The following is a 141,382-nucleotide window of genomic DNA, read 5'->3' on the forward strand; positions in this document are numbered from 1 at the left end:
CCAGTCTAAAAAACTACATAAGTCAAAATTATGAAGAAATATTTTGTAGTTCTGTCGTAAACGCAAGAATTTTCTGTAGTACTAGCCTGTAGTACTCAATTTTTTTTCTGCCGTACTTTTCTTTAGTATGCAGTCCTGCAGCACTTTTCTGGTGTAATTACAGAAAATTCTAATTTTACTACAGAAATTCCCTTCAGGGTAGCGGTAAAGACCTCTAAAAAGCTTCTGTCATCACAACCGCAAATTGTTTGAAGTTTTCTTCCGACTGGGCTCATTGATAATACTGTCGCAGCGGCTAGAAGAAATTGAACCAGTGGGATTTGGGTCAGTAGACGAATGACAAAGCTTCTGAGCCACCTCTGTGAGCGTTTTTGAATCTCGCAGAAATTCAACGCGATTCGCCGTTCGGCACACCGCTGAGATTAAATTTTACACAATAATACATTTTCTGCTGTTAAGTGATTTTTATGAATAAGGTCATTCTTATTTCAGCAAATTGTGCCAGATAGTGTTGCAAGATATAATCACAGTTTTACTGATTACTCTATGGTTTAAAAGCAACATGAGCCAAGTCATATAGAAATTCGTCCGCTTGTGGTTGCTTCAAGGGGGTGATTCATAACGTTAGTTAACCAGTTGTATTTGAATTTCCGCACTTTTAGATGTCTCGCTTCCGCCACCATCACACTTGCAGATGGCGCTGCGACAGCTCTGGCCACCGGGAAACGGCCCCCAGGGTTGCCAAAGCACCTCCACGCTGCCTGTCTCGGCACACTGCTACCGACGAGTACGAGTCGTCCTTCAAACTCGACCGCCACGGACGACCATTATTGCATGGGCGCCTGTACGAAGACGACAGTTGTTCTCCAAGCCGTAAGGGAGATTTAACCAGAACTGTTTCAAAGTATGTCCCACAAAACTACGCTTCGACACCCGAATATTCCGCATGGCCGCTTACAGGGGAAGAAACGGATGGAAGGCGAAGACGGGTTTTGTTGTTCACACAGCAAGGTTCTAGAAAGTGGATGTCCGCAGATTGCTTCGGGCAGCGGTAGTGGGTTCTCACCGGGAGAGTCATGCTTTCAAGTGAATCTGTAAACCACTTTTAACACAGCGATGTGCAGATGACACAATGCGACCTCTGGAGAACAAAGTCTCCTTTAACATGTTCTTTATTGCGTTCTCGTCGTCTTCTACCCTATGCGCAGCACCACGAGTTCGTCATATCAGCACTGCCGCAAGTGCCACTCACTCCGGGTCCCCGCAACTTGCCGCAACAGATCTGCTGGACGAGCTTCAAGCTCGAGGTGAGTATCGTGTTATGTAAACACAGTTTTCGCTGCCCTAAATCGTACCTATTGGAGACCTGATGTGCAAGAGTCACATCAAGTCGCGAGAACTGTTCGTTCAGCACTCCCAGGGACATTGAGGGTTTACACACACACTAAACAGAATCTCACCTTTAGGGGTGCAAAAAAGGGTGCGGCATGGGTTTCCACCCCATAGCGCTCCCTTAGAGCACCCTATTTGGCAGTATCTCACCCTAAAGGGTGGAAAAAAGGGTGAGGCACTGTATTGCACCCTATTTGGGCAGGCACACCCTATGGTAAGGGTGCATTTACAAGAAGGGTGCAAAGGACACTGTAGGAAAGGTGCGAAAAAAAATGGGTGCACATGCTGCAAGTATATGCATTAAGAAAGCATCTTTGTTAGCATGTATAACAATAACTAAGCAGAAATGAATTGGCACAGTGAGAGGAACAAGTATTCAGCATTTGAACAGGATATTTATTCTCTTAGAAAGTTCATTGTTTTCAAATGCATTGGAATTTATAGCATGCACATATCACGCACATAGACATTTGCAGTGGCAAAATACAATCAATAAATGTTTACACAGAGCATGATAGTTTATTTTCAGACTCGAGACATCCAAGAAATCTGACTTAACATAGAGCCATTGTTTCACAGCTTGTATAAAAAATGATGATTCACCAAAGTAAAAATAGTCTATACGCACTTGAAACTGTTTACACGTGTCTTAGTCTCACTGGTGAAATGTTTTCATGGTGAGGTATATGACGTTTTAATATCTTCGGCTGGTATTGTATTTGGTGCCTACTTGTGTAGTGGACATTGACTGCCATGCTTTATGTGGTTGCGAGCCATAATCACTGAAATCATGGTTTGAGGGCATACAACTTGCAGTAAAAAAGGTTATTGGTTTGAATTCCAAGCGAGCCTCCAACATGAATAGCTCATGCATGATAAATTAATAAAAAAATCTTACAATACCATATAGAACAAGGTGAAACTGAGCATACAAAGTAAAAAAAAAATTTGAGCAAGAGAAGGGGGAGGCTTAGTCCACTAGTATATATGTTTCAATAAATGGACTTGTCCTCATCTGGAGGAGTGCAAGGGAATAACAAGACTAATACAATTGTGCACAATACCTGAAGATAGGACAGTTCACTGTGTAGCTGTACAATTTTATTTTTTTAGTTAGACAGGCTAAATATTTCATATAAAGATTCAGAACAATGAATGGCGAGTGCTTATAACATTCCGACCCTTGTGTGCACGCATGTACAAAGGTTCTACTTCAAACTCTGCAAATGAAGTCAGGACACTGTACTTTTCAATTGTATTGACAACATATACATGAAAATGCTCATCAAAACAAACAGTTTCGAGCATTTTTACCATAACCAGGAGCACCTTGTTTGCATAGAATAGTTGAGAGACAAGGAGAAATTCTGGAAGACTATCTTCAGGTGCATGTTTGACCAGGCAACATCCTGTCCTGTATGTCCTCCCATCAATGGTCACAGATTGTACAACAAATGTGTTTGTTGACTCAGTGTTATTCTCTGTGATGAATTCTTTAATACAGTCTGGAAGATGCTCATACAATATGCACTTCATGCCTGTATTACTGGAAATTGGTCTGTCACCTGCAGAAAGTAAATAACTCTGGAGGAACTGGTGCCTCATTGCAAGACTGTGGGAAAGATTTTTTCGGTTCCGTATTTTCCGAGCAATATCTTTGAAGTACTGGTGCTTTGCCTCAAATCGCATTGCCCATAGCAAGCTCAATGGTCCAAACTTTTGTATGTATGAAGGATAGTGTATGAGATAGTGCAGCTTACATGGAAGCGATGCTGCAGGAAACAATGCTCTGAATTCAAGACAAAAAAAATGTATTTTTCTTTGCAAGTAGGCAATGTGCGACACTGGAATTTTATGGCTCATGACAATGTCAACAATTTCTCGGAGAAGCAGATAAACCTGCCATGCTGCACTGTCTGAAGGAACATTATCCCCAACAAAAAAGGTTAGGGTGCGAAACAGGCAAAATACTTGTGTTGCTGAGCCCTTCAAAGGCACTCTCCCTTGAAGGTATTCCTTAGTAATTTGCTCTGGTTTGTTGCAGATATCATATGCATCATAAACCCATTCTGAAATAGTCCTGTTTAAAGCACTGAGAGAGAAAAACTGTTGTTCAATTAACAAAAATAATATATGGCGCAGTGCAAATGGTATGACTCCTTCATGGAGGTCATGCATAATATCCGGTGGAAAGTGTTGTGTCGGGTCAAAGCCAGGGCATAAAAGAGCGCATGGCTCCTTGACCCCATACAGTGAAAGAGTTGGCAGCCCTGCACTCAACATATTCATATGGTGTTTGTGCCCTTCTGCTGAGCGAAGTACAAAATCACTTTCCAAATATTTGTAGTTGATTTCAGTCCGCAAAGCCATGCAATGCCTACAAATTCTTCCTTGGTTGAATGAGCATTTGAAGCCACCCATTCTGTGACTAGATAAATTGTCTCCTGTGAAAATAAAGACTGACCCTTTCACCAAATTACCATTCACAGTTATGCCATGATTTGCCAATATCCTGACATCTGCAATGAAAGGCTCAAGAATCTTAGAGAGTCCATAGGTGGCAATGTGTTTATCTTTGACAAGGAGTGCCAAGTGAATACCAGAGAGTGCTGACCGCAACTTTGCATCAAAATTTAACACTGAGAAGTACACAGCTGTCATTTTATATGTTCCCCTCTTGCTACCAAGGGGGTTAGACACTTCAAACTCATCACTGTACAACTGCAGGCAAACTTTACTGGTGTCACCTGCAAAGTACTCATGGTTTTGAAACGCACTGCCATCAAACACCGAAACCAGGTAAGCATCCGTGCTGGGGTAACTTCTGCACTCTTCTGAATTGTGGGAGTATTCAAGAATGCACTTGAGCACATCGCATAGAGGAACATATTCCATGGTGTCATTTCCTTGCAGTACTATCGTGCGGGACTGAACAACAGGAAAATGTGCCTTCCAATATTCAGTCCGCCCAGATCTTGTCCGCAGCTGGTGAAGTTTTTGTTTGCATACTTCCTTTATGTTGATGGCTGGCTCACCATGAAGTTGCTGATGATCTCCAATGATCTCCATAAAATCGATAATATCATTGGCTAATTCATGTACAGTGGACTCTGGTAGCCGCCTTCCTTCCTTCCACTTTAGCAGTAGCATTGCCAGTGCATAAGCATAGTCATCTGACTTGTTCATTGATTCATGCTGCTCATCCTGGGTGTCTAAAGGTTGTTCATCATCTGTTGGCACATCATATACACTGGTATTTCTTCTTGTAGTTCCCATTCTCACAAAGTAACAGGGATGCATTTCTTCTATGAGTGCACAATGCTTCCGATATACATGCTTTTTAAATGAAAAAAACTGACGAAATGTTTGCATGCAGCCACTCAAACCACACACCCAATTTGTTTCATGGCCATGGGTAGTTCGCAGGTGTCTGAAGAGAGCACGTAGGGAGAAGTGGTGGGAGGCACATCGTGGGCACCGAAAGAATCGTACCCCTGGCATCTGAAGTGAAAAAGAAATTTTACTATTAAAAATTTTCCTACATGGATTTCATAGTCTACCACTATTATGACTTATCGGTGTATAATACAATTCGCATCATAGAAAAGATCAGCAACCCTAAAAGAATGTAATTATTTTCAGTATTAAATAAATATTAGTATAACTAAAAAATTCTGTTCATCATGAGCTTCAGTCAGTCTTCAAGCATTGTACATATATTCACCATAACAAAAATTTGCACTGCATATTAGCATGTGTACAAGAACAAATGTGATGCCAAGCTCTTCATTTTAGGCACTAAATCATATGCCATTTGCTTACCTTTAAACTGACAAGACAGCAATAAAACTTCAAAAGATATTAGCAACAAAATTCAAACTTACTGCGCCCCTTGTAGAGTCATGAATGAATATAAGTTTAGCTCATGGCATTTAATGTCCATGACTTGGGCTATGAAGGACGGATATATATTGACCATATGGGACTCCGTAATGATCACTCAAATCATATAGTGAGCAAGCTTCTCATTTTACCTTCATTTAAAAGGTGCTATACCATTACTGGGATCAAATATATGACAACTGTCAAGCACCTAACTACCAAGCTACTGTGACGAGTCCATACAATATATTCCACCCAGCCATGAGTAGTGAAAAAATAAAGGTTTTTCTGAAAACTTGCAGTTCACCTAGCATGGTGTGTTTAAATGCGCAGAAACAACTAAATCAGAGTAACATGAAGAATAGTATTGAGAAAGATGGGAGTTCTCAAGGAAAGCAAGTTTTGTTTTTAGTGCCGTGCATTAGTATTCTGGTTCACAGCACCACAGAGTGGTGAGAATTTCCTGAGAAATCCTCTGCAATAATAAAAAAAATGAAAAACACAAATGAAAAGCTTCAAGATACACAATAAGGCTATAAGTAGGTAACTCCTTACCGTCTTTATTTTAGCAGATGGTTATCAGAGCCACAGTGCCCAACTTTGCCAGTTCTTCAGCACGTCAAATCCATAGTAACCTGCATATTAATTTCATATACAACTGTCAGGAAATAAATGTTGAAATAAAAACAATTATATTTCTTTTTGGTATGGCTTCATTTCAGGCGTTTCAGTTCAAAAATTAAATTAACCTATTTTCGTCAATAGCTTCGTTAAGCATTGGTTTTTCATTGAGCATATTGACACCTTTAAAACCTCCTTTCGCAATTTTTCATTTTTTTTTTCTTCAAATATTTCAATTATTTACCGATTACGACCTCTAAATTTTCCTAATTAGCGTCATCACGCACTGGCTATTGATTCTGAGTATTTTGGCACATTTGAACCCCCTTTTTCAATTACTCATTTTTATTATTTGTTTTGATCAATTACATTCCAATTTTTTTTTTAAAAACAATTCTGTTTCATTCTGAGCATATTGATATCTTTCAACCACCTTTGACGATGTTTTCGTCTTTATTTTTTTTTTATATCATCAATAATGAACACAATGATTTCATGAAACAATCGCCCATCACATATGCCAATCGAGCATCGATCACCAGAACCACAAATTGCCATGATGCGATTTTTTAGTGCTGCAGCCCTTCTACCAGCATTCCTGCAAAATTCCGACGTCTGACAGAAACAAGTGCGGCATATATTGCGCCTTCCCTTTCCTATACACCAATTATAAAAATCTGGTGAACGTTGATGCGATCAACGGAACGCTGGTTGTGTTCGACAAGGGGCGCGCGATGTACCATACAGCCATTCTTTTTTAACCTACACCACCTACACCTGTGTAGCAAAACAATACTTAAAATGGTATTTTTTTACACTAGTGCAGCTGGTGTAGGTAAAAAATTGCCCTATCTGCAGTGGTAACGCTCAGGCGTTCACATTTCTCCGCTGCACATTCTGAGCTGCTTTTGGAACTTTTGGTGCTGCAGCACGCATGCAGTGTGTGTGGTCTGGAAGCATGGCCGCCTGACTAACAGAGAAAAATAACGCTTAACAATTGAGATAGCAAACACAACCTTGTCAAAACGCCCTGCTCCTGTACGATATTCCGTGATTAACGGAGTTTGTATTTTTTATACAGTACCTGATTATTTCCAACACGCAGTGCAGACTACTACTACGCCGAAGGCTATGCGAGTAAATACACAGCGCCGCAACGCAAAAATCGTACGTGTTCATAGTTTCATAAAACTTACCTCTTTGTGTCCCGAATTCAAAGGCAGCGCTCACATCTTGTTACCTTGTCAAGTCTACTTCAAGATGAAGTGGCTGCTCTTCTTAACAAATGCTACCTAGAACGCCAACAAGAACCAAACGCAAAGCACATTCGCACGCGCGGCACAACCAAAGCCGTGCATTTCACGTACCGCCGGCACCGACGAGACGCGGGCGCGCGGCTCTCTGCTATGGCGCGCATTGGTTACCATGGTTACCGCGCCGATTCCCGGGCAGCACGCGGGCGCCGATTCTCGCAGGCGCAGACGCAACGGTTGTAGCAACGCCGAGGAGGCGCTGCTCTAATCACGTGGGACGACTCGCTCCTTTTTATTTTTTATTACTAGGTTCTGCCGCGCGCTCCCTCCATGCTTTCTTTCTTCGATGCGTTTAATGTGGTGCTCGCTGCGTGCTCGCATTCTTTTGATTTCCTCGGCAACTAGCGCGTCGGAAAGCTTGTGTAGGTGTCTTTCTAAGCATTTTCAGTTACGATGCGGTGTTTAGTTGCTGTGCCACACCTTGGTGCGGCCAGGACATATTCAATTGAGGGAAACACGCTCAACGCGCTCAAAGAAGCCATTCGCGCTTGCCCGGTTCTCGGCGGCAAGGTGGACCTGTCATCGAGCTCGTTTCAGGCAAGTGTATCTTTGTTTCTTTGTTTTCAATGGCGCTCAAAAAGGCTCGCGCATGTGTTGAAAACTTTGCCCGAAACTTATTTATACGAAAGGAAGCTTCGTTGAGTGTTGAGTCGCTAAATGAGGCTTTTGACAAAGCACGTTTTCCAGAAGCGCGCGCCAACCTGTCGTAGCCGCTGCCATACCATGCTCTACAAATCGCCTATTCGTCACAGCCCAGATATGAGAATGTCATTCTCGTCAGTGACAAAAGCTTAAAGCATTAATTGCGGGCTGCATGTTCTTCAAAACGACAGGGAATAAATGTTGCTCTGCAAGCACGAAATCTTCCAGGATGCGCAATCACGTGACACACGGGTGCCGGAACAACCTTGTGTACAGCCGTACGTGAGACCTTTCACGACTCTGTGAGAAACCGGTTTGACTGGGCAGTGAAGCAGTTGGGGGGGGGGGGGGGGGGGGGGAATCCGCAGCTTTTTCCTGTGCTATGAGCACAGCTCAGTCTCCAATATGGCAGTGCGCTTTGGTCAATTTTGAGAGGCGCGGTGTTGTCAAAAGGCGCCATGCTCTCGAGAATGTAGAGTGAGCGCAGATTTTGTGGGTTCGAAATTTTTTGTTTTCGTTCTTTTTTCTACTGTGAGAGGCTAGAAAACTGTCTCTTATAAACTTTCTCTCTTATAAACTCTCTTATAAACTCTCTCAAGTGCAATGCGCGGGAAGTATGAAAGGGGCTGGTGGCTGCGCTGGCCGGTCCTCAGCGCGTTCAAACGAGTGACGGCTTGAGCTGCCTTCGGCGCTTGATTAAGTCGCTTAAGTTGTCTGTCCCACGTCGCCACGTCGTTGTGGACTGATAACTTTCTTCGGCAAAAACTTTGGTTTAGGAGGAAAAAAAACTCACTTTTACTTCGTTGTTCACAGATACTGGACAAGGCGTTCGAAGAATATGTTGACCTCTCTGATGAAGACACAATTGCTGATATGTCAAAAATTCAGCTGCACTCACATGTCAGTAAGGAGCAGATTGCTTCAACTTCGTCACAGGTATTTATCTTTAAGAAATGCATATCAAGGAAAGCCGCAGCACAGACATGAATTTATATTTAAGCTTTCGTGATTTTTTTTTTTTTCACTTACAGGATACAACGTCGGAAAATGTGACTCCCAGTGGTGAGCAAGAACAAGAAATCGGAATGGGCGGTTATTTTGATTTGTAAGTGTGTCTGATTGGAGTACTATAGTCTATGAGTCTCAGGTAGTGTGTTCAGAACTGAGCTCTAAGCTACAGCTTTTTTGCAGGCCGTCACACTCAGATGATGATGGCCATACTTTTGTGTTACCAAGCCTGGGAGCCCTACATGGTGACATAGTCAGTGGCAAACCGCTTTCTTCGGCAGCGTTCAAAAAAATCGTCAACACGCTCTTCACTGAAATGATGAAGATTACTCTGTGAGTAAATTATCCTCCGAATTATTTTGGTAGCTGTGAGCATGCCTGCTAAATCAGTCACAGGGCATGATATATTGCGCAAAAAATCTTGATACCATTAATAGTATATGAAGGTTTTATTCCCAGGTTTTCTATATTTCAAAGCTTAGAGAGCATTGCCGAATGAATGCTTGATAATTCCAGTTTTGGTTAATTTAAAAACCTTGACGATTGCTGAATTTCTGTAATGTTGTAAACAATACTGAAATCTTTTTTCTAATTTGATCTGGAATCGTGTAACGGTTTGGCAAAACCATTCATTGGTTTCCTCAAGAGTTTCAATTCAGACGTTAATCAAATATGTTGTTTATTAATGAGCTTCGTATATTAAGCTCTGGTCTCATGTAGGGTATTTCCACGAAAGATCAAAGCATGGTCGGTCTACCTTGTATAATTACATCAAAATTTTATATATTGTTGCCTGATGACTGCAAAAAAGACCTTAATTGGTTTTGCTGCCAAAACGCTTTTCGAGGCACAGGGCACAGGGACAAAAAAGTGGAGTGCCACGGCTATCTTCTCTGCTGTTTTGTCCAACTTTGGTTATGAATTACACAAAATGTAGAAGTTAGGTAGCTGAAAATTGTCTCACTAAATATGTGCATGTTTCATTTGTATTCACTTAAGTTTTGCTTTTTTTCGGTAGTATAGGGGCTTTTATAAAATCTCAAAATCGGGCTAGGAAATGAAATATTACCTACTTTGCAAGCCTTTATCTCAAAAAATGCTTTTGGTAGAGCAGCAACAATTTCACACTATGTTGTCAACACACTTATCTATCAAACTGCTAAAGCTTATATTTATATTATGTCTCAATACAGAGATACAGTCATGCTAATTTCAAGAAAATGGTGAGCAAAGAAAATGTCTGTGGACAATAAAAAAAAATGTTTTGGATGTTCTTTAAACTTTTTCCACCTCTTGTCCTCTACTTCAGATTTCAATATCATTAAAACCATTGCATAATTTTGATGCACTTACCACCAGTCCAGTAAGATCCTTATGCAAGAAGTTGCATTTGTAAGTCTGACTTCTTCCCTGCTAAGGGTATAAAATGAATTCTATATAAAATGAAGGCCCAGCAGCACAGAAAAGGTATCGACGAAACTGAGGACAATTTTGTGATGAAAAAGGTCAACAGACCATCATTTGAGTGACCTTAGGGGAAGACCCTTAAATTTGAAATTACTTTAAAAGTGTTCAGGCTCGAGTTTTGAATATTTACTTGCATGCATTTCTGAGGAAAATTGCAATATTGGTGAGAGCAAACTAATCACAGCTCATTGTGGCAATTGTGTAATTTGTAGCTGATGGCAAATTAAGACAAGGTTAATTTTGGTAATGTTTTTCAGGTTCCCTACCCGCAATTTTTATGCAAAAGTCACCTCACTTCTGATCGAGAAATACCCTCAGCTAAAGGATGTTGTAGGAAGTGGAGCTGTAAGTAAATATCCCTTTTTTGCTGGTGACACCTACCTATAATGGGCGCATCCTTTATGATAGCACATTTAGCAGATGCAGTAACAGTGTAAAAGTTGATGCCTTGAGCGGAGCAGTGCATGAAATTACAACCTACATTTGCTGGTTATGATTCATCTTCAAACACAGTGAAAAGACTTCATTTTGCAGTGAAGGCAGCCGACTGGTCTTTCCATGCCAAGAGTCCTAGGCTAAAAAAATAAATTTTGAGAAAACATTTTACGTATATGTAAAATTGCGTTTTCATAGTTATCTTTTTAGATGGGTGGGCATGCAGTTTTGCATGGTAAAAATGTTCTTTAAAAGACTATAAAAGTTAGAAGTACCATTTTCATTGATTTTTTAAGGATCAAGCTACTCGGCAGTTTGTTAATAACCAGCTTCGTTTCCTACATGGCTATTAAATATAAGTACTGTTACAGGGGACGAAACAGTGTACATCAAGGTAAACAAATTCTAGAATTGAAGACAGTGTTTTTGGCAATAAAAAGCTTGTTACTTTTATCCTGAGTGCTCAGGTAACAATGCAATAGTATACTGAGTACAACAGTTTATTGCCAGTCATGTTGCTTTTTTTTTTCATTGAAGTACTTTTTGTATAAAGCAAGAAAAAAAAAATTTTTGAAGTGCAGTTCTCGCACCATAAGTTGCGTCATCTCCTAACACATCTTCACCACTGAGCACAGAACCGTCGACACCGTTAGCAAATGAAATGCATAGTTACTGTGCTTAAATGAAGTTACCACTGTAGGCAGGCATTGGAAAGATAAGTAGTCAACCAGGTAATCATGCGAGGAGCCTGCTCATGTGATTGAGGCACATCTGCGCAAGCGGGCCGCGCTCAACGCCTGTGCCCATTTTGAGTTTCTCACCACACCGGTGTGCACTTCGCTCGGTCACGTTGCACTCTGAGGCGTGCAATGCTTTCGTAATATTCAGATATAAAGTACTTGTGTGTGTACGCCTGCCATTGTGGCTGGTCGTCCCTCTTCGTCCTTGTGAGGCAGCATGCTGAATACACGCGTTTTTCTGCTCTTGGCTCCCTAATGCCAAAGTAGGTTCATTTCAGTTTTATAAGCAAAAACAATCTATGGAAGTCTAACTGCCCAGTGTCACATTATATCTTCTTTAGCTTCGTAGTTAAAAATATAAGGAACCAAACAGTGGAAAAAATGGAAGATTTAATAAAATAACCACATATATAACTTGTATGGACCTTAAAGGACGGCACAACTTGTGGCACGAGAGCTAACATCAAAAATTATTTTATCGCTTTAAACAAAAGTTGACTGGATGACAATTTCAGAAATGAAAGGAAACAAAACTTTGCATTTAATCTGCTATTAGCATTTTTACTTGGCCAACCTGAAGGTAAATGTGAAGGGTGCTTAAGGCTCAAAATGCAATCTTTTGCAGGCTTGGCAGTTTTTGCTGCTATTTATAGTTATGGAGCTGTGACAATGTTGTTAATAGACTTTTGGAAGCATTATGGTTATTTCTAAATTCTTGAGAGCAAGTTGATATCTCTAAAGGAATGAAAAAAATTGTATATTTTGACATTTTCTCTCAATATGATAAAATTATTTTTCAGTACAAAGCTTAATGCCTCATATTTAATTAAAAGCATAATCCTGTTCAATTGCCATTAAACAATTCTGCAGTGGTTTTCAAACATTTGAATTCTTTTTAACTATTTCGTGATTCCAAGCATCTTTCTTTTTGAAAAAGCTCACATTGCTCAGCTCACTAACTTTTTTTTTCAGCAAAACTATTTTACGATTTCATTATGAAGGGATAATATCTAAAGAATTGTTTTGAGCAGACCAGAGGCAATTTGAGTGCCACACGGGATGCATGACTTGGAATAATCAGGAAGTAAAATTGTAATGCCTTAATATTTTCTGCCATTCATTATGTCATCAGTGTTTTGTATAGCTGTAGCTGCCCTTTTTTCTATGAATTTTATTTCATGGTCAGATCTCAATTCAACCCCTTCCTTTGTAGTAATCACTTTCTGATGTTAAACACAAAATATACAGTGTCATTGAATCCTGCTGCATGCAGGTACACAGTTAATTTTCCTTTTTTTACTATGTTTAGGACTCCTGGAAAGTAGCCTTGGGGTACAGGTTTAAGCACCAACGACGAGCCCTGCCACGTGTCGGACGAGTGGCCGAAAACCGTAGTAAATTTGCAGCACGAAGAAAATCTAGCAAGGCAACGACTGGTGAGCTCCAGCGACACAAGATGCCAAAGATGGTGAGTAGCATTCTGCACTATAATGCAATATTTCAATTTGTTCAGCTAGCATAATGCACAGAAAGCTAACAAGGTGTGCAGTATTTGTATGTGCTAATGCTTCCAAATATTATTGAGCATGCATAAACTTTTTGGACAAAACTAAACAAAATTAGGTCAGACAAGTAGCAACATAAAGGTTGGGTTGGTTGATGGCGCTTACAATACCAATGTGACCGAGGCTATGAGAAATGCCGTAGTGGAGAGTTCCAGCAAATTTCGACTAACTAGGGTTCATTAACATGTGCTGGCATCGCAGAGCACACCGGCACCTTGCTTTACGCCTTCATCGAAAAGCGGCCCGGATTCCATCCCAGGTCCTTGGGTTCAGCAGTAGAGTGCCTTAACCACTGAGCCACTGGGGGGGGGGGCATATAGCAGCAAAAAGCTAGAATACCCTATAATAAACAATAAGAATAATAAATGAGTATTATATTATATGTATCATATTTTTTGGCATTCAGTCATAATCATTTGCTGGTTGGTTGAATGGTTGTCTAGCAGGTGGAAAAAACAAATTAGGTCATTTGTTAATACATTTAATTACATCTTACTATCAATCAAGAAATTCATGGTGACTATGAACTTAAAGAATATTGCATATGAAAAGTGAGGTAAAGAATTTCAATTAGAAGATAATGAATTTTTCCTTGCATAGTGCAAGTGTATATCACGTTTAGCTACTTTGTGTTGCTTCCTTCAGGCCGTTGCAATGTGTGAAATGCCAGGCGAAGACGAAGAGAGCTTGGCAATGCATATTGAATGGCTTATGTGTGAGCATATGAAATCTGCGCCTGATGAAGAGGAGATGAAGGAAAGGCTGAAGCTGACATCGAAAGATAGGATCTCTGATTTTGCTACAAGCAATGTGCGTGACATCAAAATGAAGTACCCTTACGTGATGAATTTCGAAAGGGTAAGTCAGGTATTGTGAATGCCAGTGAGAGGTGGAAAATCTATCGTTCACCTTGATTGGGGAGCCACCTTCATTCATGGCAACTTAGTGCATGTTTTGTGAGTTGTAATGCAAATGGTGCAATCTCTGTAAATGAAGCACTTAACTAAAGGTTGCAAAAAATGGCAGGGATAAAATATGGTGACTTGATGCAGAGATGCATTCTGGGAGGGTTCGGCAATTTATTTTATTTCATGGTGAAAGCAGTGCTAACACAGTATGAAGCGAGAACACTACACAGGCACTGATTAGCAACTGGCATTTATTTTAGAAATACAGATATATGTGTATATCTCCCACCATCGGCACAGTTTTTCCTTCTGCTTTGCATTTAATGTTCTTTATGCCGATAATCACCATAAGACTAATTCGTGTCAATGTCAACAGTATAAACATAAAAAAAAGGGAAGAAACCCAACGTTTGCTTTGCACTCTTAGGCTGTTCACTCCTTTAAATTCTTTAATAGCAAGCCTCTCATTTCCCTTTCAATTGTCTGCTATATATATATATATATATATATATATATATATATCTGTGTGTGTGTTCAAAGAGTCTCATTGAGATACATTTTTGTACTTTTAGAATTTGCTAGGTTCTTGTTCCAAAGCAGTTAAATGTGCATTTTTTCTCTCAGTTCTGCAGCGACTTCCAGATACTTACAAAAATTGATCCATCAGCTTCGATTGCAAGTGGCATTGAGAGCATTGCTAAACTGGTTGAACAGAAAGTAATCACCTGCGAAGCAAGTGCCATGACATTGCTGGAACAAGCCCGCGACATGGATCCACAAAGGCTGCGAACACGACGTAAGTGGTGTTATGACTTTAAATAGCACATTTCAGGCCTACTGTATATAGCATATTATTGAAAGTTGGCAATCCAGCGGCGATCTGGATTGCCAACTAGGTCTGATCCAGCACGCCCAGCGAGCAGCGAAGCTCAGCGCAGCCCTGGAATAGGGCCACTGACCCTGTGAGAAGACGGAAGATGGACCGCTTCTGCTTCTAGTACAAGACCTTCCTAGAGAAATTAACGTATTTCCTATTCTATCCTATTGAATGGTTTCTTTCATAGATATGATACTAGACATCACAATTGCTGCTTATTGCTACATTTGGTTGTTTGGAGAAGTGTTTTTAGGTTTACAGCCTGTATCTTGTCTGGAGCTGCAGTTTATTGGCCTCAGATGAAAAAAAAAATGGGAACAATATTAGAGCTGTGTGATTAGATAGAGAATATTGAATGCCATAGCAGCTACAAAACAGCCAATTTAAAAATCTAGGAAATGCTTTCAACTTGTGACAGATGTAATTAAGAGGATAGCCTCGCGTTATATTCTTTGACTGATAGGAACAGAAGCTCACAAAACCAAATCCTTTTTCTGAAAAGGGAACCTTTTCATAGGGTACTGGGGTTTAGTATGGTGCCAATAAAATAAAATTGGATTCAATTGTTGACAATGTGACTTCCTTTTCAGACATCCTGACCATCGCAGTCCTTCGCGTATTGTCTGGCAATGTCAAGGAGCAGGACGCTCTGTCAACTCTCTTCTTACACGAGGAGGTAAGGTCATTTAAAAGTTTTTTGGCAACAATGCCTTTTTAGTACTATGCCATTTGGTCAAAACACTTGCAAAAATGTGTTATGCTTTGCAGAAATAATTCTGCCATTAGCAGGTGAAGGTAATTATCTTTATAGTTACTCTACTGAGAACCATTATATGTGTCCATTAAAAACCTTCCACTGGATGACCTGCATTCTTTTGAAGATACTGTCTGATAGAAAGCCAACATCTTTTTCTTTCCGAGTTCAAGATTGCTTGATACCTGATGTTTCCTATATTGAGCAACAGACAGAGCAGTGGTGCAGTGGTTTGGTATTTGACTGTGGTGCCCATAAACACGGGATCAAATCCCGGCTTCAGCGGCCACTTTTCGATGGAGGCGAAAAGTAGGGCTCCAGTGTGCTGTGCAACGTCAGTGCACATTAAATAACCCTAGGTGGTGGATATTTTGAGCCCTCCACTACAGTGTCTCTTATAGCCTGACTTGCTTTGGGACATTAAGCCTCATAAACATAAACAGTAAATCTAATTTAAGAATGGGTGGAATAAAATGCTTTCACAACTTGAAGGAAAGAGCAGCAGCAGCATCAGTAGAGGCAAAAAGCCTTAGAACTGTTTGCAGGAGATGGTGTCACACTGTATATGACAGTCAAATAGTTTTCCTATGTTGTGGCATGAAAAGAAATGTAATACTGCGTTTCAGTAAAGGCTATGCCATACTCGCATACCTACTGTATTTTTTTCAGAAGCAGTACAGTAACACAACCTCTACTGCCCCATAACAAGTTTTTTAATGGAGTCTCTAAACAGCTTGCAGATTCCAGTTGGGAAGATAATTGTGCTGTTTGCTTTCACCAGTGTTCAATTTAAGTCATATGTTAACCTGAGTAAATTTTGTTTAAGGAGTGAGAAACATAAAGCCTGCCAGTTAAGATTGTGGACATAATGGCCTTCATCGAAATAATTCCATGGGGCATAAATATTTTAGGCGCAGCTATCAAACAAGCAATTTGTGTTAACATTGTTTGTATTACAGCCTTAAGCAGCTTTACAAAGAGTGCATCAAAGTGTGGTTATGAGGGAATACCTCATGCACAGTAGGTGCTGATGCAATATTTTATTGCCCCCTCAGGACTCAAGTGTTCCAGCTACCCCTTGCGTCTTGTACTCTGGAGAAAACGTTGAGGATGCCAACCTGCTGCATATGAGGGTGGACCGGGATAGACTGTTCTCCGTAAAAAATGCTGAAGAGGGACTGGCAGCTGTTATGTCTGCATACTGGCTTTTCAACATCCAGTACAACCGCAAGTTGTTCAACACCTTTGTTGTGCTGGAGCGGCTCTTTTTTGGGCTTTCATTGAGTGCACCAAGACCGGTGGCTACAAAATTTCTAAACAAAGTGTACCGAAATATGCATGTTTACAGAGGCTGAGTTGTATGTTGTGGTCTTTTGTATTGAGTTCACTTGTTTATTATTTGTAGACAGGTACAAGGGGTTAGGACAGTTGTGTTGTTGTGATACAAATGCAGTTTTCTGTGTTATGCTTTGCCACAAGCATTAATTTGGCAAAACTTGTGTGAACTTGCACCAAAAAAAAGCCAGGCAAGTGTGATATTATTTCCCCCATATTCTGTGGCTTCTCGTGGCCTCTACCCAGGATCTTAACGTTTCTCAGTTGCGGCTCGCACGCAGTACAGTTCGCACAATGTGCTTTAAAGCCTGCAAATGATCCCCTGTCCGTTCATTGGTACAGCACCCGGTCTGGCCTATGTATGCCTTCCCCCAGGTGAAAAATCTCATAAACGGCCCCCATGCAGCAGTTGACAAACCGGTTAGCATGCTTCTTACATACGCTCGGTTTTCAACACTATAGAAATGCGTGAGCACAGCTCGGCCTACTTCTTCGGAGTGAACGACACCACCAGCATGCCATGTCTGTTCACTACTTTCTTCACGTGGTGGCCAACCTTACGCATACACGATACCACAATAGGTATAACCATATTTTCTGTGGCGCAATCTTTTTCCCAAGCATGCTCACTTGATTTTCTGATGAAGGGCTTCCGTTACTGATGCAATGACCGTGCAGGGGTAACCGGCAGACAGCGACCTGTGTAATTGCTTACTAAAACTCGACTATGCAGGCATAACTTTGTAAGGGCAGGCCCCAAGCATTAGTTAGCGATAGCTCTCTTGACAGTTCTGATGTGCTGATAGGTAGGGCAAAAGTCCTTTCCGTGCCCGTGGAGATACAACATGAAAACTCTGCTGAAGGGCGTGGTCTACAAAAGCTAAAAAGAGATTGCAAAGAACCAGGGCAATGCACGAACCAATGCATATCTTTTTTCTGGTGATAAAATCTGTTTTTGTCCTTTCCTTCCTTTATCTGTCTCTCTCTCTGTTCCTTTCTCCTTTGTTCTTTCGTCAAGTTGCAATGCAACATTTAGCCTCTATTCAAGTTTTGTTGAGCTGTCATTTCATTGACACTGCACTTGCGTGTATTCCATCATTGTTCATTATTACAAATCTGGCAATATTTTGTCTTAATTTATGGCCACTGGGGCCATTTGTAAGTAGGTATTTCTACTGTGTTGCAGTCTAAGGAGGGCATAACAGAAGCCTTGATGGTTTAGTGAACATTTACATTGAGTGCCTTCATTCAAGTTGCCCTAAAATTACATTTATGCTCAACAGCTGCTCAATAATGCAGATTTTGTATCGAAAGCTTATTTTTGCTGTCTCGCACCTGATAAAGTATTTCTTAGCCATTTCAGTGAATGAGGTGCATTTCACTAAGTGATGTGGTTTTGTTTGTATTTAAATCATGATATACAGTGTAATAAATTTCAAGTCATTTTGGGATGTTCAACTATGTAAACCAACAAAGTATTTTGGTTACAGTGTTAATAAACTTTGCCACCAAAACTGATAGATGTCACTCTATATATGCATGCTCGCAATGCGGCAGGTGTATACTATTTGCCTTTGCTGGGGAAAATCAAATAACAGTTTCAGGGATCAGCCTGCACTATCTTGATATGTTCGTATACTTTGTAGGCATGTTCGGATGGTGGACAAGCACCTCTGTGATATATGTGCAGAGAGGCCCTCAACTGAAGCAGTATATAGTCTAAAACGGGATCGTAAAAATTGCTTAGCTAGAACATTACATCTGTGGGAAGCATTTTCTGTTACATTGTCATTCACTGAATATTGATTGCCATGCACTGACCTTTTTTAAGTTGTTTTCACTCTCGCATGCATTGGTGGAAACATGGGAAGAGATGTGGAGTTGTCACCGAGCATTGACAATAAGTTCCTCTGCTTGTAGCAATCGTTCGAGGGCCAGAATCATGAAGACTCGAAATGCAGGCCTATAGTATTTATATACATTTGTGGATACATTTCTTGCCCCGCATCAATCCGAGGCATCTGCTTCAGTCCATATGCATGTGGTGCACCCTTCGAGTACCCTTTTAGTAAGGGTGCAAAAAGGTGCAAAGGAAATATTGCACCCTTCGACAAGGGTGCAACCATTGCACCCTCTAAAATTTTAAGCTTGGCACCCTTTTTTAAGGGTGCAGTATCTGCACCCTATTGTTTGCACCCTACTGGTTGCACCCTTTTACTAAAAAAGGGTGAGCGTCTGGGGACAAGCCAGTTTCCACCCTTAAGGGTGAGAAGTTGTTTAGTGTGCACTAAACAGAATCTCACCTTTAGGGGTGCAAAAAAGGGTGCGGCATGGGTTTCCACCCCATAGCGCTCCCTTAGAGCACCCTATTTGGCAGTATCTCACCCTAAAGGGTGGAAAAAAGGGTGAGGCACTGTATTGCACCCTATTTGGGCAGGCACACCCTATGGTAAGGGTGCATTTACAAGAAGGGTGCAAAGGACACTGTAGGAAAGGTGCGAAAAAAAATGGGTGCACATGCTGCAAGTATATGCATTAAGAAAGCATCTTTGTTAGCATGTATAACAATAACTAAGCAGAAATGAATTGGCACAGTGAGAGGAACAAGTATTCAGCATTTGAACAGGATATTTATTCTCTTAGAAAGTTCATTGTTTTCAAATGCATTGGAATTTATAGCATGCACATATCACGCACATAGACATTTGCAGTGGCAAAATACAATCAATAAATGTTTACACAGAGCATGATAGTTTATTTTCAGACTCGAGACATCCAAGAAATCTGACTTAACATAGAGCCATTGTTTCACAGCTTGTATAAAAAATGATGATTCACCAAAGTAAAAATAGTCTATACGCACTTGAAACTGTTTACACGTGTCTTAGTCTCACTGGTGAAATGTTTTCATGGTGAGGTATATGACGTTTTAATATCTTCGGCTGGTATTGTATTTGGTGCCTACTTGTGTAGTGGACATTGACTGCCATGCTTTATGTGGTTGCGAGCCATAATCACTGAAATCATGGTTTGAGGGCATACAACTTGCAGTAAAAAAGGTTATTGGTTTGAATTCCAAGCGAGCCTCCAACATGAATAGCTCATGCATGATAAATTAATAAAAAAATCTTACAATACCATATAGAACAAGGTGAAACTGAGCATACAAAGTAAAAAAAAAATTTGAGCAAGAGAAGGGGGAGGCTTAGTCCACTAGTATATATGTTTCAATAAATGGACTTGTCCTCATCTGGAGGAGTGCAAGGGAATAACAAGACTAATACAATTGTGCACAATACCTGAAGATAGGACAGTTCACTGTGTAGCTGTACAATTTTATTTTTTTAGTTAGACAGGCTAAATATTTCATATAAAGATTCAGAACAATGAATGGCGAGTGCTTATAACATTCCGACCCTTGTGTGCACGCATGTACAAAGGTTCTACTTCAAACTCTGCAAATGAAGTCAGGACACTGTACTTTTCAATTGTATTGACAACATATACATGAAAATGCTCATCAAAACAAACAGTTTCGAGCATTTTTACCATAACCAGGAGCACCTTGTTTGCATAGAATAGTTGAGAGACAAGGAGAAATTCTGGAAGACTATCTTCAGGTGCATGTTTGACCAGGCAACATCCTGTCCTGTATGTCCTCCCATCAATGGTCACAGATTGTACAACAAATGTGTTTGTTGACTCAGTGTTATTCTCTGTGATGAATTCTTTAATACAGTCTGGAAGATGCTCATACAATATGCACTTCATGCCTGTATTACTGGAAATTGGTCTGTCACCTGCAGAAAGTAAATAACTCTGGAGGAACTGGTGCCTCATTGCAAGACTGTGGGAAAGATTTTTTCGGTTCCGTATTTTCCGAGCAATATCTTTGAAGTACTGGTGCTTTGCCTCAAATCGCATTGCCCATAGCAAGCTCAATGGTCCAAACTTTTGTATGTATGAAGGATAGTGTATGAGATAGTGCAGCTTACATGGAAGCGATGCTGCAGGAAACAATGCTCTGAATTCAAGACAAAAAAAATGTATTTTTCTTTGCAAGTAGGCAATGTGCGACACTGGAATTTTATGGCTCATGACAATGTCAACAATTTCTCGGAGAAGCAGATAAACCTGCCATGCTGCACTGTCTGAAGGAACATTATCCCCAACAAAAAAGGTTAGGGTGCGAAACAGGCAAAATACTTGTGTTGCTGAGCCCTTCAAAGGCACTCTCCCTTGAAGGTATTCCTTAGTAATTTGCTCTGGTTTGTTGCAGATATCATATGCATCATAAACCCATTCTGAAATAGTCCTGTTTAAAGCACTGAGAGAGAAAAACTGTTGTTCAATTAACAAAAATAATATATGGCGCAGTGCAAATGGTATGACTCCTTCATGGAGGTCATGCATAATATCCGGTGGAAAGTGTTGTGTCGGGTCAAAGCCAGGGCATAAAAGAGCGCATGGCTCCTTGACCCCATACAGTGAAAGAGTTGGCAGCCCTGCACTCAACATATTCATATGGTGTTTGTGCCCTTCTGCTGAGCGAAGTACAAAATCACTTTCCAAATATTTGTAGTTGATTTCAGTCCGCAAAGCCATGCAATGCCTACAAATTCTTCCTTGGTTGAATGAGCATTTGAAGCCACCCATTCTGTGACTAGATAAATTGTCTCCTGTGAAAATAAAGACTGACCCTTTCACCAAATTACCATTCACAGTTATGCCATGATTTGCCAATATCCTGACATCTGCAATGAAAGGCTCAAGAATCTTAGAGAGTCCATAGGTGGCAATGTGTTTATCTTTGACAAGGAGTGCCAAGTGAATACCAGAGAGTGCTGACCGCAACTTTGCATCAAAATTTAACACTGAGAAGTACACAGCTGTCATTTTATATGTTCCCCTCTTGCTACCAAGGGGGTTAGACACTTCAAACTCATCACTGTACAACTGCAGGCAAACTTTACTGGTGTCACCTGCAAAGTACTCATGGTTTTGAAACGCACTGCCATCAAACACCGAAACCAGGTAAGCATCCGTGCTGGGGTAACTTCTGCACTCTTCTGAATTGTGGGAGTATTCAAGAATGCACTTGAGCACATCGCATAGAGGAACATATTCCATGGTGTCATTTCCTTGCAGTACTATCGTGCGGGACTGAACAACAGGAAAATGTGCCTTCCAATATTCAGTCCGCCCAGATCTTGTCCGCAGCTGGTGAAGTTTTTGTTTGCATACTTCCTTTATGTTGATGGCTGGCTCACCATGAAGTTGCTGATGATCTCCAATGATCTCCATAAAATCGATAATATCATTGGCTAATTCATGTACAGTGGACTCTGGTAGCCGCCTTCCTTCCTTCCACTTTAGCAGTAGCATTGCCAGTGCATAAGCATAGTCATCTGACTTGTTCATTGATTCATGCTGCTCATCCTGGGTGTCTAAAGGTTGTTCATCATCTGTTGGCACATCATATACACTGGTATTTCTTCTTGTAGTTCCCATTCTCACAAAGTAACAGGGATGCATTTCTTCTATGAGTGCACAATGCTTCCGATATACATGCTTTTTAAATGAAAAAAACTGACGAAATGTTTGCATGCAGCCACTCAAACCACACACCCAATTTGTTTCATGGCCATGGGTAGTTCGCAGGTGTCTGAAGAGAGCACGTAGGGAGAAGTGGTGGGAGGCACATCGTGGGCACCGAAAGAATCGTACCCCTGGCATCTGAAGTGAAAAAGAAATTTTACTATTAAAAATTTTCCTACATGGATTTCATAGTCTACCACTATTATGACTTATCGGTGTATAATACAATTCGCATCATAGAAAAGATCAGCAACCCTAAAAGAATGTAATTATTTTCAGTATTAAATAAATATTAGTATAACTAAAAAATTCTGTTCATCATGAGCTTCAGTCAGTCTTCAAGCATTGTACATATATTCACCATAACAAAAATTTGCACTGCATATTAGCATGTGTACAAGAACAAATGTGATGCCAAGCTCTTCATTTTAGGCACTAAATCATATGCCATTTGCTTACCTTTAAACTGACAAGACAGCAATAAAACTTCAAAAGATATTAGCAACAAAATTCAAACTTACTGCGCCCCTTGTAGAGTCATGAATGAATATAAGTTTAGCTCATGGCATTTAATGTCCATGACTTGGGCTATGAAGGACGGATATATATTGACCATATGGGACTCCGTAATGATCACTCAAATCATATAGTGAGCAAGCTTCTCATTTTACCTTCATTTAAAAGGTGCTATACCATTACTGGGATCAAATATATGACAACTGTCAAGCACCTAACTACCAAGCTACTGTGACGAGTCCATACAATATATTCCACCCAGCCATGAGTAGTGAAAAAATAAAGGTTTTTCTGAAAACTTGCAGTTCACCTAGCATGGTGTGTTTAAATGCGCAGAAACAACTAAATCAGAGTAACATGAAGAATAGTATTGAGAAAGATGGGAGTTCTCAAGGAAAGCAAGTTTTGTTTTTAGTGCCGTGCATTAGTATTCTGGTTCACAGCACCACAGAGTGGTGAGAATTTCCTGAGAAATCCTCTGCAATAATAAAAAAAATGAAAAACACAAATGAAAAGCTTCAAGATACACAATAAGGCTATAAGTAGGTAACTCCTTACCGTCTTTATTTTAGCAGATGGTTATCAGAGCCACAGTGCCCAACTTTGCCAGTTCTTCAGCACGTCAAATCCATAGTAACCTGCATATTAATTTCATATACAACTGTCAGGAAATAAATGTTGAAATAAAAACAATTATATTTCTTTTTGGTATGGCTTCATTTCAGGCGTTTCAGTTCAAAAATTAAATTAACCTATTTTCGTCAATAGCTTCGTTAAGCATTGGTTTTTCATTGAGCATATTGACACCTTTAAAACCTCCTTTCGCAATTTTTCATTTTTTTTTTCTTCAAATATTTCAATTATTTACCGATTACGACCTCTAAATTTTCCTAATTAGCGTCATCACGCACTGGCTATTGATTCTGAGTATTTTGGCACATTTGAACCCCCTTTTTCAATTACTCATTTTTATTATTTGTTTTGATCAATTACATTCCAATTTTTTTTTTAAAAACAATTCTGTTTCATTCTGAGCATATTGATATCTTTCAACCACCTTTGACGATGTTTTCGTCTTTATTTTTTTTTTATATCATCAATAATGAACACAATGATTTCATGAAACAATCGCCCATCACATATGCCAATCGAGCATCGATCACCAGAACCACAAATTGCCATGATGCGATTTTTTAGTGCTGCAGCCCTTCTACCAGCATTCCTGCAAAATTCCGACGTCTGACAGAAACAAGTGCGGCATATATTGCGCCTTCCCTTTCCTATACACCAATTATAAAAATCTGGTGAACGTTGATGCGATCAACGGAACGCTGGTTGTGTTCGACAAGGGGCGCGCGATGTACCATACAGCCATTCTTTTTTAACCTACACCACCTACACCTGTGTAGCAAAACAATACTTAAAATGGTATTTTTTTACACTAGTGCAGCTGGTGTAGGTAAAAAATTGCCCTATCTGCAGTGGTAACGCTCAGGCGTTCACATTTCTCCGCTGCACATTCTGAGCTGCTTTTGGAACTTTTGGTGCTGCAGCACGCATGCAGTGTGTGTGGTCTGGAAGCATGGCCGCCTGACTAACAGAGAAAAATAACGCTTAACAATTGAGATAGCAAACACAACCTTGTCAAAACGCCCTGCTCCTGTACGATATTCCGTGATTAACGGAGTTTGTATTTTTTATACAGTACCTGATTATTTCCAACACGCAGTGCAGACTACTACTACGCCGAAGGCTATGCGAGTAAATACACAGCGCCGCAACGCAAAAATCGTACGTGTTCATAGTTTCATAAAACTTACCTCTTTGTGTCCCGAATTCAAAGGCAGCGCTCACATCTTGTTACCTTGTCAAGTCTACTTCAAGATGAAGTGGCTGCTCTTCTTAACAAATGCTACCTAGAACGCCAACAAGAACCAAACGCAAAGCACATTCGCACGCGCGGCACAACCAAAGCCGTGCATTTCACGTACCGCCGGCACCGACGAGACGCGGGCGCGCGGCTCTCTGCTATGGCGCGCATTGGTTACCATGGTTACCGCGCCGATTCCCGGGCAGCACGCGGGCGCCGATTCTCGCAGGCGCAGACGCAACGGTTGTAGCAACGCCGAGGAGGCGCTGCTCTAATCACGTGGGACGACTCGCTCCTTTTTATTTTTTATTACTAGGTTCTGCCGCGCGCTCCCTCCATGCTTTCTTTCTTCGATGCGTTTAATGTGGTGCTCGCTGCGTGCTCGCATTCTTTTGATTTCCTCGGCAACTAGCGCGTCGGAAAGCTTGTGTAGGTGTCTTTCTAAGCATTTTCAGTTACGATGCGGTGTTTAGTTGCTGTGCCACACCTTGGTGCGGCCAGGACATATTCAATTGAGGGAAACACGCTCAACGCGCTCAAAGAAGCCATTCGCGCTTGCCCGGTTCTCGGCGGCAAGGTGGACCTGTCATCGAGCTCGTTTCAGGCAAGTGTATCTTTGTTTCTTTGTTTTCAATGGCGCTCAAAAAGGCTCGCGCATGTGTTGAAAACTTTGCCCGAAACTTATTTATACGAAAGGAAGCTTCGTTGAGTGTTGAGTCGCTAAATGAGGCTTTTGACAAAGCACGTTTTCCAGAAGCGCGCGCCAACCTGTCGTAGCCGCTGCCATACCATGCTCTACAAATCGCCTATTCGTCACAGCCCAGATATGAGAATGTCATTCTCGTCAGTGACAAAAGCTTAAAGCATTAATTGCGGGCTGCATGTTCTTCAAAACGACAGGGAATAAATGTTGCTCTGCAAGCACGAAATCTTCCAGGATGCGCAATCACGTGACACACGGGTGCCGGAACAACCTTGTGTACAGCCGTACGTGAGACCTTTCACGACTCTGTGAGAAACCGGTTTGACTGGGCAGTGAAGCAGTTGGGGGGGGGGGGGGGGGGGGGGAATCCGCAGCTTTTTCCTGTGCTATGAGCACAGCTCAGTCTCCAATATGGCAGTGCGCTTTGGTCAATTTTGAGAGGCGCGGTGTTGTCAAAAGGCGCCATGCTCTCGAGAATGTAGAGTGAGCGCAGATTTTGTGGGTTCGAAATTTTTTGTTTTCGTTCTTTTTTCTACTGTGAGAGGCTAGAAAACTGTCTCTTATAAACTTTCTCTCTTATAAACTCTCTTATAAACTCTCTCAAGTGCAATGCGCGGGAAGTATGAAAGGGGCTGGTGGCTGCGCTGGCCGGTCCTCAGCGCGTTCAAACGAGTGACGGCTTGAGCTGCCTTCGGCGCTTGATTAAGTCGCTTAAGTTGTCTGTCCCACGTCGCCACGTCGTTGTGGACTGATAACTTTCTTCGGCAAAAACTTTGGTTTAGGAGGAAAAAAAACTCACTTTTACTTCGTTGTTCACAGATACTGGACAAGGCGTTCGAAGAATATGTTGACCTCTCTGATGAAGACACAATTGCTGATATGTCAAAAATTCAGCTGCACTCACATGTCAGTAAGGAGCAGATTGCTTCAACTTCGTCACAGGTATTTATCTTTAAGAAATGCATATCAAGGAAAGCCGCAGCACAGACATGAATTTATATTTAAGCTTTCGTGATTTTTTTTTTTTTCACTTACAGGATACAACGTCGGAAAATGTGACTCCCAGTGGTGAGCAAGAACAAGAAATCGGAATGGGCGGTTATTTTGATTTGTAAGTGTGTCTGATTGGAGTACTATAGTCTATGAGTCTCAGGTAGTGTGTTCAGAACTGAGCTCTAAGCTACAGCTTTTTTGCAGGCCGTCACACTCAGATGATGATGGCCATACTTTTGTGTTACCAAGCCTGGGAGCCCTACATGGTGACATAGTCAGTGGCAAACCGCTTTCTTCGGCAGCGTTCAAAAAAATCGTCAACACGCTCTTCACTGAAATGATGAAGATTACTCTGTGAGTAAATTATCCTCCGAATTATTTTGGTAGCTGTGAGCATGCCTGCTAAATCAGTCACAGGGCATGATATATTGCGCAAAAAATCTTGATACCATTAATAGTATATGAAGGTTTTATTCCCAGGTTTTCTATATTTCAAAGCTTAGAGAGCATTGCCGAATGAATGCTTGATAATTCCAGTTTTGGTTAATTTAAAAACCTTGACGATTGCTGAATTTCTGTAATGTTGTAAACAATACTGAAATCTTTTTTCTAATTTGATCTGGAATCGTGTAACGGTTTGGCAAAACCATTCATTGGTTTCCTCAAGAGTTTCAATTCAGACGTTAATCAAATATGTTGTTTATTAATGAGCTTCGTATATTAAGCTCTGGTCTCATGTAGGGTATTTCCACGAAAGATCAAAGCATGGTCGGTCTACCTTGTATAATTACATCAAAATTTTATATATTGTTGCCTGATGACTGCAAAAAAGACCTTAATTGGTTTTGCTGCCAAAACGCTTTTCGAGGCACAGGGCACAGGGACAAAAAAGTGGAGTGCCACGGCTATCTTCTCTGCTGTTTTGTCCAACTTTGGTTATGAATTACACAAAATGTAGAAGTTAGGTAGCTGAAAATTGTCTCACTAAATATGTGCATGTTTCATTTGTATTCACTTAAGTTTTGCTTTTTTTCGGTAGTATAGGGGCTTTTATAAAATCTCAAAATCGGGCTAGGAAATGAAATATTACCTACTTTGCAAGCCTTTATCTCAAAAAATGCTTTTGGTAGAGCAGCAACAATTTCACACTATGTTGTCAACACACTTATCTATCAAACTGCTAAAGCTTATATTTATATTATGTCTCAATACAGAGATACAGTCATGCTAATTTCAAGAAAATGGTGAGCAAAGAAAATGTCTGTGGACAATAAAAAAAAATGTTTTGGATGTTCTTTAAACTTTTTCCACCTCTTGTCCTCTACTTCAGATTTCAATATCATTAAAACCATTGCATAATTTTGATGCACTTACCACCAGTCCAGTAAGATCCTTATGCAAGAAGTTGCATTTGTAAGTCTGACTTCTTCCCTGCTAAGGGTATAAAATGAATTCTATATAAAATGAAGGCCCAGCAGCACAGAAAAGGTATCGACGAAACTGAGGACAATTTTGTGATGAAAAAGGTCAACAGACCATCATTTGAGTGACCTTAGGGGAAGACCCTTAAATTTGAAATTACTTTAAAAGTGTTCAGGCTCGAGTTTTGAATATTTACTTGCATGCATTTCTGAGGAAAATTGCAATATTGGTGAGAGCAAACTAATCACAGCTCATTGTGGCAATTGTGTAATTTGTAGCTGATGGCAAATTAAGACAAGGTTAATTTTGGTAATGTTTTTCAGGTTCCCTACCCGCAATTTTTATGCAAAAGTCACCTCACTTCTGATCGAGAAATACCCTCAGCTAAAGGATGTTGTAGGAAGTGGAGCTGTAAGTAAATATCCCTTTTTTGCTGGTGACACCTACCTATAATGGGCGCATCCTTTATGATAGCACATTTAGCAGATGCAGTAACAGTGTAAAAGTTGATGCCTTGAGCGGAGCAGTGCATGAAATTACAACCTACATTTGCTGGTTATGATTCATCTTCAAACACAGTGAAAAGACTTCATTTTGCAGTGAAGGCAGCCGACTGGTCTTTCCATGCCAAGAGTCCTAGGCTAAAAAAATAAATTTTGAGAAAACATTTTACGTATATGTAAAATTGCGTTTTCATAGTTATCTTTTTAGATGGGTGGGCATGCAGTTTTGCATGGTAAAAATGTTCTTTAAAAGACTATAAAAGTTAGAAGTACCATTTTCATTGATTTTTTAAGGATCAAGCTACTCGGCAGTTTGTTAATAACCAGCTTCGTTTCCTACATGGCTATTAAATATAAGTACTGTTACAGGGGACGAAACAGTGTACATCAAGGTAAACAAATTCTAGAATTGAAGACAGTGTTTTTGGCAATAAAAAGCTTGTTACTTTTATCCTGAGTGCTCAGGTAACAATGCAATAGTATACTGAGTACAACAGTTTATTGCCAGTCATGTTGCTTTTTTTTTTCATTGAAGTACTTTTTGTATAAAGCAAGAAAAAAAAAATTTTTGAAGTGCAGTTCTCGCACCATAAGTTGCGTCATCTCCTAACACATCTTCACCACTGAGCACAGAACCGTCGACACCGTTAGCAAATGAAATGCATAGTTACTGTGCTTAAATGAAGTTACCACTGTAGGCAGGCATTGGAAAGATAAGTAGTCAACCAGGTAATCATGCGAGGAGCCTGCTCATGTGATTGAGGCACATCTGCGCAAGCGGGCCGCGCTCAACGCCTGTGCCCATTTTGAGTTTCTCACCACACCGGTGTGCACTTCGCTCGGTCACGTTGCACTCTGAGGCGTGCAATGCTTTCGTAATATTCAGATATAAAGTACTTGTGTGTGTACGCCTGCCATTGTGGCTGGTCGTCCCTCTTCGTCCTTGTGAGGCAGCATGCTGAATACACGCGTTTTTCTGCTCTTGGCTCCCTAATGCCAAAGTAGGTTCATTTCAGTTTTATAAGCAAAAACAATCTATGGAAGTCTAACTGCCCAGTGTCACATTATATCTTCTTTAGCTTCGTAGTTAAAAATATAAGGAACCAAACAGTGGAAAAAATGGAAGATTTAATAAAATAACCACATATATAACTTGTATGGACCTTAAAGGACGGCACAACTTGTGGCACGAGAGCTAACATCAAAAATTATTTTATCGCTTTAAACAAAAGTTGACTGGATGACAATTTCAGAAATGAAAGGAAACAAAACTTTGCATTTAATCTGCTATTAGCATTTTTACTTGGCCAACCTGAAGGTAAATGTGAAGGGTGCTTAAGGCTCAAAATGCAATCTTTTGCAGGCTTGGCAGTTTTTGCTGCTATTTATAGTTATGGAGCTGTGACAATGTTGTTAATAGACTTTTGGAAGCATTATGGTTATTTCTAAATTCTTGAGAGCAAGTTGATATCTCTAAAGGAATGAAAAAAATTGTATATTTTGACATTTTCTCTCAATATGATAAAATTATTTTTCAGTACAAAGCTTAATGCCTCATATTTAATTAAAAGCATAATCCTGTTCAATTGCCATTAAACAATTCTGCAGTGGTTTTCAAACATTTGAATTCTTTTTAACTATTTCGTGATTCCAAGCATCTTTCTTTTTGAAAAAGCTCACATTGCTCAGCTCACTAACTTTTTTTTTCAGCAAAACTATTTTACGATTTCATTATGAAGGGATAATATCTAAAGAATTGTTTTGAGCAGACCAGAGGCAATTTGAGTGCCACACGGGATGCATGACTTGGAATAATCAGGAAGTAAAATTGTAATGCCTTAATATTTTCTGCCATTCATTATGTCATCAGTGTTTTGTATAGCTGTAGCTGCCCTTTTTTCTATGAATTTTATTTCATGGTCAGATCTCAATTCAACCCCTTCCTTTGTAGTAATCACTTTCTGATGTTAAACACAAAATATACAGTGTCATTGAATCCTGCTGCATGCAGGTACACAGTTAATTTTCCTTTTTTTACTATGTTTAGGACTCCTGGAAAGTAGCCTTGGGGTACAGGTTTAAGCACCAACGACGAGCCCTGCCACGTGTCGGACGAGTGGCCGAAAACCGTAGTAAATTTGCAGCACGAAGAAAATCTAGCAAGGCAACGACTGGTGAGCTCCAGCGACACAAGATGCCAAAGATGGTGAGTAGCATTCTGCACTATAATGCAATATTTCAATTTGTTCAGCTAGCATAATGCACAGAAAGCTAACAAGGTGTGCAGTATTTGTATGTGCTAATGCTTCCAAATATTATTGAGCATGCATAAACTTTTTGGACAAAACTAAACAAAATTAGGTCAGACAAGTAGCAACATAAAGGTTGGGTTGGTTGATGGCGCTTACAATACCAATGTGACCGAGGCTATGAGAAATGCCGTAGTGGAGAGTTCCAGCAAATTTCGACTAACTAGGGTTCATTAACATGTGCTGGCATCGCAGAGCACACCGGCACCTTGCTTTACGCCTTCATCGAAAAGCGGCCCGGATTCCATCCCAGGTCCTTGGGTTCAGCAGTAGAGTGCCTTAACCACTGAGCCACTGGGGGGGGGGGCATATAGCAGCAAAAAGCTAGAATACCCTATAATAAACAATAAGAATAATAAATGAGTATTATATTATATGTATCATATTTTTTGGCATTCAGTCATAATCATTTGCTGGTTGGTTGAATGGTTGTCTAGCAGGTGGAAAAAACAAATTAGGTCATTTGTTAATACATTTAATTACATCTTACTATCAATCAAGAAATTCATGGTGACTATGAACTTAAAGAATATTGCATATGAAAAGTGAGGTAAAGAATTTCAATTAGAAGATAATGAATTTTTCCTTGCATAGTGCAAGTGTATATCACGTTTAGCTACTTTGTGTTGCTTCCTTCAGGCCGTTGCAATGTGTGAAATGCCAGGCGAAGACGAAGAGAGCTTGGCAATGCATATTGAATGGCTTATGTGTGAGCATATGAAATCTGCGCCTGATGAAGAGGAGATGAAGGAAAGGCTGAAGCTGACATCGAAAGATAGGATCTCTGATTTTGCTACAAGCAATGTGCGTGACATCAAAATGAAGTACCCTTACGTGATGAATTTCGAAAGGGTAAGTCAGGTATTGTGAATGCCAGTGAGAGGTGGAAAATCTATCGTTCACCTTGATTGGGGAGCCACCTTCATTCATGGCAACTTAGTGCATGTTTTGTGAGTTGTAATGCAAATGGTGCAATCTCTGTAAATGAAGCACTTAACTAAAGGTTGCAAAAAATGGCAGGGATAAAATATGGTGACTTGATGCAGAGATGCATTCTGGGAGGGTTCGGCAATTTATTTTATTTCATGGTGAAAGCAGTGCTAACACAGTATGAAGCGAGAACACTACACAGGCACTGATTAGCAACTGGCATTTATTTTAGAAATACAGATATATGTGTATATCTCCCACCATCGGCACAGTTTTTCCTTCTGCTTTGCATTTAATGTTCTTTATGCCGATAATCACCATAAGACTAATTCGTGTCAATGTCAACAGTATAAACATAAAAAAAAGGGAAGAAACCCAACGTTTGCTTTGCACTCTTAGGCTGTTCACTCCTTTAAATTCTTTAATAGCAAGCCTCTCATTTCCCTTTCAATTGTCTGCTATATATATATATATATATATATATATATATATATATATATATATATATATCTGTGTGTGTGTTCAAAGAGTCTCATTGAGATACATTTTTGTACTTTTAGAATTTGCTAGGTTCTTGTTCCAAAGCAGTTAAATGTGCATTTTTTCTCTCAGTTCTGCAGCGACTTCCAGATACTTACAAAAATTGATCCATCAGCTTCGATTGCAAGTGGCATTGAGAGCATTGCTAAACTGGTTGAACAGAAAGTAATCACCTGCGAAGCAAGTGCCATGACATTGCTGGAACAAGCCCGCGACATGGATCCACAAAGGCTGCGAACACGACGTAAGTGGTGTTATGACTTTAAATAGCACATTTCAGGCCTACTGTATATAGCATATTATTGAAAGTTGGCAATCCAGCGGCGATCTGGATTGCCAACTAGGTCTGATCCAGCACGCCCAGCGAGCAGCGAAGCTCAGCGCAGCCCTGGAATAGGGCCACTGACCCTGTGAGAAGACGGAAGATGGACCGCTTCTGCTTCTAGTACAAGACCTTCCTAGAGAAATTAACGTATTTCCTATTCTATCCTATTGAATGGTTTCTTTCATAGATATGATACTAGACATCACAATTGCTGCTTATTGCTACATTTGGTTGTTTGGAGAAGTGTTTTTAGGTTTACAGCCTGTATCTTGTCTGGAGCTGCAGTTTATTGGCCTCAGATGAAAAAAAAAATGGGAACAATATTAGAGCTGTGTGATTAGATAGAGAATATTGAATGCCATAGCAGCTACAAAACAGCCAATTTAAAAATCTAGGAAATGCTTTCAACTTGTGACAGATGTAATTAAGAGGATAGCCTCGCGTTATATTCTTTGACTGATAGGAACAGAAGCTCACAAAACCAAATCCTTTTTCTGAAAAGGGAACCTTTTCATAGGGTACTGGGGTTTAGTATGGTGCCAATAAAATAAAATTGGATTCAATTGTTGACAATGTGACTTCCTTTTCAGACATCCTGACCATCGCAGTCCTTCGCGTATTGTCTGGCAATGTCAAGGAGCAGGACGCTCTGTCAACTCTCTTCTTACACGAGGAGGTAAGGTCATTTAAAAGTTTTTTGGCAACAATGCCTTTTTAGTACTATGCCATTTGGTCAAAACACTTGCAAAAATGTGTTATGCTTTGCAGAAATAATTCTGCCATTAGCAGGTGAAGGTAATTATCTTTATAGTTACTCTACTGAGAACCATTATATGTGTCCATTAAAAACCTTCCACTGGATGACCTGCATTCTTTTGAAGATACTGTCTGATAGAAAGCCAACATCTTTTTCTTTCCGAGTTCAAGATTGCTTGATACCTGATGTTTCCTATATTGAGCAACAGACAGAGCAGTGGTGCAGTGGTTTGGTATTTGACTGTGGTGCCCATAAACACGGGATCAAATCCCGGCTTCAGCGGCCACTTTTCGATGGAGGCGAAAAGTAGGGCTCCAGTGTGCTGTGCAACGTCAGTGCACATTAAATAACCCTAGGTGGTGGATATTTTGAGCCCTCCACTACAGTGTCTCTTATAGCCTGACTTGCTTTGGGACATTAAGCCTCATAAACATAAACAGTAAATCTAATTTAAGAATGGGTGGAATAAAATGCTTTCACAACTTGAAGGAAAGAGCAGCAGCAGCATCAGTAGAGGCAAAAAGCCTTAGAACTGTTTGCAGGAGATGGTGTCACACTGTATATGACAGTCAAATAGTTTTCCTATGTTGTGGCATGAAAAGAAATGTAATACTGCGTTTCAGTAAAGGCTATGCCATACTCGCATACCTACTGTATTTTTTTCAGAAGCAGTACAGTAACACAACCTCTACTGCCCCATAACAAGTTTTTTAATGGAGTCTCTAAACAGCTTGCAGATTCCAGTTGGGAAGATAATTGTGCTGTTTGCTTTCACCAGTGTTCAATTTAAGTCATATGTTAACCTGAGTAAATTTTGTTTAAGGAGTGAGAAACATAAAGCCTGCCAGTTAAGATTGTGGACATAATGGCCTTCATCGAAATAATTCCATGGGGCATAAATATTTTAGGCGCAGCTATCAAACAAGCAATTTGTGTTAACATTGTTTGTATTACAGCCTTAAGCAGCTTTACAAAGAGTGCATCAAAGTGTGGTTATGAGGGAATACCTCATGCACAGTAGGTGCTGATGCAATATTTTATTGCCCCCTCAGGACTCAAGTGTTCCAGCTACCCCTTGCGTCTTGTACTCTGGAGAAAACGTTGAGGATGCCAACCTGCTGCATATGAGGGTGGACCGGGATAGACTGTTCTCCGTAAAAAATGCTGAAGAGGGACTGGCAGCTGTTATGTCTGCATACTGGCTTTTCAACATCCAGTACAACCGCAAGTTGTTCAACACCTTTGTTGTGCTGGAGCGGCTCTTTTTTGGGCTTTCATTGAGTGCACCAAGACCGGTGGCTACAAAATTTCTAAACAAAGTGTACCGAAATATGCATGTTTACAGAGGCTGAGTTGTATGTTGTGGTCTTTTGTATTGAGTTCACTTGTTTATTATTTGTAGACAGGTACAAGGGGTTAGGACAGTTGTGTTGTTGTGATACAAATGCAGTTTTCTGTGTTATGCTTTGCCACAAGCATTAATTTGGCAAAACTTGTGTGAACTTGCACCAAAAAAAAGCCAGGCAAGTGTGATATTATTTCCCCCATATTCTGTGGCTTCTCGTGGCCTCTACCCAGGATCTTAACGTCTCTCAGTTGCGGCTCGCACGCAGTACAGTTCGCACAATGTGCTTTAAAGCCTGCAAATGATCCCCTGTCCGTTCATTGGTACAGCACCCGGTCTGGCCTATGTATGCCTTCCCCCAGGTGAAAAATCTCATAAACGGCCCCCATGCAGCAGTTGACAAACCGGTTAGCATGCTTCTTACATACGCTCGGTTTTCAACACTATAGAAATGCGTGAGCACAGCTCGGCCTACTTCTTCGGAGTGAACGACACCACCAGCATGCCATGTCTGTTCACTACTTTCTTCACGTGGTGGCCAACCTTACGCATACACGATACCACAATAGGTATAACCATATTTTCTGTGGCGCAATCTTTTTCCCAAGCATGCTCACTTGATTTTCTGATGAAGGGCTTCCGTTACTGATGCAATGACCGTGCAGGGGTAACCGGCAGACAGCGACCTGTGTAATTGCTTACTAAAACTCGACTATGCAGGCATAACTTTGTAAGGGCAGGCCCCAAGCATTAGTTAGCGATAGCTCTCTTGACAGTTCTGATGTGCTGATAGGTAGGGCAAAAGTCCTTTCCGTGCCCGTGGAGATACAACATGAAAACTCTGCTGAAGGGCGTGGTCTACAAAAGCTAAAAAGAGATTGCAAAGAACCAGGGCAATGCACGAACCAATGCATATCTTTTTTCTGGTGATAAAATCTGTTTTTGTCCTTTCCTTCCTTTATCTGTCTCTCTCTCTGTTCCTTTCTCCTTTGTTCTTTCGTCAAGTTGCAATGCAACATTTAGCCTCTATTCAAGTTTTGTTGAGCTGTCATTTCATTGACACTGCACTTGCGTGTATTCCATCATTGTTCATTATTACAAATCTGGCAATATTTTGTCTTAATTTATGGCCACTGGGGCCATTTGTAAGTAGGTATTTCTACTGTGTTGCAGTCTAAGGAGGGCATAACAGAAGCCTTGATGGTTTAGTGAACATTTACATTGAGTGCCTTCATTCAAGTTGCCCTAAAATTACATTTATGCTCAACAGCTGCTCAATAATGCAGATTTTGTATCGAAAGCTTATTTTTGCTGTCTCGCACCTGATAAAGTATTTCTTAGCCATTTCAGTGAATGAGGTGCATTTCACTAAGTGATGTGGTTTTGTTTGTATTTAAATCATGATATACAGTGTAATAAATTTCAAGTCATTTTGGGATGTTCAACTATGTAAACCAACAAAGTATTTTGGTTACAGTGTTAATAAACTTTGCCACCAAAACTGATAGATGTCACTCTATATATGCATGCTCGCAATGCGGCAGGTGTATACTATTTGCCTTTGCTGGGGAAAATCAAATAACAGTTTCAGGGATCAGCCTGCACTATCTTGATATGTTCGTATACTTTGTAGGCATGTTCGGATGGTGGACAAGCACCTCTGTGATATATGTGCAGAGAGGCCCTCAACTGAAGCAGTATATAGTCTAAAACGGGATCGTAAAAATTGCTTAGCTAGAACATTACATCTGTGGGAAGCATTTTCTGTTACATTGTCATTCACTGAATATTGATTGCCATGCACTGACCTTTTTTAAGTTGTTTTCACTCTCGCATGCATTGGTGGAAACATGGGAAGAGATGTGGAGTTGTCACCGAGCATTGACAATAAGTTCCTCTGCTTGTAGCAATCGTTCGAGGGCCAGAATCATGAAGACTCGAAATGCAGGCCTATAGTATTTATATACATTTGTGGATACATTTCTTGCCCCGCATCAATCCGAGGCATCTGCTTCAGTCCATATGCATGTGGTGCACCCTTCGAGTACCCTTTTAGTAAGGGTGCAAAAAGGTGCAAAGGAAATATTGCACCCTTCGACAAGGGTGCAACCATTGCACCCTCTAAAATTTTAAGCTTGGCACCCTTTTTTAAGGGTGCAGTATCTGCACCCTATTGTTTGCACCCTACTGGTTGCACCCTTTTACTAAAAAAGGGTGAGCGTCTGGGGACAAGCCAGTTTCCACCCTTAAGGGTGAGAAGTTGTTTAGTGTGTACTTAAAGAGCCCCTGCTCTTTAAGTAAGCTCTCAAGTTTTAGGTAAGCTCTCAGATAGCCTCTTTGCTTGAAGAGACAACGGAAGAAACTTGGAAAGAAGCCCGTCAACGAGTTGGCAGCAAGCAGAAATGTCGAAGAATTCAAGGTCTTGCTGCAGTGGATATTCGGATTTGACAAATGGAAACGATGGTAGTGTAAAAGCAATGGATGATAGTTTCCGACATATATTTACAGAGGGCTGAGTAGATGTAGGAGGTAGGATAATTGATACAGGAAAATGGTGAACTATACAGGCGGGAGAAAGGTATGATTAATCAGCGTCAAAGCATGTTAGTCTGCAATCGAAAGACAATGCTGAACTGGCAGAGCTATTAAATGTTAATCAGCGTAAGGATTTATGGAGACAGTCTGGCATTCTCTAGAGACCGGCTGTAGCCTGAAAGTGATGAAGAGGAAACTAAGCATAGGCAAGAATCAAATGTACCCTCTAGAAGAAAAAGCAGGCGATGTCATTGCCAATATAGATAAGGTAGTTAGTGTTGCCGAGGAATTCTGCACTGATCATTATACTACCCGTAGTAATCACGACGATAATGAGAGCGGCAGTAGTGCAGAGCAATCATGCAACTGACCGGTAGCGAACAATTAAGTAAATAAAGGCAACAGGGAAAGAAGCTGGAGGGGATCAGGTAACTACAGTCTCTTGAAGAACGGAGGAAATCGTGCTAAATAAGCTTTCCCCCTCTATATGCATTTATACGTATCAGAATACTCAAAGAAAGCTAACGCTATCTTAAACCAAAAGAAACGGGACAATAAAGACTTTAAAAATTGTCGACCGATCGGCTTACTATCCGTTACGGACAACGTATGTGCCAAGGTAATCACTGGTAGAATTACCACAAGCTTAAACTTCAATCAGCCATAAGACCAGTCAGGATATTAGCCACAAGGCTGGATATTGTGAACTTGTCCTGACGAAGGGAATACCATTCCGAAAACGGTCGACAAAATAAACTGTGAAAACGAAGAGTCGCGTCTGTCGTAACGCCGTGTGTGTGTGTGTGTGTGTGTGTGTGTGTGTGTGTGTGTGTGTGTGTGTGTGTGTGTGTGTGTGTGTGTGTGTGTGTGTGTGAGAGAGAGAGAGAGAGAGAATTTGATTCATAAATAGTTGCAAATAAAAAGTAATAAATTCCTTACAAAAAAGAAAGGGGGGGGGGGGGGTATGCAAGCACACACGATCTAATCTCTCCAAAGATTATGCTATCCGCCGCTTGATTACGGAAAGTATTCAGAGAACTGTGCTGGGAACAATTAGGGTGTTAGGGATAAGTGTTAATTGAGAGACTACCTAAGTAATCTGAAATTCGCTGATATTCCATCGCTAAGTAACTCAGGAGACGAAATGAAAATACGAATTAATCACCTATATAGGCAAAGAAGAATGGTAGGTCTTAACATTAATATATGCGGAAAATAAAAGTTACATTCAACAGCCTTGGAAGGTTCGAGAAGCTTACGTTAGGTAGCAAGACGCTAGAAATAATGAGAGACTGCGTCTTCTTAAAAGAGGCAGTGACCCCAGATACGGACCACGCGAGTGAAAGAACTAGACGGATAAGGTTAACGTGGAGCGCATTTGGCAGTCATTACATGGTCGTGGGTGGCCGTTTACCAAATATTCTGCAAGAGTAACAGATCTACCTTACTAGTACTCACCTGTGGGACCGAAACGTGTAGAGTATATGGGAAGCGTTAAGCTTAAACTGAAGGTAGCGCAGAGAGCTATGTAATGTATAATGTTAGTTACATCTAACGTTAAGAAAAAAGAACCGGTCACAGTGGGTTAGGGAAATTGAAATCGGGAAGGAGAAGTGGGCATTGAGAGGGAACGTAATACGCTTCTCTTTCCTCGCAGTCGATGCGAAGAGCAGATTGGCCGCCGTCAGAGTAATCGAGCGCTGGACCCGCTCCAGATTCCAGCCGTGGCTCCTACACCGGGCGTCACACTGTGTCAAGGACACAGACTGTGGTGCCATATCCGCTACCGTCGTCGACTACAGTGACTTCTATGAGGCCGGACCCTCGTATCCTGACAAAGCATCTTCGACCAAGGCGCTGTTGGAAATACCAAAAGTAACCCTGGACAGGGAAAGTAGAATGGTTGAGTCGGCTGCGGTATACGGCAGTCTATTCCCACGGCGCCGTAGGCCAAATATCCCTGCGTCGACGGCACGTTTGAAGAGTGCAACAAAATAAGAATCCCTTCCCATTCCGCACTGCCATGGGTGAACAGTGGGCCCTCTGGTTCGCGCACGTATCTGACGTTCCTCGGAAGAAGAGAAAAGAATAAAAATTGTGTGTATGTCGCTTTAAGTTCATTATTCTTTATCCGCAGTACAAACGTCATGCCAGTTTACTTTCGGAACAGGCACTGAAGCGAAGTGATGCTGTGGGACATTTTGCTGGGCTCACACATACATACATACATACATACATACATACATACATACATACATACATACGTACGTACGTACGTACGTACGTACATACATACATACATACATACATACATACATACATACATACATACATACATACATACATACATACATACATACATACATACGTACGTACGTACGTACATACATACATACATACATATATACATACATACATACATACATACATACATACATACATACATACATACATACATACATACATACATACATAGGCGCCCGTGTGCTGTGCGATGTCATCATCATCATCATCATCAGCCTGACTATACCCACTGCAGGGCGAAGGCCTCTCCCATATTTCTCCATTTAACCCAGTTCTGTGCTAACTGCATCCACTTGACCCCCTGCGAACTTCTTAAGCTTATCCGCCCACCTAACTTTCTGCCGCCCCCTGCTACGCTTTCCTTCCCTTGGAATCCAGTTTGTTACCCTAAGCGACCATCGGTTATCCTCTCTTCGCACTACATGTCCTGCCCATGTCCATTTCTTCTTCTTAATTTCCACTAGAATGTCGGTAACTTGAGTTATTTCTCTGACCCACTCCGCACGCTTCCTATCTCTTAATGTTACCCCTACCATTTTTCGTTCCATAGCCCTCTGGGTTGTCCTCAACTTAAGTAGAACTCTCTTGGTTAGCCTCCACGTTTCAGCCCCATAGGTGAGTACAGGTAAGATGCAACTGTTGTATACTTTCCTCTTAAGCGATACCGGAAAGCTGCTAGTCCTAATCTGCGAGTGCTTGCCAAATGCGCTCCATCCCAATCTTATTCTTCTTGTTATTTCCTTTTCATGATCTGGATCTGCGGTTACTACCAGTCCTAAGCAGACATATTCGCCAACTACTTCCAGTACTTCGCTACCTAATGTAAACTGTTGTTCCTTCCCGAGGCTGTTGAACATTACCTTAGTCTTCTGCATATTGATTTTCAAGCCTACCTATCTACTTTTCCTGTCTAGGTCATCAATCATTATTTGCAATTCATCCCCCGAGTTGCTTGAACGATGAACTGCTGTGCCGGTTCATCTTCGTTTTGGACGCGGGTGAAGAATTTGATGCTCTGCGCTACCTCTTTATGCTCATGGTGCGTAGAAGTTTTGCAGTACTTGCGCAATCTCGAAGTGTAGGCGCAATTTCTTTGCTGCTGAACGCCCAGTTCACGTTGATGGCTCTTGAGTCTATAGTGCTGAAATGAGGAGTGCTCTTTTCTTCGTGTTATCTTCGATACTGTTCCCTTCAAAAAGGATATTCGATCCGAATGATGTACGAAGATCGCTTATCGTTTTCGGCTTCGAACTGCGGAACTTGATAAGCCATAGCAGCTGCGATTGGTGTTTCCAATGGGTTGGTCCGTGACTCGTCGTCACTACCGCCTACCACTGACGGGCAGAGATGGCTGGCAGCTGCCGAAAAACTCCGAGAGTTTATTCTCGGCCAAGGTACAAGAAACCAAGAACACGTGTACAGGATGACATCATGTCTAAGCGCGAGGCACTCACATGACCGTCCGTACCAGGCCGGGCGGTTGTAAACACAACACAGCGCGGCGTGCACGCCCGAAGGATCGTACGACGCCGTCGTATGGATCGTCGTATGGCCGGCGCTCTCAACTTACGCCACAACAGGATGTTCGCCGCCCTTAACAAAACAAAAAATAGGAAATTCCAGACTGGAACCAACTGATATTTGGACACCATTAGATCCAGTCGGATTTAGAAGCAAGTGTGGTCAATTGATTCTAGTCGGAAACAATTGGGTTTTCTCCCGGCGCTTCAGAACATTCTCTCTTTCATTTTTAGAGGGGAATATAAATCATGAGAATTTCACGCTTCTAGGAAATTGGAACCAACCAAACAACCTTGCGTCACGGGCAAAAAAATATAGAAGCCCCATTATATCAGAGAGCGCTCATTTTCTCCCACTTTAATACTTTTATTCATAGAACTCGCATAAGTGAGGATGGGGCGCTTGCCTGTTGAACAAGTTAATATTTCATCGCACCCGCGTCGGCTGCCTCGTTATGAAAACCTAATTATAGTCACTGAGATGTATTAATAGAGAGAGATATATATATGCAAGTTGCAGTCAAGGCAATTAATGTATTTCAGTCAGAAAATTTTATTCACATGGCTATCCCACTATCCGATTATGTACGGCTATCCAGCTGCCCAATTATACCTGTTCATAGGCCTTAAGCTGAATTTATGCTGTGAATATCCAGGATTTGACGTCCTACGTATGCCCTGCTTTCATCCTTTCTCTGCACCGGAGATTCTGACCTTACTTCAACATTCCGTGTTGGTGATCAATCTCATTGCCTGGGTTATGTCGGCTGAGCGGTGAGACTTAATGCCGAGGAACTCGAAGTGAAAGGATTGCTCACATACAGCGACCTTACACAGCACTTCAAATCACTAACAAGACAACAAGAAATTTTCTGAAGGACACTTCAAACAAACTCCTTCTCCAACCCTTCGGTTTACGCGCACATATTTCCGGGCAGCATAAGCTCATCCTGCACTAAGTGCGGGGAGAAAGCGGATTTTAATCATATCTTATGGGACTCCTCAGAGAATCCGCTTCCCAAGGCTCTCATAGAAGCTCCCTCACTTCAATCTTAAAAAGGAAACGCTGCGCAACGCGAGCCCCGATATACAATTGGGCGCCGTAAACCGCGCTGAAGTCGCCGCAAGCCACCAGCTAACGACCACTTGGCTCTTCCACTAAGACCCAGTAGCACTACTTCCGAAAATAAAATTCTCTCTCGCTCCCTCTCTCCCTCTGTACATTTCGTGAACGCCTGTTCTCAAACGACTTTTGGATATTATATATCAAAAAGACGACTAGTTACGAAACATAATAAAACGTACTTTTATATATTTTATTAAAAATTCCGGCAATTTTGTTTCAAAAGGGAGTAGCTCATGAACACTAGCCAGTCCCTTTGAAAGAAGTTTCTTTGTTTATATTCTGGCTTCCATCACTGCGTCACGCACAAGCACATTAGTGCTAAATATATAAACAACATGCAGCTGGTGTTGAGAAAGCAGAAAGTAAAGCTTATCGTACTTGGTATTTAACAGCAGTGTAGAAATAGTACAATTCATTTATTCATAAGGAATAAACGCATTATGCACGTGCACAGCATAGTTTGCTGTTTCGAGGTATAGCATATTTATTGATACACTGATGAAAACACCAGATACGCATGTACAAAAGTAGAACACCAAAACATCACAGTAAATATCCCACTCCGTGCCAAGTCAATCTCTCCGGTCCCGCCCAAAGTTACTTCTTGATTGTCGAACGGCGCTAGAGAATTCATCACCTATCAGCTTACAGTTGTAGTGATCGAAGTTGACCTACCATCTGCAACAAATCATCTTTCACGTTTTTTTGTTTTTGTTTTTGTTTTTTTTAGCGGCCTTAAATTCCACATCCGTAAAACCAGCCTACCGCACGTGGCACTTCAGAGCCAACCAGAGAGCAACCGATTTTTGGAATAACTAGGCTTCAATGTATTGCGACTAGGACGAAGCACCGAGTGGTTAGTTAAAAGTCGTCTCACGACTGGTAGCCGAGCAGTTTTCCTGTTACATAAATTCTAATTACCGTTGAGCCAAATTAGGTTTTTTTTTTTGTACTTTGTTGTACTGTGACGAGCGTGGGATTAAAAGCAAGCCTATTACGGCCGCAGATAATGCCTTGCACAGAAAGACGAATGTAGTAAACAGTCGTGCGCGGCACCACGTGGTGAGCGCTGAAGGAACTAGCCACTGAGGTCCATGTCGACTACTTCATCAAGGAATGGTTTGAGCATCGGCTGGTAGACGCGCTCGACAGTGCGCAAGTCGTAGCCGCTATCCACGTACACGGCGCCGGCCACGGACTGAAAGAAGTTCTGGATGAAGCAGCGCCGTTTCTCTACACCGCCGAGCTCCTTCAGTGTCTGCAGTTCGCACCAGTGGACGTAACAAGGGCAGAAAGAGAGAGAGAAATAGATGTCATACACCAAATTCAAAAGAACTGAAGAAGGTAATGGCGGTTCTTTTGCTGCAGGGCAGCATTGTAGTGACAACAGACAAGTATAACATGGCGTCATCATGTTCCGTATAGATTGAAGCTGACACCACTGAGCTGCTGCGGCCAAACTCGGAATTCTGGGATTTATCCGCGCAAAACGTTTTCGAGAATTTGTCCACGTGCCCCTCTCTGGCGTGCACTTAGTATACAAACAAAAAAGAGAAAAGTGGGGCAAAACATAACTATGACCATGTATGACATATTTATTTATTCAAGTTTCTTGCACTGGTCGTGCAGATATCCTTTATTGATTATAAGCATATCCGTAGCTCGAAACTGCGCCTGACAAAGGGAGAGGTGCTGCAAGTGTGTTTCTAGGACACCACTTTGAAGCGTGAAGTGTTACGACCCTGGGTTCATTGTATGTGCCTTGGTGGCCAAAGCTTCCGCTTAATTTGTCCTTCGAACACAGCAAGTAAATTAAGGCTGCTATGAAAACCAATGTGATGTGCCTTTATTTTTTTATTATATAGCACAATATTTCAAGCCTGTGGCGATGGGATATGACAGCAGTGTTGCTGTTTCACAATATGCGAAAAAAAAAAATGAAGGAAGGGGGCTTTCAGCTCCGATTTTAGGTTATGACACGACATTGTTAACGACTGCACTTGACCGGCTCCTCTTACAGACACTAGTTCACGTACGGGCACTTTGTTACTTATATGTGAATAATCTTTTAACTTTTTCCTTTATTTCATGCTACACTGATGCCCTTACAGTAGAAAGACACCAAATTTTATTAATTCTAACAACGTATTTTCTGCAGAGTGGAACCTGCTGTCGGGTTAAAAAATACGTTCAAAAACTATTTCCTACAATTGGTTCGAAATTTCTTGGTGTGAGTGTCACGTCGCGCAGAACAGAACTGCGTGTTGATTGTTGTTCATGATAGCGCCAAAACACTTTTAAATCATGGCGTTTCTCGCCGCTGCTTTCATCTGTTTGTTCTATTCTTCGTTTCTTGTCTAAGTGCCATCAGTCGAGTTGGATGTAACGGCTTTGAATCTACTCAACAAGAAGAGTACGGTACTGCGTGGAAGAAGAAAAAAAAAAGGAGGAATGGTTTTCTTGATAATGGGCAAGGCTTTATCATGGGCCATTAACAACGAACGCGAAGCTCTACTCTCCATCATGTGACCTCGTTGCGCTTATGCACTAGATGCGTTAATCAAAAACGTCTCTTGAGCAATTTTGTTTTGAAAGGTGTGGTCTTGCGCCGTTATGTATACCTGCACTGGAATGCAAGAAACAGGAGGAAATAATGTTGAAAATTTTGCCTTGCCTAATGTCCTTGTTTTCGTTTCAAGAAGATGCGTACATGTCAAAGAGGCATAGGCCGACAAATCCTCTAGTCGAACCGAATTTTTTATATCAAAGCATCGGTGTCCACAGTACCCACAGCGGCAACTCAAGGTAATCAGCTTCTGAGCACGACGCCGCGGGACAAATCCCCTGTCGCGGTGGTGGCATTTCAACGGAGGCAAAATGCAAAGGGCTGCCGTGTGCTGTACCTGGCCAAAAAGTGAACGGCACTTGTTGAACCCCCCCCCCCCCCCCCCCCTTCTTTCAGACCACGGGGAAAATATATATCCTCGTCTCCGTCAGCCAGATTCTCTCCTTCCCTCGAGTCTCAGTTCGGCTATATATCCAGAGTGAGATAGTTATTGCGTCTTTTCCGTTCCCATAATCAGCTATAAATATGGAATTATACTCGTATTGCTCCAAAGTATTAAGATTTACTGCAGTGGCTCAGTGTGTTGTGAGACGTTCACGCTCGTTAAAAGAACTCCGGGTGTGAAAAATTATCTGCAGTTCCCCACTAAGACCTCCCCATAGCCCGAGTTGCTCTGTTATCGAATTGAAACCAGAGCACTTCAGTAGGCACTAGGGGACGTATACTGTACCTTCACGTCCTTGACGTTTCGTAGGTACTCGTTGAGGTGCTCCCAGTCACGGCGGTCGTCGATGAAGACGGCCTCGTGGAAGCCGTTGCGCACTGCTAGCAGTGCGTAGACCTCCTGGCACTCAATGAGTGCGCGCCTCTGGGCCAACTGCTCCTTGGTCTTGACGGCGCAGTGCTCCAGCAGATACTGCGAGATGATGAACTTGAGCACGTAGTCGCCCACGTAGTCCAGAGGGTCGCAAAAAGTCTTGTTGTTGGGACGCTTGCTCTGTTTGTACGTGCGATGCAGCAGCGCCCTAAGCAGCGTGCCTGCAAAACAGCGATACGTGTAGTGTCGTCGTTATGTACGTGAGGAAATAAGTGCTCATTTCAAGCTGGATTGTTGTTGTTTTTTTCGATCGCGCCTTTACTGACTACTGTTACAGTTAGGTAATAAAAGGCAGCGTCATTGATGCTATGCATAACCAAAATCAATTGTAACCCTCCCTGAAGTCTTAAACTGAACATTAAAAAGACAAAGAGCATGGCGTCTTGCCCTATCAAGTCCTGGAGCATGAAGGGACAAGAAGTGGAAGCTGTGACAGATTTTCTCTTCTTGGGCTCCAAGATTACACCGGAAGGAGACTGCAGCCATGAAATTAGGAGACGCCTGCTTCTGGGCAAGAGAGCCATGGCTAGCCTTGACCGCCTAGTAAAGAGCAGAGACATTAGTCTGCCAACCAAGATCCGTATAACTGGTGCTATGGTCTTTCCAGTTGTGATGTACGGATGCGAGAGTTGGACTGTGAAAAAGGCTGACCGCCGAAGAATTGACGCGTTTGAATTGTGGTGCTGGCGGAGACTCTTGAGAGTTCCTTGGACAGCCAGAAGATCAAATCAGTCGATATTGTCGACCATAAACCCTGACTGCTCATTGGAGGGTCAAATTCTAAAGTTAAAGCTCAGCTACTTTAGTCATCTGATGAGAAGAAAGGAGTCGCTGGAGAAAGATTTGATGTTGGGAAAGGTTGAGTGTCACCGGAGAAGGGGTAGGCAGCGAACGCGATGGTTAGATGGCATCCTCGAGGCGCTGCAGATGAAGTTATGCGATGTTATAAAGATAGTGAGAGACCGGAAAGCGTGGCATGATATGGTCGATAGGGTCACGAAGAGTCGGACACGACTAAACGACTGAACTGAACTGAACTGAACGTGCTGGAAAACGGTATGAAAGAATCAACATCAAAACAGATAGATGGCTATTGGTTAAGCATCATCCTTGTGTACTAGGGGCGCAGGGTCATATATGTAAAATTACCTATCATTCAAAGCAGGTTTCATCCTATAAGTCTGCTAGTACAGAAAAGAGAAGTGGCTCAACTATTTGTCTTGAACTCGTAGCCGCCCAAACGTTCCTGGACGAACTTTTGTGGGTATTCCATCTGCAGCTTCACCACCAGTTCCGGCTTCAGCTCAAAGTGCGGATGAGATTTCCCTGAAGCCACTCCTGCGACCGAAATATACAAAAAGCATAGACGGTGTGGCTTATTAGGAACCGCTTGTACACAACCACATTCTACTCCTAGTACTCGTGCTTTTCAGATATAGGCACAAAATGGCTTTTAGCTCCCCGCTGTCGGCGCTCCATTGATGACCTTGGAGTTGGAACAGAGAGAGAATACGAAGGCAAACCTCAACGACCTCTTTTGGGTCATCCTCTGGAGCCTAGATGCTGCGCTGCCGCTGGAACAGCGCATGCGTCCACAAGTGCCTTCCTAGTCCTGATTGGCGAAACCAGCGCGCGGCGCGAAGCAGTCTGCTCCGTACACCAGTCCGATCACTATCAAGCTCTTTCAATTGAGGCGCTTAAAACACATTTCGTTGTTAATTCTTTGCTGCGGGTAACAGCGGGAAGTTAGAAAATCGTTTTTTTTTTTTTTCCTTACCGTTCGGCTGCGATGTCTTTGCGGGTGTTTTCGGCGCCTCTTTAGAAGGCTTGATCTCGGCCTGCAAATGTTAATACGCACGTCATCATCGACAGAACGGCGCAGAGCGAAAGCTACAAGGGAAAGGATTCCATTGAATCACCTTGCTAAATATATGTAGTTCTATTCTAACCTATTGTCTAAAACCAGTAATACATTAGGATAAGAAGGAGGGATTGCAAACGAATTAACCAGATGAATACAGTACATAATGACATAAGACGCGCGGTCCATTCAACCTAATCTAATTAACAGGAGCCGGACCTTGATCGAATTTGACCCTAAACGATACCCATAGCATGTTAAAGATGCTGGCTTCTATGTTGTTTCTAAAACGCCCGAAGCATCCGGAGTGGCTAAATGCGCCTCCAGTTCACACTCGGTGCACAATGTAACGTATCACTCTAGGTCGACAAAATATTGGGGATATTTTTATGAGATCCTATCTGACCGTCTGGCTGGCTGGCATCAATAGCTAAATAGTGGAAATAAATACAACACATCCTTTTTTTACATTCTTACGTTCAGTTTTAGTCATCCACTAGCCCTAGTCATACTTTATATTGCATAGAGAAGATTATATTCACCGGCCCGTTAAAAATGATGCTATGCTACACTCTAAAAGATTAACAGAAATGTGACATTTCCGGCTTAGTAAGAGCCCGGTACGAACGTGAAATTAAATGCGAAAAGAAAGAACATCAAAATTTGATTTTTTTTTTTTTTTTAATGTAGAGATTACCTTCTTCGGTAGATCCTTGACACCTTCGAGTTCATCCAAAATGTCCGCCATGTCGACAAAGCCGTCGGCGTTCTCCATAGCTGGGAAGCGAATATCAGTCTGCAAGAAGCCACGCAAGGGCGATATTTAGCCACTTTCGAAGACAAAGCCAGCAGCAGGTATACCATCTGACAATCCTGACGTACGGGCAAACGGTAAGTGGAAAGCGAAACTGCTCAACTCGCGACCTTGTTACGTCAGCGCCCAGCAGACAGATACGAGGAGGAGGACGTTGGCTGTAAAGAAATGAAAAATGTAATACTATAGCTATTCACCGATACCACGTTTTAAGAGTATGCCTTCGAGGACATGATGTTGCGAAACATGAGCGAGAATAATGATTTCTAATGTATATATTCGCTCGAGAAGGCTTGCTGTTCAAAGTGCCATAGTTTCGGTCTCGAACAAATGTGGATGACGCAAATAGCAGCAGCCGTGCAGGTCGACGACGGTATGCTCCCGGAAACTTGCCAGGTGAATGCGCCGTGCTAATGCGCAAAACAATAAAGGTTCGTCAGACAGAGGCAATGACTCATGCCCTGCACCTTTTTTTTTTCTTTTTTTTTTTCAAACGTCCTTGACTAAGAAAGGTAGAAATAAAACGGTACACCACTTATGCACTGGGTTATCGACACACTAGTAAATGAACGTGTGAATAAAGAAAAAAAAACGGTAAATGAATAAAAACAGTCACTGCTTTCTGCAAGCAACGCCAAACAACGGCGCAGAAAAGGTATTTCGCCCATGACGCATATCTGCTGAGCCTGTAGTCGTGCCCAGTTTAGCTAGACACCGAGCAGGTGCGACGCAGCATTTTTATTTCATGAGCTCTACCTTTGTACGCCGTTTTAACAAAATCGTGACGGCATGATGCGCGCTCAATAAAAAAAAAAGTTTGTTTTTTTTTTTCTCTGTCGTCAAGGTCTGAGTGGTTCACCTTGTTGGCGTCTCCACCCGAATGACCTCCGTTTCTGTTGAAGTTGGAAAAACTGAACCTATGAAGTGTTAAAGGAAGGGAGGGGGGGGGGGCGAGTTTACAGCACCCTTCTTCTACATGTCCCTGGCGATCCAAACCGAAACTATGAGGCGACAAACTCAAAAATGGAGCCGGCTTCTTTATCCCTCTGTCCTATCTGACGCGCAGCTGTATTTTCGGCGCATGGGACCGATGACCTCGACCAGGCAGGACGCCTCAGCTGATAGAGAAGAACAAGAACGAAACCATGCACTGCCTTGGATGACAGCGCAAAGACGGACGGGACAAGAAGAGGACACAACAGCGCTGGACACAGAAGAAGACACAACAGGAAGAAGACACAACAGGAAGAAGACACAGAAGAAGACACAACTGGAAGAAGAGGACACAACAGCGCCAAAAAAATAAGAAAAAAAAAAGGAAATATCGGAGAGAGGATCTCGGCGAGCAGCATTCTTGGCTCATAACGAAACCGAAACTATAGGGTTGAGTCGCCAAGGCCTTTGGGCTGCACTGAAATAGCATCGTTCATTTTCCGGCCTCCACGGCACCCGCTTCCTGCAGACACGGACTAGGTAATCACGAATTCGTGCACTAAGAACAGCGGCCTTTTGCTGCGGATGAGGCGTGTCCTGTGAGAGCAAACCTAAACCATACAAACGAGTTTTCTTACACTAGGATACGTCTGAATGTCTGTAGTTTCGTGTTGTAAAGCCTGTTACCATCAAGCAACGGCAGCAGCATGGGGCGCCTAGTAACACGAGAATTAAATGCGACATGCAAAGGCATGGAGTCATCTCGCAATGTAAAAACTATACATTCTGCCGTCGTGCGCCAGACGGCTGGCCGCTGTATGCAAGTGGATTCCTTGTCCTACTTCAAATGATTTCGTAACCCTTGGCTAAAGTTAGCTTAGACACCCTGTATATATTTCCCATTTTCATTGTCTTACTGCCGAACAAAAACCTCTTGTGGCGGCTGCACACTGCAGAACAGGCAATATCATAGAGGTGATTGCCCTACTACCGCTCAAGTTGGTAAGAATCGGTTTGCGCGCTTTTTTACGAGTACATCCAAGTGAAACATTTGGAGGCCTTCCATGCATGCAACGGAGAAGCTCACTCAGAGGCCTCAAGAAGCGGACAGCCGAAAACATGAATATCTGAAGTATGCAGGTCACACTCTAGGAAAGACGGAACTACTGTAGGCGCTATACATATATCAATGGTTCCTTTTTGCTGTTGTTAATTACTGCTCTTGTAGACCTGACGCCGTTTCGTAAGGACAACCCCAGACAATCTGAATGAATGATTTTATTTTGCAGCTACCACAATTACATGCTGTAGAGAGCTGAATGGTCGAAATTACCGCAAGAATTTCGAATATTCGCTTCATTACAGTGTTTATTTGTTTGTTTTTATATTTTATTTCTTTTTTTTTCGTTTTTTTTTTGCCAGAATCATAGCCATGCGCGCACAGGCACCACTTCATAAGTCAGAGCTTTGCGCGAAACGTCGAGACACAACTTGTCCACCAAAATCAGCGTGTTTATGTAGCACGTACCTCACTAAGTAATTTCCTGGAATTTACATTGTATCTACTGTCGGCCGATAGGTACTGCCATGTGGTGTCCAAGATTAGGGTTCCTTCAGGAACGCTATTCAATATATGTTGGAGCATGCCTGCGAACACGGGTGGAATATAGAATACGTGCGTAAAGAATTCTGAAGAGCACACAGGCCTGATTTGCCTGGCTTCGCAACAGAAGTCGCATCAGTCATTATGGCCGTGATCTCTGGGTGCTGTGCGACTCGCATCTTATCGAACTTTCAGCGACCGATTATCGCACACACATTGACAGGCAGGAAGTCACGGCTATCAGATACGTACCGAGACATATTTCGCAAATAGGCACGCAAATGTAGAAGCCTCTGTGCCGGTCTATCTCCTCAGGATGCTCCTTTATAATCGCCCAAATTGAGGGATGCCAAGGACAAATCGAAACATTCGACAATAATGCAATCGGGTCGGACATCGGGTACGGACATCATTTCTGGAGGGGGGGGGGGGGGGGGTGCTTACTGCTAGCTGAAGAAAGCCAACGCTGGGGTAGATTGTACGCCAGTTGCTTTCCCACCCGAAAATGAAGCGATCGAATAACAATAAATCGAAGAATCTAGGAAACAAAGCTGCGCAGAAGACAGGAACGAAGCAGCAAATGAAGAAATGCCTCCACATGTGCAGGATTGCAAATTGCATTTCCCATGAATCAACAGTTAGATTCCAACGCTCGAAATACCATTTCCACACGTGACCTCTTTCCTCCGTGCTATTTGCGCAGTTTTCCAGGTAACATCGAAACATCAGCACTGTTACTCTCTGTTTTGGTGAAACGTTAATACATTTTTCATATTTCCTTTTCTTTCCGTTGCTGCGAAGTCGCAAGTTACTGTTGAAACACCCCAGCAAGATCATGCAGCTGTAGAGGTGCACAACGGTCTCCAAGGGATAATAACGAAGTCGACACCAACGTTACTAGATACACTGCAGTCCTGCAATGCAAGAGGACCAATAGATTCTGCTCATTCATCTCCTAACGGATAAATCATGAAGCAAGTTATGTAGACTTTTTGGAAAGGTGTCTCACGACTGGCGGATAGTGCAGAATAGATAACGAGCGAACATTTTTTACAAATAAGGGAGTTTTGCACGCGAAATATGGCAGGCGCAATCTAAGAGATTTATTGCATAATAATGATAGTTGAAAAGCACCTTTACCGCTTAAAGACTAGGAAAGGTTCTGGGACCCATAGCATAAAATTATATTGTTTTAAAATTACGATTGAAACATTATAATAACACAGGTATTTTAGAGTAATAATTAATTTTATTGCTGAATAATTTTCACAATATAGAATATAAAGTCATCTTACAAGATTTAGCATTCTAATAACACTTGGAACACAGCATTACCACAGTTAGCTTCGAATGCTGTGTGAATGTCTACAATACAGCGCATAAGGCAATTTACAAATTTTTAACATTCAAGTACGTTCAGTTGTTACATGCAATGTTACTGATGTGACTGATATTTCATTTTTATAACTTTAGTGTGCGTGCTACACGGGCTACTTTTCCGAACATAGCCAACTAGCTAGTTAGGCTAGTCACTTGCACTAGTTACTGACGCTTCTGAGCATTTGGAAGCCATACCGTCAAAGTAGAGCGGTTGCTATGTTTACCAAACGTTATCATGCATGGTTAACGAAGCTAGTAAAGAGGCCAGGTCGCAAGAGAAATTATTTCTTTGTTTATACTTACACACACTAACTTCTGTAGTATGTTGAACGAAGCGAGTAAAGAGGCCAGGTCGCAAGAGAAATTATTTCTTTGTTTATACTTACACACACTAACTTCTGTAGTATGTTTGAGAGAACAAAGTATTACAGCCGCGATTGGTCTCTACGGCGAATCATGGGGCATGTTTGGGCTTAGGTTACTGAATTAATGACCAGTGCATTTTTTTTCTACAATTGTCTTCGACAGCACATTAACGGAGCCCTAGCTTTTTAGACGTACCGCATTAGAGCGAGGCTTCCTTACCCCGGAGATTGCGATAACAGGGGAGAAAGCAGAGATAATAGAACTATAAGCGCAGGAAATCATCTCAAGGCTGCCGGCGGTTAACATATCGCTGCGACTGTTATCGTGGCTTGCACTTTATAGTACTTCCTGTCAAGACTCGCTTTTCACTTTCCTCTCACGGGTGTAAATATGGACGACAAAAATGGCGGGTCGTGAATCGAGTTAATTTTACAATAACCTCTCGCAATTGAGGCCATCAATCGCGAAGGCCATTCGCTACCAATTTAACGTTGCGTGTCAAGACCCTTCCCTTTACATTTTCCCTTTTTTGCACTAGTGTAAGTACCAGCAACGCAGCGGGCGGATTACAGAGGAGAACGGTCCTGACCTCGGTGACAACTAATTAATCGAGGAGTTGTGCAGCTGTACAAAAAGCGATGTGAGCAAGCGCTTGCGGTTTTCAGGCGCGCAAGTAGCCATCGCCTCCGTCGAAATATGTGGCTTGGGAGAGGAGGCAACGTTATTGGCGGCCGCCGCAGCGGTGCGTCGCCGACAGCACACAGCGTCGGCCCGCGAATGCCGGCTTTGTCAAGCCTCCGCAACCTCTAATAGAGCACGGATACGTTTCCTAGCCAAGCGTTTAAAGAATCCAACTAGCTTGCAGCCCAAAAGTCCCCGAAACTAAAAGCAGGGTATACACAACGTGAGCTGACAAGCACTAGAACGGTTTGTGTACAAAACATTTTTTTTTTTTCCTTTTTTTTACTGGCGACGAAAGAAGACATGCCTGAAGTTTTCTGCACTGCTTTTGTGAGATGGAACAGGACTGCTTTTGTAAAATAGAACAAAAGATACAGCTTTTCAGAGCTTAACCAGCGACTTAATAGCGGTAGCAAACACACACACTTACCAAGCCGCAGAACTGAAGAACCAAGGAGACTCCACGGCTGCCGGCAAGTGCAAGCGCTACGCAACTGACACCCACGCAGGAGTGAGGAGATGGCTCTCACAAACTGGAGATGCAGCAGCTGAGCAAGAGCTGAGAGAGTAGCGGAAGAAGCAGAGGAGAACGACAGGAAGCCGTGAGAGAGGCGAACGTGAAAGGGGATGAAGTGGTGAGAGTGTGCCGGAGAGGTTCCTATTCGCTGCACCGTTGCACCCGGCGGTTGCTGACGGCACGGGTCCAAGTCACTTGCAGCGTACCCTTTCGCTCCTCCATTTTCCTTGGGTCTGTTCTTCTGTCTCTGTTATCTTGGCGCTATGACTGCCTGCTCTCTTGCCGCGACTTTTTAGTTATGTATGCTGTGAGCTAGAGACCGTTCATCCTATCCTTTTTTTTTTCTCATCCCATATGCAACTAAGTGGATATGACAGGAAAAAAAAAAGATATACGGGCTCTCTCGCGATGGAAAAACCGACCATCATATCAAGTCGCCCAAAACACTCGCCCTAATTCCTCGCCACTACATGCAGCCATGCGCCAAGATTATAACCGTCCGCTCATGTGCTTTCAGCCGTAGAGTTCTTTCAGCTCGGTTACGTTTGAAAGTTTTTGGAGGTAGTGAAGAAGGAAATCTATTTATTTATTTATTTATTTGCTTGTTTGTTTGTTTATTTGTTTGTTTGTTTGTTTGTTTGTTTGTTTGTTTGTTTGTTTGTTTGTTTGTTTGTTTGTTTGTTTGTTTGTTTGTTTGTTTGTTTGTTTGTTTAACCCCTTTATTGGTGAAGTTGGTAGCTGGAGTGCTTGCGGGTGAGCTCGTGTGGTTCACGACTCTGGGTGCTTCTGTTTACCTTAGCTGGCGACGACGAGGAACACTGCCTGATCGTTAACAGGTGTGCACTACTCAGATTCATCTGCAACAGCTCCAGGGCCGCATTACGCGCCTTTATATGATAAATGGGGCTTTGAAAAGGAAAGGGGGGGGGGGGGGGGAAGGCACGTGCGTCCATGTGATATAGTGTTTGAGAAGCTGCGGTGTTGCCGCACCATGGACCTTTGGTTCATAGGCGTGCGCAGGGTACTGCATTAGGGGGAGCGACGTGTCACCCCCCCCCCCCCCCCCCCTTCTTCCTTCCACCAAAGTCAATGCGGCCAAAACGCCGCGGAATTGTTATCAAACATGATTTTGACGTGATGTAATTGGGAAACATGGACAGAATAGTGTGGGCTTAAAATTAAAATAAGCGTCGCCATTGACACAGAATTGAAAAGCACGCGACGACGCGCTCTCACAACCGTTCCTTGAGCCCTTGATGTGCTTTCTGCAGATGGCAAGTGAGCAGTCCTTGTAATGCAACATTGCGGGTCCTCAGCCGCCAGTATCGTAAAAAAGAAAAAAAAAAACCCTGCATGGCCATAAACTTACACATTTACAACTGACGGCACAGGTCTGGCAGTGTAAAGGCATGGGGCAGACTTGGCGCCCCTTGAGAGAATGGAGGCGCCACGCCTATGCTTTGGTTACAATGTCGGATGTAAAAGGTTAAGGTAGACGTTTGAAGAAGCCGTAGCAGGCAGAAGTTTTCAGAGGAGCGGGGGTAGGGGACGATGAAAAGGATAGATACGTCTATTAATTGGGGCTGTGGTTTGATCAGGATGGTGGTGTAGAGGGAGAGGGGGGCTGGCGCCGCTCGGTGGATATGTTCGCGGTCTAGGGTGCCCGCCCTGCTGTTGTCGTTCGAAACTAAAGTTTGTTTAGTGGAAAAAAAGAAGTCTCTCGCTGCCCGAGAAGGCTGTTATCATGATCCTAAAAGTCTAAAAGCACTTCGTTGCTACTACCTCCGCTCTGCTTCTCTTCCGTAAATATCAACAATTGAGCGAACACAGCGTCCATATCACGTCTGAGTGAACAACTCAGTGGTAAGTCCTCGTTAAAATCGCCACGTTTATGAACTATCAGCAACTGTGCAGTCATTTTCGCTCTGATATGTGAACCATGCAAAACATTTCTTCTCATAACAGGCATCAGAAAGCTGATATGTCTGGAAAATGTTGGGCGATGGGCACTATGTTACAGGAGGCAAACATAAATATTATATTATTCACGTGGCATTGTGATGCCCTTGAATATCAATTAAACGCGTTGCCTTTATCGCTAAGCACCACGCAACGCATTGCAGGCGATCAGATTTTAAAATTTTGGGGAAGAGGGATATAGCTTTAATGGCTCCCGTGTGGCTGCAGATGCTTTGCTACTCGCCTAATTACTCAATCTAAATTTGTTCCTCTAATATCTCGTGCATATTCTTTAGAATTATATTAGAAGACAATAGATATCAAGTCCCGCTTAACAAAGGCGTACGACCGAGCCTGACTGACGCAGTCGTAGCTTATGTGACTCAGAATGCAAGGGTGGCTGAAGGCCCGATTCTCACTTCACCCTCACATCTAAAAGGACACCCGACTTTGAAAGCACCTGCCAAATCTGCCATTTTATGTGGTCGCGTGACGTCGTCCATCCATACGACCAATCAGCACCAGGCTACGCCAGCCGCCAACTCACAATTCCGACACTAGATTTTTTGGAGAAAAGGACCTTAACGCTACTGCATTAAAATGATCTTTCTCGCCCTGCTGAAATCAACGTACTCTTGCGCGCGAAAGAAAAAAAATTAACAAGTCTAGACAAGTCTAGCCCCTCCCCGTTGATGGGGATATCCAATGAGAGGCCGCAACAAGGAAGCCTCGCTGACGTCACAAGAACTAGCCCCTCCCCGTCGCTTGGGGGTATCCAATGAGAGGCCGCAACCAGAAAGCCTTGCTGACGTCACAAGAAGAAGGCGGCTACGAACACATTGTAGCAAACGGCCACAAGAAGCAATTTCTATTTTTTTTTTTTTAATTATAAGGTCTTTGCAGAGCTTTTAAAGTTCACTCGAATACTCGGACCACTTCTACAGGAGTTTTTGCCGGGTCCCTTAGCTAGCGCTCGAGTTCAGCCGAAACCTGAAAAACCTGAAAGCAACATTCGTCGAGATAGTCAGAAGAAGAAAAAAAAAAAAAACACGCCAGAACTGCCTGAAGAAGTTGCAGAACGCGGCGCCGTCAGCTGGCTTCTAAGCTTCTATGCTGCACCGCCATCTCAGAAACGGATTACACGTTATAGTGTATAGAGCAAGACCGACTGAAATACAGACCTGCACAAATAGCACTGCTCCAGCGCGCACATTCTAGTTCATAGCCTTCGCCGCTAGGAAACGAACACTACGGGTAGCCCAGCGCTACTGTACACCTGTTAATAAGAAGGGTCTATTAGTTCTGTCATTTTTCTTCGTCGTTATAGTTTAATTATCTGTCCACGCTTTAATGCACAAACACCTGTTCTGCGCATGTGCAGTGAGTAACTGCAGTGCCGTTGTACTAAGCGGAATCGCGGTATGTCTTCTGGCGAGAGAAAAACGTTGTAAAAATAAACACTCTCCGCTAAAATAGAAAAAGGCAAAATTTTCGAAGTATAACTCGGGCAAATGTCTCTTTTTTTCAGTTTGGATACAGTTTGTTTATCTTAATTTGTGATTTGATGATGATGAAAAGGACAGACGAACAGGTCAACCGAGCGCCCTCAACGGCGAGAAAGGTAACGAAAGTTGGCGCACGAGGTCCCATGGGACCCCGTTTTCTGTGCAGGTCTGTATTTCAGTCGGTCTTGGTATAAAGGAGGCTATCTGAGGCGCAGTCAGCCATTTTTGTGTCCACCGAAATAGGCGAACGTACGTATCAAGTACTGCCGTGCGGTTCCACGAGTGGTGGCATCCGCAGCTATGGTTTATTGAGCTATCGTAAACAGTAGTAGCCGTGCACAGTGCAAACAATTCGGAAGCTGAAGAGCTGCGCGAACGACCTCGGCATTTTAAGGTTCCGAAAGTACAGATGAACGTCTCCGCCCGAACGAAAGAACTCACCGAGATGCGACGTCACGTATGGCTGGCACGGCTCAACCGCGCAAGTAGTATCACGAAAAATGCGAAATAAATGTTGAAAATCGGCTGGGCTGGAACCTTTCGGATGTTCCTTGGCAGCGAGTTGTTGCAACGATCCGGGCATGGCTGCTCTTCCCGCAGTCGCAAGCCATATTTCAGGTAAAAGAGCACCCCACCAACATGACAACATGCATCACTGTGTCCAACCAGACGCATGTAGTGCGCCGCCAACACCTCCTCTTCGTGTTTTGCGACTATCCAAGCCTTCAGAGGGCTTGACAAACTTTGTGTTTGGCGTACCCGACTCATTTGAGACATGAGACGAGCCAAATGAACACTGAGGAAAATATTCCATCGTTTGTAGTAGTCTCACAGGTTGCAAGCATATCTCTAGAGTTATATCGGACGGTCGCATATCGTCTGTGTCGTCTGCGAAGCAATATTCGCTGAAGGAACGTAGGCGGGCAGAGTTGTTTTGCGGAAGGTTTAAAGAGCTTTATAAAATTATTTAGAAATAATAACAAGCAAAACTTAATTTGCAAAAAAAAAAAAAAAAAAAAAGCACGGTATTTGAAGAGCTTTGCTGCAAACAATCATTTCGAGTCTGCAACGCAACGAGCTCGGTGGCGCCACCGAGGCCATCGTTGAGGCAGCGGTTTCGTTTGCTTCGTTACCCCCACAGACGATGCAAACATCCGACTTCTTCTGATCGAATGAGGCAAGTACATCAAACAAGTTCCGTACAAAAAGCACCGACTATAAAATGCTATTTCTGTGCTAAATTCGAGCTAGAATGACTCAACGGTTTAGCTGGGATAAGCATTGTAGGGAAACGCGAGTTCGTCTGCTTAAACCGCGACTATTTAACCAGCCGCTTGTAACGTAGTTGTGTTCTTCGAGTGGTGTGTAGCCTTTCAGTTGGTTTCTTGTGACGAAGCTCGTCCGTATAGCGCAAGGAACTCATGAATGTGAAACATATTTATGCGCGGCCGACGGTCGACGCTAATTACCGTGCAGTTGCGCACATCACTTTTTTTTTTTTTTGTACAGGTCTCTGTTCGCATCGCGCAGACTACAGATAATTCGAACTTTCGCTCATGATGCCGAGTGAGTTTTGATTACAGTGGTGCTGGCATAAGGTAGAGCGGCGCAATAAACACGCAAAGATGGCGTCGGCTGTATACTGATGTCAGCAGTGACGTCACGTGAATACCCCCTATCACCACTATCACCGTGCCCCCTATACTATTCTAGTTGAGTACAGGTTCATTTCACATGACGTCATCGCACGAGCGCCGTCTGCTATTTTTTTGGTCACGTGAGCGACGCTGCCCGGTCATCGCATACCAAAGTTGACGTTTGATGAAGTGACACGACGGACAAAATCGTGAAACACTATCACGATTTGGCATTGCGTGACTATAGTGAGCTAGAATATTCTAGCATACTGTAGACGTGACCCTTAAGTTAGCGATTTATGCCGCTTTGCGTCCGTTCGCGAGCAGCGTTTTCGTAGTTCGGATTCATGCACGAACGACACTTTCCTTTTGTTTTAATTTTTTTTTTTCGGTAGCGGAAAGCATTCCAGCCACACCGTGGTGCCCAAGCATGTACAGAGTAACTTGTATTCTATTAAAATGCTGGAGGAAAGCGGGCTTTGAGGAGTACGGCCGCAAATCAGGCACGAACGGGCGTCGCATTGTTATATATCCCGATCATATTAACCCGACGCTTGTAGTGCGCGCAGCGGTATGTCTGGTCAGCGCATGGTCTAGTGCCCACAGCCACAGGGAAAAGCTAGCAAGAGCTAATTAGTAACGTGCAACGGCTTGAAGGTATTCCTCGCTTTCCTCTAGCGCTTTAGCGCGCTTGCAGTTAGGTGCATACAAGTACCTGGAGCAGAAGGGCAGCAGTCCGAAAGGTTCTCCTCCAAGGGTTGAAAGTAGCATGTTTATGAAGTTGTCATTGAGTAAGCGCGGTCACTTAGCACATACACAACCACGTTTATATCACATCGAGCGGGGCAGTCAGCACGGCAATGCTTTAGCGAAACGACGCAGCAGAAACAACAGTGCAAGACCCGCCACAGCAGGCGTCTACCCCAAAAAGTTGACAGCTGTGCTGTTCTCGGAGTTTCTACACCTGCAGGACCTATTGCCGCATCCGTAGACAGCGCAATTGACCATTATTGTAGCAAATTACAGAGTTCACAGCACCTTAATTGGATCTTCCGAAAACCCAAACGAAACCTTAGCAGACGACGGTGATGACCAAGGCCACGGTGACCAAGGCTATGGCGGACCAGAAGCAGAAAGGCTTCATTTTTCCCGTCGTTCCCCGCGTGGCAGCCGACAATGAATACAACCTATACGTAGGTTCTATCAGGATTCCAGAGTTTTACAAGGTTCTGACCATGGTTGCAGTGTTCTACGGGGTTTTGAATATTTGGGGGCTGGCATTTAAAACATTCCTATGAAAAATCTACCACACCATTCGAGCTGGAATAACGTTCACAAAGTAGCAAAATATCGTCTACGTTATCTGATAAGTGATTCAGCATCGGTACTTGCCTAGATTTTTTGAAATCGAGAAATAACTGCTCTCGGCGGCGTGCACAATTTTCGCAGAAGGGAGTCGAAAAGCTATTTTAACATGGTGCGTCATCTGTCGGGCAGCGAGGCAAGCGCGCCAACGGCCGGGATGAAGCTTGTCTCACTGCCCGACAGATGACGCACCATGTTAAAATAGCTTTTCGACTCTCTTTTGCGAAAAGTGTGCACGCCGCCGAGAGCAGTTTTTTCTCGATTTCGAGAAATCTAGGCAAGTACCGATGTTGAATCACTTATCAGATAACGTAGACTATATGTTGCTACTTTGTGAACGTTATTTCAGCTCGAATGGGTTAGTAGATTTTGCATAGGAATTTTTTAAATCCCAGCCCCCAAATATTCAAGTCCCTGTAGAAAGCCTACTAGAACACTGTAACGGTGGTTCTGAATAGGTCGACGTAGGCACAGGCTTTCAGCTTCGGCTTCGAATCTCGCGCTATTATTCAAGAGTAATTGACAAAGTTTCTCCGGTGTTATTTTAAACCAAATAGTCCGGCACATGAAGTAGAAATGTACAAGTGTATATATATATATATATATATATATATATATATATATATATATATATATATATATATATATATATATATATATATATATATATATATATATATATATATATATATATATATATATATATTTGACGTGTAATGCTAGTCGCGCCCTCTAAGTTACGCTCCCACTTTTTGCGCACTGTACGGTGCTGAGATATCAGGGGGATATGCTGTGCAAGTGTGGAAGTCGCATTCCATGTTTCAGCTGTTTCAGCTCTCTAACTGCAACAGTTTTTTGTGTATTGGTGAATTATGTAGAGAAAATTATATTCAGCTAGTCGCCTTTTGTCTTCGCGAAAACGATTCAAAGGGATATACTCAGGTTGGCATACCACGTTGACGGAAGCGTTGGTATTCTTCGCCGTCCTCTGCACGGCGCGAGGTGTGAAATGATCTCATTTGAAGTGAACAGCCAACTGTTGTCGTGAGGCAGCGATCATGATAACCATTCGTGTGATCGCCATCGTGCTCGCAGCCGTGTTTCTCAATGTAGCCTCTTGCTTCCGAGACATAACGACGGACGTTTTCGGCAGCGCCCAACCGAGCGTCCTCGGTGCGTTCGGAGACTTCAACTCTGACAAGCTGACCGATCTCTTCCTAGCCTCGAGCGATTTTCATAAGGTGGAGGTATGGATCGCTACTGGTACCAAGCCGTCGTTCGAGAAGTCGGACGTGTCGTGCAGCGTTCCGGGCGTCATCGTGAGCATCATGCCTGGCGATTTTGACGGCGACTCAATTATGGACGTGCTGGTTGCGTCCAAGGAAAGCGGCGGCAAGTCCGACGTCGACATACGAATCTTCTGGGGGCGCCTTCGAATGGGCGTGGACTGCACCAACAGCACTCAGATCACCGCTGGTTGGCAGCCGCTCCTTTTCGACTACAATAACGATCGCGTCGTCGACATTCTATCCGCTAAAACGGAGGAAGCAAACGCGAGAATGGTGTGGACCTTCGGCCCTAACCGGATACCGACACCCGTTGCTCTGGGCGTCGGTGTGGGCCCGCTGTCGAAGCCGCATTCAAATTCGTACGTGGACCTTAACGACGACATGACGGCCGACCTCATGCTCACCGCACAGTCTTCTATGGAGATCTGGTACTGGGGCGGCGATGGTAACTTCAGTGGGCCGCACAGGCGCGACTATCCGCAAGACGCCGCAGTCAAGGGTCAGTCCCTCTTCGTTGACGTCGACGCAGACGGAGACATGGAACACGTCATGCCGGTGTGCCTCGGCAGCTCCGACTGCAAGCACTCGGCCATTATGGTGCTAAACGAAAGCCAATGGGTTCCCTGGTACGAGTCGTTCCAGGACGCCGCCAACTACACTTGGAGATTTCACTATGAAGACGGCCAGCCCGACGTCGCGATGCCACTCGCTTTGCGTACCGCTGACGTCGACATGGACGGCTATCCTGACTTCTTGGCGATACTCGACGGCAAACCGCCGGGACAGAAGAAGGTGGTGACTCGCGTTACACTATTCCTGAACGTCCGCTGCGCAGGCTGCCCGTTCGGCCGAAGTTTGGTCCCTTACTGGAATTACGGAGCCCTTGCGAACTTCGACGCTGCCAAGCTGGCCGCTTTCTTCGACATCGACGAAGATGGCCACATGGACATCCTGCTGACCAATGGAACGTTGCAGAACGGCTTCCACACGTACGCGCTGCGCAACCAATTTAGCGACGACGCGTGCTTCATCAAGGTGCTCGCCGTGAGTGGCCTTTGCTACACCGACTGCCCGCAAGGACATCTTGCTTACGGCACGAACCAGCCGGGACCCCTGGTTCGATACCGGATCATTACGTCCAGTGGCCACCCACAGGTGTGTTGATGTATGCCAGCAAACAGTCGTGGTCGTAATACCGGCTGTGCCAAACTCTGATTTAGAGTCCCATTCAGCTGCCGCAAAGATCTCCTTGTGTGACACACTCAGTAACAGAGAGAGTAGCGTGAACAATAGTCTTGTCTTGTTATACTAGGATACAACTCGAACACAGAGGCCCTTCAGAAGAGGCTTTCCTGCCGATAGCAGCAATCAGTCATCATGACGTCATGCTAAGAGATCAACGATAACATCAAGAGAGCTGGTCAACACCATTAACTGGAGAGGCACCTTTGAGTGGCATTCACTGCATGCAATTGTCTGTGCATAATTAAGCTTGGCAGGAATCGCTAAAAGTAGCACCTCCGTCAGAATAAGTGGTAATTGTCAGGCGTATACACAGTTCATACGTGTTGCGCAACTTTAATGATGAAGCCACAAAGCTTCCAGCAGGCTTCAACTGCACTGATAGCAGTAAGTGATTTATACTTTGCCTCTCAACTTGTTTAGAGCACAGTAGAAGCTTTAAATGCACATTGCTAACTTCGTCAAGTGCGCTCTTCCCATGCGCTTACAATTCAGCGACAGAGGTCATTGTTCGTAAAAATGAGCCCATCCTTCCAGGAATGCCAGTATTTTGGTATGTCCAGGGGAACACTCACAGCACCTTGTGATGCTTGAACCATACTTGGCTCTGAGCTCCAACTTTCGGTTCCACTATTTTTATGTTCGAGCCTTGAAACACTCACTGCCCCTTACCACGGGCAGAGCACATTCCACTGGAAAGGACAGTATTTATTGTTGGCATGAGACAGGCTGACCCCTCTTTGCACTAAAAAGGAGGTTGGGAGGCGATTATTTCAATAGAGTGCCATCAAGAGGGCTGCTCACAAGACCTGTCCCATTTTTGGCATAAAATCTCTAATCTGGAGGTTTGGAGCCTAGAAAAATTGTTTAACATTTGCGTGTCCACGTGTAGTGCTTTGAGACACAAAAAACAATAAAGAAATATCATTGGAGCAGAACAGATTCGAACCAGTTGGGTGCAAATCCAGGCGCTCGGATTCAGTAGCCAAGCACCTTAACCACTGAACCACCGTGGTGGGTGCTTTTGCTCGTTATAGGCAGGTTTAGGTAGGGTTACACTTCTGTCATTTTTCAAAGGATTGAAAGCAGTTTTCTTTCTTTTTAAGGGTAGTACATTTTTATGTAGTGATCTATTTGAAAAAACGCTATCGCTGCTTCCAGTTCTGCTGTATTGCACATAGGTTAGGTGTCAGAGCCCTTGATGAGCTCTTCCCACAGCCTTTAGCCCCCAGTTACTTCTTTGTAGAACAAAAAAAGCAGCTGAAACACTCAGAAACACCGTTTTTTTTTTCCAGCAGCAAACAGTGGTGTAACATTATTAACGAAGAAATGGTGTTAACTGGCAATGTAGGGCTCAAAAAGTGCAGGACAGGCAAGAGTATTTTGTTGCTTTGCTCACTGACACTTGCATTCTTCTCTCGCCTTCCCGTGCACCACAGGAGAGCTGCAGCAGCCAGCTGTACCAGTCTGCGCACTACGCTCTGCAGCTGCCCTACCTGGTGTTTGGGATTGGCCAGTCGCCAAACTTTGTAGATGTGCTCACCGTGGCCTTTCCGAGCAACGAGAGCGTCAAGCATCCTAGCGTACACCACCAGTGGACCCAGATTATCCCGAACTCGCAGATGGTCATCATTCCGTACCCACCCAATGAGCCATCACGCTGGGTCAACAAGCTGTTCGTCACTCCCGGACGGCAGGTGGGTACCTTGGCGTTTGCTTCCGTGTCTTCCCCTTTGCATTTTGAATTTGTGATCTGTTAGTCAATGAGTGTGAGAGGACCGCCTTCAAAGAAGTCTGTGTGTCGTTCAGTAGTTACGGTGTCTAATCACAGCCGAGACCAATGGCAGAACGTCTGGGCCCAAATTTCCATTTTATAAACTCTCATGAGTTCGAACAACAAAAAAATATATCAAACTTGTTGGCATTTGAGAGACGCGCAGTTTTGGTTTGTAGAGTGCATATGTGCTGTCGACACTCGTATGAGGTGAAAATAAATTGATTGTGGCAGTTAAATACATTTGTATTAGCAAATTGCATGTGCGCAAATGGTGATCAGAAAAGGGAGCTGGCAGTAGGAACCATCAATGCTGTTGCACGATGCCCTTAGAGGCAGAGTGCGAGTATTCTCGCAGTTTTTGACGCCACCGCTATATCGCATTGTGAAAATATTTGTCGTCAAAATTTTATTGCCCAGTTTTCACGTGACGCTCAGTCCCACAAAACATCTGAAACAGAAATGATTTTCACCTGATCCTGTCCGAAAAACATCACAAAAACAGCTTCAACTGTGACGTGTTCCATAAAGCAGCATTGTTAGCACAGTTTCCATGTCGTTAAATGATCAGTGGCACCCTTATGGGCAGTTTCTGACGCCATACCATGAACACTTCATCCATGCTTTGCTTGCTGTGATGGCTCAGTGGTTCGGGCACTCTGTTGCTAGGGTAGCTTCTTCTACCCTGTGCAGCATTGGTGTAGGATTTCAGTTATTAACTGGTTGTAACTGGAGCACAAATAAATGCGAGCCCCACTATCTTCCTGCTTCCTTTTTTACAAAATTATAATTGGACAGGGGTTCCGGTTTCCGCTTTATGGTAGCTTGAGACTAGTATTGGTCCAATATTTTCTGTACATTTTAATACTTGTGGTTTTTAACAGGCCCTACTTATACATCTGGAGTTTGGTGAAAGTTACAGCTAGGCTTTGGTTGGGTACTTGAGAGAGATCTATACTGCATGGCCATATACCTACAGAGTAGTTTTCCTAACACGTGATGCGTTTCCTCAAACTCTTACTGTTTATTCCTCATTTATTAAGCTGTCATCACCCAAGACAGATCAATTGTTTGTTGGGAACGAGTGTAGCAAGAGTACCTTATGCTTCTGTGCTCACATTCAGGATATATTTCGCACAAATTTGTCAGTTCTCTTAGTATTAGTTGTTCTTTTTCGGGGACGTTGACATATTTGCATACTTCTCTACTTCATACCAAAAAGTAAGGAAGAAGGTCAGGTGGTCATCATTTCCGAAACCGTGTTGTTTATTCTCAGTAAAAGTAAAAGCTATTCTGGCGGCGTCTCAAGCATATCCGTGTGCTGACCTGTGCTCTTACACATACAAATCTACATGCTCGCGAGTGGTGTCTGCAAGATGTGTCGGCGGGATATCAGTGAGGTATATAATGACAGATAATAATAGTGATGAGAGAAAGTCTCCCTCCCCCTCCTTCCCTCCCTTTCTAGAGAAAGAGAGTAAAAAGAGACACTCTCTACTCTCTTTGCAAAGAGAGAGACTCTCACTCTCTCAAGGAATCAGGAGCGTTCCAAGGATCGCAGCAGGGCAGCCAAAAGTGCTTCCCTGAAATTTTGCATTGTTACTGGCTAGTTTTATTATCTGATGCACTTATCTTCTTACCATTGTATATTTTGTGCAGCTGCTGCTTACTGTCCACTTATGGAAAGACAAAATTTGCATGCCTGGAGATAGCAACAACCTCACTCGCATTCATTTCAGGTGGTGCTCACTTGTATTGCCCTGGTCGGAACGTGCGTCTTCATTGTGCTCATCATTGGAGCTCTGCACTGGCTGGAGAAACGGGAGGACCGTCGGATGAAGCTCCAAGAGGCTCATCAGTTCCACTTCGATGCTATGTGAACGGTCTCCTCGTGAATGCGGATGCTGTCATAGTTAATCCGGCTATAGAGACTGCCTTACGTGTGTGTGTGTGCCGTTTCAAACAGCACGGTGTTTGCTTCTTAAAAAACCTTGAACTTTGGAAGATTGTACTGTTCACAAAACATATTGTGAAGTGGTTTGTGCTGCGACTGATCTTGTGTAGCACTGGGCAAATCAACGGATGTGCCTTCCCTGCTATGCCCTTGTTCTGTTGAGTGGAGGAGTGTTATAAGTGTTGCGAAAGCTGTTGACTTAATTATTTTTTGAGCACTGGTGGATTGTTAATGCGTTACTGGTTCCAAAGTGGCTATTTTCAGTTTCCATATGTATTGGCGGTAAGACATAACTATGTCCTACGTGCTGCATCCTGGTACAGATTCATTTAATGGTTGGGCAACCATCATCATAGTGCATATGTTAAGGTTTAATGTGATCCAAGGCAGAACTGTTTGCTGCTAGGAAAAACTTGCCACGTGGTGTCTTACAGGCCTAACTTATACAGCTAGTGTTTGGCGAGCCATATTTACAGCCAGGCCTTAGTTGCATACTTCCAAGAGGTTTGTTTCGAGTTGCCTTATTTCTTTAGAGAAGTCTGGTTTTTTGACGTAACGCATTCCCACTTCCAAGAGGTGACTTAAAAGTCCAGAGTTTTCACTAACGTTTACAATGTTTTCAAACTACCGAACTTAGCAGCCTGCTGCTGTGACGTTTTTTAGTATGCTGGTTGCAGACGAAGTGCAACTGGGTTTGGCCTAAAGCCTTATTCTTGGCTCCAGATTGTGTTTGACAATATTCTTTGGTTGTAAATAGTGCACATCACGAAAGCAGGCATTTTTTACTGTATGTTTGTTGCAAAGTTAGGATCGTAAGGCTCCCGAGATTATCCTGTATTTCTGGGTACCTATTTATTTCTGGTGCACTTTCTTTATTTATTACACTGCTGTATTAGCTGCTGTTAATATCTAGTCGAACTTTTCAAGGCTGCTTGCCTTTTGTTAAGTGTACTTGAATGGCCCGCGCTCTTCTGTTTACCTCGCGTGTCAAGGAAGCATAAACAAAACTTTTTTTTTTTCTTATGGAATACATGGGTTTTGCTTAATGAACACAGCTTCTCTTTTTTCCAAGTAGATTAAAACAAGAAAAATAAAGCTGTTTACATATTCACTAGACGTGTAAACAACAAAACGCTCAATTCCATGGAAAATTCTTGAACCACATGTGCATGGCCAAGCGCAAATCAACCTTCAAACAAGTTACAACACTGCACTTTCTTGTGCATGTTTTGCACACACGCACATTGTCGTGTCCCACAGTGTCAAGCTTAATTGGAACACCACTACCAATAGGATCCATTGTTCTCCAGTTTGGCTTGAACATCGGTTGGTCACCATGAGACATGCAGTGATGCACACGTCCACCACACTGCAGCAGTTGAGGTGTATGACATTGGCTCTCCATTGGCTCGAGCCCTACGTTTAAATCTTTCACATCACGTCATGAGGAACTCGGCTCCAGCAAGCTACCAATAGGGCACAATTCCTCCTTACCCTTTTTTGGCCCTCCCATCACCTTAAGAACACAACTGACTGCTCATTTTCAAACATCACAGTAATTGCTCTTGATCAGCATCTTGTCTCAGTCCTGATGCTGGTGTTGCGCCTCCCGCCACGCATTTTGGACGCTAGCCACCATTCTCTTGCAAAGACTGGACCGGAGGAAAGCGCCTACGACGCAAACGATGGTAAAGACCCATGCCGAAATAAGAACCCAGTCGGTGTACTCCAGTGGCATATCAGCCAGCGGGCCGCTGTAGTCGGGACTCAGCGGTAGCGCAGAATTCATGCCCGTGTGCCTGCCTATAAACGAAATAAGCCCTTGCATCGTGACAAACGTGTCGTTGAACTTGGCCACGGCGCGGCCGTTGTGAAACAGCAGTATACTGGGGACGGCAACCAGTCCATACCGCATGTTAATGTGACTCGACTTCACGACGTCAACGGCGTAGAACTTGAGATCAGGAAATCCGGAGGGCAGTGCGTTTACGTAGGGCGCTGCACTGGCACAGAAGTTGCAGTAAGGCGAGTAAAACGTCACAACAACGCAGTGACCCCCGCCGGTCGTGTTCGTTTTGTTGGCCGGAGGCGAGAGCTCCTGTATTAAAGCCGTGCCGTTAATCAGATGTAGCCGGTTCGGTACCTCATTGGAAGTCGAATCGTTTCTCGGCAAACAGCGAATAGGATTCGTTACCGTCGACTCGTTGCGAGAGGCCGTAGACTGAGTGGAGTTAGCGGTGTCGTCGGTGGCGTTGACTTTCGCGTCACCCAGCGCGTCGCTGATTTCACTTGCGGGCGGTCGGTCTTCAACCTCAGTCGTTTCTGTTAATTTGTCTTCCGTCTCGGTTATTTCTGCATCCGCGTTAGTTTCATTTGACTCAATTTGTGCATGAATAGACGTAAAAAACGAAGCGACGAGCACGCAACACCACAACGTCCCTGGAGCCATCTTGCCGATGTCGCTAACACTCCCGCTTTCGTTATCGGTGCGTTCTTGCTTAAAATTCGTGCAAAAACTTCGTGCTACATTACTGATGTACGCCAATTACGTTCCCTATCTCTGTAATTATTAACTGTACTGTTCAAAGCCGCCTATTTCGCGACGCTTGATTTTTACTGACGCGAAAGGGAGTGCGACAAATGATAAGATTAGATTTGGTCGCACCAACCACGTGACCTCGAATCATATGATGTGCATCATCTGATTGATTGAAACGCCGGAACCGGATGCTTTCACCTGCCATTACGGCACCGGAAAATCATGAGATTGGTGGAAACACCGGAACATCACGTTCCGGTGTTCCCACCAATCTCATGAATCAAGGTTACGTGAGATAGCGACACTTTTGATGACGACGCAAACTCGAAATACGGGCACTGGTAGCGCAGATTAGCATACCGCCTAAACAGTGGACATTCGCCTGATATGTTCACTCAATAAATCACCATATCTACCATGATATCTACCATATCAGAGAAGAGAGGAGGAACGAGTGAAAAGGAAAGGAGAAAAATCCTCACCTCAACTCGTGCCAATGGGGATTGAAAGTGGGGAAAGAAGGATAGACGGGCAGGTAAAAAAAGGAGACGGATCAGGTGCTCTTGATGTGGTTTGACGTTCCCTGAACTGTTCGTGAGTGCCTTGCGCGCGACCGATTTTGTTGACCAAGGTTAGTTAAATTTGCAAACCCTGCTTTTCCGTTCTATTTCTTTCAAATTTTGTCTATCTACTTGTTCACATTGCACCTTAAGTTGTAGCGGCTTGCGCACTTCAAGACTGCTTTGGGCGGTTCTTCGTAACGGAGTCCTGCGTGCAACGCTTGTGCAAACGAACATCGCCATGAGTTGAGGGCCGGAGGGCTTCAAGCGACCTTGAGTGATGAAATGGTTTCGAAACACCGCAACCGCTGTCAGCTTGTTTCTACGCGATCCGATCACGCAGTTGCCGCGGTTTCTGGGTTTGATTCCACTGCTCATATCAGGGGTCAAAGCTTTGTGCAAAGGCCTAGCCAATATGCTCTGATGGTGCACGGGTTGGCTCACGCCTTTAAAATCTCATAACATCCACAAAATGTTCTTTTGTTCGGTTCTTTAATCACGCTCCGCGCGTAAGCGCCGTTCAGGCTGGTCTTGGCAGCGTTTCTGAGTAGCAACTATCACGAGCTGGCAACACTAACAATAACATGGCGGTCAGCTGTTGGACGTCGAGTAGTGGGTGAATTAGAGCCGTGAAAACGCTTTTGTATATACACATTGAAATTGCCGAAAGACTGACTTGAGTGCTCCAAATGTCGTTCAAAGGATCGGTTGATCCGAAGTGCCAGACATCGCGCGCGACGGGAGCGTCTGCGGCTGGCAGTCTACACCGACGCTTGTGCCTGGTGCGAGCATGATACTACGGATACTGTGGTCTCTCGACGCGATACTTCGGGTGATCTCCTCCCAATTGGCTCCCGCGAAAGCGTTTTTCGTACTCTGTACACCCGGCTCCAACAAAGTGGTAAACTATCTGCGACAAGTTTCTTAGGTAAAGTACCTTTCTTACCCTCAGCGAGCCGCTACGCGTTTCAATTTCCGTGCAGCTTTGTAGGGCAAAGCTCAAGTTCGCAGCCTGTTGTTTAAATTTTGGTATTGCAGAATAGCTGTGGTAATCAAGGATTATCCGAAGCATGCGGAAACTCGGTGCCACTCTAACACTGGCCTGATTTTATCTTCTGTTTTTTTCGCGCGTTGCGTCTCCGTCCAAGTACGGTGGTCCGTCCGTCAGCGTCTGCCTTTCCTCCGCAGGTCATTGTGCAGTTTATCGACAAAGGTGTCAAAATGTTGTACGTGTTCCTCGTCGATACTGGCAAGATGATGACCTTTGATATGAACCACGCCGTCGAAAGGTAAGCTTTGTGAGCACGCGTGAGTCAGTGGTTATTCGGTAGTGCGTAACCATAGCAACACAATGGAATCCTTTGTTCGTAGCTTCGTGGCTAACATGTTATCTCTCGCTGCCTAATGGTTCTGCGTGGTCAAGGGGTATTTCTTCCTGGGTTTACCCTTGTGGAGGCCGACCGCTTTTCGGTGACTTCCGCCTTTGCGCCTGCTTCTTTTATTTATTTGTACGCGCTGTTTTGGATGTGATGGCACGACTCGTCTTCGCGGATTTTCCGGAATAGCGCGCTTTGTTTCAAACAAAAGCTTTGTCAGCATGGCACGTAGTGTGCACGCCTATTCTTACTCTGACGTTATTAAGTCATGTCGTGGCAGAAATCGGATATAAAAATATCAAACGGATTTGCCAGCGGTAATGTTTTGCCAATATGCGCCTTTATTTCTGGGTGCGCGTTCTTTCTTTTCGAACGAGTAGAAATTTCTTGGTCAACATTCTGAGTTGGCATCTGTTGTTATAGTTTAGCAGGCAGGGGACACTAACATTTTCACTACCACAGTTTGACAGGGGTGAACATTTCATTGTGATTGCTTCCTTTGTTCATGACATGGCAGAGTCATGAGCTAGCACAGGTGGCCTGACAGTGTGCCCTCTCTCTGCTGTTTTTCAGTGTGGAACATCTAAAAGCGGTGATTTCTCAGCGGTGCAATGTGCCACCCGAAAAACAGGTGTTGCTCATCAGCGGGGGTGAAAGCCTGCAACCAGCAGCTTCAGTGGGCAGCTATAGTGCAGGCACAGACACCAATCCGATCTTCCTCTTCAACAAGGCTACTATTGAGGGTGATTCTCTGGTCAGATCTAGCGAGCTTGTCACATCAGGTGAGCCCCTCACTTTTGACCACAAATGCTGGAAACATTTTGGATTTTTACTTGTCAGGTTGGACAACATTTGTCTAATTCTCTTTAATGCTCATGCTGGTCAGTGAAACTGAGATGTCTATTTTATTTGTGAGTAGTTAAGATTCTTTGGTGCCTATTCATTCTGTGGCATTTTATTGGGTATTATCATTGCTTCAGTGTTGCTCCTACCATCTTCTCAAAGCAAACGAAGTCAAAGGGAAAGCTTAACTCTTACACTTCCTTGTGAGGAAATGAAAGGTAATGCCTTATGGTAACCTGCTTAGTGCAAAAAGTGGTAACCTGCTTAATGCAAAAAGTGATAAGGAATTTTGCTTCGCTTTATTCGATTAAGACGTCTGAAAGCAGTCTTTAGCAAGGTTTTGCTTTGCAGTTTAGCATTTAAAGACTGACACATAGTTTGACAAAGTGTTAAATGTCTTTAGTTGGTTTGTTCTTTGAGAGAAAGAAAAGGCACAGTATCTTTCTCTCTTAATGGTGGGCATCTACAGGTAAAGAGCCCCTGTAATGGTACTTGCGGTGAAATTCTAATCCAAGAAATTTATAAAGTTGGTCTTTTTGAGTATTCGAGTTAGCTTTGCGTGGAGCCAATAATTTACAAATATTTTTTGGGAATTGCTCCTGGCAACCTCCTGTAACCGATTTGGACGACACATCCCCACATGCAAACCTGCCCACTGACATCAGTGGGGTGCCATGGCAACATGTTTTTTTTTTTTATTTTTTCTTGCGCACCCGCGCATGTTGAGTCGAGAGGGAACCAGGAGAACCATCATTTTTGATCACCCATATGTTTGGTACAAATGGAGCTGCTTAAAAATTTTTGCCTGGCGGAGAATATTAAAAAGGTAACCTGTTGTTAGCGCGTTTTATAATTTTTTTAGGAAATAGCTTTTAATGGGCCCTTTTTTAGCAGCATGCAATTTGAGGTCCAATGTCATCAGTTTGAATCCCTATCACAAACTAGCCTCCAGCTTGACTAGCATATGGATACTAAATGGAAAACGAAATAGTATAATACTACCCACAACTAACAGTTACATCACAAATTGTGATGTGAAATTGCATCATACTTTTGTTGCCTTTCGATGGTCACACTTTCTGCACGTGCAGCTGAGCGTGAGTCAAGGCCATCGTTGTAATGATGGCCTGGTTACACTCTGTAATGTTAGTATAATGTGATTTAAGTGATAGAATGACAGGAGTAACACGCTATTCACATAGGAGCCCTGAACAGGGTGGGCCATTCTCATTCCTAGTGTTACTGGGTGGAAACACTGTCAAGTCAAAGCATTCTCATAAACTCTACTTGCAGCACATGTCTGTTATTGGAAACAGCTTTCTTACTCTTTACCACAGCTGTGTGGGAATATGCGGCTCATTGTTATTCCTGCTGCCCTGAAGGAGTTAACAGCTTCAGTTTCTGGGGAAAAAAAATGCAAGCTTCAGAACAGATATATCTTGCACCTGAAGAGTCATCAGAAAGGGGCTGAAGACAAATTGCATGTGCATGGTGCTTTGAGCATGTATATTTATTCTGCTAACCTATTGCTATATGTTTGTGTTTCATGAAATATTTGCGTTTGCTCCCTTCAGTGTTGACAATGTGATGACAGTGATATGATGTGGCAGTGTGAGCAACATGACGCTTGCTCTGTTAAGTTGCTGCTTGCAGAAACTTTCGTCGAGCTTATTTCCTAACCAGTGTCTTCCATTTCTGAAATGGACATTATGTTTTTCAAATAAGTAGCGCAGCAACAGAACAGTACAGGGAAACGAAACATCAGGACAAAAGCACAGCGCAGTTTGTTGCTGCGGTGTGGGAGTGGTCCGCTATCATGGTCATAACCACAATCAGTAAAGCACAACATGTAAGGCTGCAGCCTTATTAGGTTAAATGAGGTCGTGTTAGATTAGGTTAGGTTTTCAGCCACAGGAATATGCCATTTCGTCTATCTTGTACTCGGTTTTTCTAGGGCTGAGAAACAGTCTGCACACAAAACAGTGAAGCGAGAGGTTGGCGGTAGAGCGTAGTATCTTCAGAACGTACCAGGGCCAGGTAGAGCTGCATCATGTCAGTTAAGGTTGGTGCGAATTATAAATGCACCCAGAAGATAAGCACAAAGCCTTCAGAGCTTTAAAAGGCAGACCACAGGCCCGCTACAAAAGAAATGTTGTGGACAACATTCAACATTAAGCTTGCTTCTTTCGGGTGATAATAACAAAGAACAACATGTTTGAAAGAACGGCTTTTCCTAAATATTTACTGATGTGTTGTAGGAAGAATGAAGGTTTGGTAAAAAAAGAAGTCCGCAGCATTTCCTCTGCTCACTAAAAATAGTAAAAAGGAAAAGGTTGCCCCGGGCTTCATGAAAATTAGATGTCGATTTGAAACACACCAGAGGTTCTGAAAGGAGCGTATTCCCTATGGGCACTTGTGCCTGTGGAGCGGGAAAACAATTGGTCCAATGCTTTTTTTCATGTCTCTGTTTCTGAGGGCACTTGCGACCGTCCTTGTTAAAAGCAGTGGATAACGGTAGCTGCTCTTTCACATGCATCAGATCGAGACATGGCGAGTGAGGTAGAAGCCGTGATCGACTTGCAACCGGCGTACACCACCGTGGTTGCACGGACGCAGCTCTCCCAGGTGAGAAGGCGATTCATTCATTGTGCAGCATTTAAGTAGTCTTTTGCTGTCGTTGGTATGCCATTGTGATGGAAGTCTCTCTGAGGCTTGTTTATACGGAACCCAAGCTGGAGTTTGCTCCGCGATGCCAGCGCTTGGTTTCTGATGGAGCGGAGAGGAACTACAAAACCTTAGCACAGCCACGCAGTGCACAGCTGTCTGAAGAGTCTGCATGGCTTGCCCGCGCATGCAGACGGAGAAGGAGAATGAGGAGGGGGAATAATCGCGTGCAGACGCGCTCAAAGCCGGCGCTCTTCGCCAGTCGGGTTTCTTATTTTTGCTTGTTTTGGTTCCCCGGCTGACAAAAAGGCTAGCTGGAAACGTGTTCTTTATCGATGTTTTCGAAAACAAGAAATTATGATTAACTGATAGACTCTCATTACTGAGTACCGCTTCAGGTCCTAAAAAACGATCACCACGAACATTGTTTTCAGAGGGCACTTGCTGGCATATGTAGGGTATGCTGCTGGGCTAGTTAGGGGTTGTCGAACATTATGGTGTCGCAGCGCTTGCAAACGAGGACAAAAAGGCGAGAGACACACACAAATGCGCGGAACTTTCAACTTTATTTTGGACGTATTTGATCCGCGCTATATATTTGATAGGAGGGCATCGATGCGCAAGCGCGCCTACAAGGTAGATTTGGCAATCTGAGTAGCCACATATATTTATTTTTCTCCGCAAAAAGCAGGAAGCCAATGGCCGAGCCCACAAAACGAATGCTGCGCAAAAAAATACTGAAGGGGCTTTAAAAAACAAGGCATAGAAGTAAGTAAAAACACAAGGCAAGAAGACAAGTGAAAAATGGCAATGAAGAACCAACAATTAACTAGGCAAAACTCATGAAAAAGTGAAGACAGATGAAAAATAAAATGGGCCAACAAATAACACGGCAAAAAACTTCAGTGAGGCAAAAGATAAAAGCAGGTAAAAATTCATAAATGAGGCAATGATTAGTACCCAAAAATTTAATGAGAGCTAAAAACCATGAAAGGATGACGTCACTGAGGTGACAGTTAACAAATGAGGTAACAATTAACAGCCAAAAATTCAATGAGTAGCTAAAATCGAGTAAAGGGATGGCGTAAATGAGGTGACGATTAACAGCTAAAACCGAAACAGATGTAAGAAAAAAGAAACAGCCACTCTCCAAACTTTGTGAATACAAGAATCTTTGCTAAAAACAAGAACCAGCTGACGCGGGAAATAATTACAGCTGCCATCATTGACAACCTGAAAGTGGACTGTGTCACTATGCTTTCAGTATCCTTCCTAGAAAAAGAGATTGCCTTCTTGTCCGGGGCATTTTGATTGCTCCCTAAGCTATGTGAAATACTTTTTTCTTGCATCTCTTTCGTTGAGCTTGGTAATTTTTTTCAACCTTAACTTGCTCCATCTAATAACTGCCAAGAGCTTCCCTCACCAGCAGCAGCAGGTCTTGTCTATCGAATTGGTCAGTCATCATGGGCACTCGGCATCATTGCTACATTTTCACTGCCTTGGCATATAAGCATGAACTCTTGTCGAGAATGGAAAACCAGAGAAACATTCTTATACACGTGTGTAAATGTTTCAACTGGTTGTTAAGGTTTTTTTTCTTCTTTGCTTTTATATTTCTGCACTGGGTGGCATTGATAACACAAGCACTTTGAAGGCCGCTAGTTTGGGGTTCAAAGGTCTCAGACAGGCTCCTTTGCTTCCAAGGCCTTCAGCGACAAAGGCGCAACACTAATGCCGTGCAGTAGCACTTTGTGAACCTTTGCATATAAGGACCTGTTTTCATTGGGGCTTCACAATGGCTGCAACGTAGAAAAGAGATGGGCTAAAGAAAAACTTAAACTAAGTTTTCTAGCCTCGAGGCAGATTGTGCAGTTCGTTGAAGAACAGCTCGGAAGCATTTGAAATTGGTGTTCTCATCCATCATCAAGGGGCCAACCTTGGTCGGGGGCGCAGTACGAAAAGTGTTAAGCACTAGACATTTTGTCATTTAATTTCTTCGAGCAAAGCATGCCACAAACCTGAGCAGTTTTTTTTTTTTTTTTATCGCACTAAGCAGCGCTCTCGATAACAGGAAAAAGAGAGTGACTAATTTTTTAAAAAAGGCACAGGGTTTGGCATGAGCTTTATCCGGCTTGTTACTTGGCACAGAGGAGGAACAAGAAATGGGGGCATAGCAAATGGCATTGGGAGCATAATGGGTAAGGATACATTCAAAGAAATTGTGCTGCGGTTACCCCTGTTACTTTTGCAGTTTGTGGACGCAGGCTAAATACTACGTGCGCCGCTTTGCGCAGGAGTTCTATGAGCGGGCGCGGCTGGAGATGAGGACCTGCGAAGTTCTCGTTCACGAGCAGCACCTTCAGCAACAGGGCTGGGCTGCTGTCGTGGCTAACCTCGAAGACACGACCGCGTAAGTCTCTCTCCAAAGGGCAACTGAACAGTGACGTAATCGCCAAATAAAACCGTCATGGCATTCAGGCTTTTCCGTCGTGCGAAGTGCCGCATTGTGTCATGTGTTGGTGTCATGTATGGCGGTGCTGCATTTCCAGTGGAGAAGTGATTGTTGAAGAGTGGTAATGAAGCAGGGCATGGTGGCAACAGACGACACACAGGGGTCTGAGAGCAAAGATGGTAGAAATTGTAATTTTCGGAGGCAGCGACGTCGTCACTCCGCTTCTTCGCACTTCTCTGATGCTGTTAGCAAGAGCCTGCAGGTTACCGTGGCTTCTAATTGAAAAGTATAATACTGTTTTAAATGCCGCCGCAAAAATACTTGACATGCATTACCTGATTCGTATCCTTCAATATTGTTGAATTTTCAGAGAATCAACCACTTAAGCTTCTCTTTAAAGTGGTAGAGTGGCTGACCAGGATGTTATATCATTCACCTTGCATGCCTGCGCAAGTTCAGCAAAGTGAAAAGATTGAAATTTGCATGCACATCCTTTTTTTTTCTTCCTCTCTTTAACCTGATAACATTAAAAGCTCTGTCACCGAAAAAATACACCGCCGTCATTGTTAGCAAAAATGTTCAATTCAAAATGACTGTGCAAATGAATATGTGCTAGGTAATAGAGGCACAAACTAAGTGATTAGAGACTAGGTGAGTAGCAGAGTGGATATATACGAATGAGGATTTACAAGAGCTGCAGACGCGATCACTAACATTCTGTTTACGTTAAGAGACTATATTGCTAAGTGGTGGCTGAAAGAGTGGGCTGGGTCTGTCTTAGCATTGAAGAAAAATGTGGTGTGCTGTGCCAGCTGTTACACTTCATTCAGTCTTAATTCTGTCCAGACCTCAGCTGTACTCTTTTCTTTTTTTTTTTTTTTAAGACTCTCTTTTTCTACGTCCATCTGCTTTCAGAATTGATGTTGGTTATGGGACCTAGTCTCAGCTCATTGAAGGAACGATAACATCTTAACAGTAGGTATTCAGTACAGCACATTTAGTGTGCTGTGCCTCAGCGAATAGTGTCTGCAAATACTATTTAAAAATGTTGCTTTGCATGTAATGAAGTTCATTTTGTCTTATCTTGCCTTCTTTTTCTTCTCCCCCCCCCCCCCCCAACCACACACACTTTTCAGTGGGTTGAGGAACAGTGCGGCCACCCTTGAGCAGCAGCTAACTGAGTTCCTTCGAGGCCACAAGCAATACTTGGAGCTCCTTGAGAGGTAAAAGCTCATATTGTTTGTTTTTTTTGGTTCCTCTTGAGGTTCCTTCAGCAGCAGGAAATGCAAGTTCTCTTTATTTAGTCTACTGTGCACTACTTACATGTACAGCTAAGTACATCTGCACCAAACATTCCTGAGACGAAATGCCTGCTATGTAGTAAAGGATGTCGTTTAGCCTTGCGAGATTCCGAGCTCTCTCGGGTGTTTTCATTGCACCTGTAGTGACGGTCGCTACAATGAAATGCCCTATTAAAGTGAGTCATTTCTGGCGCTGCATGTCGCAAACGGTCGGTTTACATAGAATGCACACTCTTCTAGTTCTGCTACCGAGCTTCAGGAATTGATGAACTCCTGGCAACCACTTGTTGTAGGTGAGTGCCGTGAGCATGGCAGCGGACATTTATATCTCGCGTAAAGAACAGGTTCTGGTTTGCTCACGAGTTGTATCTTTGACAGTCTTCTGTAGCTTCATCATTGTGCATCATTTTAGGGCACAGCTCTTGTGTGTGCGTTCGGTGGTTGGGCCACCCTGAAGTGAAAAAGCCTTTCAGCTCCCGTAGTCGTCTTTCCAGCTCTGAAGTTTTGTGTATCTGATCCTTTTGGTTCCTGGTGGTTTTGATTGCATTTCTGCGTTGCCTTTTGTTCCACGGTGCCATGCAGCTTGGACGAAGACATCAAGCTACTGGGTAAGATACCTGTTCTCCCTGCACTCCTGTCAGCGGAGCCACATCATGAGCAGTCAACCGTGATGCTTCTGGACTGGATCAACTCCAAGGTGAGGGGGAACTGCAGGACAGTTAAGTGTAAACAATGACGCTTTCGTGAAAGCTCTTAGTTTCGGTTCATTTTGTATTGCTTTTTCTATGTAACGCTTGTAAGCTGACAATATAATAAACTCTGCTTGCCTGTGTGAAGCCTGTTTTGTGTAGTGTAGGTAAGGTTCAGCCATTCGCTTCTCCAGAGATATCAGATGAATGTTCTGTATCATTTCACTGAGTGGGCAGCTCAGGATTTTTGCACAACAGTTTGCCAAGATAAGTAGAACTCACCGGCTAAGGGAGTGATAACTACTCATCACTGCAATCTACTCCACCTTGGGAGATTGTCCCAATACTTTGAACTGACACCATTCCCATTTAAAGTGTTCGATTAAAATTTCGCCTGGCTTTACCAACTGCTAGCCCTCCCGGTTAGCTTAGTTTATAGAACAACCACCTATGTCGTCCTTTTTGTCTTGTGTTCGTCCTCTTTTGCATTAGTTTTTATATGGTGCGCACCAGTTAGCCTAGCAGCAAGTTTTACTTTAGTACTCACGTGGGCCAAGGTGACCTGGAGTTCGAATCCTAATTGGTGACTTCCCGCTAACTGTTATCGCAGGAAAGCAGAACCAGCTTGAAAGAAATGGCCGACCAGTGCAAGAGCAGCCTGAAGCTGGTTAGTGCCTGTTTACTGTATTTTAGTGCCGCGGTTGGTACTCTTACTATAGCCTTTACGAGTGTTGAAGTGACAATCTTCATGGACACTTTTGTACAGCTTGAAGAAGGAGGCCTGGCGAAGTGCCGAGGGGAGGTGCAGAAGATTCTCGAGATGGTGGACAACCAGCACATGTTGGAGATTCGTGGTGTCGAAGAGTGGCTCTACAACCTGGAAGAGCTTATGCACAGGGCACGCAAGCTAGTCCAAGACCAGCACGAACACATGCAAGTGAGTGGGCTTGCCTTTATCTACCCACCACAGTTTCACGGTGACCTTGAATCTTGGCTATTAATCCCATGGTCAGATCAAATCCAAAGTGGAGCCGAAATTAAGAAGAACCCATCAGCTGTGCAATGTCAGCGCATTCTAAAAAACCATAAGTGGTCTAAGTTATTCCGAACCCTTCCGCTATGCCGTCCCATGTGTCTCTTTGGGACGTCACCCCAGGATCCGCAGGCGTGTTTCTCAATCTGTGCAATGAACCTTAACAGAAATTACACGTAACCATAATAGAGTTTGTGTGTCTTGCCGTGAGCTATTGTGCTCGCTGTGTCGCCTCCACAGCTCTTCTGGCGAGAGCTGCGTCATCTCATTTTGGTGAGCTGCATTATGCGAGGAAGTCTACTTATGGAATTTCTAATTGTCTCTGTTTTCACAAGATTTTTCCTAATGGCTCCTCTCTCCTCGTGTGCACTTTTTGCTAATTCAGAAACTCGTATAAGGCATATCCCTGTAGTCCTGAAACGTGTAAGGTAAATTTTACCGGAGAATTTAAACTGGCAACCGGCATTAGTTTGGTGAATCCGTAGCTGGAGGGTGCTGTGCAGGAATGTCGGACTCCATACTGTCACCTAATATAATCGGATCTATATGCGTCGGTTTCAGATCCCGCGTCCTGGGGACTTTTGTTTTTTGTGGCATGTCTGTTTTTTGTACCAATCTTTCAGGCCTAGCTGGTCATTCCGGTGCCTTTGCTCCCGCCGGACAGTTCGCTATGTTATTGCATTTGCAGGCTCTGATGCAAAACCAGTCGAGCTTCTCCCGCCTGAAAGACCCCAGTGTGCTGCCCGACCTGAGTGAGAGCCACATCAAGCAGCTCAGGATCATGCTTCAAAATCATGAGGCGCTGCGGGACATTCGCTGCCGCTGCGTCGTGGCCAAGGACGAACTCTGCAGGAACCTCAAGGAGAGACTACGGTGAGGAGGGATGACGGTTATTGTCCTTTACTGTTGCATCTCTCTAAGGAACCGAAGTGTCCAGCATTCATGGAAGGGAGCTTGCTATATTAAGGGGAAAGCCTTTAAGCTCTCATTATTATCGGCAGGAGCTGTTTGCAAAGGCTGTCAGCAGAGGGTGTCACTTTTTCGAGAGTGAGAATTAAAAATAAACTAATAAACCTTGTCTCCACCGGGAATCGAACCTCCATCCCTTGGATCCCCAGGCGAGCGCTTTACCAACTGTGCCACGCCCCGGATCGTGAAACACTCTTCATAATTCCCCTTGTCTACCGTGAGGATAGCGGGATTCCAGTAGTGACAGATACAGCACCTTTAATTTCCTGTAAATGAATTATAGAATGCGGGTGAACTTTGATGCATTCAATGGAATGCTGGTTGTGTTGAACAAGGGGCGCGCGACGTACCGTCGCGACAGGTTATGATGTCACCAGGCGGTTAATGCATATACGAAGCTGACCCCGCTGGGCGTTCAATCCAGCCGTCCGTGCGGTGCCTTTCATTTGCCGCTTCCTCGAATGCCGCACCACACAGCAAACAGAAGCAGACCCAGATGTCTAGGAGGCATTAGTACAGCAGGCACCATCGGCACTTAAAATTGATTTACAGGATAGAAGATTCGCAATATCTGTCACAATTTTCCGCAGACACATGCACCATGCCGTAAAGGAAGGGAGGAAGGTGGGAATGAAAGGAGAGAGGGAGATAGAGATGCTGTAGTGGAGGGCTATGGTCCACCGTGCTATAATGGCTTTTACCTCATCGCACTTTAGTGGTCCAAAGTACCCTCTAGAATTGTTTTCCAGGAATGGCAGCTTAAAAAAAAAAAATTCAGCTTGTATACCGCAAAAGCTTATTAGGTCAGGCTATCAGAAGTTTGAATTAATGAATGACCCAGAAAAACTGACAAGAACCATTTGCACCATGGTAGTTTATCTGGTGAAAGACTGGGCAGTGGTCGGCTGCTTTTAGGGTCAGGATGATTGCTCTTTTCGGGGCGTTTGTAATATTGAAATATATTGGTCAGTAAAAAAGAATGCAAAATAAAATAACGGCAAAGATTGTTCGTCTTTGTCATTTCAGAATTGTCATAGTATTTAAAAAAAAATTTAACTAGAATTGCACAGAAGTGTATCCACCACTGAGAAATTCAGCGTAAATAGAATTCTGTGTACTGGATTTTTGTGTACGAAGGACCTGCATGAAGTTGGGTGGGGCTGTCATATTACTGCTGAATGCAGTAAACTCTCGTTAATTCGACATTCAAGGGATAAAAGAATGAATGTTCAAAATAAACGAAGACCTCAAATTATTGAATGGGCTCGAAAACTTCAACTGCCGAATACCATTTCCATCACAGTAATTTGATCTGATGAACACCTGCACGGGATGGCTTTCCTCACGTAATTAATTGCCCTGTTGCATTTTGAGGGTGCTTCACTGTGCAGTCCATGCGGTCAAGCGTGCAGTGCAGTGAAACTTTGGTAAATTCGAAAATTTTCGTTGTATTCAGTAATTTTCGAATATTTGAAAATTTCAAATATTCATGCACCCCTGCTTTTTTCGTATTCCCATCTGTGATTTATTGTGTCAGACGGCATTCTTAGCGCAAAACAAAATACAGTAAAAGCTCGTTAATCCGGATCTCAAGGGACCGGAAAAAATGTCCGAGTTAACCGAATTCCAGATTATCGAATGCACCATGAAAATAAGAAAAATGTACGGCGCATAAACATACCTTTATTGCATGAAAAACTGCATTATTTTTGTTTGCCTAGTCGCCGGAATTTGCGCTAGAACGATTTTCTTCAACCCCATCAGGTGGTGGTGCGCACGCTCACTGTCGCGACACTCTACACAAAATTCTTCTAGTACAGCGAGGGCCTCCGCGGCCTCCTGCACGGTGCGACGTCGCGACGGCGGGTCGCGATCGTCTTCATCGGAATGATTTTCGTCCCCGTCGAGCACTTCCGAAAATATGTCATCGTCAGTCAGTAGGCCAGCAACGGCAGCATCATCGTCTATTGCTATGTAGTCGGCAAGCTGGACACCACTAGGTAGGAGAAATTCAAAGCGCCTGTCATCCACCTCTTCGTTGTCCATATTTTCTGTGGGCTCCGGGGTATCCTCTGCAGTCACCTCTGGAGGAACGTCACAATCATCAGGGCGGACAAACCCGCTGTGCCTGAAGGAGTTGGCTATGACCTCGGCCGGCGTGTTGTTCCAAACTTGCACTAAAATGTGAATGGCACTGAGGAGGTTTAGGTCATATTCTCGCCCTGCCTCCTTGCACAGCAGCATCCGCTCTAGCACATGCTTCCTGTATCTGCATTTTACGTTCTGAATTATGCCCTGATCCAGCGGTTGCAGTGCAGCCGTCGTGTTCGGAGGAAGGAATACGAGCTCGATGCACTCCAGCCCTGTCACTCGGGTGTGCGCGCTGCAGTTGTCCACCACAAGTAAAACCTTGCGCTTGTTAGCGGAGAAGCGGCGGTCGAGCTACCGCAGCCAAGCTTGAAAAATATCCGGGGTCATCCAGGCTTTTCTATTGGCTCGATACTCCACCGGCAAATGGGGAATGTTCTTAAAACACCTTGGGTTTTTTGCCTTCCCGATGACGAGTAGTGGCAGGCGCTCCGTGCCCGACATATTTGAAGCGAGAAGCACAGTGATCCTTTCCTTGCTCCTCTTCCCTCCAACGCACGGGTCACCCTTAAAGGTGATCGTTTTGTCCGGCAAGGCTTTGAAAAACAATGCCGTTTCGTCGGCATTGAAGACGTCGGCAGGTTCATAACGAGCCAGGTACTGGAGAAGCTCGGTTGTCTTCCAGTCAGCAATGCGGCGTTCATCCACCGCTGCCTTCTCCCCACACACGTTTCTAAAGACTAGTCCGTGCCTTTCTTTGAAGCGGGCGAACCATCCTTCAGACGCACTGAAAGATTCTATGTTCATTTTCTGTGCGTACCTGTCAGCTTGCTGACAGATCAGCGGGCCACTCAAAGGAAGCTGTCCGTCACGCATATCTGTAATCCACCGTAGCAGTGCTTCTTCCAGTTTCGGGTGCGCAGCCGTCCTTAGCCTTTTTCTCTTCCCGGTGAATTTGCCGCTGTCAAACGCTTCGAAAATTTTTTCTTTGTTTTTCACGTAGTCGCTTAGCGTGCTTCTCTTGACGCCATACTTTTTCATTACCGCTTGACAAGAAATGCCTTTGTTCAACTCCTTCAATATCTTTACTTTTCTTTCTAAATCATTTGCTGGCTGCTGTGGTCGTTTCGCTGGGGTGGCGGTCGCCATCACTATGAAGAACGACGGCGATGGCACAACGCACAAGCACAGTCGACGAACGCAACGTGCACCCACAACACAAAGAATGAAGCAGCGTAGGGCACTGTATCGTAGGCGTAGCACACGTGGCGTTGAGCAGCAGAACAAACCGTCCCGTCGTCCTTGCAGCTTTCAGTAGATGCTGGATGGTCCGGCGGCCCAAAACCCCAAACCCATGCATCGGGTGGTGGCTGGCGCCACCTAGCCACTGCTCGCTCATTCACTATCATCATCGTCATTCTCAAACTCCTCATGCAGCTTTTGTTCGGTTTCGGTTTCTCCAACTCTCCTGCAGTCTCCTGCCACGCCGTCGGTTACGGCAAGGAGTGTGTGCCTCCGAACCGCTGAGCATCGCGCGGCTCACTGGAAGTTGCGATAGCCCTCGGGAGTTGTCCGAGTTAACCGGTGCGCGGCTAAATGCCTCCGAGCTAACGAGCATTTCACACCATTGAACTATACACAGTTTTGCCGGGACCGCGCCGCGAGTCCGAGTTAACCGAATTTCCGAGTTAGCGAGATCCGGATAAACGAGGTTTTACTGTACACACGCACACGAGAGAAAAGGAAGGACCTTCCTTTTTTCTCGTGTGCGTGTGTATTTTTTTTGCTCTAAGAATGCCGTCTGAAGCTGAAAACCATCTAGCCAGTCTACAAGTTTTATTGTGTGCACACTGTCAGACACATTTAAGCGGTACTGTTCCAAAAATAGGGAGGGCCAGCAGCACTCACGGTGTAACGCAGTAGCAGTGGTGTCCTCTTACAACCAGCTTCATTGGCAGCGAGGAGGTGTTACCTTACAATGTGCAAATGGCACTTGACAAGCGCATAATTTTAATTTCAAGTAAGAGCCATGGAGCTGGAATTGAGGGGAACGCGTATTGCCACCAATCAGCATTCAGAACGAGCTCTGCCGGCTGGCTGTGGCTAGCACGAAGAACATGAAAGTGAAACTAATATTAACCCGTTCGCTGTCAAGCGTTTCTGGCCGTGACGCACCCCCAGTGTCTGCTTGGTTTCAGGGAACGAGCATAGCGATTTATTTTTTATTATGATTGCTATACAAATAACATAATCAACGGAATATGCACATTTCAGTGTTCTGCAGGTGTTGTTAATTAACATCATCATTATCAGCCTGATTATAAATTAGATAAATGAGGATAATATAAGAAAAAAATTGTTCAATGCTTCTCGAGAGTCCGAATCAGAGCTCGTCTCGTATTTATAATCAAAAGAGCCATCACTCCAGTCCGCAGTCGAAGGTCCTGCGCGGTCAGTCATCCGCGCACGGAGGGCGCACGCGCGCACAACGAGAGAAATGACACGTGAAATCAAGATGACAGAGAGAGATTGAAAGAGGCTAAAACAACTTCCTTTGCTGCTGCTAGCCGCAAGCAAGGGCGCAGCAAGAGAGAGCGAAAGCAGCAATTGAGTCATGTGTCGACCTATTGGAGAGGCAATGGCGTGAGCCCTTGTACGTGACGCGTCATAGCAGACACGCCAACAGAATAAGAATAAAAACCTGCAAACTTGCGCAGAATGGCAGAACAACCCTTAAGCCCATAACCGCATGCACGCGCCGCGTGATGTCACTTAGCGCGATAGAGTAGCACACACTGAGCGACTGCGCCCCCAGCAAAGAAGGTGGCGGGGGTGGGCGCGGTCGCTCCATGCTCTTCAGTATATACGTACTAACACAACGCGAGGCGAAAATACGAACTTGTAGAAAGATTTGACAGTTGGCACAGCCTTTCCGAGTGCCCCAGCTTCGCGCTCAGACGCAGAATTTTGAATGCACGATAGAGAATGTACCGGTACGTTCGTGACAGCGAAAGGGTTAAGTAGTCAGCATATTTTCGGGGGACGAACTTCGCCACCTTTCTCATTGCACATACTACTCTGCAGCATGTGGTTTAGGTTCAAGAATGACCCTTTTCATGGCTTCTTACCGTGCCGATCATACCTTTATATGGTACCTTTTAATACCTTTTAATACCTTTTAATAAGCGAGCTTGGAATTTGTTTGAAGGAAGAAGAAAAGGAGGTGAAAAAGCGCACCCAGGGCTGTCATCGAAAGATTTTTGAAAAAAGAAGTTGTTGGAAAGGAAATGAGAAAATAAAAAATAAAGAAGTGACATGGAAATTGTAAAAAGATCCACCGTGTGGGCGTAACGAAATGTTAATGTTAAAATAAAAAAGAAAAGGTTTAGAAAATATTTGTGAAATTTTTTGAAAGCTAACACAAACATGGCTCCCCCTCGCACCGGCAGCGCAGGGCCTGTAGATTGAAAACGCTCGTCGAGGGAAACAGAGAACCGTGTAGCAGAAATTTGCATAGTAGAGCGAGGTTTATAATTTTTAGAAGAAAGCAAAGGATATGATAAAGAAGTCTTATTAGTGTATTGCGGAAATAACTGAATGGTATAATTATTAGAATTGGTTGTTTTACTCGCTCGTCGAACAATGTAATTTGAAAGAAGAAGAAGAATTAGAATGGGCCACTTGGGGCCATTTGTAATTTTAGATAGAAGAAAAAGAAGCACGGTTCTCTGCTCCCTCGACCGCGGCTGCCCTTTTTCGTCAAGTTCCATAATCGGTTCTCTGGCGCAATCGCGCCAATCTTGCGGCCAATACAGGGCACTCGCTCGAGCCGGCGCTGTGCGGTGGACCCTCGCGACCAGCGCGGCGGCACACAGCGCACGCAACCGAGGCGCCGCCCTCAGCGACGGCGCAGTCGGTCGCCGCGTGCGGCCCCGCGCAAGGCGTACAGGTCGCCCTGCTCGCATCAGTGGCCGCGCGGCAGTTGCGACGCGAGTGCCCGTATGCGGCGCAAAACGTGCACATAGGCACGTGAAGGTCCTCTGCCAACCTTGCAGAGGACCATCCGATGTTCAGTTTACCTTTAGCCATGATCTTTTTATAGGCACCAGCGTCTACGCTTAATACATGGGTTTTTGTACCGTTTCGCGCTTTGAACGTGTATTTCCTAGAAATGTCCTGCTGGTTAAGATTTAAATCTCTGTTCTTTGAGACTATGTTGGATACGAGGTCGTCATCGGCCACGTCGGGGTCCACACCCCAGACCCTAATGTGTGGCCGACGGCGCTCAGCTATTCTTATCGCGAGTAGCGTTCTAGTTGTTTCATTTCTCTCTACTGCTGTTTTTAAATTGTTAATCGTCATTCTGTCTGTGGCGAGGACCGTTACCCCCGCGCTCGTAGGCCTGAGGGTGACGGGCCCTATTCCTTCTTCCTCTGGAGTGATGTTTTGTTTTAAAGTTTGGATCACCTGCGCCGCAGTTAGTGTTGGCGAGGTGGGTGTGAGAAAGGCTACGTGGTTCGCAACCTGCCTGTCTATATCCTGAGGACGCTGGTCGGCCGGAGATGGACGCGCGGCCGACGACGACTCCGGGAGCCGTCCGGGCGACGTCCTCAGGATGTCCGCAAACGACGGTGTCGCAGGCGACCCGGACGCCGCAGCCGCCCGAAGGCGCTCCTCCGCCCTTGAGAGGCGGTCGCGGAGACTAGACGACTGCCTCCTTTCAGCCGCCCACATCTCGCGGAGCACCTCGGCGCGGCCCCTGGCATCGGACGCCAGCGCCTGGTACTGGGCGCAGCGCGCCACGACACCGCCGAAGAGTCTCGTAATTGACGAGCGGAGAGCAAGCGCCAACTTGCTCTCAGGCGCGTTGACGAGGCGCGTCAGCTCGTCCTGGATTTTCGCCACGTCCTCGAAAGCGGGCATCGCCGCAAAACCGAGCTCGAGCCGCTCGGTGAGCGGCGGCTCGTCCGCCGATGTTTCGTTGTTGATCGCCTCGTCTCGAGGAGGCGGCTCGTTCGAGGCGGCAGTCCCCGCGGGCGACCGCTCAGCGACGGCGTCCGACGCGACACCGGGCCGCTCACCTGAATCGCGGGACTCTGCGCCGGCCCGCGGAGAAGCGGGCGGCTGCCGCTCCGCGACCGTGGCGATGACAGCGTCGCCGCCATCAGAAAACGCCGAGCCAGGACTCCGGGCTGGCGTAGTGGGTCCCCGCGACGGAGGAGAATTGGAAGGCGACACAGAATGTGTCGCCCTCGCCTCCTCCGATGACTGCGAGGCTAACGTGGATGGTCTTTTCGCCGGCATGACATTGGCGAAGGAGAAGTAGGACAAGAGGCTGCGCACGGCTGAGCCCGAAAAGGCCTAGCGGCAGCCGGCGCAGCACAAGAGGAAATGTCACTTGATGCGGCGAAAAATTTTCGCCAGCGGACCGGGAGGGCCGCGGGCGAAGGTCGCCGCTTCAACAAGAATGTGCGCCAGTCAGTCGCACGAACAGCGCGACCGACCGGCGGTGAAGTCAAGTGCCGGCGGTAGCGAACACAGTCCAAGTCCGGTGCTGTCAAATGCGGCTCAAAAACCGCCGGGGACCTTGCGGAGCGCCGGCGGGAACCGCCGTCGGGACTGTGAATGCAGCCGAAAAGTCAGGCAGGCAGCTGCGTCTGCAAAAAATGAGAAAAGGAATTAAGCCTCGCAGCCTGGAAATAGGCTGCGGGCAAGCGCCGATAGAACCCGAGCGCGTGCCAAGCTCGAGCAGCAGGAGCAGCGGCCAGGCACGTCCGCACTCTTTCGAAGCTTCGAAAGAGTGCGGACGTGCCTGGCCGCTGCTCCTGCTGCTCGAGCTTGGCACGCGCTCGGGTTCTATCGGCGCTTGCCCGCAGCCTATTTCCAGGCTGCGAGGCTTAATTCCTTTTCTCATTTTTTGCAGACGCAGCTGCCTGCCTGACTTTTCGGCTGCATTCACAGTCCCGACGGCGGTTCCCGCCGGCGCTCCGCAAGGTCCCCGGCGGTTTTTGAGCCGCATTTGACAGCACCGGACTTGGACTGTGTTCGCTACCGCCGGCACTTGACTTCACCGCCGGTCGGTCGCGCTGTTCGTGCGACTGCCTTCAAGTGCCCATTCTAGTGCCCATTCAAGTGACCATCTGAGCCTTAATGCCTCACCTATGCGTTAGCCACTGTGTCAACAGTTGAATTTTTTGAATATCCAATTTACCTGAGGCTGAATTGGGGGTTTAGTCTTGTAGGCCACATGCTACTGGGACTAAATGGCCACCACCCTGTCCATCTCCCTCTAAGTTTTCCTTTCAGTGCAACTCATTTACGTTTTATTTCTGCTGCCCCAGTTGCGACGTAAAACCTTTCTTACCGCCATTTCACAGCTGCTTGGTTTCCCCAAGCCCGGAAAAATTTCTCTTCTCCGGATCCACCTTGCGACACAAGCCTTGTTAGCAGTCCTCAAAATAAACCCTTCAGTGTTCTGTATAAGGATTCCACTTTTATCCGCGTGACTATTTGCATACTCCAGGTGGATTAATGCCATTCGCTGATGACGCAGGTGGGTAATCTATGTGGAGAAGGCCATCTCCGAGGTGCAGCTGCACCATGTGTTTTGCTTGGAGTCCACCAGGCGGCTGCGGAGACAGCTGGAAATTTGTCGCCAGATCCACGTGGCACCGCACACGTACCTCCGTGCCGTTGCCGAAGTCATCAGGCGCCGCCACTTCTCCTGCCAGTTCCTGCAGGCAAGCAGATTTGCACCTTTTTCGTGGAATATGTTTAAATGTGGTTGTTAAGAAATAAAAAAAAAAAGTCCACATTTTTTCCCTTCCATTCAGGTTTGGTTGTACCGTGATAACCAACATATAGTACAGACCCGCGTATAGTAAGTACGAGATATAATTTTTGGACAGTAAGAATGGCGAAAAAGGTTTTTCACCTGCATGTAGTCCTCCTCAAGAATGCTGGCCCAAACGTCGGCGATCTATGGGCAAAGCTTCGCCAGAAAGGCCCGTTTCAGCCGTCCAGTAGCAGTAACTTCAGGCTCTCCCGATGCCATTCATTCCATATAGCAGTGCTTGATGCAATCTTTAAAGGCGTTAATTGGCCACTTCAAGCAGCTGCAGCTGTGATGTCATCCCTCCAGATAGTAAGACCAGCTTGGTGCCGGACTCGTGCAGCAGTTTCTTGCAGTCCGTGAGGTGACTGCAAGAGGCTTCGAGCACTAGTAGTGATGGGAGCCCCAACAGTGCTCCGGGCCGCCGACATCTAACGGACTGTATCCAATCAAGTGCCAGTGCCTCTACCATCCATCCTTTGTCCTGGCACCGGACAGCAACTTTTCTTGGAAACTTTTCTCCTTTTTTTGCAAGGTCTTCTGTTAGAAGACTTATGTAAAGCAACTAAAGATCACCCCCGCACAGGACAACATTGCTCAGACCATGGTCTTTTCATTTTCAGCTGTCCTCGTAGATACCTGTACTTGCTTGGAGCCCTTCTCGTGGATTGTTAGGGCAGATGTCCAGATATAGTATTGTTGCTTGATCAGCATTGCAGATCTGCCCGAGCTGGAAGTTGGCAAGGCTTTCGCAGCGATACAGCATGCCGCTGAAAGGCCACAAGCAGTTCTTCGTAGCTCTCCGGGAGCTTTTGCGATGTTGACGGGCAGCAACTCTGAGAATATCCAGCACTGCACTTATAATGTGACTCCCCGTGCTTTCGAGCCGAATTTCCTTCTCCCTAGCCAACTGTCCAGCCACTGTCGATAGTGAGGTGTGCAGTCCGTTTGCTGTTGAATGAAGTTCGTGAGGTCCTGTTCTGTTTCTGGAAATATTTCATTCTTTGGTCCCCTGAAACGTTTTTTGCAGGCCTCTACACACAAAAAGGATGTTCTTTTGTTTTCGTCAGTTGAGAGCGCTGCCCTTGCTTATGCTGCACTGCCCTCTCCCCCCTGCAGAACAGTCACTTTTCTTTTAACCTCATCCGCCCACCTAACTTTCTGCCGCCCCCTGCTACGCTTTTCTTCCCTTGGAATCCAGTTTGTTACCCTCAGCGACCATCGGTTATCCTCTCTTTGCACTAAATGTCCTGCCCCTATTTCTTCTTCTTAATTTCCGCCAGAATGTCGGTAACTTGAGCTATTTCTCTTATAATAGCATTCATTGATTACGAAAAACCATTTGACTCAGTTGAAACCTCGGCGGTGATGCAGGCATTGTGAAATCAGGGGTTAGACAAGCCATACGTGAAAGTGCTGGAAGATATATAGTGGCTGCACAGCAACCATAGTTCTGCATAAAGAAAGTAACAAAATTCCCATAAAGAAAGGAGTTAGGCAAGGAGTATACAACAGTTGCATCTTACCTGTACTCACCTATGGGGCTGAAACATAAGGCTAACCAAGGGTTCTACTTATGTTGAGGACAACCCAGAGGGCTATGGAACGAAAAATGGTAGGGGTAACATTAAGAGATAGGAAGCGTGTTAAACACTTCTGTAGTGGGCAATTCGATCAATTGAAAAATTGCGTTTCTTGGTGTTTTTTTCCAGCTCCTTTATGCATTTTTTCCCGTTTTAATGCAAAAAACTGCTTCTTTATAACCGATCCACTGAGAATATTTGAATTTTTAATTTCGTTATACAGAAAGAACTCCTATAGAAATGAAGCGTAGACCGAACTTTGATTTTAGTTCATTATATCTGATAATTCACTATATCTATGTTCGTTATAGTGAGGTTCGACTGTAGGAACCACAGTAACGCTAGGAAGTGGGAACTTCATATTTTGATTTGGCTAGTCAGTTGTTAAAAAATATTAAAATAACATAACTAAGCTTGAGAAATGTCTCTAGGCAGAAGCCTGTGGGAATCTTAGAGGTAATGTGACTACAGGAATAATTTTTTTGTTTTTGTCAGTACTGGTTGGGCTTGCTTACTAATACAGTAGACCTAATGTGCACGCCCTGCCGGGGTGGCGCAGTGGTTACGGCGCTGACACTGTAAGGATTGTAGCTGCTTGCTGTGATCAGACTTTGCGCTGAAGGATGCTCCAGCAGTGGAGGTCGAGGAGAGAGCCTGAATCCAGCGCTGTGATCCCATTTTTGCTACTTTAGGTTGTTTTTTTTTTTTTTTTGCACACTTAAACCCCAAGTTTGTAAAGAATTTTGGAGGAAAAGTGCATTCGTCATGCAAGTAAAATTAATGGACATGAGCACAGCTGAAAGTTGACGTGCCTGAACAAGTTGACGTGCCTGAACCCTGTGCCTTGTGATGAAATGGAATGCAAAATGGCTCACTCATGTGCCCAGCCTTCTACTTGAGGTTCGTGCCTGATGCTCCGCCTTTATATTTGTTCGGTGTCTTTTTTTTTTTTTTTTTTTCTGGAAATGCTTTGCAGTGGGCGGGCACCCTGTCATCACAGTGCCAGCAGCTTCACCAGAACGAAGTGCAGGCTCGGAGAGATTTCAACAGCCAGTTCTCCAAGCACTTCCTGCACGCCCTCTTCCCTGGGATGGACGACCTCCCACCTCCGTTTGCGGTAAGGCGGCGCAGTGCCAACCGCCCTTTTCCTAACCCACTGTCCCATTGTCTAACTCGATAGTACCCACTTACCTGCTTTTCGACGAGTTGAAAAATTGAAATGGGTAGCCATGTAACGGGCATCATGCAGTAGCGGGACTTGCATAGTAGTACCAATTATAAACTGGAAAATGCTGTAGATTTGTTAGTTTTCTACCTCCTCTTTAGTAAATAAAAGCTTCCTGTCATCTGGGCATGAATGCCTCTTTCAGAGGGCCTTTGGAGGGTTGGCATTAGATGCAACGCATTGCTTGTGAGCAAAAAAGAGCGCTCCAGCGTTCAATCGCTCGCTTTGTGAACCGTTTTGATTGCTGTTTTTTTCTTGATTGGTAACGGATGATAAGACGGGCATGCCCTTGACAACCAGTGAAATTTTCATGGAAGGTTCATCGTTATGGTAGGATGACGATGAAGACGTGCCGCAGTCGGTTCCTTATTGTTCTAGATGCTATAAAAATGGTAGTTGGCTGCAATTGCGCACATACCCATGTTACTCCAGTGATCAATTAACATTTCCACTCCATAGTACTCCAATGAAAATTAAAGACCCAGAAGTATCAAAATTATAGCACCGTAATTTTGTCTTGTGATTAGTTTCTTTTTGGTAGCAAGAAAAGCATAACAGTAAGATTGTCTTGGAAATATTTTTGTTAATGAAATCATATTGATGAAATCTTAAAAGAAAATGGATGTTTCTGTGTCAGTTCTACCTAACTAATTATTAATTTAGCTTAATTTTATTTGATTTGATTATAATTTTACCTAAAGCAAGTTTTTGTTCACTTGTATAATGTCTGTCATGTAACTTTTTGTCGAGAGTATTCGAAAAAATTTGCTGCACGAAACTTAATAAAATGCATGCCATCCGTTTCTGTTCACATAAAGGTAAGTAGTAAAAGTAAAAATGCAATCTTGTCTATCACACAAGGTGAATTGTGAGATTTCGAAGCTGGCCCTTCAGAAATGGATTGTATTTCTGCTCTTGGAATGACAACTTTAAAATGCTGTAAGTCAATGTCTGTGAAAAAAAAAAAAAAAAATGTTAATTTTACCCATGTTGCATTCCTTGATCCCGGGGGAAATAATAGCATGGATTTTAGCAAGTTCCTTTCTGCAAAGTTTCTTTGAAAGTTTTTGGCGAGAATTTACATATAACGCATTACGTAAGTGCGCAGAGTTATTTTATATGAAATCAAATGATATGTTCAGAATCATGATTTATGAGCGAAAATATTTGCTGCCTGAAGTTCCATTAGTGTGGTGAGGCTCTTGATTATTATCATTATTATTATTATTAGTGTAGTGTGTCATTGTTCTGCCCACATTTTGCAGACCCGGAATCCCAGGTCGTTTGATGACAATCTGCCTCCCCTGTCCCCCGAAGACCTGGAAGTGCTTCGGAATGCTCTGCCGGAAATGTCGGAGTTGCTGCGCGCCCCGGAGCCGTTCCTGCTGCCAGCAATCATGCCGCAGTGCCCGGGCAGTGTTCAACACTGTGGCGAACGTTCGTCGCAGGCACAAGCCGAGGCATCGACCAGCATGCAGCAGTCATCTGGCTGTGAGCAGCAACAGCAACAGGAGCAGCAGCAGCAGCAGCAACGACCTCTGCAATCTACAGAGTGTCAAACTGAGGGGCCTGTGCAAACAACCGAGGTCTGCATTGTCTTGCTGCAGATGATCTTTTATAATATGAGAGGCTTTTTTTTTTCTCTTGCATTTAATGCTTTATTTCTCCCTGCAGGGTACTGGAGAAAAAGACTGCCACGACGGTGCCACATCTGAAGACCACGAACGCACCCCAAAATTGGCCACCTCTGATGACGAATTTGAAGAAGTCACCGAAGATCAGTCATCGGTCAGCCTGAAAGCAGTCACCACGGACATCTTGGGCATGGTGGCACCCCCGGACACGGTCCTTTGCTCCCCAGACTCTCTGGTATGGTGCCCGTAGCAATGGCATTGTGGTCGTGTTTTGGTTGGCCCCGGATAAGGGGTTTTGAGACCGGATTCGGCAAACTCTGTCAGTTTTCTGGAGTTGTTTTTGGATGATCTAAACGCTTATGTCTGTGCCTGGCTTGACCCCTCCTGCCTTTCCTTTGCTGACTTCATACTGGGAATAACCGGACTGTAGTTGCTTACAACAGGCGCCTAATCATTATTACTTAAATTTGAGCTTTTGCCAGTAACCTGTCAGGTAGTCACGTCTTTATATATGCATTTGGCTTTCTTGCTTACCTGTCCCAGTTACTCAGAGGCTAAATTTCATAGCCCAATAGTTTATTTTTTTTGAGGGGGGGGTCTGTCTTTAGTATTTGCCTGACATGGCCAAAGCTGGTGGGGGAATCACGGTTGTTCGCGAATTTCTCCGCGCTTGAAGCTTTTTCTCTTCTCTTCTCCTTTCTGCTTGCCCGTTTCTCATCACCCCAGGGCCATGCCTCGCAGGACTTCCAGACGGCTGATTTCTACATAGATGAGTCAATGCCCTCATCGATATCGGACAGCAATGGTGTCACCACTTTGCCCACCACTGCGGCAGCATCGTCGGCCGCAGTAGGGGCGAGCCAGCCGATGGGCATGGGCGCCGAACTCCAGCGCCAGCTGGAAGAAAAAAACGCCGCCTTCCTTGCCGTTCAGGTGAGCATTGCAATGCCATACTGGGGACAGTGCAGTCAGGTATGGAAGGGAAAAATGATAGGGTAACGTTAAGGGGAGGGGGCAAGGCTTTTGGAACGTTTTTGTTTATTTTTAAGCTAAATGCAATGAAAATGCACACTCTTTATTAGTTTTTCATGCAGATTTTAAATATGTCAATTACTTTTCTGTTATGATTAGTTTTCAAATTACTCAACGTTTTCACTTCTTTGTTTATAGAAACAATAGAGAATAATCCACTAATCAGGAAACTATATTAACGCGTGGCTTGAAGGAATGCAGTGTAGGATTATATTTTCGGTCAAGGCAATATTACTCATATTACAACTTGTTGGAGTTTGGTGTAAGAAAAAGCGTTTGACAAGCCGTTCAAAGGGTACACAAAACATTTGGCTAGCATAAAGTGAAAGCTTTGTTCCAGACATTGTATAGTTTAATCACTAAGGAGCATCCTGCAGTAAAACTAATTCCTTTATCTGCTCCAGATACAAAAACATCCTGCTTGTAAACTAGCAAACCATCAAAATTGTGTTTTGAGGAAACGGGAAAAAATGAACTGAGAGGGGATTTATTCGGCTCGTTTGCACCTTGTAAGTGAATGACTCGGGGAATAAATAATTTACTAGGTACGTAGGACATGGGTTTTAGCTTTCCAAAATGTCATTTTCAAACAATTGCTGTCTTAAGCGATTTTTGGCCGCCCTTAAAGAGCTCTTTCCCCCTTAAGGCAGTGAGCTGAAGCTGCTTTTCACGTGCTGTCAGTACAACCTGAAGAAACTGAAAGACTAAAATGTCATTTTCAAGCAGTTGCTATTTTAATCAATTTCCGGCTGCTCTTCAAGAGCCCTGTCTTCCTGTTTTATACGTGCTATCAGGCCAACCTGAAGAAACTGAAAGGCGTCACCTAGCGCTCATAGCTTCCACTCTACTGCAGACTACGGTTGATACCAGGTATATTGAACTTGGATATACCGAATTATTGCTTACATTGAACAGCCAAAGAATCCCCTTGAGAACCCCATGCAAGTGTTTAGCACTGATGTATGCATTTATTTAACTCTATTAATGAAGCATTTGAGATATCAGACGTTTCAAACGTAGTTGGCAGCAATAAAAAAAAATTCTGATTGATTGACTGGGTGACCTCGTTGGGGGTGGTGGTTGTTCAAACCCCACTACGCTGGCACTAAGCTCGACGTCGCGCTTTGAGTAAAAGTGGCTAAGATGTGACATGGAATGCGAATTGAAGGTCACTGCATGTCTCGAAGGGCGTAACAAGCAACATTTTGCTTGAAAAGAAATTTTAGATAGGGGCTCGAACCCGTGGTCCTTAGTTTGTGAGCCAGACATGCTACCGACTAGGCCTTCTAGAAGAGCGGGGGAAAATGTAGGGGTTTACAGGTATGTTGAGGTCTTTCACTCAAAGCGATATCTTATGACTGCATTTTAATTAGCATGTGCATAATTATAGAGGACCACTGATTGCTACTAAATTACAATCATAAAGTGGAGCTTAAGTGGCTCTCTAATTTTTTGCCATAGCATTTAAATTCAATACATTCGGTATCGACTTTGCTCGCACTGTAGGGGATAAATGCCACAGGTTTTTCAGAAGACCCTAGCGAGGTGAGAGGGAGAATGCCGACCTGCTTTCAATGGCAAGTCGTCTCAGTGGTCTTCATTGTCTCGTGCAGAGGGAACTTGAGAAGGAGCGTGCTGAACGGCTCGAGCTAAGACGCAGCCTGACCGGCCTGTGTGAGGTGGCGGCGGCGGCTTGCGCCAGCTCTCGCTCAGACGCCGCATCCCTGCGTTCGGATCTGGCGGCGGCTCGCCAGATGCTGAGCCAGGAGGCATCGCTCATTGGCGCTGCCATGGACACGGCCCTCCAGGCCTTGCTGGAACGGCTCGCAAATGAAAAGGTGGGGCCACCCTAGCCCACCTGGCCCATGCCCTAACCCCCATGCCTCAACACCTCCTCCTTCGACTGCTTTCTGTTCATTCTTTTTGTGGTTGTTACTACTCGTGTAGCAATTGAATATGCTAGAATAGCCAGTCAGTGTTAGTCGAGTGCAGGGTCTGCGTCGTGCTTGTCCATGTAACGTTTATGGTGCAAAAGAGATTGAGAATTTGATTAAATAAATCAAAATTTAAGCTAGAAGAGAGCCTTTTAATGGTATACTGAACAAATATCCAAGAATATTGAGAAAGCACCACAATTGCATTCTTAAGACACGATTACACTAGTACAGACACATAATTCGGGTTAGTTTTGAGCGGATGGCTGTATTTTTGACGTTTTCTGAGCAGCCGCCGGGTGAGAGGCAGCGTGCTCCCGACTGTGAGTCGACGGGTGTGATGTCACATTCACCTTCAGCAACGTCATGGTCCCGCGATCCCGCCGCCGCCGTCCTCGCACCTGAAGTTGGTTGACCGGCTACACGCAGTTTCGGTTCCCCCGCGTCGCGCCATGCATAATGCTGCGAAGTGTGGAATGCTGCACACGAGGGAGGCCGAGTGGGACGCATACGGAGGGCGCATATTGCGGTCAATTGTTTGCGCTGGGAGGGAACGATGTGTGCAGGAACACGAGCAGCAAAAAACAAAAACGCGTTTGTCTCTGCGCTTTGCGAGTTCCACGGGGGAAAGGAAAAATGAACAGGTGCAACCGGCTGCGATGAGGATAGTTGTGACGTGATATCCGGTTTTGTCAGAGCTTTTATAGGAGCCCGCTAGGTGCAGCGATTTGAGAAATATTCATTAAACTACTTGCTTTCCGCTCATTTCTGTTCATAAAGTGGATAGTTTTGGTCACTCCCAATGCGATAGCTACCGTCTACGCTGGAAGTCTCTGCGGCAATTTTTTTTTTTTTTTTTCAGTATACCTTTAAGTGGTGGGGTTTATAATCTCCTTGGGTTCACACATCGCACATGTGCAGTTGCGAACTCGTGTAGCGTTCTTTCTTGTTTGCTGTCAAAGCTCGTATACTAGTGCATGACTGAATGAAACATGAAAAAAAAAAAAGTATGCGGAACTCGTAAATCCTTCCATCCTGAATGCGCAAATATGTAGCATAGACTTACGCGGGAAACAGTGGGCAGGAGAAAATGGTGCGGCTTTTATAGGGTGAGAAGCTCATACCCATAACAAAAGGCACCGCAGCCCTGACTGAGCGATTCTCGCGCCGTCAAAGCTTGCATTTTGATGACAGACAAGAAAGACGCTTCCTGTTTTACGCAAATTACTTCAAAGTACGTACAGTAGCATACCACTGATTTTTAGATTGGTCTTTGACTACAGCCGTCAGGCTTCATTACGAAGATTAATGCCCATGGACCGTCGGTTTCAGAAGTTTATCGGTTTTCTTATCTCTCTTGTAATCTTTGCCTTATCATTTCAAGTTGTTTGTATGAAGGACATGGTGTAGTTCCCGCAGCAGCAGATTCGCTTTCACATCTTGACTTTGTCCAAACATACATGCTTGTTCGTGACATGCAAACGACAGTACAGCCATTGAACACTCAAGATCATGTAACCATTTGCCGACTGTGCCTTAGAGAGCCCCCTAAGAATTGCTCATGGACTGTATTTCTTATCTTGGTAATAATTTTAGAGACAAGAAGGTACAAAGCATGTGATGTCACATAAGCTCTGCAGTAGTGATGGGTTCTGTCAAACAAACAATATAGTATAAGCAGCCCCAAAGGCTTTTGCCTTATCGCTCTTAAGGAGTCTTAAGTGCCCCCCAAATTTTTTCCCACGAATTCTGGGGAGCAAGCGACTTGTCTTCTGATGGCACTGCGTCACTCGTGCAGGCTGCCTCCGTGGCGGCCGAGGTGGACCGGGTGCGGCGGGAGTTTGAGTCGGCGGAGGAAAACCACCGGCACCGGCTGGAAGTGGAACGCCTCAAGCTGGAGGACGCCCACCGGGAGGTGCATCTCTACCAGCAACAGCTGCAGCAGCTCACGCAGCTCGCAGACAGTCTGCGTAGCGACTCTGCTCTGGCACTCAGTTCGGTGGGTTGGCTGCACCGTACCTCCACCCACATGCTTTTACCCCGCACTCCTTCACCCGCAATGCACGGAGGCAACAGTGGGCTGGCAGCGCATAGTGCTCGAGGTTGCAATTGCAGTTCGCGCGTGCATTCGTAATGGTGCGGAAGAGTGTTTGGAACATCCGAAAGTTTGTGAATTCATATCATCCCGAAATTCGTATCACCAAGATTTTACTATAGTTATAATTTCTTTCGTACGATTCTTAGTCTGATAATATATTAACACAATAGTGTTAAGAGGCCCCGTTCACCGAAAACCTAGTGTTGGCATTGGGAGTGAAAAATCATAAGCGTGTCACTGACGGGCAGTAGCATATGGTAACTGGCATGGCCAGCACATGGGTTGGACATAGTCTTGCCTGACATTCCGCTTGGCAGGCGCTTCCAACTTGGGTCTCTCCTTTCGTATGGAAGGGCGATATCAGAATCAGCCTGCCAGAATAGTTTGCATTCTCGTTACCCCTACGACACGCAGGCACATCGATACAGTTTGTTTAAAGCAGGGCTTTATATGTGGTCTGGTAGCCTACACTGTCGTGCCATCCACCTAAAGGCGGAGCTTAAGTATTCTCCGTAATTTTTCACATCATTGGTTCTTGATTACAGTTAGCACGAAAAATAAAAAGCTGCATCTAAGGGTAGCTTTCCCTTAATGCGTGACCTAGTAATTGGTCACGTTTTTAAATTCCAAGTATTATATTGGTCAAATCCACCGTAACACACTGAAAAGTGCGCAGATGTTGCTTTGTCGCAGAAAGTACAAGTTTTCGTAGTTGGTAGGCAAGCTTTTACTGTATTGAATCTCCAAGCAAAGTTGCACTAAGCCTATCTTGGCCGTCCTAACACCACGTCGTCACCACCACTGTCGTCGTCATCTGAAGCAATATGCAGCTCGAAAAAGAAGTCAAGATCGCTGTTTTACGCAATTCGAGAAATTCCTGGAATTCTTGCAGACGCATATGCAGATGCTGCAGTTTTTCTCATCACCTGTCTCTGTCCAACCTTGTGCAGCTCAAGAGCAACCTGCAGCAGGAGCATGAGGCGGCGCTCGCCAAGGTCACCCTCGAGCACGAGTTGGAGCAGGAGAGTCTGCTCGAGCGACTGCACTCTTTCCAGAGAAGTCACGAGGAAGAAGTGCAAGATCTCAATGAGGTACGGGGGAGGAAGGGACTGCATGCTTTGACGCAGCCACATTACTTTTTTTTTTCTTTTTTGATGTGTGTGTACCGTGCAGTGACCTTTGGTGCCACGTCACATTTATGGCAGCACAGTCTGGAGAAAGCAGTGTACAGTAAAATCTTGTTCGCTTGGCCTTCAAAAGTGTGGGAGAAGTGTTCGAATTTTCCAAGCGTTCAAATTATTGGGTGGCCCTAGAATGAGCTGTCGAAAGCCGTTTGTGTCTGAGTAATTTTATTTAGTGAGCTCTGGAATGTGGTTGTCTGTACATTTCAGATGAAAACTAAGTGACAGTGATGATTATTAGGGGCTTCACCAAGTGCTTAACCTTGCGCGCACTGCTTGGATCTTCAAAGAATTGTTCCAAATCTAAAGTGGCGTGTGTTGGCTTAAAAATAGTCCAACATTGTTCAAGATAAAACTGGAAGGCTGTTGACACTCAAAGTAGTGTCAGAAAGGGCACAGCTGGACATAACCACATAACCCACAGTGTTTCTTTGGGGTGTAGATGTTTATTAACACACTTCATGCCCCATGTTTTAAGTTTGTGCTCAGGATTTATTCTTAGGGAACGGTAGGCACTGATCGAATGACAGAGACTCATGTGCCGGCCTCCCTTGCTTTTGGTGGCGCAGTGCATCTGTGAGAAGGACCGGCAGATCCAGATGCTGTTCCAGGAGCGGCAGGCCATCGAGGAGCAGCTCCATAACCAGTTTGCCCTGGAGAAGGAGGAGCTGCTGGCACACTTTCACCAGGAGTGTACCCAGCGGGAGCAGGCGCTCAGGGAGGAGCTTGTCGCCCTGCACGAGCAGCAGCTCAGCCAGTGAGTATAGTTGGGGGTGCAACATGTATTGTGGGCAACATGCTCTGACCAGACAACCTCGCGAATTCGTAGCATGTCAGAAAGTCGTACCAACCGTGTCCGCATCGTCGAGATCGTGCTGTATTTGGTGGTTGGCTCGTTTGTGCGTTGCTTGAAGTGTGGCTTCTTTTTTTTCTTCTCTGTGCTAAACAAAGGATTCAACACTGCCATGAAGAAGCAATCCAAAAAGCCAAAGAACAGACGAGGCTAGAGCTTCAGCAAGAGTTGGAGAGCAGGTTTCCGGATTTCAAGGTGAGAATTTCGGGCCGCGCGGTGGCTGGCCTCTTCCCGCACCTTGCAGGCCTCGAGTGGCCAGTGCGCAGGCCTGTATCAAATACTGTGCTTAAATTAAGCGTGAAGTGCTGTTGATGTAAAAACGATCTTTTCCAGATCGAAATTGGGTCGTTGCTTTTTGGAAAGTGCATATTGCATTGTTAAGGGAAAGCATCTGTGACGGGCAGTCAACACAACGTTTCAAATCAGTGTGGCATTTTGTTTGGCACTCAAAATTTAAGTTTCAAAGTTTTGATACCGCATCTCTTTTACGGGACTTTCGTGTCTAGTTTCTAAAAGTGCGAAACCAATTGCGGTGGTAGTTGGTGTAAAGGGGTACTGAGCCCCCAGCTCCGTCAAGCTTGTAAGAACTTGAGTGTCGTGTGTGCCTTTTAGCTTGTCACTCTAACGTCGTCGACCTGCGTCGCTTGCAGAGGAGAGAGTCCATCGAGGACCTGGACACTGCAGCGGGGGATTCTTGCTCCCTGGAGGAGGCCAAAGTGGACCCCTGCGGAGAAAGCATGATGTGAGTCTACTTCAACTAAGGTTTGCTATGTCCTGAGCTAGCATCACTGTTTAATTGTTGGAAAGCTGGGTAACTATGTACATGCAAATAATTTAGTTCATATTCAAATCAAAATATAGATATTTAAAAATTTCTGGATGTTCAAGAATTTCCAAATGTACTTGGCAGTGACTGAATACTGCCACCTTTCATCGCCGTAGGTTCCCAATACTTGGTTACTGGTTGTATTCCTGTAGTGAGTTCTCTTGTTTTCCTTACTGGTGGCATATCTTACACACATTCTCTAAATTCAGAGTACTGCAAAAAATACGATGTTTTTTGCATGTCATTACTTGCATCTAGCCTTGATCAATACCACATTGTCCTCTTTGATAAAATATTCTCAGAACTCCACTCACTTTTTTTTTCAGCTGCTGTAACCCAGCTATGTGCGCATCTTTCTTTATTTTTGTATTTCCTGGATGAGCTACCATTGTTATTAATTTCTTTCTTTTTCTTTTGCTGAATTCCACATCAGGGAATCCACTGTCAAACTGCCCTACTCTGCTGACACAATGCTGGAGTTGAAGAATGTAAGTGCTGTTCATCTTCAACGCTTATATACCTTCTGATGTGCTGTTTACGATCGTCCAGTGTCTCTTAGCTGTTTTTGTTTTTTTCCCAGATACTTGCTCTTAGCCATTTGCGCTTGTGATATCCTTTTGTTTGGTTACTTTTCTTGCTCCTCAAGGATGCATGTTTTGAAGTCTTGTTCTTTCTTGCAACGTTTTGGCAGAAAAAGCATTCAATTGAATTGAATTCAATTCAATTTCTCTTTGCAGCAATTGCTTGACAAGCAAAAAGAAGTTAACAGACTTCAGCAGCAAGTTGTAAGTTGACACAAGGCATTAGACCCTAAAAGACATTAGACCTTTTTGGCGTTAGACCAAAAGCAATGGACCTTTTTTTGTTTCACTATGCTAATTTGAATTCTGAGGGGATTTCGTCAGAAGCAGATGAGGCTTGGACCCGTAACAGGGGATGTACCTTAATTTGATGAGATTGGTGTTCTCGCTCTGATACAATGCACAGAAACTCCGTATTGGGCACACAGAAACACACACTTCTGTCATTACTGCTCGTCCATCTCTACACAAATTTATGCCTAGTAAAACATCGTTAAGGCATTCTTATTCAAGGGGGGTGGCGCAATTAAAACAGTTTTTATTATTTGTGCATCAAGTGGCAAAATTTAACTCGGGCATGCAACTTCTAATGCCCATTTTATAACCGCAGTTTGTTTTAATCTAGCTAGTACATTTGTGAAGAAATTACAATTAACACCTTTCTAGAGTTTTATCCAAGGGATTAAATAATTGGAGAGAAGTGCTAAAGTTTTTATACCGGCATGTTCACAAAGTTTTTTACTGTGCAGCAAAGCTAATAGACCATTTTAAATAAAATAAAGGTTTTAAATAAATAAAGAACTCCTCACATGAAAACATTTCTCTTAAGAAAAACTTTCGAAAACTAGAGGCTAGGGGTGTGTGAATACTGAAATTTTGTAATGCGAATGTGACAAAAAAAAAATGTCATGTAATTTGATATCTGATCATTTAAAAAATAGTAATAAATAGGAACAAAGAAATTAAATTAGGAATAGCAAACATTGTTCATCTTGTTTGTTTCAGAAAATTAAACTAGAATTGCACAGAAGGGTATAACCCCACTGAAAAGTCTAGTATAAATAGTATGTAGTAGAAGATGAGAGATGGTAATTGCAGGGAATGTGAAGGCTGAGAAAAATAACCTTTGTAAAGTTGTTTATAAGGAAATTTATCCTCTCATTTGCCTCGTTCACTGCCTCATGTGCTGCTATTAGTTTTCGTCAGAGATATGCAGCACTGCGACTGACACAGGCTGCAGTCTTCTATAGGTCCTCTTCAGGGCGATACTAAGATAGCTGCACTCCATTGCTGGAAGCCTGAGGAACTGGGGACGTGTCAGGATCACCGTAACTGCGATTCATTTGCAATTTTCACCGGTCAGAGACAGAAAAAACATCTTATAAATGCGTACAGCATATTTCAATAACATTTTTGTTGCTGTAGAGGTGAAGATCCAGTCGAAAAAGAAAAAAAGTAGAGAAGTGGAAAATTTTGTGCCATTTCCCATTGGTCTTGGAGGCTTGATAGACTGTGAATTGACTCCTTTGTGTTGATGTGCCGCGACAGTGCGAGCCTCACGCGCTTTATTCAAATGCAGATGGCCATGTCCGACAACTTTGGCTCGCAACTTCAAACCGCTCCCATCGACAAGGTCTCCATCCTCACGTGAGCCACTTTTTGAGTTTGCTCTCTGGGCATCGGCCTTTTTTTTTTTTTTCGGATGGTGGTTTCTTTTGCGTATTACAAGGGATGCTTCAGTCATGCATCATGGTTCTTTGCATTTCACTGTTGAGAGATGTTCGCTTGGGTTGGTCAAATGCTCACATGTATTTCAAATGCCACTCTTAATAGTTTCTGCGAGCCTGTTTATAGTTTACTCAAGTGTCATAATCCACCGCATCCATACAGCATACAAGCGCTGCAAACTTAAGATGTGTGCTTTTTTCTTCTTGTCTGTGTTCCCTTGCCAGTTGCCAGCCGGGTGACGTTGTGCTTCTCTGCTATGACGAAGGGCACCAAAACTATGTCCTTTTCGTCCTCGGCCCAAATTTGCACTTTCTGCACACGGACTGCCTCGACACACTTGGCCTCAAGACAGGTGGGTCATCACAGGCGCTGTTCTGCTAATGCCGTGCCAATAGCTCGTCTTTCATCTTGCCTTCTGGTCGCTCTCTGAGCCATGGTTACCTTGTTGATACGTTCATATACTAAAATCCCAGTCGATACTTTCCTGGATAGCATGATTTCTTGGCTAGTATTTCCTAAATTTGAGCAAATTTGAGTCCTATAGTACAGTCGGTGGCCGACCGACATACAGGTGGGCTGAGCTTGGGGTGCACGACAGTAGAGAGCTGGAGTGCAGAGGGGGGAAGCTTTAAAAAAAGAAAAGAAAAGACAATCTGCTAGTTTTTGAGAAGGTTGTTTCCACGAAGATGTGACATGAGGGGGATAAATGCAATATGCTTATGTACGACCGGGAATAGTCTGGCGAATGCCGCCTGAAGAGAAAGCAGGTGAAAAGCACAAAAATGTTTTGTGTGGCTACCTGTACAGTCAAACTCGAATATAACGAACTCTGATAGAGTGAATTATGTTTTATATCGAACACTCGAATTTCCGCTAGCATTATGCATATAAAATGTATTTTTTATAACGAACTACACATCGAATATAGCGAACTCAGCGCACGCGATCGGTCGCCAAACGCCCGCCAACGGGCGGGCCTTTGTGCCGGCTTCGAGTACTCACCGGGCAGCCCACGCTACCAGGCCGCAATACTTCTAGCGCATGCCGTTGTCAGATGAGAGGGGGATTGGCGATGGCTCCGTTCCCCAAGGTCTCGCACAGCGCACACGTCGTCACACGCCCGCTAGGGTGCTTCTGTGCTGATTCCGCGTTGTCTCCAGGCGGCCTCGGCCTGTGCCGCGCTTCCGTAAAACGCAGGAGGGGCGCTTCACAGCAGCTTTCACGAGGGACCCTCCTGTACGCATGCGCGGCCATCGCCCAGAGTAGCGTGAGTAGCCTTTAAAATCCGCGCCATCGGCCAGCCTCTTTTTGCAGCGCTCCTATTCGGCAGCTGCCTACCATGTGATCAAAGACGTGCGAGCAGCTCCGGACCTATTGCGCTTCGAGAAAGGAGAAACACCGGCCAGAACTGGTTTCAAGTTTGGGCGAAGGAAAGGGGAGAATCTTCGAAGGGAAGGCAGCCTCCGAACAACAAACGCGTCAGTGGCACACTTTCCCGCATCCTCGGAGCTTTCCTTGTTCACGTTTGCAAGTCGTGCTGCTGCTATCCTCAGGATTCCGGACGTGCCTACGTTGCTGCTGACTTGCATTCCGGCGCTACATCCTGCAAGATGACGACAAAGCAGCGGCGTGCCCTACCGCTTTCCGACAACCTGGAGATAATTCGCCGCGTTGGCCGCGGTGAAAAAAGGTCTGACGTTGCCGCGCATTTCAAAATTCCGCGGAGCATGTTAAGCACCATTTTGAAAAAACAGTCGGCCATCAGAGGCAATGCACAGGAACGACCAAATGGTGACGGCTTTCGCCACCGCAAGCCGGCTTATGGCCAAGTAGAGAAAGCGCTGTAGCAATGGTTCTTGGACGTTCGCGCGCGAAATCTGCCTGTCTCTGGCCCCATGCTGCAACAGAAGGCAAAAGATTTTGCCTTCGTCCTGGACGTCGAGGGGTTTACGGCGGGCAGTGGTTGGCTCCAACGATTTAAAGACCACTACTCCATCACCAGAAAAGTGATGGAGTCCATCACCTACTCCATCACCGGTTGCCCTGGATGATTTTCTCACTGTTGACGACAACGTAGCCTTGACAGCGAGCCCGTTGGACTCGGAAATTGTTGCCAACATGCTGGCACCTGGTGCGAACGAAGAGACCGAGGAGCCGCCGCCGGAAGACTATCGCCCTCGCCCGACGTTGCACGAAGCCCTCGCTGCTACCGATCTGCTGCGCCGATACTGCTCCGGAATACAGGGAAGCTGACTGGAGTTTGTGGAAATGATGTCGCGTGTGGAAAGTGCGATTCTCGCTGATGGAGTTAAACGCAGTGTTCAAGCGAAGATCACTGCCTACTGCAAATAAGTGAGCATTTATCTGCAATAAATTTCTTTTGTAGATTCATGGTGAGCGGCACGGTTTTTCTTTAGTTAGTGCGTTTTCACTGCGCTGTTCTGGACATCGTGTATAATGAATTTGGTACTGAAGTTCGTTATAAACGGGTCCGGTTATAGCGAAATACTTTATATAGCGAACAAATCGCGTTGAATTACGCAGTTTGTTATAACCGGGCTTGACTGTATAGATACCAGTTCGAGGTTATGTGAAGTGAAATTAACTCTGGCGCTGCTTTAGCAAAAAGTTGGTATAAATCACTGAAGGTTTCTCTTGTAGAGCTCTAACCGCAGGCAATGTTAGGTCGCCACTACAGTCAGCTCTCGATCATTTTTCCTTGAGTAGGACAAAAGGTGTTCAAACAATGTGAAGTTGAGTTCAGGGAAACCTTATTAATGCACAGAGTGCTGACAGGAGCGTAGTGTGGGTGCAAATATGCTGGCTGTTGTTCAACTGAGCCACTTTGAATTTATAAAAGGGCTCCGTTACTCGAAACATGAGCCTGTAATTGTATAGTGTTGAGCCTGTGTTGTGGTTGTTTGCTTCAGCAGTTTGTGCAGGCCTCATTGCTTTTCCTCACTGCTGTGTGCAAGCATTAATTAAACTCTTGTTTGGTGAGGCCGACTGGAGACGTTGAAGTCTTTCTATTTTCACGTTTTTCCTGCCAGCTCCTGGCACTGTTCGCAAAGGTTGGGTCCTGGCTGAGGTTGTCGAGAAAGAATTCTGCCAAGCTCGCAAGGTGAGAAGGTACTCGAAGTTGTGGAGACGATCAGAGATTAGTGTTGAACTGACGGCTTCTGTTGTGTTTGAGCCCGTGACTTGGCCTCTACCACCCTGGCTTGAAATCCTCATGTTCTGGTGTGCAGCTGTTGTCACCCAGTGGATTTAAATAAACTTGTGATGGTTTACTCGGTTAAATTTGTGCCCAAACTAAGTCACAGCAACAGCTCTTGCTTTGCCAAGAGTGTGGGGTCCTTGTGGTTACTTAAATTCTCATAAACGATATCTGAATTTAGTTTAGCCACAAAAAACCGCTTGTATTCTTGCTTTTGAATTCTATTCTGTGTTATGTTGGCGAGACTTTTTCGTAGGGAGTGGTAGGAATCTCGGGGTGCTTTCCAGGGTCAGGAGGCAAAACACAGCTTTCACGAGGGAAAAAAGGTCTCGCATATGCTTCGACAAAATCCCTGTAGCAAATTGTTTTGGCTTTTGATTGTGTAATAGTAAGGACCCATTGACTTACTATTTGTTATTATTTCTTGATCAGATATTGTAAGGAGAGGATGAGTAAATGTTTATATTCGGAAAGGAGAGTGCCTACTTCTAAAAAAAAAAGAAAAAGGAACTAGGTGGATATAGCATGCCTGCCACTGTTTAGAATTTCTTGTAAAATCAATTAATTTTTTTACTTGTCTTAATAATATTATAAATCTTGTCTCACATTACGTGGGAGAAAAATTTATTTGTATGAAAACTGCATCAATGATGGTATATTGTCCCACAGAAAGAAGGGGGGAGGGGAATTGCCCATGTGGTCATCAGCTGCGGCTGCACTGTTTCACAGCCATAGCGGCTTTGCAGGGAAACAGCGTTTTGAAACCGTACACTTTATATTGCTGCATTTAATGCCTTCAAAGAAATGGAACAACTTCGGCTTATGTACCAGTGTAGCTGTTATGAGAACCGTTGCAAAAACAGCAGCAAGACTGACATCAAAGTCCAGATCCCTTCGCAAGAGCACGGGAGCATGCTTGCTTCGAGCAAACTTACACGAATATGTTTCTGAAGCACTCAAAGTGGGCAAAACGGCAAGCTTTCTGGTGTTTTCACGTGATATTCAACAGTCGTGATGGAAATTTATGGGCAAAACTCCATGGGTTGAAAGTTATTGCAGATGTTTTGAAAAACTTAAGTCGCTTGATACTTGAAAAAAATAAAAAATAAAATAAAAACAGCTAACACCCACCCCCATAATCTTTTACAAATTCAAAATTTTTCAGGCTGGCATTGGTATAGCCAGGGACAAAGAAACAAACAAGAAATTGACGCGCAGCATTGGCAACTGGTCACTGTCAGTTCCCATTGATGGGAAGCTCGAATCGCACATTGGTAGCAATCAGAGGGGAATTCTTTCGGAACATAGTTAATTGAGCAATCGTGTTTTTCTGCTGCAGCCACAAAACCGGTACCGAGTACCAGCCGGCACGCGATTCTACCGAGTGAAGGCAAAGCCATGGGACAAGGAAGCTGCTGTGCGGCGAGAGCAGCAGAGGCGATCGTCGCTCCGCAGCTTGACTCAATCCTCAGTCGTCACCACTGCCAGCTCTGGCACCTCCGAGGAGGTGCCAGTATCCTCCACCCAGTCGGAGAGCACCGCCTCCTCCGGAGAGCCCTTTCCTCAGCCTCTCGAGTCCTAGGTTGCCCATACTTTTGAGAGGACAGGGGCCCTCCGGGAGGACTTTAGTTTCCATTTGCAAATATGGCCTTGCACTTGCCGGAGGCTTTTGTTTGCGAAGGTTCCGAAATTGAGTTTGGCTGCCTTTCTACAGGCTTTACCCAGCTACCAACACTTGTTTTTTTATTTCTTTCTCCATCCGAATTTGCCTCCTTTAAATCGCGATCCCCTCTATCTTGAAAGCGACAATAATTTTTCAGATTTTAAACTGTGCTCAATGCATGATATCTGCACCTAGTGCTCCTCTCGGGTGTCATGGATTCAATCTGAAGTGTAGCGTGACACGTCAGAGGAGCCCTAGTCAGTGTTCAAAGGTGGGGGGGGGGGGGGGGGGGGGGGGTCGCTTCCCATATTTTAACCCATTTTAACGATCGACAGCTGGTTTTTTTATGTTTAGAGACAGAGGCCGCAAGGCGCTGTTCTAAAATCGTCATAGGGCAGACACCACCTTTCGACCTTGAATGCTAATTAGGTATCCCCTGTCATAGTGCGCTGCTTGTTAACAAACAGCTTTAATTGCTGTTGAGCGTCTGCACTAGCTTTTACCACCGCCGGCAGCGGCATGCTACGACCGCATGGAGAAGTGGTGTAGTGCAGAAAGGTGGTTTCGGGGTGTAATTGTGATGCTGTGGCCACATTGCATTGCATTTCTCGGTACAGAAGCCGACATTCGTTGCTTCGAAGCATGAATCGCAGATGGCGCCACTCGTGCGTTCAGACATGACAGCACCCTTCGTGTTCACAGTGTTTTGTTCGGTGTGAGCTGTGCAGTGGGCTCCTCCTGGCCAGTGCTCAGCAGTTGCTTTCTCTCCATCGCTTTCTCTCCATCTCTTTCATTTCATTTCACTCCTTTCCGTTTCGTTTCTCTTAGTAATTGAATTGCTTACAGAGCAGTGTTAATATTTCGTCAGTTGTGCGAAACTGTCATCATCATTACGGAGCGCTCTCTCTCTACTTCGAGGTTGCATCAACACCAAGGAGGCTCGCTTTTGTGACAAGATCGCAATTCTTTGTGTCTCCCATGAAGTGTTGGTGCATGTGGTCCTATAGTTTCGCCTCGAAGTGATAATGGACAATTCTTTCTGAGAACCGTTTCAGCTGCTCCGTGTGCTTGTCGCCTGCTGGATTTTTAAAGACGCGATAGTCGCAGAGAAACTTGGGCGCGGCTGCATAACTGAGCAGTTTCAGCCAGTTCTCAAGCCTTCTCGAACTGCGAGGCCTGTTATGTCAATTTAAAATCTTAGTTCAGAGATGCCAGAGGTATATGTTGATCCATGAGGTCACGTCACCCTCCTCCTGTCGTTATCTCGACTCTTTCCTTGTGAAGCATCCTCTATAACTTAAAGTAGCAGGCTCTCCTGCTTTGCCAGTTAACGCGGTACATAGTGTATTCATTTGATATTTTATCGCTGCTTGAGCCCACGGATAGGTCATCAGGCTTAGCGCTAGCCAGTGATCAGCGGGCATCTTTCCAACCAGAATTGTTGTTACGTTGCATCTAGGTTTTGTTACACAGGTCATAGCTTTATGTTGTTCCCTTTGGACTATAAGGTATTTGAAATAATTCCCTTCCGTTGTTGCTTTTTCGCATCTCCAGCTGGAACATATAGTTTAAGTGTGTGGTGTATATTTTTTGCTACTACCATCCTAACGACGCCTAACCAGGCGTAATGGAACTGATTACATTCATCAGAAAGCCCATCCGATTGTGGTTGTGGCTGCACTGTTCTTTTATCCAAATTTTAAAAAGTGGCATTCCGCTATTCTTTATTCTATTAATATATAGTATAGCACATGTGTAGTTTTGTCTCTTAATTAAAGCACATAGTACGCACAATGGCCACAGTTGGTGGCCAAAAGCAGCCAAGCTTCTGCTGAAGTTAGCAGACTTGCTCTTGGGGATGAAGGTCTGACTGCAGCACAAATTGCATTTTCAAACTGACAAGCCTGTTTGAGCCTGTAATCTATGAATGACTGTACCATGCTGCTATTCTAAGAATTATGGAGTCATTGCAATAGCGGTCTTTTGTTCATTTATATTCGCTCAGCTATGAACTTCCAGTTTATTTGGACTGGCCCTTTAACCTTGCCATCATCAAGTGTATCCGCGCAATTTGAGTGAATTTTCGGTCCCCTTTGGATTTAATTCAGATATCTAGTGTTGACTGTATTATGAATGTCGGCTGTGCTCGAGAAATTGAGTGCTGTGCATTAATTTTTTTTTTAGTTCATAAGGACCTGTTGTACAAAACAAGACAGTTGTAGCCTAGGTCTCCAGTGAAAAACCATATTGAAAGAAAAAAAGTGTTTTAAAAATATAGCTTTTCACTTCCCTCAGCGCACATCCTTTTTCTCTGCATTTCAATAGAAATGCATTGAAATGCATGACTGCATTTTATTTGACAAAATGGTGATGTGTAGCGATGGCACCAGCATAGGACCATTTGCATTTCTATTGGACAAATTGGCGATATGTAGCCATGGCACCAGCACAGGATCATACCCATTAGCTCTCCAACCCTGCTGTAGGCTGTTCTTCAGCTCAATCAGAGCTGTATTTTTTTTCCTAGTCTTCTTCTCAACATAGACTAGGTCACATGTTGCACCAAATCTGTGCTCTCTCTTTCAAGTATAACCACTTTTCATTTCCGGTTAGTACCTTTCAAATTGCCGTCTAGAATGGAACACCGGTAGTAGGTATATTAGCGGTTTAGCATGTGCAGAAATCTGTCATTCTCTCATCTTTTTAGAATGTGATAGTTGTGAGCAGTGGAAGATAAGCGCCATACAGAGCAGTACTTATATAAATATATATATTATACAGTATATAGTTTCCGATACACAGTTACCTGAGAATGCAAGTGCTCCATGTAAACAGCTACCGCCCTGAAAGCACGCAGGTGTCCATCGAAGTGCGTTATTTAAAAAAAAAAAAAGCTTTAGCATCTGAGGCATGTTTTTGCATGGTATTTATTAATAGGGTGACCCGCATGGCTTTGGTGCGTGACATATACATGCGTAATGTGTTGTAATTTGAGCATCGTCGAGATGCTGGGTTCAGCTTGAAAGTATGTGGATGTTTGACTCGGGCCAGTTTGTTCTTGCAAGATGTGTTTGTGCATGTAATATAATGTACTCGACAGAAGCGCCTTTAGTTTACGATATGAGGGTCTTTATCTTTTGCAGGGTGCAACTATGGACTATCAAATTTTCCTGCGTTTCACTTGCAACACTCGACTAATGTTAAGACTGGCTTTGCGTTAGTTGGCGCGCCCATTGCTTTGAGCGTTTTATTTTAATTCGTTAATTGGCACACCAAGCTGCTGACGCATCAATCATCATAGTAGTGGCAATTTCACTAAATTGGCTTGGAATTATGTTACCATTGAAAAATTAATGAGTGGAGTGTTTATTTTCATCACTTTTGCTGTTTCCCAGTATAGTGCAACAGCAGCAGTGGTATTTCATGTGCAAAAATTTCATTTTCTGGCTCATTGACGCAGTCTCACGGCTGCTCAAGTGAGGTGTATTACTCTGCTACAATGGTAATGGTATAATGGAGGTATGCTATAATGGAACAAAGTTGGGACAGAAGGTGGTGTGTACGTGCTAGATTTCTTTTGACTACAGATGTTTTGAAGAGATGCGACTCTTGGAGCTCTGTGTGGTGTGCAGGAGCAATGTTTTTTTCTTTGAAGAAAGAAAACAGGTTGGGGGAGGGCCCACTTTTTCTGTACATAATGTGAGACGCGATGCGAAGCATCAGTTTCACTCCTTTTTTAACTATCACTATTGTATAGGGAAGGCACTGACGAGGTATTTGTACAGCAGCTGTAAACAAATAAATGTATTTGATATGTACTTCAATTGCTCTGTTATTGCCTCTTTTTCTGTAGCTGCAAGCATCTTCCGCAGGACTGCATCTGGCCGGCTAACAGCTGGGCATTCACTAAACCCATACTTAAATGGAAAAGCTTTAAGTTTCTCATTTAATGCTTTGCATTAAAAAGTTCCAGTGCTGCTTTGCAATAAGGAAGACTGTCTCTGTATGAAGCTAACCTATAGATTCTTGAGACATATGCATTTTGAAAGATATTTGTAGGGTGGTCTTTACAATGATCAGATGTGCGGCCGGCCTACCTTTTATGGCAAGAGTTTTAACTGCAACATTCTTTAATGCCGGAACTGCAACAATCAAATATGCACATTATGTTTGCACCACGGCGATGAGAGAAGCACAGCTAAGCACAATGCGACCAATTTTCATGGCGCTACAATTAAGCCGTGGTTAAGCCCCCTCTAATGTCATGCTAGAATGTCCAAGAATGTTAACCACAACACCATTAATTGGAGGGCTTCTACGGAGGGTCATTTGCTGCCTAATTTATACTTTTATTCGACTATATAGCATGCTGAACAAGTAAGAGACTGGGAACGCAAGAAAAAGTACACTGGACAGTGCCGGGCTAATGGCTGTGGTTTACTCGAAGAAATGGCCAGCTAGGACCCAAATGGTGTATGCTTATCAAACGTGCAAAAGAAAAGCTCACATGGCGAGTTGTGACAGTGTTGCAGGGATGCATATATTCATCGGCACATGAAATGTAACTTATGTTGCCCGAGAGCTTACAAGGTGCAGAAAAGACCACTTTCACACCATAATTTTAAGCCACCGTTTTCAGGAAATGCCGTAAAGATAGGGCACTACTTCAACTTTTTTATTCTTCAACAATGCATATTTGGAGCCCCTCCTGATGTTAAAGTGGTCAAACAATTTGTGACAGTGGCCTTGGCTTAGTATACTTCTATCCGATAAGGGAAGTTTGTGGGGCTGCCCAAAGGCGCTCTTAAGAAACCACTGATGGTGTGTCCAAGAACTTCGTGATGATGAAGGAAGGGCTTCCAAAACCTGAAACAGCTAGAAACTATCCAAATGTTAAAGAATTTTATCCTGCCAAGGTTGGAGGAGGCAATTGATAAGGCAATGCTCGACATACTCTGTATTTTCTCGGTCAGGGTCCACAAGGTTAGTCTGTTTCAGCCTATTACAGAGAAAGGTTCTGGGCAGAAGCTGGTTCACTTGAACACGCTAAGGCGAATGACCCATATGTCGTTCGTAACTCTGCCAGCATGGGTATAGAGCTGAAGGAAGAATTTGCAGGCTCTACCGCAGTGTTTTCTGTTGACATATTCTACCCCATTTCCCTCAACTTGAAAAAGATGGCTCAAAATCATAGTGTGGAAGAGGTCTTTTCTGCACCCTGTGAGCTTTCAGGCCTGTGTTCAAAAAATGCCAAAAGTAGAAAAGGAAAGCCAATTGCCAATGTGTGCACTATCAAATATACCAAAAGTTCATTAGTTCTACTTGTGTCGTATATGAGGTTCTCTCTTATGGTAGGGTGTATCCCCATCTCTTGTGGTTGGTTGTATCCTGGTCAAACTGGTAGATGCATGAACGCAGACACGAAAATTGCTGAAAAATGTGCGAGACCGAAAGCTCAGTCGTCGCTGCAGACAATGAAAACTGCTCCTGCCTTCCATCAAAGAATGCGCGTCTGCCGTGTGGTGGCGCTATCAGACGACCCTCTAGCAAACGACACAAGTAGCACACATTGATTTTGAGACTGCCGTTTCAATAAAATGAGCTTTTTGGTGCGCTAGCTAATCTTGATATTGTGTGTGTGGTGTGCTTAGCGTAACCACTGAACTATTGGGGCGTCAATGACCGCTCTTGCTGGAGTGCGTACAGAGCGAATTAAAGGCGCGGCTTTTGCGTTCAGTTTCGGACGTCCAGTGTGCGAAACAAGAAACCCGTTCAGTTTCATTTGCTCCATTCTGTCCCAATCTGCTTTTCCTGCTGCATCCTACTCCAGTGTGCGAAACAAGAAACCCATGCAGTTTCATTTGCTCCATTCTGTCCCAATCTGCCTTTCCTGCTCCAATGTGCGAAACAAAAAACCCGTACAGTTTCATTTGCTCCATTCTGTCCCAATTTGCTTTTCCTGCTCCATCCTGCTCCAGTGTGCGAAACAAGAAACCCGTGCAGTTTAATTTGCTCCATTCTGTCCCAATCTGCTTTTCCTGCTCCAAAACACAATATTGCTCCAAAACTGCTCCAAACCAGCTACCAAAGTGTATTGCGATCAAATTTAACGGAAAGCTGGTTTTATTGCGATAAATACTGCGCCAGGTTCCGGCCCGTCGCGTCGTCCCGGGAAGGGCCACGTTTGACCTTCAACAGCCGCGAAGAAGGAGGAGGAGAAGAAGGAGAACTACGCTCTGTCACCAGCAGCTAATGCTTTAGCTCCACATTCGGTTCAGCAGCATTGAATTTATATGTGGGTTACTTATGCTCTCGCATTAAACCCTTAAAGGATGAGCTTAAGTGTCCCCAATAATGTAGCACCTTACACTGATGGGGCGTGATAGGGGAATATTGTAGCAGGAAAAAGAAGCTTCCGCCGTTGCTTTCGTAATTCAACTAGGTTTAACCAGAGCTAAACCACAACTAATTTTTTGTAGGTCATTTTTCTGGCATTTCTACGAGGGTGCTAGCACAAAAAACGCTTATGCATATTGCATATTCGTGCTTTTTGAACTCTTTCTAGTTTCGAGGTGTCCCTGCGCTTCGAAATCCGTCGTCAGCGTTGCTGGAGAACGATACATTACCTTTGCAGGGTGCGTAGCCGTGACCGCAGTATTGTACAAGTCACTTGTAGCGCGTTAATTATTATGCTGTGTTTGTCATGGCCGAATGCGCAAAATATTCAAGACAGCGGATCGAGGTACCCTTATGCAGCTGCAACCAAAAGCAATGCGCGAGCCAGTCCTGCACATCACCATAGCGCTTTCGGATAGGCTGCCGATCGCACAACCACGGATCGTTGTTTAGGGGAGAAAACTTGGCCCATGGGATGCGCGTAGGTACGGCCGGTCTCGAGGGAGAGCGCGCTGTCCCTCGAGACTGGCCGTGGCCTAAGTTTTTATAGTTCTCTCCGCTCCGCTAGAAACCGAGCGCTGGGGTCGCGGAGCAAACTCCAGCTTGGGTTCCCTATATACATGTATATGCAAGCTGCATCTGCCGCTGCTCGTGCAGATGATGCTTGTCTCTGCGTTCGGTATAATAAAGTTATTTGGACAGCAAGTAGCATCTCCTACGGGCTTACAGTCAGAACGAAGCGTTTAAGTAACTATAACATGAATATTTCAATTTCCCACTATTCTTTGCTAACAGAAGTCGCGAAATTTCAGCGCGAAGACTACTGCCCGTAGGAATGCCGGCAGAATCGGTAGAAAGCGTAGCCACATAACACGTGCGCCGCCAGCGGCACACACTTGGAGAATATGGGACGCTGCCGTGTCCTCTCACGGCACGGGCTGCTGTCGATCGGTCAATTTTGTTCTCGTTCCTGACGTATGTTGCCTGCATGACACCTCTGCCGGCACGTACAAAGCTGCAGCTGGAGGGTATCCTCTTCCGTTTCCTGTGGAACGGAATGATAGATCAAATCGGGAGGTCTGTGGTGATACAGCCTCGGGACAAGGGAGGCCTTGGCATCCCCGACCTGGGCATAGTAACCGCAGTGCTACACGTCAGATGGACCCAGACAGCCCTGAATTCAGACGTGGCCGTGACTCGAAGCTTGACCTCGTTCTTCCTAAACACCCGCCTTCGTCTTTTTTCGCACTTCTTTCCCCGTTCTGGCTCTCCTTCGCCCTTCTACGCACAAGCAGCTATATAACTGCTTGTAGCGACTCAGAGGCCTCCAGGCCGACACAGATATTCTGGCAGTACCGTTAAAAGATCTAGCCAATCTTTTGACGCGAAGCTCCCCCCTAGGTATAGTCAAAGAGATCTGTTTTATATGCGTCCAAGCTGGAATCTGATACTGGCAAACTTTTTGGATGCAAACAGAGCAACGTTCATGTATCGCCTTACGCGCGACTGTCTCCCCATCCACAGCAGGGCGTTCACACGAGCGAGCTTGCATCCACTTTGCCCGTTCTGTGGTGGTCGTGAAGACATGGTGCACATCTTTTCACAATGCCTTCTCCCAGCAGCCCTCCTTCGACGAGTGGTTGACTTGTTCAATATTCCAGGAGTGCCATATATATCAAACTGTCGGGTATCAACCCGTTACTCAGGCATGCTGTGAAGCAGTTTGTGCTCTTGTTCGTTGAGTGCATGTACCAAGTCTGGTCTGCCAGGTGCGCCGCTGCGTATGGACGCAGTGTTCCGGGCCTTCATGAGGTACTCGCACGAGTCCGCTGGGAGGTCTGGTTTCACCTGAGCCGTGAGCAGCGTCACCTCAGCGAGCAAGAGTTCATGGACATGTGGAGCAGGCCACCGATTATTTGCTCGGTCTCTGGGCGTACCATAACAGTCTTAATATGCAGCGCTTTAGGGTAACAATTGTCCTTCAGGACATCCGAGGTCCACAGAAGGTCCGGTCTCCCTGTGTTCGGCCTGCTGTCACAGCGGGGACCTTAAACACAGTTGGCATAGTGCTCGGTGTAAGTGCTGTATGCGTGTCACCACACGACTGCCCCCTTGCCAGGGTACGGCCGTCATCCCGAAACAAAAACCTCCGCCCCCCCGGACATGCGGGAGGAGGGGGACGTGCCGGGGATGATGTATGAATGATGACGGGCAGATAGGTTATGTGAGACCTTTAGGTGCGGCGCCTTCTGGAGCCAAACCTCCTCCCATCTGACAACGGCAATATATATCGGCTGCAATCCCTCCGTAGCGGGCGTTCGGATGGTACGCTTTTCTTTTTTCCACTGTCGGATCCGCTGTCGCCAGGCTTACCGCAATATATATATATATATATATATATATATATATATATATATATATATATAGTAAGAAGTGCACGAGGAACATGCCAGCCAGTGGCATCGTGACTGCTACGCGTGCTGGACCTGACTGCAGTGAACTAGAATATAAAATATTCTAGTTCACTGTAACCTGACTGTGTTCGCCGCTGATCTGCTCAGTCCTGCTGATCAAGTCCTGTTGATCTGCTGAATAAACCCCTCATTCGTACATTTGGTGGAGCTGCCGGTCAAGATCTATCCTCTCGCCCTGGAACTCCGCAGCCGTACATTACCACCTCCTGCGATGCCTGAGGACGTTAACTACCAAGCCGTACAAGTTGGCTCGGCCATCATCTGTCCCGGCACCCTCCACCAGCGAGACCCCGCCACTTCAGCGGCACTGATGACCACGATGTCGAGGACTGGCTCACATCCTATGAACGAGTGAGCGTTTACAACAAATGGGACGCGGAAACGAAGTTAAGCAACGTCATTTTCTATCTCACCGGCGTAGCGAACCTATGGTTTCGAAATCATGAAGCGGTCATTCCATCATGGTCCGCGTTTAAAGCCAGCTTCTCTGAAATTTTCGGCTGACGAGCTGTGAGGAAACTCCGCGCTGAACAGCGCTTGCGTGTGCGGTCTCAGTAGGTTGGCGAAAATTTCACGAGTTATATCGAGGACGTCGTCGACTTGTGCAAGCACGTTAACGCACAGATGTCAGAGGCCGAGAAGATCAAGCACATTCTGCAAGGCATCGATGACGATGCCTTTCAGATGCTGTCGGCTCGAGATATCCGCACCGTCGCGGAAGTGGTCTCACTGTGTCAAAGTTATGAACTGCGGAAACAAAGGGCCATAACTCGCGCGAACACCATGCACTCTGAGTCCCTTGCTGGCCTTACAGATGAAGGCGAACATTCTGCGCTCCTGCCACAAATTAAGAGCTTCATTCGGGAAGAAGTTGCTCGACAGCTCTCTCTTATGTCCTGCCATCAAGAACCTTCCTCACACCTAGCTCCCAGTTTGCTCCACACTATTCAAGAACAGGTAGCTGATAGATAGATGGATTTATTGAAAGGAAAAGGCAGAGAGGTTGGCCCGAATAATTCAAATCTGGCCTGCTACTCTGCACTGGGGAAGTTGAAGGAGAGAAGAAAGAAGGTCATGATGGGTGACGATGTGGGAGAAGGTATATGAAATATATATACAGACACAGCAGCTTGTTTTACAAACGTGAATCAAGTCCGCTGGCACTCAAATAACGGCAAAGAGCGCGCACTGCCTGGACGCCCTTCCCCTTGTCCTGCCAAGCGCCCAGCAGCAGTTCCTCCGACAGAGGCCTCTTGTCTAAACGCTTCAAGGAAGCAGCTAGCACATTTCTTTCGTTCGCATACTCTGGGCACACCAATAATACATGGTCCACAGTCTCTGGGATGCCACAAGTTGAACATTCCGGTGAGTCCATCTGTCCAATTAAATGTAGGTACTTGCGCGTGAAAGCCACGTTTAAACGAAGTCGATGTATCAAGCATGTCTGATGACGCGGAATATCACGCGGAACAATAAATTTAAATGTTCGATCGAGCCTTCTCAGACGGATGTGTCGGGCGTCTGGTTGAGCCCAGTAAGTTGCTGTAGCAATATTCATATAACTCTTTAGAAGACACGTCGTATCCGCCCTTGAAAAAGGCACAGCTGTTTGGAGGCCATTGATGTGTGCGCTTTTCGCTTCAACATCGGCCTGCTCATTCCCATGGAGGCCGCAGTGGGCAGGAATCCATTGAAACATTATCATGTGGCCTTGCAGCTGAGCAGATGTGATGAGCTCCATAATGTTTAGTGCCAGGGACTGATAGGCAGTGTGGCGTAAGAAGTTTTCCAAAATTTGTAATGCAGTCTTCGAGTCCGTGAATATACACCATTTTTGAGGTGGTTCCCCACATATATAGCGAATAGATTCTCGAATGGCTACAAGTTCGGCAGCGGTTGATGTAGAGGTATGTCCCAAAAGGAAATGCAGAGTCGTTTTCTGAGCTGGTATGACCACAGCTGCAGCGGATGCCTGTGCTGACACAGATCCATCGGTGTATACGTGAATATAACTGGGATATTCTGACCAGATGTGTGCCAGAGTAAGTTGTTTGAGTCCACTAATTGGTACCATTGATTTCTTTAATATTCCGGGAACACGAAGGTGCACCAAAGGTTTATCCATCGTCCATGGTGGTTGGGTGGGACGGTATGGGAGGGCATATCCTGTCGGTACTTGCGACTGATGGCAGCGGAGTGCACTTGTAAAACTGCAGTCCGGCCTCTCATCCAGAATCTTGCTGAGTGGGTGAAAACGGTGTCTTGTAAGTGCTCGTAAATATACACGAAGTGGTTCGTGGGACAAGTATATGGACATTGGGCGAGCGTGTGCCTCTTCAATTGTGCCTTTGTTAGAGGTGCATCTGGGCAGTCCAAGGCATATTTTCAGTGCCTGCGCTTGCACGCTCTCTAAAGTCCGCAAGCAGGAAATGCTCATACTAGAGAGTACTGGGAGACTGTACCGGATGTAGCCAACAAACAGAGCCTCGTAAAGCCGTATTAAGGAGCGCTCAGTTGGACCCCATTTGATGCCAGCTATGTACCGAAGTACATGGCAAAAATTAATTAGCCTCTTCTTCACCATAGCAATATGTTTCGACCAAGATAGTCGGTGGTCGATAATTACTCCCAAGAATCTGTGCCTGGAGACGTATGGTATTACGACTCCATGAAGGGTAATCGGGTAGCGGCTGACACATTTTCCCGTAAACGCGATCACTGCACACTTTTCTGCCGCTAAAAATAAACCTTGACGCCGTAAGTACATCGATGTTGATGACACAGATCGTTGCAGTCTCGCACGTAGTTGTGGGCGCGTCGAACCAGAGGCCCAGATGCAGATGTCATCAGCATATGCACTTATGTGGATGTTAGTTGGAAGTTCACTCACCAGGCCAATTAGCGCAACGTTAAATAAAGTTGGGCTGAGAACTCCTCCCTGTGGAACTCCACGACTGACCTGAAAGTGGGTAGTATCTCCTTCAGGCGTAGTCATGTAAACAGAGCGGCCGCTGAGATAGCTTACAATCCACAAGTACAGCCGGCCACCAACTCCCACGTCGTCAAGTCCATCAAGAATAGCTTCATGGAGGACGTTGTCGTAAGCTCCCTTTATATCTAAAAAGACAGCAGCTACTAGTCGATGGTGACGCTTTTCGTGTTCTACTGTCGCCACAAGGTCGATGACGCTATCAATGGAAGAGCGTCCGCGGCGAAATCCAGTCATCATATTCGGATAAAGATCATTACTCTCTAGATACCACTCAAGTCTTGCCAGCACCATGCGCTCCATAACCTTTCCAACACAGCTTGCTAGGGCAACTGGCCGGTATGAGGTAAGTTCGAGAGGAGGCTTTCCAGGCTTCAAAAGAGCAACCAGGCGGCTAATTTTCCAGTGTTGAAGAACAGTACTAGAAGCCCATATATCATTGAAATAATTAAGTAGTGCAGTTCTACCATCCTTGCCTAGGTTCGATAAGGTTGAATATGTAATCCCGTCAGGACCAGGTGCAGATGAATGCCGACAAAAAGCAAGAGCGGCGTCTAATTCAGCTATTGTAAAGGGCACGTCGTATTGATCATTCGGCGAAGGTGGTGCAAAAACCTCTGAAATTGGTAACTGTGCCTGGTTTGTGCCCACAACCATTTTACAAAAATCTTCAGCTACGTCAACTTCATTGCGGCGTTGGTAAAGGGCCAGGGCACGAAAAGGGTGCCTTTCTCGCGGAGGTGTGCGCAAGCTTCTCGCAACATGCCAGATACGCGACAGGGGCTTACGGGGATCCAGTGATGAGCAGAACTGTCTCCAACGTTGTCGTCCTAACCTCTCCAGGTGACGCAAAACTTTTCGTTTAGCTCGGCGAGAAAGTGCGAGATCTTGCGCGGATTTCGTTCTCCTGTACTTCCTTTCAGCCCGCCGACGGATCGCGCGAAGCCGCTCGAATTCCACGTCGATGCTGGACACTGACACCGGCACACTAACATAGCGAGTGTTCTCATTGAGAGAGGAAGTAATGAGTCCCTCTATTTGAGATGGTGACTGGAGGTCCACGCTGGAAGTCTCCACCGCTGCCCTAAAGGCGGGCCAGTCTGTGTATTGCACACGAGGTGAAGTGGCAGGTGCAAACCACTTGATGCATATGTACGTTGGTATGTGATCACTCCCATGTGTTTCCACATCACTACACCAAGAAACGGAGGGATGGAGGCTTCTGGAAACAAACGCCACATCCAAGCAGCTGCTGTAGTTTGTTCCGCGTAGAAACGTCGGTGAGCCGTCGTTTATATTGACGAGGTCTTGTGTATGCATAAAGTCTGCCAGGTCTCTTCCTCTATTGCTCATTATTGCACTACCCCACTGAGGGTGGTGAGCATTAAAGTCCCCCACAATAATACGAGGAGCTGCACAACACTGGATTGTTGAAAATAGATATGATTTGTCCAAGCCATCCCTCGGTGGAATATAAGCGCCTATTACAGAACATACTCGTCCTTTCAGGGTTAACGTCAAACAAATGTAGTGGTTCGTGTTGTGGGGCTGCAGAGCATGGCGGACGTGCGCAATGTCTTGGCGTACACATACCAGCACTTTGCTTGTTTCGTTTGCTTCTCTAGACCATAGCAGAACATATCCAGAAAGGCGGAAAGCAGCCGGCATGTTGGGCTCACAGATCACAATCACAGGAAAGCGGTACTTCTGTACCCGCTGTCGGAAGTCACTCAGCCGACCACGCAGGCCTCGGGCATTCCATTGCATCACTACACTGCGGCGCAAGTGCATCGTCACAGAGGTGGGGTTAGTTTGTTGCGCCATTGTGAATTATTGCAATGCCGCCAAGAGCGGCTCAAATGCGTCCAAAAACTGAACAGCAAACTTTGCTGTTTGCGTGTTGATGCTGGAGAGCAGCACCCGCATTGAACGAACCAGCTGTTTCAGCATTTCTTTTACCTGCTGGCTGTCGGGATTGTCGGAATTTTCAGTACGTGTGGCAACCAAACTGGGATTAGGCCTGGCGTTGGCCTTTGGTGGTAGAGCTGGCCACTCAGCATCAGAGGCGGTAGGTAATACAACAGCCTCTGTCTGATCCTTGGCCTGAGACACTGTCTGCGACATTACAGCAAGAGTACTTTTAACAGGATTAGACTCAATCTGTTGTGGCACCTGAGCTGACGTTAACTCTGAAGTTGACTTATCCAGGCTAGGCTTGCCTTCCGATTCCTTGTGTCGGCGTCGGGAACGGTGCTTGCGACGACGAATAGACGCGGCCGCTTCTTGATGAGTCGAGTTATCTCTCACCATCTTTTTTAGTATACGTTTTTCATCCCGAATTTTAGGACAGTCCTTATCCGTCGCTTCATGGGCACCCGAGCAGTTCGCACACTTGACAGTCTCCGTCTGGCATGCGTCATGAGGATGTGTACCGCCGCATCGACGGCAGGATACCTCGTTTCGACAAACGGCGCTCACATGTCCGATCTTGTGGCATTTGTGGCACTGAACAGGTCTTGGAACATACATCCGAACTGGGTGTCTCACGTAGCCCACTTTAACGTGGGATGGGAGGGGTTCAGTTTCAAAGACTAATTTAACGCACTTTGAGCGGCCGAATCGATGAACATCCACAATGCGCGCCGTAGATTTGATCAGCGTGCAGAGATCGCTTTCACTTATCTCGGGGTCAACGTCGGTGATTACACCTGCGGTAGTCTTTTTCCCATGTGCAAGAAAGGAACGGACCGGCATGTTGCCTAGCGCACCAATTCCTTTCAGCTTGTCCACTGCAGCCTGGGACTTGACATCCACGGTCAGGACATTTTTCCAGGGATTAATTCTGACTTCGTCAACTTCACCGGGAACCAGCTGGTCGAAAAACTGGGTCAGGTGCTGTCTGTTTATCACATTCAAATTCGCCGTTGCCGTTGTTGGTACGAAGGCCACGGAAAAGATCCCTTGCTTCTCAGCATTCTTCTTTGGTGTCTCACTCATTACTGACGTTCGGCGCAGCTTCCTTTTCAGGCGGCGGGACTGTACAGGCGTGTAGCTGTTGTCGGAATCCATCTCAGTCACTGTGGAGTCATCTGCCGAGTCTGGAAGCTCCACGTCCGCGACGTCAAGGTGATCCGTCGAGTACGCTGTAGCCTGTTCGATGGTGGCGGGTGGGCGCAGGGGTCGTGCGCCCGCCATCCCGAAGGATGTCGAGATCACAAATAGCTCACAGCGATATAAAATCCAGAAAAGTGGAAGAGCGCTAGCTTCAGACGTTCGGAAACCTCCACTTCTTCTTCTTCCTTCTCCTTATAATATTCAAGTCCAACAGGTAGCTGAATCTCTTCCTCCAGCCCCTCAATCCATGCCTGTTGCAGCGCCGTTAAGATATGCGGCTGTTGCGGCCCGACCGCCGCCTACATATGCTCCACCGCCACCTGCCTACGTTCAGCCGCCTCCTGCGCCTGCGCGAGAACCTGCGCAGTTTATGCGACCGGCTAAGACCACGTAATCCCTGGCGCACGACGGATAACCGGCCGATTTGTTACACTTGCGGGCTTGCTGGACACATTTCTTGTTATTGCCGCAACCGTCTCCCGGTGTCGGCACCACCTATTCATGTTTCCGCATACTGGTCTCCGACGCCTCAGTATTCCGCGCCTACTGAGCCTCCAGCCCGCCCTCATTTCTCCCCAGACCGCTCAGCCATGTCCGACCGCCGTTCACCGTCGCCGCGACGCCGCTCTATCTCTCCGATGCGACGTCGACAGAACGCCGCAGTTCCTGAGGCGAGAACTGCGACCCCGTCGAACTTCCCAAGTCCTCATCTGTCGCCGACAAACCTAATTGAAGTTTTCGTCGAGGGTGTTGCTGTCATTGCTCTAATTGACACTGGTGCTATGGTGCTGGTGCTGCGATTTCGGTAATGGACGCAAACCTATGTGGCACCTGAAAGAAAGTGAAGACGCCAATTGCGGGACTTTCGTTGCGAACGGCCAGCGCTCAGCATATCAAGCCTTTAGCAGCGTGCACCGCTCGAGTAGTTATCGAGAATTCCCTTTATACGATTGAGTTCGTCGTGCTGCCAAGTTGCTCGCACGCTGTAATTTTAGGCTGAAATTTCCTGTCGTGTCATGCTGCTATTATCGATTGTGCTTGAGCTGAAGTGGGGTTCTCGACTGTGCCCTGATCAATCAAATTCCTGTGCTAAAGCCCTCGTCGCCGAAGATATCGACCTTCCTCCCTGCTCTTCAGTTCTTGTTCGTGTCGCTTGTGCCTCTATTAGCGATGACACCGTTCTCTTCACACCAGCCCATACTTTCCTGCGCCGCAAGTGCCTTCCATTGCCCTACGCAGTGCTCGCTATTTCCGCTGGCCTTTCCATGTTATGGGTCTCTAACCCATTTAACCCCGCCGGGGTGGAGCAGTGGTTACGACGCTCGACTACTGTTCCCAAGGACGCGGGATCGAATCCCGGCCTCGGCGGCAGCTTTTCGGTGGAGGCGAAAAGCAAGGCGTCCGTGTGCTGTGCGATGTCAGCGCACGTTAAAGAACCCCAGGTGGTCGAAATTTCCGGAGTCCTCCACTACGGCGTCTCTCATAGCCTGAGTTGCTTTGGGACGTTAAACCCCACAAACCAACCAACCAACCAACCCATTTAACTCCCCTACTGCTTTGCGCCATGGCGAATGCCTCGGAAGTATCCAGCCAATCGCATCTCTTCTAATCTCTGAGGAACCTGACGATGCGCCGCACTGTGCCGTGACTGCGCTCAGCCCCCCTTCACCTGCGCCCGCTCCCCCGTCTACAGATTTGTTCCTCCGTTCCATCGACGCCGATCTTCCTCCAGAGCAGCGCACTCAGCTTTTGAACCTACTACATCACTTTCGCTCCTCCTTCGACTCTCATCAAAGTTCTTTGGGTTAAACTTCTACAGTCACTCATCGCATCGACACCGGCACCCACGCGCCACTACGCCAGTGCCCCTATCGGGTGTCTGCAACCGAACGCCAGGCTATTGAAGAGCAAGTCGACCTAATGATCCAGAATGGCGTGATTCAGCCCTCAAGCAGCCCTTGGGCCTCACCTGTTGTCCTCGTAAAAAAGAAAGTTGGTTCTATCCGCTTCTGTGTCGATTATCGCCGCCTTAATAAGATTACGCGAAAGGACGTCTATCCTCTCCCACGCATCGACGACGCTCTCGATTGTTTGCAAGGCGCCGAACTCTTTTCTTCCCTAGATTTACGTTCCGGGTACTGGCAAGTCCCCTTGGAAGCGGCTGATCGCCCCAAAACTGCCTTTGTAACTCCCGACGGCTTGTACGAATTTACAGTTATGCCGTTTGGCCTTTGTAATGCTCCGGCAACATTTGAGCGGATGAGGGACACCATTTTGCGTGGCCTAAAGTGGAAGACGTGCCTCTGCTACCTCGATGACATTGTCGTCTTTTCTCGTCACTTTGACACACACCTCTACCGTCTGAAGCACGTTTTCACCTGCCTATCTGATGCCGGACTGCAGCTGAATTTGAAAAAAAATGTCGTTTTGCCGCCCGCCAGCTCACCATTCTCGGCCACGTTGTTTTCAAAGAAGGTGTATCTCCAGACCCTGCCAAACTTCGTGCCGTAGCAGCCTTTCCCAAACCGACTTCCATCAAAGATCTACGTAGCTTCTTCGGGCTGTGCTCTTACTTTCGCCGCTTTATTAGGAATTTTGCTTCTATTGCTGCTCCCTTAACAGAACTTCTGTCCGGCAGTTCCGACCTTTCGTCGTGGTCACCAGCGTGCGACGATGCCTTCAATGCTTTACGACACATCCTCACGGCACCGCCTGTCCTACGTCACTTCGACCCCACAGCGCCTACTGAGGTCCACACAGACGCCAGTGGTATTGGTCTCGGCGCTGTGCTCGCTCAGCGCAAAGCAGGTTATACTGAATACGTGGTCGCCTATGCTAGCCGTACACTCACGAAGGCTGAATCCAATTACTCTGTCACTGAAAAAGTGCTTAGCGATTAATTGGGCTCTTACTAAATTCCGCCCTTACCTCTATGGTCGCCCTTTTGACGTAGTGACGGACCACCATGCGCTTTGCTGGCTTTCCTCACTGAAAGACCCGTCCGGCAGACTGACAAGATGGGCTCTTCGCCTTCAGGAATATGATGTCCGCGTTGTTTACCGCTCTGCCGCAAACATCACGACGCCGATGCACTTTCCCGCTGTCCCCTTACAGCTGAGGTCGCGAGCCTTTCCTCTTCCGACGATTCCCCGCCATCGCTTCACATCAATGACATGCCGTCAGCGCAGCTGCAAGATCCTTGGATAAACTCTATCCTCGATTTTATCTCCAATCCTACAGCTGCTTCTCCATCGCGTGCTCTCCGCCGCCATGCTTCCCACTTCGCCATTTGTGATAACCTCCTCTACCGCCGCAACTACTGCACAGATGGCCGCAAGTGGTTGCTAGTTATTCCCCGGTAGCTACTTTCGCAAATCTGTAACTATTTCCACGCTGACCCGCAATCCGGTCACGCGGGCGTTTTCAAGACATACATTCGTCTCCGGCTGCGTTACTACTGGCGGGGTATGTACACCTTTGTACTCAAGTACGTTCGCTCATGGCTCACCTGTCAACGTCGCAAGCCATCTCCTCAACGTTCTGCTGGAGAGTTTCTGCCGTTACCCAGCCCACCACGCCCTTTCGACCGCGTCGGCATTGATTTGTACGAGCCGATTCCGCATACACTGCGGCCGGCAACCGCTGGGCTATCGTAGCCGTTGATCATCTGACGAGGTATGCAGAAACCGCCGCACTTCCATCTGCCACAGCGTCAGAAGTAGCTTCCTTCATTTTGCAGCGATTTGTTCTTCGCCATGGCGCACCTCGAGAGCTGCTCAGCGACTAGGACGCGTTTTCTTGAGTGACGCTATGAAAGCCTTGCTCACCAAGTGCAACATTATTCATAGAACCACCTCTGCCTATCATCCCCAGACTAACGGCCTCACTGAGCGTTTCAATCGTACCCTTGGCGACATGCTCTCTATGTACGTCTCCTCCAACCACTCAAACTGGGACCTCGTCCTTCCGTATGTCACGCACGCGTACAATACCGCAACGCAGTCTACTACTGGCTTCTCTCCTTTTTTTCTCCTCTACGGCCGTCACCCCTCTGCTACAATCGACACCATACTCCCGTATCAGCCAGACATATCAGAGTATACACCCGCGTCTCAAGCAGCCCAGCATGCTGAAGATTGTCGACAAATCGCCCGCGCATTCACGGCTAACACCCAGTACCGCCATAAATCCAACCATGACAGCCAACACTCGACTCCGCACTTCTCGTCTGGCGCTCTTGTGTGGCTATGGATACCTTCCAATGCCCCTGGACTGTCTTCAAAATTTCTCGCTAAATACCATGGCCCATACCGAGTTCTGGAGCGCACCTCTCCGGTTAATTATGTGGTGGAACCTGTTACGCCGTCCCATGATCTACGCCGGCGCGGACGCGAGATTGTTCACGTCCAGCGCCTCAAACCCTATTACGACCCTGCCGTCTTGCTCACGCCGTAAGTCGCTAGGATGTCTTCTTCTTCTTCTTTTCCCTCGTTGTAATGGCACATACCCACAGTGGGGGATTGGCCAGAATTCGTTGTAGGTGACATAATATTTTAGATAATGTCGATTTGGCTGTATGATATAGATTACCTAATAATTAGGAGCTAGTGTTGCTGAAATAACTTGAAATTTTGAGGCGATGTAATAGAAAGCAATTAAAAAAAGGAATAAAATTGTAAATTACTAATAATAATAATAAGAAGAAGAAGAAGAAAAAAAATACAATTCAGACAGATCAGCGCTAACACACAAATCTTCCAGTAGCAATGATATAATTATGAAGTAAGTCACACACCGTTTTTAGGGCATACCCTTTCCAGGATGTCTCCTCTTCGTCCCGCGGGTAATTGTGAAGAGGAAGAAGTACACGAGGAACATGCCAGCCAGTGGCATCGTGATCGCTGCGCGTGCTGGACCTGACTGTGTTCGCTGCCGCTGTGTTCGCCGCTGATCTGCTCAGTCCTGCTGATCAAGTCCTGTTGATCTGCTGAATAAACCCCCCATTCGTACAATATATATATAATTTGCGTCACGCAAAATATATGTAGGGCTCTACTTAAGTTGAGGGCAACGCAGAAGGCTATGGAAAGAAAAATGGTAGGGATAACATTAAGAGATAGGAAGCGTGCAGAGTGGGTCAGAGAAATAACTCAGGTTACCGACATTCTAGTGGAAATTAAGAAGAAGAAATGGGCATGGGCAGGACATCTAGCGCGAAGAAAGGATAACCGATGGTCGCTTAGGGTAACAAACTGGATTCCAAGGGAAGGAAAGCGTAGCACGGTGCGGCAGAAAGTTAGGTGGGCGGATGAGGTTGAGAAGTTCGCAGGGGTCAAATGGATGCAGCTAGTACAGGACCGGGTTAATTGGAAGAATATGGGAGAGGCCTTCGCCTTGCAGTGAATGTAATCAGGCTGATAATGATGATGAAAAATTATATCACACACATGATGTTTCAGGCAGCTACGTCTCTCAGAGGCAGAGGTATTTCGATGCGTTTGGAGCCGCTTTACCAATCCGCATCATACCCGGCAATGAAAACAAAAATCTACCAGGGGCACTTGTCTCCTAACGTGCTGTGGCTTCGTAAGCATTCAGCGCTACTGTTTAGTTTCAGTTGCGTGCTTTTTGTTTTTAACCGAGTTAGACGAACGTAGCTTAGTAACGCTCTGTTTTACATAACTTTCGCGCGTTTTAGCGTTTGGGTGGCCTAAAGTTAAATTTTTAACCACGGTTAACTAATTAACGGTTACTAAGACCTGCAATTTCTGTAATACAAACGTACTCAACATCAGCTATCCAAAGATATATTAGCTGGTGCTCTATCTTAAATTTCAGTTTTAATCGCAATTAACTGCTTAACAATACTTAAGACGTACACTTCGTTCAATCCAATTATACTCGAAATAAGCTTTCCAATCATATGACGTAGCATAAAACCCCATCTCATCACAATTAAGAATTAACTAATTAATTGAGATATAAATTAGTCTAACCAATTGCACCCGGCATAAGATGTCCAACAGTATAAAACTTGTGGCTGATATATGCTCGACGTAAGATGCATAGCCACTGCGGACATGCATGCACACATTTCGTACATACAGTCCGTAGACGAAGCACATGAGCCAAGTAATTATGTAGCGTTGTGCACTATATAGTTCTAAATGTGAGAATTTAGTTATGCTGGAATAGCAATCAACATCCAAAGTGCTTACGGTGTTTCCATATTTTAGCGCTCTTTTTCATTTTTTTTTTTTAATTTCGAGCCGTCGCGTAGCTCACGGCCGGTCGCCACGGTTGACCTTGAACAGCCGCGAAGAAGAAAAAGAAGAGGAGGAGGAGGAACAAGAAGAATGAGAAGAAGAATGCTCGGTTAACGGCAGCTGTTGCTTTCGCTCCACATTCGGTTCAGCAGCATTGAACCCTTCTCATTGATATGTGGACTGATAGCTCACGCTCTCGCGTCATACTCTGAGCTTAAGTGTCCCCAGTAATGTCGCACCTTACAGGGATAGGGCGCGATAGGGGAATAATGTAACAGGCAAAAGAAGCTTCCGCCTTTGCTATCGCAATTCAACTAGGGTTAACCAGAGAATTAAACCACAACTAGTTTTTTTCACCTGTTCACATACGTTGCGGGGATTGAAACATTGGGAGTTTGTTGTTTTAAAAAGAGCTAATTCAAATTCCTTTTCTCCATCTAACCAAACATATCATGCTGCGCAGAGCGTCCCGTATTCCCTCACGCCATTTTGTATTGTTGTAGTCCTTTATTCACTGCAGATACTTTTACGTTGCTCTCAGCCACCTCCCTTAGTGGCTCACGCGTACTCGTCGATGTTGTGATTTATCACCTGTGCCCTACAAACATCAAAGTAAATGAGCGGGTACACCTGCGCACCTGAATGGACGGACGAACAGAAATGCCGGAAACCGGCCATCGAAAAGTCACCGTTTCATACGTTTTCATTGTAGTCGGCGCAGTGAGTCTGCATTGGCAATGTGAACCGCTTCAACTTCCAAACTGCGCGCCTTACGCCGTAGTGTTCATGGCATTGGTGGAAGCGAGATGGGGGCTCTTCCCTTGCTCCGTGGCCGTGTGTTTGTTGACGTTCACGGTCCCGGTGTGTTATCGGCGGCAGTGCTGACGCTGCACCCGGCCTCGCTAGCTTCCGGAGGAACACGCCCTAAACTAAGGACGACGAGGGCTCTCCCGGTCGTATACGTACGTGCATGCGCGTTCAGAGGACATTGTACCGTCTCGATCGACGCCTGGCACAGACGTCCTTCTCCTTCTGCAAGGCATGGAGAACTGTCGTTTGAATTGACATTGTCGTGGTGAACGACATTTGTGCAAAAGTGAGAGGGCAGAGCCTGGGGCCCCGCGAAACTAGATGATACCCTTAGTCCGCAACGTCATTAATGCCTTTACATGTTGGCAACGTATTGAAGGGTGTTGATCATCTAGTCTGGAGCAGTTTAGCAGGGCTGCCTCCCAGGCCTCTCCGGCAGGGCTGGGGGAAGGGGTGAGGCGTTGGTTTCTTTGGCACTCCACTACCACGTGAAGATTGTTACGATAATGTACCTTTCATTTCCCATATGTAGTCATACATGGCATACAGCATTGTCAGTCTTGTGGGTGTGCTTGGTTGACCTTGGTCTGGCTTAAGTTAAAAGTCATGCGAATCTCTGGGTTGTACACGGAGTAATAAAGCGTATATGTTCGCTCTAAAAACAAGGCTGAACGCACAACTAGGAAAGGCGAGAAAAACAGGTGGCGAGAAGATTCGGCGCGGACGTGGTTCGTGAACCACTTAACGGCGCTACCATCATGGGACCTCTTTCGTCACCAGCTGTTGGCGGCCACACCGCCAACGACCGAAGGGAGCGTGCGGAGTCGGCACTGCGATCTCGCTGCCAAGCCACGAACGAAAGTGTTGGAATGTACTATGAGGACATAATCCTTTATCAATATACAATCGCGCTAAATATTGCCTACAACATGCCAGCGTCGGCCACATTGAGGTTTGCCCTTATAAAGTAATTTAATTCGCCGTGAATACACGATGCCAAATGTGCAGAGGCAACACGTGGCATCTCTTTCTATCGATGGGTGGTCAAATGATTAGCTTTCCAGCACCGCTGTCCTCGCACCATGGTTTATAACAGAGCTCTGCCCACATTATGCGTGTAGCTGCCTGCAGGTAACAATAGGCTCTACTGCGTGCAACCCCTGTATAATTAAAGGAACAATGAGCAAAATTCTGTCCAAATATTTAGGTGAGCAAAATAGATTGTATGGGCTCTGTTTGATCATATAAGGCATGTCCGGCAGCGGAAGGCGCACTTATGGGTAAGAAAAATGGTTTAAACATTATTCTCGCTGCTCAGTTCAAAACTCTTAACGTCCATAATGAAAGGCTGTATGACATTGTTTTGAAGTAATGTAAAGTAATATCTTTTGGGGCCGTTTGTCTTAAGAGGGAAATGCGATATCGGTGAGTTCTGAATCAATAGCGCGCGCAATAAGTTGTCGAAGACAACACGCCAAACACAGCACGACAGAGTGACAATTCAACACGCGGATTCTCCGTTCGAAATCCACCAGAGGCAATGAAATGTTCTATTTTAGTCTATTTTAGCCTAAATGTGTTGACGCATGCTTTGTATAGTTGCGATATCGTCTGTTGTTATAGGAGCACTTATTTCGTTTTGTAGCTTTTACTATTTTACAAAATCTCCGTTTTCTTTGAGAGGGGTCCTTTTTGGATTAGAGCGCGGTGCCCTATCGATGCAGGCCAACTTCTCTTTCTCTTCTCTTCTCTTTGTCTCTAGTGTCATTTAGGTATTCTCAATGAAGGGTTAATGACGCCTTGATCGCACATGTCAGATCTCACAGATTTCACATGTCAGTTTAAGTGGCCTTCAAGGAACCATCAGATGAATCAGCTCCTGTAATCCAGGAGGCAACTTTCTGGGTACGAATGGCGGCACGCATTTTACCCCAGTTGGTATGGCTGGTCAGATATATTGCTTTGGAATGGTAGAAAAATATTCACTTGCGCGCTCATTTAAAGACTTCGTCACATCGAATACGACCCAGAGCCCTTCTTTTTGGCGTGTCTCGAGTGAAGCTTATAGATAAGGTAGTTAAGTGTAGGTTTGGGATGTAAATGTCAATTATTAAGGCGAAAGCCTTTATTGCCTCATCGTTGTCGTCAGCAAAAGGGTCACGCTTTTGCGGCGGCTCTGATTGGTCGAGACGGGATGACGTCATGGAGGCCTCGACTAATCACAGAGCACCACCACAGTATTCGTGAAGGTGTGCCTCATATGGGGGGGGGGGCTGTATACCAATCAAGGATCAATAACTAATTACTAAATAATTGATGATTAATTAATTAATAATTAGTAATCCGTGACAGTTACGTAATTAATTACTAATCAATGTCACGCACCCGGTAAAATCAACCACACAACCGTAAACGTGGAACAACTACGAAGATACAGGGAGCGTGATCTCGTCGCTGCCAAGCAGAATTCACTAAATAAATGCACTCGCAGAATGTGAAAGGGTAGTCGCTCGCTTTACTCGTAGCAGCACTCATCGCTACATGCGCAACAGTCGCGTAGCAGAATGCAGCACTAAGGCTTTCACCTTTCATCACTTTAGTCGCCTAAGTGACCTCGAATTTTTTATAGAGGCTCTGTGAGTATCACGTCTGCATTTGTGTTTCATAAATATGTAAGTATGTAGTACTTGTTCTCCATTACTCTTTGGTATAGTACTTACACATACGTGCTGCGCATTTTTTTTTTTTTTTCTCGCATAGTCCATCACTGCGGCTGCAGACTCAGCCAGGCATTTAGGCTAGGTTAAGTGTTTCGGTGGGAGGAAAAAGAACTATTAAAAATCGTGCATTACATGAGTTCTACTTTTCAATTTCTTTTCTTCAGGAATAAACACCTTGACGGCCTTTCAGTAGCGTTTCGCGATCTCTTACCATAGAGCAATTAAAGCCTGTTATTTCGCTCAATGATCAGTCATTCAAATTACGGGGTGCAAAAGCCACATATTGGCGCAGGGAAAAATATAACACTGCGATTCAAATATTCGGCTGAATATGCCGCTTTTTTTTTCTAGTTGTAAAAGCGGCGTTAACCAATTAGATAACTCGTAGTTGTTTTTTTATATGCGTAAGATTGCAAACAAGCTGTTGACAAAAAGTATTTAAACATTAAGTTAGCAGACTGACAACGCAAAACTGCAGCGAACATGTACAAAGCACTGGCTAAAGCTTAATTGAAAACCTTTATTGAATGTGATCATGCCAGCTGCCACGTGACAACATTATTGAGAACCTATAGATGCTTTCAGAGGGCGTAGTCTACAGTTATACATAATTCATTGAGTATCCATGGCATTGCAGACCCCTACCGAAATATGTATTCCTGAAGGACGCCGTCCTCGTTAGCGGGTTTGTCTTCAGCGCCGTCAATATTCATCGTACAGAAGTCAGGTAGGTATGTACATGGAGTTTAGCTTTCCAAATGAACACTTGGGAGGCGCTGCTGTATATGGTTCTGAAATAATTCCAACTACTGTTCTTGACGTGCACTGGAATAGCAACGTGCGTCGGCTAGACAGTACACGGGCGCCTGGCTATCCATCTCCATCGTTTAAAGTCAGATCACCAGCGAGCCCTCTAATCAGGCCCAAGTCCAGATCCTTATCAGTGAAGCTCTCTGAGCTCATAAATTTCGACCGAGAGATAAATTACAGGTTAATGATTTATTTATGATTATAATCTGAAAAACCACCGAACACGTCGGGCATCGTGCAACTGCAACTTATTAGCGAACTTGCACTTTCTCCCGGAACCCACAATTTACTCGTTATCAGGTTCCGCAGACCAGCTGACACGCGAGAGGGGAGCGCATGCATTGCCGTCGCGCTCGAATATCAGCGACAGACAGAAGTTGCGGCGCGATATACGCGTAGGAAGTAATCGGGCGGTCTGTGCTTCGCTGCGGGGGCATAACCCTATATCTCGCGGAGTTGACCCTTGCCGTCGGTTGTTATGGGACTCGACGCGCGAGCGTTCGCTGCCATCTGGGACGCAGGGGGGAGGTAGGAGCACATCCGTTCCGTGTATGCAGGGCGCATATAACCTTTCCGACGACGTCATACAGCCGTTTATCTGCCGCGCGGGAGAGAGCTGGTCGTCGTTGGCGACGATGGTTTCCGTTTCCTTCGGGGCGCAAGCTTCCTCGGAAGATACGACTTGCGCGTGCGCAGGTCCTTTGCTTGTGCATTCCTGGTATGGCGAGGCCTTCGACTCGGGCACCTCAGGCGCGAGCTCCTCTTGAGCAGCTCGCAATCGGCATCGCTCTCCGGGGAATACATTCCGCGTGGCCATTGTTTGTTATGTGATACCTGGGAGACGCATACGTCGCCAATGTGCACGTGAGAGTGTTTGTGTATTTTTACTAAGTGTGTAGGCACCTCCCACTCCAAGTGATCCCCTTGTGAGGACTCACCATACATGCAAGACTGCAGCCATTCAATTGTGCTACTATATTGCCAGTATATTCTAGATAGTATAGCGCTACTGTTTATTACGAAACCTCGTCTTTATTCCTTTGTTCAGTAGGTATTCGCTTCTCAGCTTGGTTACTTCGAAAGATACCCGGTCGGAGCAGCTGTAAGGGTTACCTACAACAAATAGTATGCTGCTTTTGGTTTCAAGGAAATCTATTTTATGACTGCTATAAGTATCACACACAAAAACGGCAAAAACGTAAAATAATCCTAGGATAGGGCGTTCTTGCACAGAAAACTTTCTAGATCTCAGTGTCGTCATCGTCCTTCGTCGCGTCTTACCCTGGAGCCTACTGAGCATACCAGAGACGTCGGACACCACGGCGGCAAACCGCGCGACTCCACATCACGCCCGCCGTCGCCTCCTTGTCCACCCAACAAGGCGCCCTGCAAAGGACAGAAGAAGCAGCACCGGAAATCACAGTCTCGCCGCGGTTCAAAGCGACTCAGCCTAAAAGCGCTCGATACCTCCGACGCAACAAAAGGCGGCCAGCTGGAACAAGCATCAAGAGAGCAGTCAACAGGGACATCGCCTCCACAGGAAAAGGCAAGTGGATCGCGGGCTGTACGGCGACACTCAAGCACAAATTCATCAACCGCTGGACTCGGTGGCACAGGAGCAGGAATTTCTTACTGTGCAGTCGCCAGATCAGGCACTGCAGAGCGAACGCCTAAGGCGCCCCGACGGCGAAAGAAGCGATCTCGCAAGCTTTCACGAGCGTCGTCTCGTTGCAGCTCAAGTGGTGCTGAACTGGAAGCATCTAGTCCCGCTGACAACGAACGATCTCATCTTGCGCGAAGTCCTAAGACAGTGAAGCCTGAAGGAGCGAGTTCCCGGTCCGAACTCCAAGAGGATAGACAGTGCCAGAGGACCTTGTCTTGCCGCCGTCCCGTGCACGCAGTCTTTAGTGAGGGTCTCTCGGGTGCGACTGAGGGATCCACTTCGGGGGAGAGGTCAGGCCTTAGGCGACTGTCCCTGCGTCGTTCGGGAGGCAGCGTAGTGTGTGGTGCTTTGAGACTGGTCACCGACATGGCAGCGATGTTTGCGTGTGAGCATCGCCTGCGACCGCGACCCTTCCTAGGCGTGCTGCCGCGTAACTGCACCAGCTACAGCCGTGACAAGGCTTGCAGCGCTATCTTGGACGATGGTACCCTTGGCGGCAGGCCAACGTCGGCTCCGGGATGGGGGAGATCGGTGAGTCTACCTTTTTTGCCTTCAAAGCGTCAAAACGAAAGTTTGAAGCCTGAATGGGCTTAATAGGGCAAATTTAGTTGTGAAGTGTGAATATCGGACTGAAATAGAGCATTGGGTATTTGATTCAGATACCAAATTGGTACCCTCACACGCGCATGCACCGTGGTGAACGTACCTGTGGTGACAGCAGACGCTGTGAAAATGCCTATAAGTCCTTTATAATAACAGAGATGTGGACTAGCGCAGATGAAACAGATTATCGGGCGATTCCGGCACATCCACCGGGCCGAGGAATTGTGGACAGGCACATTTTTTACATGAGAAGTTGTTTGCGAACCAAATCTCCAGAATAAAGAAATATTGCACAACCACAATTAATATGCACGAAGATCATTCCGCGGGTTGTTGGCAGCTTTTTTATCTTTGATTATCAAAAAGCACTCCGCCGGTTTTCTGTTCCAGCCTTTACTCGGAGCGCGCGCAACACAAACTTTAAAATAAATGTTTTGCTACGCATAGAGAGGTTAGACCATTCCCATTAATAGTGTATCAGACCAGATTGTGAAAATGAGGGACACTGTGTGGAAGGACAACAACACAAGAAAACGGGTGTGTGTTGAGGTTCCGCCTGGCTCCTGCACGCCTATACCCTGTCTCTTTGTAGAAGGACTACGTTAGGAACGCCACAAACGCTCGTGCCATAAAGGAGGCTATAGTTAATGACACTGTCTTACAACATTCCACAGTTGACCCAGAATTAAAGATGACTTCATAGAAAGCTGGACGTGAATGGCAGTGGCCAATCGTACCCATCCCCCTGCCACTGTGCGTCGTGCAAGAGGAGTTCAATAATCCAGCGAACGTCTACGTTAATACCATGTTTATTCGAACCTAAGCCGACAGCGTGCTCAACATCACGAGATGAAGAAAGATTTACTTCGACATGGATTCCAGGCTTATGAATACAATTCCTGATACACAACCACTACTCATTAAAGTTGCAAAAATGACAAGCCTCGACAAAGTTCCATCTGGAGACAGTACTGTAGCCATTATTACTAAAATCTGTAGCCGACGGGAGTGCTGGAGAGGATAAAGTGACTTGGCACAGCGGGAATTCCACGCGGGTCATAGTGCTTCGTGCTGCCTTATGACCTGCGCACTGGTATGAACGGCGCTTGGAAGCCTGCGAGGAGAAGGCTCGAAGCTTTTCGAAAATCAATGCCGTCGTTCCCGTTTTGTTGCTGTTCTCATTGAATAACATTCTCATCTTTTGGTTGGCTTAAATTCGAAGAAAGCTTTTTTGTTTTTGTTTCATGACCTTCAACTTTCAGGTGTCGGTTTAGAACCGAACTTGGTCTGGATTCGAGTAAATATGGTACGTCTCTGCGTTGAGAAAACATATTATCTGGAATTTGCGTAGAGCACAGCGCCTAAAAGCTGTAGTTTCTTTCCGCAATATGAATTCGAGGACACATTGCCACATACACTCGCGTTTCTCCGTCGGACTGTGACGTGTACGACGTCTGCCCATGGCGCCCTGGCGTTCTTTTGACGGGTGCCAACAAGCGCTCTCCGGGGCTTATAACCCTTTAGAAAACTTCCGAGAGCACTGCAGAGACTGCATCGGAGAAATGTGAGAGTCTGAGCGCTGCTGTCGCACACGGTACATCGCGCGCTCCTTCTTTTGCCAGCAAGGCAGAGACTCGTGCCTGCCGCACAACTTCGTTGTAGTGCTCCTGCATGTGTGGGATGGGCGGTATAGCATCATTCGTCGTCGAGCCCCCTACGTTGCCATGGAGACGGCTGGCCGAATAGACAATGAGAACACATCTCGCAGAATCTCGCAGGCAGATCTCGCGCAAGGAATATTTTCACCATGAGCCAAGGAAGGCTTTCGCCTTAATAACATTATAGTGAGTGACCTGCACCTGTGCCTCAACGGCAGTAAGATGTGCTTAGCTCAATGTGATGCTTTAGGTGCTTATTAAAGCGTATCCTAGAAGTGCGTCGCACCAGCGAGCACTTTTTGAGGTGATTCGCATAGTTATGTGCTTCGAGGTTTCTCGCGGGTTCACAATGATCGAAGGGCAGTGACAAATCTCTCAGCAGTGACATTGGCATTGACGTAACTCATGGGGAGTTCACGCGGCATTTGTGACGCAAAAATTTCAAAGACGATCCATGAGTCTCATGCGGCGTATATGCGAGAGCGTTACTTTTCTACAGCATGCTACGGGATTATATTTACACCTAAGTAAAGGAATGACAAAGACATTTTTACTTGTTTCTGGATTAATTATTGTGATGCATCAGGCTCCGACTAATTAGTGCGCAGTCATTTCACCTGCCAACTTCCACCTGTCAGATGCATGGACGGGATTTTTTAAGGATGCTTCAAACGGGGGGTTACAATATTCCCGGTTTATTCGATTCCCATATCTTCCTTCCCCCTCGACTACGCTATCTGATGTGACGTCACACAACCCATTGACCAAGCAGTGCTCGACTATGCCACCTGTCAATTACCACCTACCAGAGGCATGCTCATTGTTATTTAAGAATGCTACGCTTAAAACGATCGACGCCGCCGGGCAGTTTTTTCTTTTCCACGTGGGGTTTCTAACGGTCTCGCGTTAAACGTGCTCGAAATGCGTAAGGTGGACAGGCGAGCTAGCTAAAGGGCGCTGCACGCGTGTCGCTGTTGCTTTGCCCAATTTGTGCATCATTTCAGCTGATGCGCCATGGCACGCGTTCTTGTAGTATGGTTTCGGGGACGAAAGTCGGCGAGAAAGTACGCCACGGGATCATCATGGGATCTCGTTACCCTGGTTCGTCATGGCTCCGCTGCCACCGGCTTTTATATCGTCCTTTTTAAAACATGCGCTTTTTGGAGGACATGGGGGACTGAAAACGAATAAAGAGTAGCCCCTTAGCACCGCGAAGACAGTTGGTACACGGTGCCTTGACGCCAGTGCCAACGTCAAGGGTGCCCTGTAAACGCTAAGACTGCTATGATACAATGGCCTAATTAACCCATACACGCCTAGCACCCTACAAGTCGGAAACTCTAAATGGTGGTTTATTGGGACGGCATTAGGCCTAAAGAAGGAGAACGCTTACTGAAGGTGAACAAGTTTCGGGGCGTAACTCCGGGTCCACACTGAACTAGAATATCCTATTTGTAGTTTCTATATCCGGGTCCGAAAAGCCAGCTCGAGCTCCAAGCGTGCGGTAGCTGGCAGCCGAAGAAAATATATAGTGAACTAGAAAATATCGATAATATTTCTAGTTAATTATGAACGAATCCCATAAGGCTTCATCGTTGTTTGCGGGGCGCATCTTCTTTGCACTTGCATTGGCGGAAAGAAGCAGTCATTCTGGCGACTTCAAGGCGAGGAGACGACAAGACGGTCGTAAGGTTTTTTTTCTCCTCCATGGTCGTAACTCGTAAGTACGGTTTAAAGCGGCACGTACGTGAACGACATAGCGGCCTCAGCTACGTTTTTCCAAAGAAGGCGTTACCGGCTCGACGATGTAGTTAACAAATAATGTATGCTTCAAGACACGGTAAGGGTCGTGGTACTTGAGCGAGAATTGGGAATTAACTAGAACAGAAAACCAGACGAGAGTTGAGTTAGCGGGAAAGTCGGAGGTGGGCTTGCGTGGAGATCATGATTATCGGATAAGAAGCCAGGTGGCGATACTCCTAATGATGACGGGCAACAGCAGAAAGAGAGGCATACTCCGAGTTGTCTGGGTGGTAGGGAAGGAAATATTTATGAGACAAAAAGGTTCACCATCGTATAAAAGAACAGAAAAAACGAAAAAAAAACAAACTGGTCGTTGCTTGCGAAGCAGTGCGGTAGGTATGAATGTAATACAGAATTATCAGATCTCAATTAGGTTTGGTTTGTGTGGTTTAACGTCCCAAAGCGATTCAGGAAATGAGAGACGCCGTAGTGGAGGGCTTCGGAAATTTCGACCACCTGGGATTCTTTAACGTTCACTGACATCGCGCAGCACACTATCGGCTTGCTTTTTGACTTCATCGAAAATAGGACTGGAATTCGATCTCTCATCACTGGCCTCAACAGTCGATTGGTCGAGTGCCCTAACCGCTGCATCACCGTGGCGGGGATCCAATCAG

At 45.1% G+C, this 141,382-nt stretch overlaps 9 protein-coding genes and 2 long non-coding RNA genes across 18 annotated transcripts in view; 7 read left to right on the top strand and 4 right to left on the bottom strand.

Annotated features, from left to right (window-relative positions):
- Positions 1-2,521: 2,521 nt before the first annotated feature.
- On the bottom strand, positions 2,522-5,927 carry LOC146178553 (uncharacterized). The gene is made up of 2 exons (XM_084578357.1): positions 5,830-5,927; positions 2,522-4,893 (listed from the first exon to the last, which is right to left on the bottom strand). Exon 2 carries the CDS (start codon positions 4,891-4,893, stop codon positions 2,536-2,538), a length of 2,358 nt encoding a protein of 785 aa, XP_084434483.1. The 5' UTR covers positions 5,830-5,927; the 3' UTR covers positions 2,522-2,535.
- Positions 4,118-5,064, top strand: LOC146178554 (uncharacterized). The gene is made up of 2 exons (XR_014700615.1): positions 4,118-4,191; positions 4,812-5,064. It is a non-coding gene; the product is annotated as an uncharacterized LOC146178554 (long non-coding RNA).
- Positions 5,928-7,434: 1,507 nt separating the features above from the next.
- LOC146178555 (sterile alpha motif domain-containing protein 3-like) lies at positions 7,435-19,175 on the top strand. 2 transcript variants are annotated; one of them, XM_084578359.1, is made up of 10 exons: positions 7,436-7,745; positions 8,664-8,786; positions 8,882-8,955; positions 9,042-9,191; positions 10,583-10,670; positions 12,810-12,968; positions 13,711-13,923; positions 14,598-14,769; positions 15,441-15,526; positions 16,660-19,173. In XM_084578359.1, exons 1-10 carry the CDS (start codon positions 7,602-7,604, stop codon positions 16,957-16,959), a joined length of 1,509 nt encoding a protein of 502 aa, XP_084434485.1. In that variant the 5' UTR covers positions 7,436-7,601; the 3' UTR covers positions 16,960-19,173. The 2 variants fall into 2 exon arrangements, with proteins under 2 accessions (XP_084434486.1, XP_084434485.1); XM_084578360.1 differs by lacking the exon at positions 13,711-13,923 and having other exon boundaries at positions 7,435-7,745; positions 16,660-19,175.
- A 1,128-nt stretch (positions 19,176-20,303) lies between these two features.
- Positions 20,304-23,709, bottom strand: LOC146178556 (uncharacterized). Its single transcript, XM_084578358.1, has 2 exons — positions 23,612-23,709; positions 20,304-22,675 (listed from the first exon to the last, which is right to left on the bottom strand). The coding sequence occupies exon 2, from the start codon at positions 22,673-22,675 to the stop codon at positions 20,318-20,320; it is 2,358 nt and encodes a 785-aa protein (XP_084434484.1). The 5' UTR covers positions 23,612-23,709; the 3' UTR covers positions 20,304-20,317.
- On the top strand, positions 21,900-22,846 carry LOC146178557 (uncharacterized). Its single transcript, XR_014700616.1, has 2 exons — positions 21,900-21,973; positions 22,594-22,846. It is a non-coding gene; the product is annotated as an uncharacterized LOC146178557 (long non-coding RNA).
- Positions 23,710-25,216: 1,507 nt separating the features above from the next.
- Positions 25,217-36,974, top strand: LOC146178558 (sterile alpha motif domain-containing protein 3-like). 2 transcript variants are annotated; one of them, XM_084578361.1, is made up of 10 exons: positions 25,218-25,527; positions 26,446-26,568; positions 26,664-26,737; positions 26,824-26,973; positions 28,365-28,452; positions 30,592-30,750; positions 31,493-31,705; positions 32,396-32,567; positions 33,239-33,324; positions 34,458-36,972. In XM_084578361.1, the coding sequence occupies exons 1-10, from the start codon at positions 25,384-25,386 to the stop codon at positions 34,755-34,757; spliced, it is 1,509 nt and encodes a 502-aa protein (XP_084434487.1). In that variant the 5' UTR covers positions 25,218-25,383; the 3' UTR covers positions 34,758-36,972. The 2 variants fall into 2 exon arrangements, with proteins under 2 accessions (XP_084434488.1, XP_084434487.1); XM_084578362.1 differs by lacking the exon at positions 31,493-31,705 and having other exon boundaries at positions 25,217-25,527; positions 34,458-36,974.
- A 5,430-nt stretch (positions 36,975-42,404) lies between these two features.
- Positions 42,405-53,855, bottom strand: LOC146178559 (uncharacterized). The gene is made up of 6 exons (XM_084578365.1): positions 53,747-53,855; positions 48,237-48,335; positions 47,456-47,516; positions 46,891-47,016; positions 45,532-45,839; positions 42,405-43,493 (listed from the first exon to the last, which is right to left on the bottom strand). The coding sequence occupies exons 2-6, from the start codon at positions 48,312-48,314 to the stop codon at positions 43,314-43,316; spliced, it is 753 nt and encodes a 250-aa protein (XP_084434491.1). The 5' UTR covers positions 48,315-48,335; positions 53,747-53,855; the 3' UTR covers positions 42,405-43,313.
- A 7,197-nt stretch (positions 53,856-61,052) lies between these two features.
- LOC146178560 (T-cell immunomodulatory protein) lies at positions 61,053-66,903 on the top strand. The gene is made up of 3 exons (XM_084578366.1): positions 61,053-62,743; positions 64,270-64,527; positions 66,344-66,903. The coding sequence occupies exons 1-3, from the start codon at positions 61,358-61,360 to the stop codon at positions 66,482-66,484; spliced, it is 1,785 nt and encodes a 594-aa protein (XP_084434492.1). The 5' UTR covers positions 61,053-61,357; the 3' UTR covers positions 66,485-66,903.
- bug (thioredoxin domain-containing protein bug) lies at positions 65,847-69,190 on the bottom strand. Its single transcript, XM_084578367.1, has one exon. It carries the CDS (start codon positions 69,005-69,007, stop codon positions 68,141-68,143), a length of 867 nt encoding a protein of 288 aa, XP_084434493.1. The 5' UTR covers positions 69,008-69,190; the 3' UTR covers positions 65,847-68,140.
- Positions 69,191-69,606: 416 nt separating this feature from the next.
- Positions 69,607-109,739, top strand: Atg17 (autophagy-related 17). Of its 5 annotated transcripts, none has more exons than XM_084578371.1 (27): positions 69,607-69,728; positions 70,846-70,946; positions 71,607-71,815; positions 74,416-74,501; positions 76,835-76,950; positions 78,129-78,215; positions 78,876-78,990; positions 79,593-79,649; positions 79,749-79,919; positions 80,704-80,888; positions 89,626-89,812; positions 92,464-92,604; positions 93,978-94,298; positions 94,387-94,581; positions 95,073-95,279; positions 96,992-97,216; positions 99,111-99,311; positions 100,361-100,501; positions 101,161-101,348; positions 101,543-101,639; positions 102,095-102,186; positions 102,704-102,758; positions 103,008-103,055; positions 104,431-104,498; positions 104,804-104,931; positions 107,630-107,700; positions 109,136-109,739. In XM_084578371.1, exons 2-27 carry the CDS (start codon positions 70,879-70,881, stop codon positions 109,376-109,378), a joined length of 3,702 nt encoding a protein of 1,233 aa, XP_084434497.1. In that variant the 5' UTR covers positions 69,607-69,728; positions 70,846-70,878; the 3' UTR covers positions 109,379-109,739. The 5 variants fall into 5 exon arrangements, with proteins under 5 accessions (XP_084434497.1, XP_084434496.1, XP_084434498.1 ...); XM_084578370.1 differs by lacking the exon at positions 69,607-69,728 and adding an exon at positions 70,089-70,585; XM_084578372.1 differs by lacking the exons at positions 69,607-69,728; positions 70,846-70,946 and adding an exon at positions 71,021-71,127.
- A 25,891-nt stretch (positions 109,740-135,630) lies between these two features.
- The window catches only part of LOC146178563 (uncharacterized), a 145,058-nt gene continuing 139,306 nt past the window's right edge, over positions 135,631-141,382 (top strand). Inside the window, exon 1 of one of the 2 annotated variants that reach the window (XM_084578374.1) lies at positions 135,631-137,232. In XM_084578374.1, coding sequence (XP_084434500.1) covers positions 137,068-137,232 — 165 coding nt within the window. In that variant the 5' untranslated portion in view covers positions 135,631-137,067. The remainder of the gene's footprint in view (positions 137,233-141,382) is intronic. The other variant, XM_084578373.1, reaches the window with a different exon arrangement.

This window comes from Amblyomma maculatum, chromosome 9 (genome assembly GCF_055883805.1).
Source record: "Amblyomma maculatum isolate TAMU_Amacu chromosome 9, ASM5588380v1, whole genome shotgun sequence".
Classification (NCBI taxonomy): Eukaryota; Metazoa; Arthropoda; class Arachnida; order Ixodida; family Ixodidae; genus Amblyomma; species Amblyomma maculatum.

Bases quoted from the DNA above. Each gene is read 5' to 3' on its own strand.
- LOC146178553 (XM_084578357.1), bottom strand. From the start codon at position 4,893: ATGCCAGGGGTACGATTCTTTCGGTGCCCACGATGTGCCTCCCACCAC.
- LOC146178555 (XM_084578359.1), top strand. From the start codon at position 7,602: ATGCGGTGTTTAGTTGCTGTGCCACACCTTGGTGCGGCCAGGACATAT. The intron at 9,192-10,582 runs GTGAGTAAATTA...AATGTTTTTCAG, and splicing joins GAAATGATGAAGATTACTCT to GTTCCCTACCCGCAATTTTT. The intron at 14,770-15,440 runs GTAAGTGGTGTT...CTTCCTTTTCAG, and splicing joins ACAAAGGCTGCGAACACGAC to ACATCCTGACCATCGCAGTC.
- LOC146178556 (XM_084578358.1), bottom strand. From the start codon at position 22,675: ATGCCAGGGGTACGATTCTTTCGGTGCCCACGATGTGCCTCCCACCAC.
- LOC146178558 (XM_084578361.1), top strand. From the start codon at position 25,384: ATGCGGTGTTTAGTTGCTGTGCCACACCTTGGTGCGGCCAGGACATAT. The intron at 25,528-26,445 runs GCAAGTGTATCT...CGTTGTTCACAG, and splicing joins TGTCATCGAGCTCGTTTCAG to ATACTGGACAAGGCGTTCGA. The intron at 32,568-33,238 runs GTAAGTGGTGTT...CTTCCTTTTCAG, and splicing joins ACAAAGGCTGCGAACACGAC to ACATCCTGACCATCGCAGTC.
- LOC146178559 (XM_084578365.1), bottom strand. From the start codon at position 48,314: ATGGAGAACGCCGACGGCTTTGTCGACATGGCGGACATTTTGGATGAA. The intron at 45,840-46,890 runs GTTGAGCCACTT...GCTGTTTTGCAG, and splicing joins CTACGAGTTCAAGACAAATA to GCACGCTGCTTAGGGCGCTG. The intron at 43,494-45,531 runs GTACAGTATACG...TGCGAACTGCAG, and splicing joins GAAACGTCAAGGACGTGAAG to ACACTGAAGGAGCTCGGCGG.
- LOC146178560 (XM_084578366.1), top strand. From the start codon at position 61,358: ATGATAACCATTCGTGTGATCGCCATCGTGCTCGCAGCCGTGTTTCTC. The intron at 62,744-64,269 runs GTGTGTTGATGT...CGTGCACCACAG, and splicing joins CGTCCAGTGGCCACCCACAG to GAGAGCTGCAGCAGCCAGCT. The intron at 64,528-66,343 runs GTGGGTACCTTG...CATTCATTTCAG, and splicing joins TCGTCACTCCCGGACGGCAG to GTGGTGCTCACTTGTATTGC.
- bug (XM_084578367.1), bottom strand. From the start codon at position 69,007: ATGGCTCCAGGGACGTTGTGGTGTTGCGTGCTCGTCGCTTCGTTTTTT.
- Atg17 (XM_084578368.1), top strand. From the start codon at position 71,062: ATGGTTCTGCGTGGTCAAGGGGTATTTCTTCCTGGGTTTACCCTTGTG. The intron at 76,951-78,128 runs GTAAGTCTCTCT...CACACTTTTCAG, and splicing joins AACCTCGAAGACACGACCGC to TGGGTTGAGGAACAGTGCGG. The intron at 94,582-95,072 runs GTATGGTGCCCG...TCATCACCCCAG, and splicing joins TTTGCTCCCCAGACTCTCTG to GGCCATGCCTCGCAGGACTT.